We start from the raw sequence: 144179 nt of genomic DNA, 5'->3' as shown, positions 1-144179 counted from the left end.
AAATTTATTCACACACCACAAATGAACGCAAAAGTTTTGTTGTCCAAGTTTGGGAAATTCCACTAGTTCAACCCCAACAGCTTCAAATTTTATAGGAAAGAGATTGCCTCCACACATGCTTTAAAAATGGATATGCATGTTTTAACCATGTTAATGATACAAATCACCTACGGATCCAAAGCTTTTGAAGAGAATAACAAACGCTCATTAAATTCTCAAGTGAACGTGCGGTGGGATATTTACCCGAGTCAAATAAGCCATTATTTTGCCCATTTTTAAAAAAGCTGACCCAACGATCATGGATGACTGTAAAGTGATTTATCATGTGTAACGGGCTATATTACCCTATGAAATGACTTATGGATTGGGAGTCAAGACTCTGTTAAAAATCCCTGCCTCCCCCTTTTTCCCGACGATTGCAAAACCTGATATAAAAAAACTATGAAGATCTTACAATCCCTAAAAATTACAGAAACTATTTGGAATTATCTCTCTCTACATTTCTGCATTGTGCATTTCCATTGTACATGTACTCTTTTTTCTTAAAACAAAACTTTGAATTTTCACTCTCCCTTGATCTCGTAAACCAAAAAGGCAAATAGATCACAACAAAATGAAAATTTTGGAGTTCAAGTACGGAAAAAATTTAAAACAATAACAAATGTAAGTAAAGAAAATTTATTCACACACCACAAATGAACGCAAAAGTTTTGTTGTCCAAGTTTTGGAAATTCCACTAGTTAAACCCCAACAACTTGGAATTTTATAGGAAAGAGATTTCCTCCACACATGCTTTAAAAATGGATATGCATGTTTTAAACATGTTATTGATGCAAATCATCTACGGATCCAAAGCTTTTGAAGAGAATAACAAACGCTCATTAAATTCTCAAGTGAACGTGCGGTGGGATATTTACCCGAGTCAAACAAGCCATTATTTTGCCCATCTACCAAAAGCTGACCCAACGATCATGGATGATTGTAAAGTGATTTATCATGCGTAACGGGCTATATTACCCTAAGAAATGACTTATGGATTGGGAGTCAAGACTCAGTTAAAAATCTCTACCTCCCCCTTTTTCCCGACGATTGCAAAACCTGATATATAAAAACTTAGAAGAGCTTACAATCCCTAAAAATTTCAGAAACTATTTGGAATTATCTCTCTCTACATTTCTTCATTGTGCATTTCTATTCTACATGTACACTTTTTTCTTAAAAAAAAACTTTGAGTTTTCACTCTCCCTTCATCCCGTAAACCAAAAAGGCAAATAGATCACAGTAACATAAAAATTTTAGAGTTCATGTACGGAAAAAAAATTAAAACGATAACAAATGTAAGTAAAAAAAATTTATTCACATACCACAAATGAACACCAAAGTTTTGTTGTCGAGGTTAGGGAAATTCCAATAGTTCAACCCCAACAGCTTGGAATTTTATAAAGAAGAGATTTCCTCCACACATGCTTAAAAAATGGATTTGCATGTTTTAAAAATGCAAATCACCTATGGATCCATAGCTTTTGAAGAGAATAACAAACACTCATTAAATTCTCAAGTGAACGTGCAGTGGGATATTTACCCGAGCAAACAAGACATTATTTTGCCCATCTACAAAAAGCTGACCCAACCGTCATGGACGATTGTAAAGTGATTTATCATGCGTAACGGGCTATATTACCCTAAGAAATGACTTATGGATTGGGAGTCAAGACTCAGTTAAAAATCCCTTCCTCCCCCTTTTTCCCGACGATTGTAAAACCTGATATATAAAAACTAAGAAGAGCTTACAATCCCTAAAAATTATAGAAACTCGTTGGAATTATCTCTCTCTACATTTGTGCATTGTGCATTTCCATTCTACATGTACTCTTTTTTCTTAAAAAAAAACTTTGAGTTTTCACTCTCCCATCATCCCGTAAACCAAAAGGGCAAATAGATCACAACAACATGAAAATTTTAGAGTTCATGTACAGAAAAAAAATTTAAACAAAAAAAAAAGTAAGTAAAGAAAATTTATTCACACACTACAAATGAACACAAAAGTTTTGTTGTCGAAGTTAGGGAAATTCCAATAGTTCAACCCCAACAGCTTGGAATTTTATAAGAAAGAGATTTCCTCCACACATCCTTAAAAAATAGATATGCATGTTTTAAACATGTTAATGATGCAAATCACCTACGGATCCAAAGCTTCTGAAGAAAATATCAAACGCTCATTAAAATCTCAAGTGAACGTGCGGTGGGATATTTACCCGAGTCAAACAAGCCATTATTTTGCCCATCTACAAAAAGCTGACCCAACGATCATGGATGATTGTAAAGTGATTTATCATGCGTAACAGGCTATATTACCCTATGAAATGACTAATGGATTGGGAGTCAAGACTCAGTAAAAAATCCCTGCCTCCCCCTTTTTCCCGACGATTGCAAAACCTTATATATAAAAAATAAGAAGAGCTTACAATCCCTAAAAATTATAGAAACTCTTTGGTTTTATCTCGCTCCACATTTGTACACTGTGCATTTTCATTTTAGATGTACACTTTTTTCATAAATCAAAACTTTGAGTTTTCGCTCTCCCTTCATCCCGTAAGCCAAAAAGGCAAATAGATCACTACAAAATGAAAATTTAAGAGTTCATGTACGGAAAAAAAATTAAAAGAATAAAAAATGTAATTAAAGAAAATTTATTCATACACCACAAATGAATACAAAAGTTTTTTTGTCCAAGTTTGGGAAATTCCACTAGTTCAACCCCAACAGCTTGGAATTTTATAAGAAAGAGATTTCCTCCACACATGCATAAAAAATGGATTTGCATGTTTTAAACATGTTAAAGATGCAAATCACCTATGGATCCAAAGATTTTGAAGAGAATAACAAACGCTCATTAAATTCTCAAGTGAACGTGTGGTGGGATATTTACCCGAGTCAAACAAGCCATTATTTTGCCCATCTACAAAAAGCTGACCCAACGATCATGGATGATTGTAAAGTGATTTATCATGCGTAACGGGCTATATTACCCTAAGAAATGACTTATGGATTGGGAGTGAAGACTCAGTTAAAAATCCCTGCGTCCCCCTTTTTCCCGATGATTGCGAAACCTGATATATAAAAACTAAGAAGACCTTACAATCCCTAAAAATTACAGAAACTCTTTGGAATTATCTCTCTCTACATTTGTGCATTGTTCATTTCCATTCTATATGTACTCTTTTTTCTTAAAACAAAACTTTGAGTTTTCGCTCTCCCTTCATCCCGTAAACCAAAAAGGCAAATAGATCACTACAGAATGAAAATTTTATAGTTCATGTACGAAAAAAAATTTAAAACAATAACAAATGTAAGTAAAGAAAATTTATTCACACACCAAAAAAGAACACAAAAGTTTTTTTGTCCAAGTTTGGGAAATTCCACTAGTTCAATCCCAACAGTTTGGAATTTTTTCGGAAAGAGATTACCTCGACACATGCTTTAAAAATGGATATGCATGTTTTAAACATGTTAATGATGCAAATCACCTACAGATCCAAAGCTTTTGAAGAGAATAACAAACGCTCATTAAATTCTCAAGTGAACGTGCGGTTGGATATTTACCCGAGTCAAACAAGCCATTATTTTGCCCATTCTACAAAAAGCTGACCCAACGATCATGGATGATTGCAAAGTGATTTATCATGCGTAACGGGCTATATTACCCTAAGAAATTACTTATGGATTGGTAGTCAAGACTCAGTTAAAAATCCCTGCCTCCCCCTTTTTCCCGACGATGCAAAATCTTATATATAAAAACTAACAAGAGGTTAAAATCCCAAAAAATCACAGAAACTCTTTGGAATTATCTCGCACTACATTTGTGCAATGTGAATTTCCATTCTACATGTACTCTTTTTTCTTAAAACAAAACTTTGAGTTGTTGCTCTCCCTTCATCCCGTAAACCAAAAAGTCAAATAGATCACTACAGAATGAAAATTTTATAGTTGATGTACGAAAAAAAATTTAAAACAATAACAAATGTAAGTAAAGAAAATTTATTCACACACCACAAAAGAACACAAAAGTTTTTTTGTCCAAGTTTGGGAAATTCCACTAGTTCAACCCCAACAGCTTGGAATTTTATAAGAAAGAGATTTCCTCCACATATGCTTAAAAAATGGATTTGCACTTTTTTAACATGTTAAAAATGCAAATCACCAATGGATCCAAAGCTTTTGAAGAGAATAACAAACGCTCTTTAAATCCTCAAGTGAACATGTTGTAGGATATTTACCCGAGTCAAACAAGCCATTATTTTGCCCATCTACAAAAAGTTGACCCAACGATCATGGATTATTGTAAGGTGATTTATCATGCGTAACGGGCTATATTACCCTAAGAAATGACTTATGGATTGGGAGTCAAGATTCAGTTAAAAATCCTTGCCTCCCCCTTTTTCACGACGATTGCAAAACCTGATATATAAAAACTAAGAAGAGCTTACAATCCCTAAAAATTACTGAAACTCTTTGGAATTATCTCTCTCTACATTTGTGCACTGTGCATTTTCATTTTAGATGTACACTTTTTTCATAAATCAAAACTTTGAGTTTTCGCTCTCCCTTCATCCCGTAAACCAAAAAGGCAAATAGATCACAACAAAATGAAAATTTTAGAGTTCAAGTACGGAAAGAATTTAAAACAATAACAAATGTAAGTAAAGAAAATTTATTCACTCACCACAAATGAACGCAAAAGTTTTGTTGTCCAAGTTTGGGAAATTCCACTAGTTCAACACCAACAGCTTTGAATTTTATAGGAAAGAGATTTCCTCCACACATGCTTTAAAAATGGATATGCATGTTTTAAACATGTTAATGATGCAAATCACCTACGGATCCAAGGATTTTGAAGAGAATAACAAACGCTCATTAAATTCTCAAGTGAACGTGCGGTGGGATATTTACCCATCTCAAACAAGCCATTATTTTCCGATCTACTAAAAGCTGACCCAACGATCATGGATGATTGTAAAGTGATTTATCATGCGTAACGGGCTAGATTGCGCTAAGAAATTGACTTATGGATTGGGAGTCAAGACTCAGTTAAAAATCCCTGCCCCCCCCTTTTTCCCGAAGATTGCAAAACCTGATATATAAAAACTAAGAAGAGCTTACAATCCCTAAAAATTACAAAAACTCACTGGAATTATCTCTCTCAACATTTGTGCATTGTGAATTTCCATTCTACAAGTACTCTTTTTTCTTAAAACAAAACTTTGAGTTTTCGCTCTCCCTCCATCCCGTAAACCAAAAAGGCAAATAGATCACTATAAAGTGAAGATTTTAGAGTTAATGTACGGAAAAAAAATTTAAAACAATAACAAATGTAACTAAAGAAAATTTATTCACACACCACAAATGAACACAAAATTTTTTTTGTCCAAGTTTGGGAAATTCCACTAGTTGAACCGCAACAGCATGGAATTTTATAAGAAAGAGATTTCCTCCACACATGCTTAAAAAATGGATTTGCATGTTTTAAACATGTTAAAGATGCAAATCACTGATGGATCCAAAGCTTTTGAAGCGAAAAATAAACACTCATTAAATTCTCAAGTGAACATGCGATGGGATATTTACCCGAGTCAAACAAGCCATTATTTTGTCCATCTACAAAAAGCTGACCCAACGATCATGGATGATTGTAAAGTGATTTATCATGCGTAACGGGCTATATTACTCTAAGAAATGTCCTATGGATTGGGATTCAAGACTCAGTTAAAAATCCATGCCTCCCAGTTTTTCCCGACATTTGCAAAACCTGATATATAAAAACTAAGAAGAGCTTACAATCACAAAAAATTACAGAAACTCTTGGAATTATCTCGCTCTACTTTTGTGGATTGTGCATTTCCATTACATGTACTCTTTTTTCTTAAAAAAAAACTTTGAGTTTTCGCTCTCCCTTCATCCCGTAAACCAAAACGGCAAATAGATCACAACAAAATGAAAATTTTGGAGTTCAAGTACGGGAAAAATTTGAAACAATAACAAATGTAAGTAAAGAAAATTAATTCACACACCACAAATGAACACAAAAATTTTGTTGTCCAAGTTTGGAAAATTCCACTAGTTCAACTCCAACAGCTTAGAATTTTACAGGAAAGAGATTTCCTCCACACATGCTTTAAAAATGGATATGCATGTTTTAAACATGTTAAAAATGCAAATTACCGATGGATCCAATGCTTTTGAAGAGAATAACAAACGCTCATTAAATTCTCAACTGAACGTACGGTGGATAGTTACCCGAGTCAAACAAGCCATTTTTTTGCACATCTACAAAAAGCAGACCCAACGATCATGGATGATTGTAAAGTGATTTATCATGCGTAACGGGCTATATTACCCTAAGAAATGACTTATGGATTGGGAGTCAAGACTCAGTTAAAAATCCCTTCCTCCCCCTTTTACCCGACGATTGCAAAACCTGATATTTAAAAACAAAGAAGAGCTTACAATCCCTAAAAATTACAGAAATTGTTTGGAATTATCTCTCCCTGTATTTGTGCACTGTGCATTTTCATTTTAGATGTACACTTTTTTCATAAATCAAAACTTTGAGTTTTCGCTCTCCCTTCATCCCGTAAACCGAAAAGGCAAATAGATCACTACAAAATGAAAATTTTATAGTTCACGTACGGAAAAAAATTTAAAACAATAACAAATGTAAGTAAAGAAAATTTATTCACACACCACAAAAGAACACAAAAGTTTTTTTGTCCAAGTTTGGGAAGTTCCACTAGTTCAACCCCAACAGCTTGGAATTTTATAAGAAAGAGATTTCCTCCACACATGCTTTAAAAATGGATTTGCATGTTTTAAACATGTTAAAGATGGAAATCACCGATGGATCCAAAGCTTTTGAAGAGAATAACAAACGCTCATTAAATTCTCAAGTGAACATGCGGTGGGATATTTTCTGGAATCAAACAAGCCATTATTTTGCCGATCTACAAAAAGCTTACCCAACGACCATGGATGATTGTAAATTGATTTATCATGCGTAACGGGCTATATCACCCTAAGATATGACTTATGGATTGGGAGTCAAGACTCAGTTAAAAATCCCTGCCTCCCCCTTTTTCCTGACGATTGCAAAACCTGATATATAAAAACTAAGAAGAGCTTACAATCCCTACAAATTACAGAAACTCTTTGTAATTATCTCTCTCTACATTTGTGCATTGGGTATTTCCATTATACATGTACTCTTTTTTCTTAAACCAATACTTTGAGTTTTCGCTCTCCCTTCATCCCGTATACCAAAAAGGCAAATAGATCACAATAAAATGAAAATTTTGAAGTTCAAGTACGGAAAAAATTTAAAACAATAGCAAATGTAAGTAAAAAAAATTTATTCACACACCACAAATGAACACAAAAGTTTTACTTGCCAAGTTTGGGAGATTCCACTAGTTCAACCCCAACAGCTAGGAATTTTACAAGAAAGAGATTTCCTCCACACATGCTTTAAAAATGGATATGCATGTTTTACACATGATAAAAATGCAAATCACCTATGGATCCAAAGCATTTGAAGAGAATAACAAACGCTCATTAAATTCTCAATTGAACGTGCGGTGGATATTTACCCGAGTCAAACAAGCCATTATTTTGCCCATCTACAAAAAGCTGACCCTACGATCTTGGATGATTGTAAAGTGATTTATCATGTATAACGGGCTATATCACCCTAAGAAATGACTTATGGATTGGGAGTCAAGACTCAGTTAAAAATACCTGCCTCCCCCTTTTTCCCGACGATTGCAAAACCTGATATATAAAAACTAAGAAGAGCTTACAATCCCTAAACATTACAGAAACTATTTGGAATTACCTCGCTCTACATTTGTGCACTGTGCATTTTCATTTTAGATTTACACTTGTTTCATAAATCAAAACTTTGAGTTTTCGCTCTCCATTCATCCCGGAAACCAAAAACGCAAATAGATCACTACAAAATGAAAATTTTAGAGTTTATGTATGGAAAAAAATTTAAAACAATAACAAATGTAAGTAATGAAAATTTAATCACACACCACAAATGAACACAAAAGTTTTGTTGGCCGAGTTTGGGAAATTCCACTAAGTCAACCCCAACAGCTTGGAATTTTACAGGAAAGAGATTTCCTCCACACATGTTTTAAAAAGGGATATGCATGTTTTAAACATGTTAAAAATGCAAATCACCTATGGATCCAAAGCTTTTGAAGAGAATAACAAACGTTCATTAAATTCTCAACTGAACGTGCGGTGGATATTTACCTGAGTCAAACAAGCCATTATTTTGCCCATCTACAAAAAGCTGACCCAACGATCATGGATAATTGTAAATTGATTTATCATGCGTAATGGGCTATATTACCCAAAGAAATGACTCATGGATTGGGAGTCAAGACTCAGTTAAAAATCCCTGCCTCCCCCTTTTTCCTGATGATTGCAAAACCTGATATATAAAAACTAAGAAGAGCTTACAATCCCTAAAAATTATAGAAACTCTTCTGAATCATCTCGCTCTACATTTGAGCACTGTGCATTTTCATTTTAGATGTACACTTTTTTCATAAATCAAAACTTTGAGTTTTTGCTCTCCCTTCATCTCGCAAACCAAAAAGGCAAATAGATCACTACAAAATGACAATTTTAGACTTCATGTACAGAAAAAAATTTAAAACAAAAAAAAATGTATGAAAAGAAAATTTATTCACACACCACAAATAAACACAAAAGTTTTTTTGTCCAAGTTTGGGAAATTCCACTAGCTCAACCGCAACATCTTCGAATTTTATAAGAAAAAGATTTCCTCCACACTTGCATAAAAAATGGATTTGCATGTTTTAAACATGTTAAAGATGCAAATCACCTATGGAGCCAAAGCTTTTGAAGAGAATAACAAATGCTCATTAAATTTTCAAGTGAACGTGCGGTGGGATATTTACTCGAGTCAAACAAGCCATTATTTTGCCCATCTACAAAAAGCTGACCCAATGATCATGGATGATTGTAAAGTGATTTATCTTGCGTAACGGGCTATATTACCCTAAGAAATGACTTATGGATTGGTAGTCAAGACTCAGTTAAAAATGCCTGCCTCCCCCTTTTTCCCGACGATTGCAAAACCTGATATATAAAAACTAAGAAGAGCTTACAATCCCTAAAAATTATAGAAACTCTTTGGAATTATCTCTCTGTACATTTGTGCAATGTGCATTTCCATTCTAAAAGTACTCTTTTTTCTTAAAACAAAACTTTGAGTTTTCGCTCTCCCTTCATCCCGTAAACCAAAAAGGCAAATACATCACTACAAAATGAAAATTTTAGAGTTCATGTACGGAAAAAAATTTAAAACAAAAACAAATGTAAGTAAAGAAAATTTATTCACGCACCACAAATGAACACAAAAGTTTTTTTGTCCAAGTTTGGGAAATTCCACTAGTTCAACCCCAATAGCTTGGAATTTTATAAGAAAGAGATTTCCTCCACACATGCTTAAAAAATGGATTTGCATGTTTTAAACATGTTAAAGATGCAAATCACCGATGGATCAAAAGCTTTTGAAGAGAATAACAAACGCTAATTAAATTCTCAAGTCAACATGCGGTGGGATATTTACCCGAGTCAAACAAGCGATTATTTAGCCCATCTACAAAAAGCTGACCCAACGATCATGGATGATTGTAAAGTGATTTATCATGCGTAACGGGCTATATTACCCAAAGAAATGACTTATGGATTGGGAGTCAAGACTCAGTTAAAAATCCCTGCCTCCCACTTTTTCCCGATGATTGCAAAACCTGATATATAAAAACTAAGAAGAGCTTACAATCCCTAAAAATTACAAAAACTCATGGAATTATCTCGCTCTACATTTGTGTATTGTGCATTTCCATTACATGTACTCTTTTTTCTTAAAACAAAACTTTCAGTTTTCGCTCTCCCTTCATCCCGTAAACCAAAAAGGCAAATAGGTCACAACAAAATGAAATTTTGGAGTTCAACTACGGAAAAAATTTAAAAAAATAATAAATGTAAGGAAAGAAAATTTATTCACACACCACAAATGAACACAAAAGTTTTGTTGTCCAAGTTTGGGAAATTCCACTAGTTCAACCCCAGCAGCTTGGAATTTTATAGGAAAGAGATTTCCTCCACACATGCTTTAAAAATGGATATGCATGTTTTAAACATGTTAAAAATGGAAATCACCGATGGACCCAAAGCTTTTGAAGAGAATAACAAACGCTCATTAAATTTTCAACTGAACGTGCGGTGGATATTTACCCGAGTCAAACAAGCCATTATTTTGCCCATCTACAAAATGCTGACCCAACGATCATGATGATTGTAAAGTGATTTATCATGCGTAACGGGCTATATTACCCTAAGAAATGACTTATGGATTGCGAGTCAAGACTCAGTTAAAAATCCCTGCCTCCCCCTTTTTCCCGACGATTGCAAAACCTGATATATAAAAACTAAGAAGAGCTTACAATCCCTAAAAATTACAGAAACTCTTTGGAATTATCACTCTCTAAATTTGTGCACTGTGCATTTTCATGCTAGATGTACGCTTTTATCATAAATCAAAACTTTGAGTTTTCGCCGTCCCTTCATCCCGTAACCCGAAAAGCCAAATAGATCACGACAAAATGAAAATTTTAGAATTCATGTACGGAAAAAAATTTACAAAAATAACAAATATAAGTAAAGAAAATTTATTCACACACCACAACTGAACACAAAAGTTGTTTTGTCCAAGTTTGGGAAATTCCACTAGTTCAACCCCAATAGCTTGGAATTTTATAAGAAAGAGATTTCCTCCACACATGTTTAAAAAATGGATTTGCATGTTTTAAACATGTTAAAGATGCAAATCACTTATGGATCCAAAGCTTTTGAAGAGAATAACAAACGCTCATTAAATTCTCAACTGCACGTGCGGTGGGATATTTTCCTGAGTCAAACAAACCATTATTTTGCCCATCTACAAAAAGCTTACCCAACGATCATGGATGATTGTAAATTGATTTATCATGCGTAACGGGCTATATTACCCTAAGAAATGACTTATGGATTGGGAGTCAAGACTCAGTTAAAAATCCCTGCCCCCTTTTTCCCGACGATTGCAAAACCTGATATATAAAAACTAAGAAGAGCTTACAATCCCTAAAAATTACAGAAACTCTTTGGAATTATCTCTCTGTACATTTGTGCATTGTGCATTTCCATTCTACATGTACTCTTTTTTCTTAAAACAAAACTTTGAGTTTTCGCTCTCCATTCATCCCATAAACCAAAAAGGCAAATAGATAACACTAAAATGAAAATTTTGGAGTTCAAGTACGGAAAAAATTTTAAAACAATAACAAATGTAAGTAAAGAAAATTTATTCACACACCACAAATGAACACAAAAGTTTTTTTGTCCAAGATTGGGAAATTCCACTAGTTCAACCCAACAGCTTGGAATTTTATAAGAAAGAGATTTCCTCCACACATGCTTAAAAAAAGGATTTGCATGTTTTAAACTTGGTAAAGATGCAAATCACTTATGGATCCAAAGCTTTTGAAGAGAATAACAAACGCTGATTAAATTCTCAACTGCACGTGTGGTGGGATATTTTCCCGAGTCAAACAAACCATTATTTTGCCCATCTAAAAAAAGTTTACCCAACGATCATGGATGATTGTAAATAGATTTATCATGCATAACGGGCTATATTACCCTAAGAAATGACTTATGGATTGGGAGTCAAGACTCAGTTAAAAATCCTTACCTAGTTTTTCCCGACGATTGCAAAACCTGATATATAAAAACTAAGAAGAGCTTACAATCCCTAAAAATTACAGAAACTCATTGGAATTATCTCTCTCTACATTTGTGCATTGTGCATTTCCATTCTACAAGTACTCTTTTTTCTTAAAACAAAATTTTTGAGTTTTCGCTCTCCCTTCATCCCATAAACCAAAAAGGCAAATAGATCACAATAAAATGAAAATTTTGGAGTTCAAGTACGGAAAAATTTTTAAAACAATAACAAATGTAAGTAAAGAAAATTTATTCACACACCACAAATGAACACAAAAGTTTTGTTGGCCGAGTTTGGGAAATTCCACTAGTTCAACCCCAACAGCTTGGAATTTTACAGGAAAGAGATTTCCTCCACACATGTTTTAAAAAGGGATATGCATGTTTTAAACATGTTAAAAATGCAAATCACCTATGGATCCAAAGCTTTTGAAGAGAATAACAAACGTTCATTAAATTCTCAACTGAACGTGCGGTGGATATTTACCCGAGTCAAACAAGCCATTATTTTGCCCATCTACAAAAAGCTGACCCAACGATCATGGATAATTGTAAAGTGATTTATCATGCGTAATGGGCTATATTACCCAAAGAAATGACTCATGGATTGGGAGTCAAGACTCAGTTAAAAATCCCTGCCTCCCCCTTTTTCCTGACGATTGCAAAACCTGATATATAAAAACTAAGAAGCGCTTACAATCCCTAAAAATTATAGAAACTCTTCTGAATCATCACGCTCTACATTTGTGCACTGTGCATTTTCATTTTAGATGTACACTTTTTTCATAAATCAAAACTTTGAGTTTTTGCTCTCCCTTCATCCCGCAAACCAAAAAGGCAAATAGATCACTACAAAATGACAATTTTAGAATTCATGTACAGAAAAAATTTTAAAACAATAAAAAATGTAAGAAAAGAAAATTTATTCACACACCACAAATAAACACAAAAGTTTTTTTGTCCAAGTTTGGGAAATTCCACTAGCTCAACCCCAATAGCTTGGAATTTTATAAGAAAGAAATTTCCTCCACACATGCTTAAAAAATGGATTTGCATGTTTTAAACATGTTAAAGATGCAAATCACCGATGGATCAAAAGCTTTTGAAGAGAATAACAAACGCTAATTAAATTCTCAAGTCAACATGCGGTGGGATATTTACCCGAGTCAAACAAGCGATTATTTAGCCCATCTACAAAAAGCTGACCCAACGATCATGGATGATTGTAAAGTGATTTATCATGCGTAACGGGCTATATTACCCAAAGAAATGACTTATGGATTGGGAGTCAAGACTCAGTTAAAAATCCCTGCCCCCTTTTTCCCGACGATTGCAAAACCTGATATATAAAAACTAAGAAGAGCTTACAATCCCTAAAAAATACAGAAACTCTTTGGAATTATCTCACTCTACATTTGTGCATTGTGCATTTCCATTCTACATGTACTCTTTTTTCTTAAAACAAAACTTTGAGTTTTCGCTCTCCCTTCATCCCGTAAACCAAAAAGGCAAATAGATCACACTAAAATGAAAATTTTGGAGTTCAAGTACGGAAAAAATTTTAAAACAATAACAAATTTAAGTAAAGAAAATTTATTCACACACCACAAATGAACACAAAAGTTTTTTAGTCCAAGATTGGGAAATTCCACTAGTTCAACCCCAACAGCTTGGAATTTTATAAGAAAGAGATTTCCTCCACACATGCTTAAAAAATAGATTTGCATGTTTTAAACTTGTTAAAGATGCAAATCACTTGTGGATCCAAAGCTTTTGAAGAGAATAAGAAACGCTCATTAAATTCTCAACTGCACGTGCGGTGGGATATTTTCGCGAGTCAAACAAACCATTATTTTGCCCATCTAAAAAAAGCTTACCCAACGATCATGGATGATTGTAAATTGATTTATCATGCGTAACGGGATATATTACCCTAAGAAATGACTTATGGTTTGGAAGTCAAGACTCAGTTAAAAATCCCTGCCCAGTTTTTCCCGACGATTGCAAAACCTGATATATAAAAACTAAGAAGAGCTTACAATCCCTAAAAATTACAGAAACTCATTGGAATTATCTCTCTCTACATTTGTGCATTGTGCATTTCCATTCTACAAGTACTCTTTTTTCTTAAAACAAAACTTTGATTTTTCGCTCTCCCTTCATCCCATAAACCAAAAAGGCAAATAGATCACAATAAAATGAAAATTTTGGAATTCAAGTACGGAAAAAATTTTTAAAAAATAACAAATGTAAGTAAAGAAAATTTATTCACACACCATAAATGAACACAAAAGTTTTTTTGTCCAAGATTGGGAAATTCCACTAGTTCAACCCCAACAGCTTGGAATTTTATAAGAAAGAGATTTCCTCCACACATGCTTTAAAAATGGATTTGCATGTTTTAAACATGTTAAAGATGCAAATCACCGATGGATCCAAAGCTTTTGAAGAGAATAATAAACGCTCATTAAATTCTCAAGTGAACGTGCGGTGGGATATTTACCCGAGTCAAACAAGCCATTATTTTGCCCATCTACAAAAACCCGACCCAACGATCATGGATGATTGTAAAGTGATTTATCATGCGTAACGAGCTATATTACCCTAAGAAATGACTTATGTATTGGAAGTCAAGACTCAGTTAAAAATCCCTGCCTCCCACTTTTTCCCTATGATTGCAAAACCTGATATATAAAAACTAAGAAGAGCTTACAATCCCTAAAAATTACAAAAACTCTTTGGAATTATCTCGCTCTACATTTGTGCATTGTGCATTTCCATTCTACATGTACTCTTTTTTCTTAAAACAAAACTTTGATTTTTCGCTCTCCCTTCATCCAGTAAACCGAAATAGGAAAATAGATCACAACAAAATAAAAATTTTGGAGTTCAAGTACGGAAAAAATTTAAAACAATAACAAATGTCAGTAAAGAAAATTTATTCACACACCACAAATGAACACAAAAGTTTTTTTGTCCAAGATTGGGAAATTCCACTAGTTCAACCCCAACAGCTTGGAATTTTATAAGAAAGAGATTTCCTCCACACATGCTTAAAAAATGGATTTGCATGTTTTAAACTTGTTAAAGATGCAAATCACTTATGGATCCAAAGCTTTTCAAGAAAATAACAAACGCTCATTAAATTCTCAACTGCACGTGCGGTGGGATATGTTCCCGAGTCAAACAAACCATTATTTTGCCCATCTAAAAAAAGCTTACCCAACGATCATGGATGATTGTAAATTTATTTATCATGCGTAACGGGCTATATTACCCTAAGAAATGACTTATGGATTGGGAGTGAAGACTCGTTAAAAATCCCTGCCCCCTTTTTCCCGACGATTGCAAAACCTGATATATAAAAACTAAGAAGAGCTTACAATCCCTAAAAATTACAGAAACTCATTGGAATTATCTATCTCTACATTTGTGCATTGTGCATTTCCATTCTACAAGTACTCTTTTTTCTTAAAACAAAACTTTGATTTTTCGCTCTCCCTTCATCCCGTAAACCGAAATAGGAAAATAGATCACAACAAAAATGAAAATTTTGGAGTTCAAGTACGGAAAAAATTTAAAACAATAACAAATGTCAGTAAAGAAAATTTATTCACACACCACAAATGAACACAAAAGTTTTTTTGTCCAAGTTTTGGAAATTCCACTACTTCAACCCCAACAACTTGGAATTTTGTAAGAAAGAGATTTCCTCCACACATGCTTAAAAAATGGATTTGCATGTTTTAAACATGTTAAAGATGCAAATCACCGATGGATCCAAAGCTTTTGAAGCGAAAAATAAACGCTCATTAAATTCTCAAGTGAACATGCGATGGGATATTTACCCGAGTCAAACAAGCCATTATTTTGCCCATCTACAAAAGGCTGACCCAACGATCATGGATGATTTTAAAGTGATTTATAATGCATAACGGGCTATATTACCCTAAGAAATGACCTTTGGATTTGCAGTCAAGACTCAGTTAAAAATCCCTTCCTCCCACTTTTTCCCGACGATTGCAAAACCGGATATATAAAAACTAAGAAGAGCTTACAATCCCTAAAAATTACAGAAACTCTTTGGAATTATCTTTCTCTACATTTGTGCATTGAGAATTTCCATTCTACATGTACTCTTTTTTCTTTAAACAAAACTTTGAATTTTCGCTCTCCCTTCATCCCGTAAACCGAAAGGCAAATAGATCACAAGAAAATGAAAATTTTGGAGTTCAAGTACGCAAAAAATTTAAAACAATAACAAATGTAAGTAAATAAAATTTATTCACACACCACAAATGAACACAAAAGTTTTTTTGTCCAAGTTTGGGAAATTCTACTAGTTCAACCCCAACAGCTTGGAATTTTATAAGAAAGAGATTTCCTCCACACATGAATAAAAAATGGATTTGCATGTTTTAAACATGTTAAAGATGCAAATCACCTACGGAGCCAAATCTTTTGAGGAGAATAAAAAACGCTCATTCAATTCTCAAGTGAACGTGCGGTGGGATATTTACCCGAGTCAAACAAGCCATTATTTTGCCCATCTACAAAAACCTGACCCAACGAACATGGATGATTGTAAAGTGATTTATCATGCGTAACGGGATATATTACCCTAAGAAATGACTTATGGATTGGGAGTCAAGACTCAGTTAAAAATCCCTACCTCCCCCTTTTTCCCGATGATTGCAAAACCTGATATATAAAAACTAAGAAGAGCTTACAATCCCTAAAAATTACAGAAACTCTTTGGAATTATCTCGCTCTATATTTGTGCATTGTGCATTTCCATTCTACATGTACTCTTTTTTCTTAAAACAAAACTTTGAGTTTTCGCTCTCCCTTCATCCCGTAAACCGAAATAGGAAAATAGATCACAACAAAATGAAAATTTTGGAGTTCAAGTACGGAAAAAATTTAAATCAATAACAAATGTAAGTAAAGAAAATTTATTCACACACCACAAATGAACACAAAAGTTTTGTTGTCCAAGTTTGGGAAATTCCACTAGTTCAACCCCAATAGCTTGGAATTTTACAGGAAAGAGATTTCCTCCACACATGCCTTAAAAATGGATATGCATGTTTTAAACATGTTAAAAATGCAAATCACCTATGGATCGAGAGCTTTTTAAGAGAATAAAAAATGCTCATTAAATTCTCAACTGAACGTGCGGTGGATATTTACCCGAGTCAAACAAACCATTATTTTGCCCATCTACAAAAAGCTGACCCAACGATCATGGATGATTGAAAAGTGATTTATCATGCATAACGGGCTATATTACCGTAAGAAATGACTTGTGGATCTGGAGTCAAGACTCTGTTGAAAATCCCTGCCTCCCCCTTTTTCCCGACGATTGCAAAACCTGATAATAAAAACTAAGAAGAGCTTACAATCCCTATAAATTACAGAAACTGTTTTGAATTATCTCGCTCTACATTTTTGCACTGTGCATTTTCATTTTAGATGTACACTTTTTTCATAAATCAAAACTTTTAGTTTTCGCTCTCCCTTCATCACGTTAACCAAAAAGGCAAATAGATCAGTATAAAATGAAAATTTTAGAGTTCATGTACGGAAAAAAATTAAAAACAATAACAAATGTAAGTAAAGAAAATTTATTCACACACCACAAATGAACACAAAAGTTTTTTTGTCCAAGTTTGGGAAATTCCACTTGTTGAACCCCAACAACTTGGAATTTTATAAGAAAGAGATTTCCTCCACACATGCATAAAAAATGGATTTGCATGTTTTAAACATGTTAAAGATGCAAATCACCTATGCAGCCAATGCTTTTAATGAGAATAACAAACGCTTATTAAATTCTCAACTGAACGTGCGGTGGGATATTTACCCGAGTCAAACAAGCCATTATTTTGCCCATCTACAAAAACCTGACCCAACGATCATGGATGATTGCAAAGTGATTTATCATGCCTAACGGGCTATATTACCATGAGAAATGACTTATGGATTGGGAGTCAAGACTCAGTTAAAAATCCCTACCTCCCCCTTTTTCCCGACGATTGCAAAACCTGATACATAAAAACTATGAAGAGCTTACAATCCCTAAAAATTACAGAAACTCTTTGGAATTATCTTTCTCTACATTTGTGCTTTGTGCATTTCCATTCTACATGTACTCTTTTTTCTTAAAACAAAACTTTGAGTTTTCGGTCTCCCATCATCCCGTAAACCAAAAAGGCAAATAGATCACAACAAAATGAAAATTTTGGAGTTCAAGTACGGAAAAAATTTAAAACAATAACAAATGTAAGTAAAGAAAATTTATTCACACACCACAAATGAACACAAGTTTTGTTGTCCAAGTATAGGCAATTCCACTTGGTCAACCCAAATAGCTTGGAATTTTAAAGGAAAGACATTTCCTCCACACATGCTTTAAAAATGGATATGCATGTTTTAAACATGTTAAGAATGCGAATCACCTGTGGATCCAAAGCTTTTTAAGAGAATAACAAACGCTCATTAAATTCTCAACTGAACGGGCGGTGGATATTTACCCGAGTCAAACAAACCTTTATTTTGCCCATCTGCAAAAAGCTGACCCAACGATCATGGATGAATGTAAATTGATTTATCATGCGTAACGGGCTATATTACCCTGCGAAATGTCTCTTGGATTGGGAGTCAAGACTCAGTTGAATATCCTTGCCTAACCCTTTTTCCCGACGATTGCAAATCCTGATATATAAAAACTAAGAAGAGCTTACAATCCCTATAAATTACAGAAACTTTTTGGAATTATCTCACTCTACATTTCTGCACGGTGCATTTTCATTTTAGATGTACACTTTTTTCATAAATCAAAACTTTGAGTTTTCGCTCCCCCTCCATCCCGTAAAACGAAATAGGAAAATAGATCACAACAAAATGAAACTTTTGGAGTTCAAGTATGGAAAAAATTTAAAACAATAACAAATGTAAGTAAAGAAAATTTATTCACACACCACAAATGAACACAAGTTTTGTTGTCCAAGTATAGGAAATTCCACTAGTTCAACCCCAATAGCTTGGAATTTTAAAGGAAAGACATTTCCTCCACACATGCTTTAAAAATGGATATGCATGTTTTAAACATGTTAAGAATGCGAATCACCTGTGGATCCAAAGATTTTTAAGAGAATAACAAACACATTAAATTCTCAACTGAACGTGCGGTGGATATTTACCCGAGTCAAACAAACCTTTATTTTGCCCATCTACAAAAAGCTGACCCAACGATCATGGATGAAAGTAAATTGATTAATCATGCGTAACGGGCTATATTACCCTACGAAATGTCTCTTGGATTGGGAGTCAAGACTCAGTTGAATATCCTTGCCTAACCCTTTTTCCCGACGATTGCAAATCCTGATATATAAAAACTAAGAAGAGCTTACAATCCCTATAAATTACAGAAACTTTTTGGAATTATCTCGCTCTACATTTCTGCACTGTGCATTTTCATTTTAGATGTACACTTTTTTCATAAATCAAAACTTTGAGTTTTCTCTCTCCCTTCATCACGTAAACCAAAAAGGCAAATAGATCATTACAAAATGAAAATTTTTGAGTTCATGTACGAAAAAAAATTCAAAACAATAACAAATGTAAGTAAATAAAATTTATTCACACACCACAAATGAACACAAAAGTTTTTTTGTCAAAGTTTGGGAAATTCCACTAGTTCAACCCCAACAGCTTGGAATTTTATAAGAAAGAGACTTCTTCCACACATGCTTAAAAAATGGATTTGCATTTTTTAAACATGTTAAAGTTGCAAATCACCAATGGATCCAAAGTTTTGTAGAGAATAAGAAACGCCCATTAAATTTTCAAGTGAACGTGCGGTGGGATATTTACCCGAGTCAAACAAGCCATTATTTTTCCCTTCTACAAAAAGCAGACGCAACGATCATCGATGATTGTAAAGTGATTTATCATGCGTAACGGGCTATGTTACCCTAACAAAAGACTTATGGATTTGGAGTCAAGACTCAGTTAAAAATCCTTGCCTCCCACTTTTTCCCGACGATTGCAAAACCTGATATATAAAAACTAAGAAGAGCTTACAATCCCTAAAAATTACAGAAACTCTTGGAATTATCTCTCTCTACATTTGTGCATTGTGCATTTCCATTCTACATGTACTCTTTTTTCTTAAAACAAAACTTTGAGTTTTCGCTCTCCACTCATGCCGTAAACCAAAAAGGCAAATAGATCACTACAAAATGAAAATTTTGGAGTTCAAGTACGGAAAAAATTTAAAACAATAACAAATGTAAGTAAAGAAAATATATTCACCCACCACAAATGAACACAAAAGTTTTTTTGCCCAAGTTTGGGAAATTCCACCAGTTCAACCCCTACAGCTTGGAATTTTATATGAAAGAGATTTTTCCACACATGCTTAAAAAATGGATTTGCATGTTTTAAACATGTTAAAGATGTAAATCACCGATGGATCCAAAGTTTTGAAGAGAATAAGAAACTCTCCTTTAATTCTCAAGTGAACGTACGGTGGGATATTTACCCGAGTCAAACAAACCATTATTTTGCCCGTCTACAAAAAGCAGACGCAACGACCATCGATGATTGTAAAGTGATTTATCATGCGTAACGGGCTATATTACCCTAAGAAAAGACTTATGGATTTAGAGTCAAGACTCAGTTAAAAATCCCTGCCTCCCACTTTTTCCCGACGATTGCAAAACCTGATATATAAAAACTAAGAAGAGCTTACAATCCCTAAAAATTACAGAAACTCTTGGAATTATCTCTCTCTACATTTGTGCATTGTGCATTTCCATTCTACATGTACACTTTTTTATTAAAACAAAACTTTGAGTTTTCGCTCTCCCTTCATCCCGTAAACCAAAAAGGCAAATAGATCACACCAAAATGAAAATTTTGGAGTTCAAGTACGGAAAAAATTTAAAACAATAACAAATGTAAGTAAAGAAAATTTATTCACACACGACAAATAAACACAAAAGTTTTGTTGTCCAAGTTTGGGAAATTCCACTAGTTCAACCCCAACAGCTTGGAATTTTTAAAGGAAAGAGATTTCCTCCACACATGCTTTAAAAATGGATATGCATGTTTTAAACATGTAAAAATGCAAATCACCGATGGATCCAAAGCTTTTGAAGAGAATAACAAATGCTCATTAAATTCTCAACTGAACGTGTGGTGGATATTTACCTGAGTCAAACAAGCCATTATTTTTCACATCTACAGAAAGCTAACCAACGATCATGGATGATTGTAAAGTGAATGCGTAACGGGCTATATTACCCAAAGAAATGACTTATGGATTGGGAGTCAAGACTCAGTTAAAAACTAAGAAGAGCTTACAATCCCTAAAAATTACAGAAACTCTTTGGAATTATCTCTCTCTAAATTTTTGCACTGTGCATTTTCATTTTAGATGTACACTTTTTTCATAAATCAAAAATTTGAGTTTTCGCTCTCCCTTCATCCCGTAAACCGAAAAGGCAAATAGATCACTACAAAATGAAAATTTTCGAGTTCATGTGCGGAAAATAATTTAAAACAATAACAAATGTAAGTAAAGAAAATTTATTCACACACCACGAATGAACACAAAAGTTTTTTTGTCCAAGTTTGGGAAATTCCACTAGTTCAACCCCAACAGCTTGGAATTTTCTAAGAAAGAGATTTCCTCCACACATGATTAAAAAATTACCTATGGATCCAAAGCTTTTGAAGAGAATAACAAACGCTCATTAAATTCTCAACTGAACGTGCGGTGGGATATTTTCCCGAGTCAAACAAGCCATTATTTTGCCCATCTACAAAAACTTGACCCAACGATCATGGATGATTGTAAAGTGATTTATCATGCGTAACAGGCTATATTACCCTAAGAAATGACTTATAGATAGGGAGTCCCGACGATTGCAGAACCTGATATATAAAAGCTAAGAAGAGCTTACAATCCCTAAAAATTACAAACACTCTTTGGAAATATCTCTGTCTAAATTTGAGCACTGTGCATTGTCATTCAAGATGTACACTTTTTTCATGAATCAAAACTTTGAGTTTTCGCTCTCCTTTCATCCCGTAAACCGAAAAGGCAAATCGATCACTACTAAATGAAAATTTTAGAGTTCATGTACGGAAAAAAATTTAAAAAAAGAAAAAATATAAGTAAAGAAAATTTATTCACACACCACAAATGAACACAAAAGTTTTTTTGTCCAAGTTTGGGAAATTCCACTAGTTCAACCCCAATAGCTTGGAATTTTATAAGAAAGAGATTTCCTCCACACATGCTTAAAAAATGGATTTGCATGTTTTAAACATGTTAAAGATGCAAATTACCTTTGGATCCAAAGCTTTTGAAGAGAATAACAAACGCTCATTAAATTCTCAACTCCACTAGCGGTGGGATATTTTCCCGAGTCACACAAGCCATTATTTTGCCCATCTACAAGAAGCTGACCCAACGATCATGGATGATTGTAAAGTGATTTATCATGCGTAACGGGCAATATTACCCTAAGAAATGACTTATGGATTGGGAGTCAAGACTCAGTTAAAAATCCCTGCATCCCCCTTTTTCCCGACGATTGCAAAACCTGATATATAAAAACTAAGAATAGCTCACAATCCCTAAAAATTACAGAAATTCTTTGGAATTATCTCTCTCTACATTTGTGCATTGTGCATTTCCATTCTACATGTACTCTTTTTTCTTAAAACAAAACTTTGAGTTTTCGCTCTCCCTTCATCCCGTAAACCAAAAAGGGAAATAGATCACAATAAAATGAAAATTTTGGAGTTCAAGTACGGAAAAAATTTAAGACAATAACAATTGTAAGTAAAGAAAATTTATTCACGCACCACAAATGAACACAAAAGTTTTGTTGGCCAGGTTTGGGAAATTCCACTAGTTCAACCCCAACAACATGGAATTTTACAGGAAAAAGATTTCCTCCACACATGCTTAAAAAATGGATTCGCATGTTTTAAACATGTTAAAGATGCAAATCACCTACGGAACCAAATATTTTGAAGAGAATAACAAACGCTCATTAAATTCTAAAGTGAACGTGCGGTGGGATATTTAACCGAGTCAAACAAGCCATTATTTTGCCCATCTACAAAAAGCTGACCCAACGATCATGGATGATTGTAAAGTGATTTATCATGCGTAATGGGCTACATTACCCTAAGAAATGACTTATGGATTGGGAGTCAAGATTCAGTTAAAAATCCCTGCCTCCCCCATTTTCCAGACAATTGCAAAGCCAGATATATAAACACTAAGAAGAGCTTACAATCCCTAAAAATTACAGAAATTATTTGGAATTATCTCTCTGTTCATTTGTGCATTGTGCATTTCCATTCTACAAGTACTCTTTTTTCTTAAAACAAAACTTTGAGTTTTTGCTCTCCCTTCATCCCGTAAACCAAAAAGGCAAATACATCACTACAAAATGAAAATTTTAGAGTTCAGGTACGGAAAAAAATTTAAAACAATAAAAAATGTTGGCAAAGAAAATTTATTCACACACTACAAATGAACAAAAAAGTTTTTTTGTCCAAGTTTGGGAAATTCCACTAGTTCAACCCCAACAGCTAGGAATTTTATAAGAATGAGATTTCCTCCACACATGCTTAAAAAATGGATTTGCATGTTTTAAACATGTTAATGATGCAAATCACCGATGGATCCAAAGCTTTTGAAGAGAATAATAAACGCTCATTAAATTCTCAAGTGAACGTGCGGTGGGATATTTACCCGAGTCAAACAAGCCATTATTTTGCCCATCTACAAAAAGCTGACCCAACGATCATGGATGATTGTAAAGTGATTTATCATGCGTAACGGGCTATATTACCCAAACAAATGACTTATGGATTGGGAGTCAAGACTCAGTTAAAAATCCCTACCTCCCCCTTTCTCCCGATGAATGCAAAACCTGATATATAAAAACTAAGAAGAGCTTACAATCCCTAAAAAATTCAGAAACTCTTTTGAATTATCTCGCTCTACATTTGTGCACTGTGCATTTTCATTTTAGATGTACACTTTTTTCATAAATCAAAACTTTGAGTTTTCGCTCTCCATTCATCCGTAAACCAAAAACGCAAATAGATCACTACAAAATGAAAATTTTAGAGTTCATGTACGGAAAAAAATTTAAAACAATAACAAATGTAAGTAAGGAAAATTTATTCACACGCCACAAATGAACACAAATGATTTTTGGTCCAACTTTGCGAAATTCCACTAGTTCAACCCCAACAACTTGGAATTTTGTAAGAAAGAGATCTCCTCCACACATGCTTAAAAAATGGATTTGCATAGTTTAAACATGTTAAAGATGTAAATCACCGATGGATCCAAAGCTTTTGAAGAGAATAATAAACGCTCATTAAATTCTCAACTGAACGTGCGGTGGGATATTTACCCGAGTCAAACAAGCCATTATTTTGCCCATCTACAAAAACCTAGCCCAACGATCATGGATGATTGTAATGTGATTTATCATGCGTAATAGGCTATATTACCCTGAGAAATGACTTATGGATTGGGAGTCAAGACTCAGTTAAAAATCCCTGCCTCCCCCTTTTTCCCGACGATTGCAAAACCTGATATATAAAAACTAAGAAGAGCTTACAATCCCTAAAAATTACAGAAACTCTTTGGGATTATCTCGCTCTACATTTTTGCATTGTGCATTTCCATTCTATATGTACTCTTTTTTCTTAAAACAAAACTTTGAGTTTTCGCTCTCCCTTCATCCCGTAAACCAAAATAGGAAAATAAATCACAACAAAATGAAAATTTTGGAGTTCGAGTACGGAAAAAATTTAAAACAATAACAAATGTAGGTAAAGAAAATTAATTCACAAACCAGAAATGAACACAAAAGTTTTGTTGTCCAAGTTTGGGAAATTCCACTAGTTCAACCCCAATAGCTTGGAATTTTACAGGAAAGAGATTTCCTCCACACATGCTTTAAAAATGGATATGCATGTTTCAAACATGTTAAAAATGCAAATCACCTATGGATCCAAAGCTTTTTAAGAGAATAACAAACGCTCATTAAATTCTCAACTGAACGTGCGGTGGATATTTACCCGAGTCAAACAAACCATTATTTTGCCCATCTACAAAAATCTGACCCAACGATAATGGATGATTGTAAAGTCATTTATCATGCGTAACGGGCTTTATTACCCTAAGAAATGACTTGTGGATTGGGAGTCAAGACTCAGTTCAAAATCCCTGCCTCCCCCTTTTTCCCGATGATTGCAAAACCTTATATATAAAAACTGAGAAGAGCTTACGATCCCTATAAATTACAGAAACTCTTTTTAATTATCTCGCTCTACATTTCTGCACTGTGCATTTTCATTTTAGATGTACACTTTTTTTATAAATCAAAACTTTGAGTTTTCGCTCTCCCTTCATCACGTAAACCAAAAAAGCAAATAGATCAGTACAAAATTAAAATTTTAGAGTTCATGTACGGAAAAAATAACAAATGTTAGTAAAGAAAATTTATTCACACACCACAAATGAACACAAAAGTTTTTTTGTCCAAGTTTGGGAAAATCCACTAGTTCAACCCCAACTGCTTGGAATTTTATAAGAAAGAGATTTCCTCCACCCATGCATAAAAAAAGGATTTGCATGTTTTAAACATGTTAAAGTTGCAAATCACCTATGGAGCCAAAGCTTTTGAAGAGAATAACAAACGCTCATTAACTTCTCAAGTGAACGTGCGGTGGGATATTTACCCGAGTCAAACAAGCCATTATTTTGCCCATCTACAAAAAGCTGACCCAACGATCATGGATGATTGTAAAGTGATTTATCATGCGTAACGAGCTATATTACCCTAAGAAATGACTTATGGATTTGGACTCAAGACTTAGTTAAAAATCCCTGCCTCCCCCTTTTTTCTAACGATTGCAAAACCTGATATATAAAAACTAAGAAGAGCTTACAATCCCTAAAAATTACAAAAACTCTTGGATATATCTCGCACTACATTTGTGCATTGTGCATTTCCATTCTACATGTACTCTTTTTTCTTAAAACAAAACTTTGAGTTTTCGCTCTCCCTTCATGCCGTAAACGAAAAAGGCAAATAGATCACAACAAAATGAAAATTTTGGAGTTCAAGTACGGAAAAAATATAAAACAATAACAAATGTAAGTAAAGAAAATTTATTCACACACGGCAAATGAACACAAAAGTTTTGTTGTCCAAGTTTGGGAAATTCCACTAGTTCAGCCCCAACAGCTTGGAATCTTATAAGAAAGAGATTTCCTCCACACATGCTTAAAAAATGGATTTGCATGTTTTAAACATGTTAAAGATGCAAATCACCTATGGATCCAAAGCTTTTTAAGAGAATAACAAACGCTCATTAAATTCTCAACTGAACGTGCGGTGGGATATTTTCCCGAGTCAAACAAGCCATTATTTTGCCCATCTACAAAAAGCTTACCCAATGATGATGGATGATTGTAAAAAAATTTATCATGTGTAATGGGCTATATTTACCCTAAGAAATGACTTATGGATTGGGAGTCAAGACTCAGTTAAAAATCCCTGCCTCCCCCTTTTTCCCGACGATTGCAAAACCTGATATATAAAAACTAAGAAGAGCTTACAATCCCTAAAAATTACAGAAACTCTTTGGAATTATCTCGCTCTACATTTGTGCACTGTGCATTTTCATTTTAGATGTACACTTTTTTCATAAATGAAAACTTTGAGTTTTCGCTCTCCCTTCATCACGTAAACCAAAAAGGCAAATAGATCAGTACAAAATGAAAGTCTTAGAGTTCATATACGGAAAAAAATTTAAAAAAATAACAAATATAAGTAGAGAAAATTTATTCACACACCAAAAATGAACACGAAATTTTTTTTGTCAAAGTTTGGGAAATTCCACTAGTTCAACCCCAACAGCTTGGAATTTGATAAGAAAGAGATTTCCTCCACCCATGCATAAAAAATGGTTTTGCATGTATTAAACACGTTAAAGTTTCAAATCACCTATGGAACCAAATCTTTTGAAGAGAATAACAAACGCTCATTAAATTCTCAAGTGAATGTGCGGTGGGATATTTACTCGAGTCAAACAAGCCATTATTTTGCCCATCTACAAAAAGCTTACCCAACGGTCATGGATGATTGAAAAGTGATTTATCATGCGTAACGGGCTATATTACCCTAAGAAATGACTTATGGATTTGGAGTCAAGACTCAGTTAAAAATCCCTGCCTCCCCCTTTTTCCCGACAATTGCAAAACCTAATATATAAAAACAAAGAAGAGCTTACAATCCCCAAAAATTACAGAAACTCTTTGGAATTATCTCTCTCTACATTTGTGCATTGTGCATTTCCATTCTACAAGTACCCTTTTTTCTTAAAACAAAACTTTTAGTTCTCGTTCTCCCTTCATCCCGTAAACCAAAAAGGCAAATAGATCACTACAAAATGAAAATTTTAGAGTTCATGTACGGAAAAAAATTTTAAAAAATAACAAATGTATCATAAGAAAATTTATTCACACAACACAAATGAACCCAAAAGTTTTTTTGTCCATGTTTGGGAAATTCCACTAGTTCAACCCCAACAGCTTGGAATTCTATAAGAAAGAGATTTCTTCCACACATGCTTAAAAAAAGGATTTGCATGTTTTAAACATGTTAAAGATGCAAATCACCGATGGATCCAAAGTTTTGAAGATAAAAAGAAACGCTCATTAAATTCTCAACTGAACGTGCGATGGGATATTTACCCGAGTCAAACAAGCCATTATTTTGCCAATCTACAAAAAGCTGACCAAACGATCATGGATGATTGTAAAGTGATTTATCATGTGTAACGGGCTATATTACCCTAAGAAAAGACTTATGGATTGGGAGTCAAGACTAAGTTAAAAATCCCTGCCTCCCACTTTTTCTGGACGATTGCAAAACCTGATATATAAAAACTAAGAAGAGCTTACAATCCCTAAAAATTACAGAAACTCTTGGAATTATCTCGCTCTACATTTGTGCATTGTGCATTTCCATTCTACATGTACTCTTTTTTCTTAAAACAAAACTTTGAGTTTCGCTCTCCCTTCATCTCGTAAACGAAAAAGGCAAATAGATCACAACAAAATGAAAATTTTGGAGTTCAAGTACGGAAAAAATTTAAAACAATAACAAATGTAAGTAAAGAAAATTTATTCACACACCACAAATGAACACAAAAGTTTCGTTGTCCAAGTTTGGGAAATTCCACTAGTTCAACCCCAACAGCTTGGAATTTTACAGGAAAGAGATTTCCTCCACACATGCTTTCAAAATGGATATGCATGTTTTAAACATGTAAAAATGCAAATCACCGATGGATCCAAAGCTTTTGAAGAGAATAACAAACGCTCATTAAATTCTCAACTGAACATGTGGTGGATATTTACCCGAGTCAAACAAGCCATTATTTTGTCCATGTACAAAAAGCTGACCCAACGTTCATGGATGATGGTAAAGTGAATGCGTAACGGGCTTTGGGAGTTCAAGACTCAGTTAAAAATCCCTGCCTCCCCCTTTTTCCCGACGATTGCAAAACCTGATATATAAAAACTAAAAAGAGCTTACAATCCTTAAAAATTTCAGAAACTATTTGGAATTATCTCTCTCTACATTTCTTCATTGTGCATTTCCATTCTACATGTACACTTTTTTCTTAAAACAAAACTTTGAGTTTTCGCTCTCCCTTGATCCCGTAAACCAAAAAGGCAAATAGATCACAACAAAATGAAAATTTTGGAGCTCAAGTACGGAAAAAAATTAAAACAATAACAAATGTAAGTAAAGAAATTTTATTCACACACCACAAATGAACGCAAAAGTTTTGTTGTCCAAGTTTTGGAAATTCCACTAATTAAACCCCAACAACTTGGAATTTTATAGGAAAGAGATTTCCTCCACACATGCTTTAAAAATGGATATGCATGTTTTAAACATGTTAATGATGCAAATCACCTACGGATCCAAAGCTTTTGAAGAGAATAACAAACACTCATTAAATTCTCAAGTGAACGTGCGGTGGGATATTTACCCGAGTCAAACAAGCCATTATTTTGCCCATCTACAAAAAGCTGACCCAATGATAATGGATGATTGTAAAGTGATTTATCATGCGTAACGGGCTATATTACCCTAAGAATTGACTTATGGATTGGGAGTCAAGACTCAGTTAAAAATCTCTGCGTCCCCCTTTTTCCCAACGATTGCAAAACCTGATATATAAAAACTAAGAAGAGCTTACAATCGCTAAAAATTTCAGAAACTATTTGGAATTATCTCTCTCTACATTTCTTCATTGTGCATTTCCATTCTACATGTACACTTTTTTCTTAAAACAAAACTTTGAGTTTTCGCTCTCCCTTCATCCCATAATCCAAAAAGGCAAATAGATCACAACAACATAAAAATTTTAGAGTTCATGTACGGAAAAAAAATTAAAACAATAACAAATGTAAGTAAAGAAAATTTATTCACATACCACAAATGAACACAAAAGTTTTGTTGTCGAAGTTAGGGAAATTCCAATAGTTCAACCCCAACAGCTTGGAATTTTATAAGGAAGAGATTTCCTCCACACATGCTTAAAAAATGGATTTGCATGTTTTAAAAATGAAAATCACCTATGGATCCATAGCTTTTGAAGAGAATAACAAACACTCATTAAATTCTCAAGTGAACGTGCGGTGGGATATTTACCCGAGCAAACAAGCCATTATTTTGCCCATCTACAAAAAGTTGACCCAACCGTCATGGACGATTGTAAAGTGATTTATCATGCGTAACGGGCTATATTACCCTAAGAAATGACTAATGGATTGGGAGTCAAGACTCAGTTAAAAATCCCTGCCTCTCCCTTTTTCCCGACAATTGTAAAACCTGATATATAAAAACTAAGTAGAGCTTACAATCCCTAAAAATTATAGAAACTCTTTGGAATTATCTCTCTCTACATTTGTGCATTGTGCATTTCCATTCTACATGTACTCTTTTTTCTTAAATCAAAACTTTGAGTTTTCGCTCTCCCTTCATCCCGTAAACCAAAAAGGCAAATAGATCACAACAAAATTAAAATTGTGGAGTTCAAGTACGGAAAGAATTTAAAACAATAACAAATGTAAGTAAAGAAAATTTATTCACTCACCACAAATGAACGCAAAAGTTTTGTTGTCCAAGTTTGGGAAATTCCACTAGTTCAACCCCAACAGCTTGGAATTTTATAGGAAAGAGATTTCCTCCACACATGCTTTAAAAATGGATATGCATGTTTTAAACATGTTAATGATGCAAATCACCTACGGATCCAAGGATTTTGAAGAGAATAACAAACGCTCATTAAATTCTCAAGTGAACGTGCGGTGGGATATTTACCCAACTCAAACAAGCCATTATTTTCCGATCTACAAAAAGCTGACCCAACGATCATGGATGATTGTAAAGTAATTTATCATGCGTAACGGGCTATATTGCCCTAAGAAATTGACTTATGGATTGGGAGTCAAGACTCAGTTAAAAATCCCTGCCCCCCCCTTTTTCCCGAAGATTGCAAAACCCGATATATAAAAACTAAGAAGAGCTTACAATCCCTAAAAATTACAGAAACTCACTGGAATTATCTCTCTCAACATTTGTGCATTGTGAATTTCCATTCTACAAGTACTCTTTTTTCTTAAAACAAAACTTTGAGTTTTCGCTCTCCATTCATCCCGTAAACCAAAAAGGCAAATAGATCACTATAAAGTGAAGATTTTAGAGTTAATGTACGGAAAAAAATTTAAAACAATAACAAATGTAACTAAAGAAAATTTATTCACACACCACAACTGAACACAAAAGTTTTTTTGTCCAAGTTTGGGAAATTCCACTAGTTGAACCCCAACAGCTTGGAATTTTATAAGAAAGAGATTTCCTCCACACATGCTTAAAAAATGGATTTGCATGTTTTAAACATGTTAAAGATGCAAATAACCTATGGATCCATAGCTTTTAAAGAGAATAACAAACGCTCATTAAATTCTCAAGTGAACTTGCGGGGGGATATTTACCCGAGTCAAACAAGCCACTATTTTGCCCATCTACAAAAGGCTTACCCAACGATCATGGATGATTGTAAAGTGATTTATCATGCGCAACGGGCTATAATACCCTAAGAAATGTCCTATGGATTGGGAGTCAAGACTCAGTTAAAAATCCATGCCTCCCACTTTTTCCCGACATTAGCAAAACCTGATATATAAAAACTAAGAAGAGCTTACAATCACAAAAAATTACAGAAACTCTTGGAATTATCTCGCTCTACATTTGTGCATTGTGCATTTCCATTCTACAAGTACTCTTTTTTCTTAAAACAAAACTTTGAGTTTTCGCTCTCCCTTGATCCCATAAACCAAAAAGGCAAATAGATCACAATAAAATGAAAATTTTGGAGTTCAAGTACGGAAAATTTTTTAAAACAATAACAAATGTAAGTAAAGAAAATTTATTCACACACCACAAATGAACACAAAAGTTTTTTTGTCCAAGATTAGGAAATTCCACTAGTTCAACCCCAATAGCTTGGAATTTTATAAGAAAGAGATTTCCTCCACACATGCTTTAAAAATGGATTTGCATGTTTTAAACATGGTAAAGATGCAAATCACCGATGAATCCAAAGCTTTTGAAGAGAATAATAAATGCTCATTAAATTCTCAAGTGAACGTGCGGTGGGATATTTACCCGAGTCAAACAAGCCATTATTTTGCCCATCTACAAAAACCCGACCCAACGATCATGGATGATTGTAAAGTTATTTATCATGCGTAACGAGCTATATTACCCTAAGAAATGACTTATGGATTGGAAGTCAAGACTCAGTTAAAAATCCCTGCCTCCCACTTTTTCCCCATGATTGCAAAACCTTATATATAAAAACTAAGAAGAGCTTACAATCCCTAAAAATTACAAAAACTCTTTGGAATTATCTCGCTCTACATTTGTGCATTATGCACTTCCATTCTACATGTACTCTTTTTTCTTAAAACAAAACTTTGATTTTTCGCTTTCCCTTCATCCCGTAAACCGAAATAGGAAAATAGATCACAACAAACTGAAAATTTTGGAGTTCAAGTACGGAAAAAATTTAAAACAATAACAAATGTCAGTAAAGAAAATTTATTCACACACCACAAATGAACACAAAAGTTTTTCTGTCCAAGATTGGGAAATTCCACTAGTTCAACCCAAACAGCTTGGAATTTTATAAGAAAGAGATTTCCTCCACACAGGCTTAAAAAATGGATTTGTATGTTTTAAACTTGTTAAAGATGCAAATCACTTATGGATCCAAAGCTTTTGAAGAGAATAACAAATGCTCATTAAATTCTCAAGTGAACTTGCGGGGGGATATTTACCCGAGTCAAACAAGCCATTATTTTGCCCATCTACAAAAGGCTTACCCAACGATCATGGATGATTGTAAAGTGATTTATCATGCGTAACGGGTTATATTTCCCTAAGAAATGACTTATGGATTGGGAGTCAAGACTCATTTAAAAATGACTGCCTCCCCCTTTTTCCCGACGATTGCAAAACCTGATATGTAAAAACTAAGAAGAGCTTACAATCCCTAAAAATTATAGAAACTCTTTGGAATTATCTTTCTCTACATTTGTGCATTGAGCATTTCCATTCTACATGTACTCTTTTTTCTTAAAACAAAACTTTGAATTTTCGCTCTCCCTTCATCCCGTAAACCAAAAGGCAAATACATCACAAGAAAATGAAAATTTTGGAGTTCAAGTACGCAAAAAATTTAAAACAATAAAAAATTTAAGTAAAGAAAATTTTTTCACACACCACAAATGAACGCAAAAATTTTGTTGTCCAAGTTTGGAAAATTCCACTAGTTCAACCCAACCAGCTTGGAATTTTATTGGAAAGAGATTTCCTCCACACATGCTTTAAAAACGGATATGCACGTTTTAAACATGTTAATGATGCAAATCACCTATGGATCCAAAGCTTTTTAAGAGAATAACAAACGCTCATTAAATTCTCAAGTGAACTTGCGGGGGGATATTTACCCGAGTCAAACAAGCCACTATTTTGCCCATCTACAAAAGGCTTACCCAACGATCATGGATGATTGTAAAGTGATTTATCATGCGCAACGGGCTATATTTCCCTAAGAAATGACTTATGGATTGGGAGTCAAGACTCAGTTAAAAATCACTGCCTCCCCCTTTTTCCCGACGATTGCAAAACCTGATATGTAAAAACTAAGAAGAGCTTACGATCCCTAAAAATTACAGAAACTCTTTGGAATTATCTCGCTCTACATTTGTGCATTGTAAATTTCCATTCTACATGTACTCTTTTTTCTTAAAACAAAACTTTGAGTTTTCGCTCTCCCATCATCCCGTAAACCAAAAAGGCAAATAGATCACAACAAAATGAAAATTTTGGAGTTCAAGTACGAAAAAAATTTAAAACAATAACAAATGTAAGTAAATAAAATTTATTCACACACCACAAATGAGCACAAAAGTTTTGTTGTCCAAGTTTGGGAAATTCCACTAGTTCAACCCCAACAGCTTGGAATTTTATAAGAAAGAGATTTCCTCCACACATGCATAAACAATGGATTTGCATGTTTTAAAAATGTTAAAGATGCAAATCACCTATGGAGCCAAAGCTTTTAATGAGAATAACAAACGCTCATTAAATTCTCAACTGAACGTGCGGTGGGATATTTACCCGAGTCAAACAAGCCATTATTTTGCCCATCTACAAAAACCTGACCCAACGATCATGGATGATTGCAAAGTGATTTATCATGCCTAACGGGCTATATTACCCTGAGAAATGACTTATGGATTGGGAGTCAAGACTCAGTTAAAAATCCCTACCTCCCCCTTTTTCCCGACGATTGCAAAACCCGATATATAAAAACTAAGAAGAGCTTACAATCCCTAAAAATTACAGAAACTCTTTGGAATTATCTCGCTCTATATTTGTGCATTATGCATTTCCATTCTACATGTACTCTTTTTTCTTAAAACAAAACTTTGAGTTTTCGCTCTCCCTTCATCCCGTAAACCGAAATAGGAAAATAGATCACAACAAAATGAAAATTTTGGAGTTCAAGTACGGAAAAAATTTAAATCAATAACAAATGTAAGTAAAGAAAATTTATTCACACACCACAAATGAACACAAAAGTTTTGTTGTCCAAGTTTGGGAAATTCCACTAGTTCAACCCCAATAGCTTGGAATTTTACAGGAAAGAGATTTCCTCCACACATGCCTTAAAAATGGATATGCATGTTTTAAACTTGTTAAAAATGCAAATCACCTATGGATCCAAAGGTTTTTAAGAGAATAAAAAATGCTCATTAAATTCTCAACTGAACGTGTGGTGGATATTTACCCGAGTCAAGCAAACCATTATTTTGCCCATCTACAAAAAGCTGACCCAACGATCATGGATGATTGAAAAGTGATTTATCATGCGTAACGGGCTATATTACCCTAAGAAATGACTTGTGGATTGGGAGTCAAGACTCAGTTGAAAATCCCTGCCTCTCCCTTTTTCCCGACGATTGCAAAACCTGATAATAAAAACTAAGAAGAGCTTACAATCCCTATAAATTACAGAAACTGTTTTGAATTATCTCGCTCTACATTTTTGCACTATGCATTTTCATTTTAGATGTACACTTTTTTCATAAATCAAAACTTTGAGTTTTCGCTCTCCCTTCATCACGTAAACCAAAAAGGCAAATAGATCAGTATAAAATGAAAATTTTAGAGTTCATGTACGGAAAAAAATTAAAAACAATAACAAATGTAAGTAAAGAATATTTATTCACACACCACAAATGAACACAAAAGTTTTTTTGTCCAAGTTTGGGAAATTCCACTTGTTCAACCCCAACAGCTTGGAATTTTATAAGAAAGAGATTTCCTCCACACATGCATAAAAAATGGATTTGCATGTTTTAAACATGTTAAAGATGCAAATCACCTATGGATCCAAAGCTTTTGAAGAGAATAACAAATGCTAATTAAATTCTCAACTGAACGTGCGGTGGGATATTTTCCCGAGTTAAACAAGCCATTATTTTGCCCATCTACAAAAAGATGACCCAACGATCATGGATGATTGTAAAGTGATTAATCAAGTGTAACGGGCTATATAACACTGAGAAATGACTTATGGATTGGGATTCAAGACTCAGTTAAAAATCCCTGCCTCCCCCTTTTTCCCGACGATTGCAAAACCAGATATATAAAAACTAAGAAGAGCTTACAATCCCTATAAATTACAGAAACTTTTTGGAATTATCTCGCTCTACATTTATGCACAGTGCATTTTCATTTTAGATGTACACTTTTTTCCTAAATCAAAACTTTGAGTTTTCGCTCTCCCTTCATCACGTAAACCAATAAGGCAAATAGATCAGTACAAAATGAGAATTTTAGAGTTCATGTACAGAAAAAAATTTAAAACAATAACAAATGTAAGTAAAGAAAATATATTCACACACCACAAATGAACACAAAAGTTTTTTTGTCCAAGTTTGCGAAATTCCACTAGTTCAACCCCAACAGCTTGGAATTTTATAGGAAAGCGATTTCCTCCACACATGCATAAAAAATGGATTTGCATGTTTTAAACATGTTAAAGATGCAAATCACCTATGGATCCAAAGCTTTCGAAGAGAATAACAAACGCTCATTAAATTCTCAACTGAACGTGCGGTGGGATATTTTCCCGAGTCAAACAAGCCATTATTTTGCCCATCTACAAAAAGCTGACCCAACGATCATGGATGATAGTAAAGTGATTTATCATGCATAACGGGCTATATTACCCTGAGAAATGACTTATGGGTTGGGAGTCAAGACTCAGTTAAAAATCCTTGCCTCCCCCTTTTTCCCGACGATTGCAAACCTGATATATAAAAACTATGAAGAGCTTACAATCCCTAAAAATTACAGAAACTCCTTGGAATTATCTCGCTCTACATTTGCGGATTGTGCATTTCCATTCTACATGTACTCTTTTTCTTAATACAAAACGTTGAGTTTTCGCTCCCCCTCCATCCCGTAAAACGAAATAGGAAAATAGATCACAACAAAATGAAAATTTTGGAGTTCAAGTACGGAAAAAATTTAAAACAATAACAAATGTAAGTAAAGAAAATTTATTCACACACCACAAATGAACACAAGTTTTGTTGTCCAAGTATAGGAAATTCCACTAGTTCAACCCCAATAGCTTGGAATTTTAAAGGAAAGACATTTCCTCCACACATGCTTTAAAAATGGATATGCATGTTTTAAACATGTTAAGAATGTGAATCACCTGTGGATCCAAAGCATTTTATGAGAATAACAAACGCTCATTAAATTCTCAATTGAACGTGCGGTGGATATTTACCCGAGTCAAACAAACCTTTATTTTGCCCACTTACAAAAAGCTGACCCAACGATCATGGATGAATGTAAATTGATTTATCATGCGTAACGGGCTATATTACCCTAAGAAATGTCTCTTGGATTGGGAGTCAAGACTCAGTTGAAAATGCCTGCCTAACCCTTTTTCCCGACGATTGCAAATCCTGATATATATAAACTAAGAAGAGCTTACAATCCCTATAAATTACAGAAACTTTTTGGAATTATCTCGCTCTACATTTCTGCACTGTGCATTTTCATTTTAGATGTACACTTTTTTCATAAATCAAAACTTTGAGTTTTCTCTCTCCCTTCATCACGTAAACCAAAAAGCCAAATAGATCATTACAAAATGAAAATTTTTGAGTTCATGTACGAAAAAATATTTAAAACAATAACAAATGTAAGTAAAGAAAATTTATTCACACACCACAAATGAACACAAAAGTTTTTTTATCCAAGTTTGGGAAATTCCACTAGTTCAACCCCAACAGCTTGGAATTTTATAAGAAAGAGATTTCCTCCACCCATGCATAAAAATGGATTTCATATTTTAAACATGTTAGTTGCAAATCACCTATGGAGCCAAAGCTTTTGAAGAGAATAACAAACGCTCATTAAATTTTCAAGTGAACGTGCGGTGGGATATTTACCCCAGTCAAACAAGGCATTATTTTGCCCATCTACAAAAAGCTGACCCAACGATCATGGATGATTGTAAAGTGATTTATCATGCGTAACGGGCTATATTACCCGAAGAAATGACTTATGGCTTGGCAGTCAAGACTCAGTTAAAAATCCCTGCCTCCCACTTTTTCCCGAAGATTGCAAAACCTGATTTATAAAAACTAAGAAGAGCTTACAATCCCTAAAAATTACAGAAACTCTTTGGAATTATCTCGCTCTACATTTTTGCATGGTGCATCTCCATTCTACATGTACTCTTTTTTCGTAAAACAAAACTTTGAGTTCTCACTCTCCCTTCATCCCGTAAACCAAAAAGGCAAATAGATTACTACAAAATGAATATTTTAGAGTTCATGTACGGAAAAAAATTTAAAACAATAATAAATGTATGTAAATAAAATTTATTCACACACCACAAATGAACACAAAAGTTTTTTTGTCCAAGTTTGGGAAATTCCACTAGTTCAACCCCAACAGCTTGGAATTTTATAAGAAAGAGATTTCTTCCACACATGCTTAAAAATGGATTTGCATTTTTTAAACATGTTAAAGATGCAAATCACCGATGGATCCAAAGTTTTGAAGAGAATAAGAAACGCCCATTAAATTCTAAAGTGAACGTGCGGTGGGATATTTACCCGAGTCAAACAAGCCATTATTTTGCCCGTCTACAAAACCTAGACGCAACGATCATCGATGATTGTAAAGTGATTTATCATGCGTAATGGGCTATATTACCCTAAGAATAGACTTATGGATTTGGAGTCAAGACTCAGTTAAAAATCCCTGCCTCCCACTTTTTCCCGACGATTGCAAAACCTGATATATAAAAACTAAGAAGAGCTTACAATCCCTAAAAATTACAGAAACTCTTGGAATTATCTCACTCTACATTTGTGCATTGTGCATTTCCATTCTACATGTACTCTTTTTTCTTAAAACAAAACTTTGAGTTTTCGCTCTCCCCTCATGCCGTAAACGAAAAAGGCAAACAGATCACAACAAAATGAAAATTTTAGAGTTCAAGTACGGAAAAAATTTAAAACAATAACAAATGTAAGTAAAGAAAATATATTCACCCACCACAAATGAACACAAAAGTTTTGTTGTCCAAGTTTGGGAAATTCCACTAGTTCAACCCCAACAGCTTGGAATTTTACGGGAAAAAGATTTCCTCCACACATGCTTTAAAAATGGATATGCATGTTTTAAACATGTTAAAAATGCAAATCACCGATGGATCCAAAGCTTTTGAAGAGAATAACAAACGCTCATTAAATTCTCAACTGAACGTGCAGTGGATATTTACCCGAGTCAAACAAGCCATTATTTTTCCCATCTAGAAAAAGCTGACCCAACGATCATGGATGATTGTAAAGTGTTTTATCATGTGTAACGGGCTATATTACCCTAAGAAATGACTTATGGATTAGGAGTCAAGACTCAATTAAAAATCCCTGCCTCCCCCTTTTTCCCAACGATTGCAAAACCTGATAAATTAAAACTAAGAAGAGCTTACAATCCCTAAAAATTACAGAAACTCTTTGGAATTATCTCTCTCTAAATTTTTGCACTGTGCATTTTCATTTTAGATGTACACTTTTTTCATAAATCAAAACTTTGAGCTTTCGCTCTCCCTTCATCCCGTAAACCAAAAAGGCAAATAGATCACTACAAAATGAAAATTTTAGAGTTCATGTACGGAAAAAAATTTAAAACAATAACAAATGTAAGTAAATAAAATTTATTCACACACCACAAATGAACACAAAAGATTTTATGTCCTAGTTTGGGAAATTCCACTAGTTCAACCCCAACAGCTTGGAATTTTATAAGAAAGAGATTTCCTCCACACATGCTTAAAAAATGGATTTGCATGTTTTAAACATATTAAAGATGTAAATCACCTATGGATCCAAAGCTTTTGAATAGAATAACAAACGCTCATTCTATTCTCAAGTGAACGTGCGGTGGGATATTTACCCGAGTCAAACAAGCCATTATTTTGCCCATCTACAAAAAGCTTACCCAACGATCATGGATGATTGTAAATTGATTTATCATGTGTAACGGGCTATATTACCCTAAGAAATGACTTGTAAATTGGGATTCAAGACTCAGTTAAAAATCCCTGCCTCCCCCTTTTTCCCGACGATTGCAAAACCTGAAATATAAAAACTAAGAAGAGCTTACAATCCCTAAAAATTACAGAAACTCTTTGGAATTATCTTGCTCTACATTTGTGCACTGTGCATTTTCATTTTAGATGTACACGTTTTTCATAAATCAAAACTTTGAGTTTTCGCTCTCCCTTCATCATGTGAGCCATAGAGGCAAATAGATCAGTACAAAATGAAAATTTTAGAGTTCATGTACGGAAAAAAATTTCAAAAAATAACAAATGTAAGTAAAGAAAATTTATTTACACACCACAAATGAACACAAAAGGTTTTTTTGTCAAAGTTTGGGAAATTCCACTAGTTCAACCCCAACAGCTTGGAATTTTATAAGAAAGAGATTTCCTCCACCCATGCATAAAAAATGGATTTGCATGTTTTAAACATGTTAAAGTTTCAAATCACCTATGGAGCCAAAACTTTTGAAGAGAATAACAAACGCTCATTAAATTCTCAAGTGAACGTTCGGTGGGATATTTACCCGAGTCAAACAAGCCATTATTTTGCCCATCTACAAAAACCTGACCCAACAATCATGGATGATTGCAAAGTGATTTATCATGCCTAACGGGCTATATTACCCTGAGAAATGACTTATGGATTGGGAGTCAAGACTCAATTAAAAATCCCTACCTCCCCCTTTTTCCCGACGATTGCAAAACCCGATATATAAAAACTAAGAAGAGCTTACAATCCCTAAAAATTACAGAAACTCTTTGGAATTATCTCGCTCTATATTTGTGCATTGTGCATTTCCATTCTACATGTACTCTTTTTTCTTAAAACAAAACTTTGAGTTTTCGCTCTCCTTTCATCCCGTAAACCGAAATAGGAAAATAGATCACAACAAAATGAAAATTTTGGAGTTCAAGTACGGAAAAAATTTAAATCAATAACAAATGTAAGTAAAGAAAATTTATTCACACACTACAAATGAACACAAAAGTTTTGTTATCCAAGTTTGGAAAATTCCACTAGTTCAACCCCAACAGCTTGGAATTTTAAAGGAAATAGATTTCTTCCACACATGCTTTAAAAATGGATATGCATGTTTTAAACATGTAAAAATGCAAATCACCGATGGATCCAAAGCTTTTGAAGAGAATAACAAACGCTCATTAAATTCTCAACTGAACGTGTGGTGGATATTTACCCGAGTCAAACAAGCCATTATTTTGCCCATCTACAGAAAGCTAACCCAACGATCATGGATGATTGTAAAGTGAATACGTAACGGGCTATATTACACAAAGAAATGACTTATGGATTGGGAGTCAAGACTCAGTTAAAAACTAAGAAGAGCTTACAATCCCTAAAAATTACAGAAACTCTTTGGAATTATCTCTCTCTAAATTTTTGCACTATGCATTTTCATTTTAGATGTACACTTTTTTCATAAATCAAAACTTTGAGTTTTCGCTCTCCCTTCATCCCGTAAACCGAAAAGGCAAATAGATCACTACAAAATGAAAATTTTCCAGTTCATGTACGGAAAATAATTTAAAACAATAACAAATGTAAGTAAAGAAAATTTATTCACACACCACAAATGAACACAAAAGCTTTTTTGTCCAAGTTTGGGAAATTCCACTAGTTCAACCCCAACAGCTTGGAATTTTCTAAGAAAGAGATTTCCTCCACACATGATTAAAAAATGGATTTGCATGTTTTAAACATGTTAAAGATGCAAATTACCTATGGATCCAAAGCTTTTGAAGAGAATAACAAACGCTCATTAAATTCTCAACTTAACGTGCGGTGGGATATTTTCCCGAGTCAAACAAGCCATTATTTTGCCTATCTACAAAAACTTGACCCAACGATCATGGATGATTGTAAAGTGATTTATCATGCGCAACAGGCTATATTACCCTAAGAAACGACTTATAGATAGGGAGTCCCGATGATTGCAGAACCTGATATATAAAAGCTAAGAAGAGCTTACAATCCCTAAAAATTATAGACACTCTTTGGAAATATCTCTGTCTAAATTTGAGCACTGTGCATTGTCATTGAAGATGTACACTTTTTTCATAAATCAAAACTTTGAGTTATTGCTCTCCTTTCATCCCGTAAACCGAAAAGGCAAATAGACACTACAAAATGAAAATTTTAGAGTTCATGTACGGAAAAAAATTTAAAACAAGAACAAATATAAGTAAAGAAATTTTTTTCACACACCACAAATGAACACAAAAGTTTTTTTGTCCAAGTTTGGGAAATTCCACTAGTTCAATCCCAATAGCTTGGAATTTTATAAGAAAGAGATTTCCTCCACACATGCTTAAAAAATGGATTTGCATGTTTTAAACATGTTAAAGATGCAAATTACCTTTGCATCCAAAGCTTTTGAAGAGAATAACAAACGCTCGTTAAATTCTCAACTGCACTAGCGGTGGGATATTTTCCCGAGTCACACAAGCCATTATTTTGCCCATCTACAAGAAGCTGACCCAACGATCATGGATGATTGTAAAGTGATTTATCATGCGTAACGGGCAAAATTACCCTCAGAAATGACTTATGGATTGGGAGTCAAGACTCAGTTAAAAATCCCTGCGTCCCCCTTTTTCCCGACGATTCCAAAACCTGATATATAAAAACTATGAATAGCTTACAATCCCTAAAAATTACAGAAATTCTTTGGAATTATCTCTCTCTACATTTGTGCATTGCGCATTTCCATTCTACATGTACTCTTTTTTCTTAAAACAAAACTTTGAGTTTTCGCTCTCCCTTCATCCCGTAAACCAAAAAGGGAAATAGATCACAATAAAATGAAAATTTTGGAGTTCAAGTACGGAAAAAATTTAAGACAATAACAATTTTAAGTAAAGAAAATTTATTCACACACCACAAATGAACACAAAAGTTTTGTTGGCCAGCTTTGGGAAATTCCTCTAGTTCAACCCCAACAACATGGAATTTTACAGGAAAAAGATTTCCTCCACACATGCTTAAAAAATGGATTTGCATGTTTTAAACATGTTAAAGATGCAAATCACCTACGGAGCCAAATCTTTCGAAGAGAATAACAAACGCTCATTAAATTCTCAAGTGAACGTGCGGTGGGATATTTACCTGAGTCAAACAAGCCATTATTTTGCCCATCTTCAAAAAGCTGACCCAACGATCATGGATGATTGTAAAGTGATTTATCATGCGTAACGGGCTACATTACCCTAAGAAATGACTTATGGATTGGGAGTCAAGATTCAGTTAAAAATCCCTGCCTCCCCCTTTTTCTAGACAATTGCAAAGCCAGATATATAAAAACTAAGAAGAGCTTACAATCCCTAAAAATGACAGAAATTCTTTGCAATTATCTCTCTGTTCATTTGTGCATTGTGCATTTCCATTCTACAAGTACTCTTTTTTCTTAAAACAAAACTTTGAGTTTTCGCTCTCCCTTCATCCCGGAAACCAAAAAGGCAAATAGATCACTACAAAATGAAAATTTTAGAGTTCAGGTACGGAAAAAAATTTAAAACAATAAAAAATGTAAGTAAAGAAAATTTATTCACACACTACAAATGAACAAATAAGTTTTTTTGTCCAAGTTTGGGAAATTCCACTAGTTCAACCCCAACAGCTAGGAATTTTATAAGAATGAGATTTCCTCCACACATGCTTAAAAAATGGATTTGCATGTTTTAAACATGTTAAAGATGCAAATCACCGATGGATCGAAAGCTTTTGAAGAGAATAATAAACGCTCATTAAATTCTCAAGAGAACATGCGGTGGCATATTTACAGCGAGTCAAACAAGCCATTATTTTGCCCATATACAAAAAGCTGACCCAACGATCATGGATGATTGTAAAGTGATTTATCATGCGTAACGGGCTATATTACCCAAAGAAATGACTTATGGATTGGGAGTCAAGACTCAGTTAAAAATCCCTGCCTCCCCCTTTCTCCCGACGATTGCAAAACCTGATATATAAAAACTAAGAAGATCTTACAATCCCTAAAAATTACAGAAACTATTTTGAATTATCTCGCTCTACATTTGTGCATAGTGCATTTTCATTTTAGATGTACACTTTTTTCATAAATCAAAACTTTGAGTTTTCGCTCTCCATTCATCCGTAAACCAAAAACGCAAATAGATTACTACAAAATGAAAATTTTAGAGTTCATGTACAGAAGAAAATTTAAAACAATAACAAATGTAAGTAAGGAAAATTTATTCACACGCCACAAATGAACACAAAAGTTTTTTTGTCCAACTTTGCGAAATTCCACAATTCAACCCCAACAACATGGAATTTTGTAAGAAAGAGATTTCCTCCACAGATGCTTAAAAAATGGATTTGCATGGTTTAAACATGTTAAAGATGTAAATCACCGATGGATCCAAAGCTTTTAAAGAGAATAATAAACGCTCATTAAATTCTCAACTGAACATGCGGTGGGATATTTACCCGAGTCAAACAAGCCATTATTTTGCCCATCTACAAAAACCTGACCCAACGATCATGGGTGATTGTAAAGTAATTTATCATGCGTAACGGGCTATATTACCCTGAGAAATGACTTATGGATTGGGAGTCAAGACTCAGTTAAAAATTCCTGCCTCCCCCTTTTTCCCGACGATTGCAAAACCTGATATATAAAAACTAAGAAGAGCTTACAATCCCTAAAAATTACAGAAACTCTTTGGGATTATCTCGCTCTACATTTTTGCATTGTGCATTTCCATTCTATATGTACTCTTTTTTCTTAAAACAAAACTTTGAGTTTTCGCTCTCCCTTCATCCCGTAAACCAAAATAGGAAAATAGATCACAACAAAATGAAAATTTTGGAGTTCGAGTACGGAAAAAATTTCAAACAATAACAAATGTAAGTAAAGAAAATTTATTCACACACCAGAAATGAACACAAAAGTTTTGTTGTCCAAGTTTGGGAAATTCCACTAGTTCAACCCCAATAGCTTGGAATTTTACAGGAAAGAGATTTCCTCCACACATGCTTTAAAAATGGATATGCATGTTTTAAACATGTTAAAAATGCAAATCACCTATGGATCCAAAGCTTTTTAAGAGAATAACAAACGCTCATTAAATTCTCAACTGAACGTGCGGTGGATATTTACCCAAGTCAAACAAACCATTATTTTGCCCATCTACAAAAATCTGACCCAACGATCATGGATGATTGTAAAGTGATTTATCATACGTAACGGGCTATATTACCCTAAGAAATGACTTGTGGATTGGGAGTCAAGACTCAGTTCGAAATCCCTGCCTCCCCCTTTTTCCCGACTATTGCAAAACCTTTTATATAAAAACTGAGAAGAGCTTACGATCCCTATAAATTACAGAAACTCTTTGGAATTATCTCGCTCTACATTTGTGCACTGTGCATTTTCATTTTAGATGTACACTTTTTTCATAAATGAAAACTTTGAGTTTTCGCTCTCCCTTCATCACGTAAACCAAAAAGGCAAATAGATCAGTACAAAATGAAAATTTTAGAGTTCATGTACAGAAAAAAATTTAAAACAATAACAAAAGTTAGTAAAGAAAATTTATTTTCACACCACAAATGAACACAAAAGTTTTTTTGTCCAAGTTTGGGAAATTCCACTAGTTCAACCCCAACAGCTTGGAATTTGATAAGAAAGAGATTTCCTTCACCCATGCATAAAAAATGGATTTGCATGTTTTAAACTCGTTAAAGTTTCAAATCACCTCTGGAGCCAAATCTTTGGAAGAGAATAACAAACGCTCATTAAATTCTCAAGTGAATGTGCGGTGGGATATTTACCCGAGTCAAACAAGCCATTATTTTGCCCATCTACAAAAAGCTGACCCAACGATCATGGATGATTGTAAAGTGATTTATCATGCGTAACGGGCTATATTACCCTAAGAAATGACTTATGGATTTGGAGTCAAGACTCAGTTAAAAATCCCTGCCTCCCCCTTTTTCCCGACAATTGCAAAACCTAAAATATAAAAACAACGAAGAGCTCACAATCCCTAAAAATTACAGAAACTCTTTGGAATTATCTCTCTCTACATTTGTGCATTGTGCATTTCCATTCTACAAGTACCCTTTTTTCTTAAAACAAAACTTTGAGTTCTCATTCTCCCTTCATCCCGTAAACCAAAAAGGCAAATAGATCACTACAAAATGAAAATTTTAGAGTTCATGTACGGAAAAAAATTTAAAAAAATAACAAATTTATCATAAGAAAATTTATTCACACAACACAAATGAACCCAAAAGTTTTTTTGTCCATGTTTGGGAAATTCCACTAGTTCAACCCCCACAACTTGGAATTTTATAAGAAAGAGATTTCTTCCACACATGCTTAAAAAAAGGATTTGCATGTTTTAAACATGTTAAAGATGCAAATCACCGATGGATCCAAAGTTTTGAAGATAAAAATAAACGCTCATTAAATTCTCAAGTGAACGTGCGGTGGGATATTTACCCGAGTCAAACAAGGCATTATTTTACCCATCTACAAAAAGCTGACCAAACGATCATGGATGATGGTAAAGTGATTTATCATGCGTAACGGGCTATATTACCCTAAGAAAAGACTTATGGATTGGGAGTCAAGACTCAGTTAAAAATCCCTGCCTCCCACTTTTTCCGGACGATTGCAAAACCTGATATATAAAAACTAAGAAGAGCTTACAATCCCTAAAAATTACAGAAACTCTTGGAATTATCTCGCTCTACATTTGTGCATTGTGCATTTCCATTCTACATGTACTCTTTTTTCTTAAAACAAAACTTTGAATTTCGCTCTCCCTTCATCCCGTAAACGAAAAAGGCAAAAAGATCACAACAAAATGAAAATTTTGGACTTCAAGTATGGAAAAAATTTAAAACAATAACAAATGTAAGTAAATAAAATTTATTCACACACCACAAATGAACACAAAACTTTCGTTGTCCAAGTTTGGGAAATTCCACTAGTTCAACCCCAACAGCTTGGAATTTTACAGGAAAGAGATTTCCTCCACACATACTTTCAAAATGGATATGCATGTTTTAAATATGTAAAAATGCAAATCACCGATGGATCCAAAGCTTTTGAAGAGAATAACAAACGCTCATTAAATTCTCAATTGAACGTGCGGTGGATATTTACCCGAGTCAAACAAGCCATTATTTTGCCCGTCTACAAAAAGCTGACCCAACGATCATGGATGATTGTAAAGTGAATCTGTAACGGGCTTTATTACCATAAGAAATGACTTATGGATTGGGAGTCAAGACTCAGCTAAAAATCCCTGCCTCCCCCTTTTTCCCGACGATTGTAAAACCTGATATATAAAAACTAAAAAGAGCTTACAATCCCTAAAAATTACAGAAACTCTTTGGATTTATCTCTCTCTAAATTTTTGCACTGTGTATTTTCATTTTAGATGTACACTTTTTTCATAAATTAAAACTTTGAGTTTTCGCTCTACCTTCATCCCGTAAACCGAAAAGGCAAATAGATCAGTACAAAATGAAAATTTAAGAGTTCATGTACGGAAAAAAATTTAAAACAATAACAAATGTAAGTAAAGAAAATTTATTCACACACCACAAATGAACACAAAAGTTTTTTTTTCCAAGTTAGGGAAATTCCAATAGTTCAACCCCAACAGCTTGGAATTTTATAAGGAAGAGATTTCCTCCACACATGCTTAAAAAATGGATTTGCATGTTTTAAACATGTTAAAGATGCAAATCACCTATGGATCCAAAGCTTTTGAAGAGAATAACAAACACTCATTAAATTCTCAACTGAACGTGCGGTGGGATATTTTCCCGAGTCAAACAAGCCATTATTTTGCCCATCTACAAAAAGCTGACCCAACGATCATGAATGATTGTAAATTGATTTATCATGCATAACAGGCTATATTACCCTAAGAAACGACTTATGGATTGGGAGTCAAGACTCAGTTAAAAATCCCTGCCTCCCCCTTTTTCCCGACGATTGCAAAACCTGATATATAAAAGGTAAGAAGAGCTTACAATCCCTAAAAATTACAGACACTCTTTGAAATTTTCTCTCTCTAAATTTGTGCACTGTGAATTTTCATTCTAGATGTACACCTTTTTCATAAATCAAAACTTTGAGTTTTCGCTCTCCCTTCATCCCGTAAACCAAAAAGGCAAATAGATCACTACAAAATGAAAATTTTAGAGTTCATGTACGGAAAAAAAAATAAAAAAATAACAAATATAAGTAAAGAAAATTTATTCACACACCACAAATGAACACAAAAGTTTTTTTGTCCAAGTTTGGGAAATTCCACTAGTTCAACCCCAACAGCTTGGAATTTTATAAGAAAGAGATTTCCTCCACACATGCTTAAAAAATGAATTTGCATGTTTTAAACATGTTAAAGATGCAAATCACCTATGGATCCAAAACTTTTGAAGAGAATAAGAAACGCTCATTAAATTCTCAACTGCACGTGCAGTGGGATATTTTCCCGAGTCAAACAAGCCATTATTTTGCCCATCTAAAAAAACCTTCCCCAACGATCATGGATGATTGTAAATTGATTTATCATGCGTAACGGGCTATATTACTCTAAGAAATGACTTATGGAATGGGAGTCAAGACTCAGTTAAAAATCCATGCCTCCCCCTTTTTCCCGACGATTGCAAAACATAATATATAAAAACTAAGAAGAGCTTACAATCTTTAAAAATTACAGAAATTCTTTGGAATTATCTCTCTCTACATTTCTGCATTGAGCATTTCCATTCTACATGTACTCTTTTTTCTTAAAACAAAACTTTGAGTTTTCGCTCTCCCTTCATCCCGTAAACCAAAAAGGGAAATAGATCACAATAAAATGAAAATTTTGGAGTTCAAGTACGGAAAAAATTTAAAACAATAACAATTGTAAGTAAAGAAAATTTATTCACACACCACAAATGAACACAAAAGTTTTGTTGGCCAGGTTTGGGAAATATCACTAGTTCAACCCCAACAGCTTGGAATTTTACAGGAAAGAAATTTCCTCCACACATGCTTTAAAAAGGATATGCATGTTTTAAACATGTTTAAAATGCAAATAACCTGTGGATCCAAAGGTTTTGAAGAGAATAACAAACGCTCATTATATTCTCAACTGACCGTGCGGTGGATATTTACCCGAGTCAAACAAGCCATTATTTTGCCCATCTACAAAAAGCTGACCCAACGATCATGGATGATTGTAAAGTGATTTATCATGTGTAACGGGCTATATTACCCAAGGAAATGACATATGGATTGGGAGTCAAGACTCAGTTAAAAATCCCTGCCTCCCTCTTTTTCTTGACGATTGCAAAACCTGGTATATAAAAACTAAGAAGAGCTTACAATCCCTAAAAATTCCAGAAACTCTTTGGAATTATCTCTCTCTACATTTGTGCATTGAGCATTTGCATTCTACTTGTACTCTTTTTTCTTAAAACAAAACTTTGAGTTTTCGCTCTCCCTTCATCCCGTAAACCAAAAAGGCAAATAGATCACAACAAAATGAAAATTTTGGAGTTCAAGTACGCAAAAAAATTAAAACAATAACAAATGAAAGTAAAAAAAATTTATTCACACACCACAAATGATCACAAAAGTTTTGTTGTCCAAGTTTGGGAAATTCCACTAGTTCAACCCAACCAGCTTGGAATTTTATTGGAAAGAGATTTCCTCCACACATGCTTTCGAAATGGATATGCATGTTTTAAACATGTTAATGATGGAAATCACCGATGGATCCAAAGCTTTTGAACAGAATAACAAACGCTCATTAAATTCTCAACTGAACGTGCACTGGATATTTACCCGAGTCAAACAAGCCATTATTTTGCCCATCTACAAAAAGCTGACCCAACGATCATGGATGAATGTAAAGTGATTTATCATGCGTAACGCGCTACATTACCCTAAGAAATGAATTGTGGATTGGGAGTCAAGACTCAGTTAAAAATCCCTGCCTCCCCCTTTTTCCCAACGATTGCAAAACCTGATATATAAAAACTAAGAAGAGCTTACAATCCTAAAAATTACAGAAACTATTTGGAATAATCGCGCTCTACATTTGTGCACTGTGCATTTTCATTTTAGATGTACACTTTTTTCATAAATCAAAACTTTGAGTTTTTGCTCTCCCTTCATCACGTAAACCAAAAAGGCAAATAGATCAGTACAAAATGAAAATTTTAGAGTTCATGTACGGAAAAAAATTTAAAACAATAACAAATGTAAGTAAAGAAAATTTATTCACACACCACAAATGAACACAAAAGTTTTTTTGTCCAAGTTTGGGAAATTCCACTAGATCAACCCCAACAGCTTGGAATTTTACAGGAAAGAGATTTCTTCCACACATGCTTTAAAAATGGATATGCATGTTTTAAACATGTTAAAAATGCAAATCACCTATGGATCCAAATCTTTTGAAGAGAATAGCAAACGCTCACTAAATTCTCAACTGAACGTGCGGTGGATATTTACCCGAGTCAAACAAACCATTATTTTGCCCATCTACAAAAAGCTGACCCAACGATCATGGATGATTGTAAAGTGATTTATCATGCGTAACGGGCTATATTACCCCAAGAAATGACTTATGGATTTGGAGTCAAGACTCATTTAAAAATCCATGCCTCCCCCTTTTTCCCGACGATTCGAAAACCTGATATATAAAACTAAGAAGAGCTTACAATCCCTAAAAATTACAGAAACTCTTTGGAATTATCTCGCTCTACATTTTTGCACTGTGCTTTTTCATTTTAGATGTACACTTTTTTCATAAATAAAAACTTTGAGTTTTCACTCTTCCTTCATCCCACAAACCAAAAAGGCAAATAGATCACTACAAAATGAAAATTTTAGAGTTCATGTACAGAAAAAAATTTAAAACAATAACAAATGTAAGTAAAGAAAATTTTTTCACACACCACAAATGAACACAAAAGTTTTTTTGTCCAAGTTTGGGAAATTCCACTAGTTCAACCCCAACAGCTTGGAATTTTATAAGAAAGAGATTTCCTCCACACATGCATAAAAAATGGATTTGCATGTTTCAAACATATTCAAGATGCAAATGACCTATGGAGCCAAAGTTTTTGAAGAGAATAACAAACGCTCATTAAATTCTCAAATGAACGTGCAGTGGGATATTTACCCGAGTCAAACAAGCCATTATTTTTCCTTCTACAAAAAGCTGACCCAACGATCAAGGATAATTGTAAAGTGATTTATCATTCGTAACGGGCTATATTACCCTATGAAATGACTTATGGATTTGGGGGTCAAGACTCAGTTAAAAATCCCTACCTCCCCCTTTTTCCCAATGATTGCAAAAGCTTATATATAAAAACTAAGAAGAGCTTACAATCCCAAAAAACTACAGAAACTCTTTGGAATTATCTCTCTGTAAATTTGTGCACTGTGCATTTTCATTTTAGATGTACACTTTTTTCATAAATCAAAACTTTGAGTTTTCTCTCTCCCTTCATCCCGTAAACCGAAAAGGCAAATAGATCACTACAAAATGAAAATTTAAGAGTTCATGTACGGAAAAAAAATTAAAAAAATAACAAATGTAAGTAAAGAAAATTTATTTACACAGCACAAATGAACACAAAAGTTTTTTTGTCCAAGTTTGCGAAATTCCACTAGTTCAACCCCAACTGCTTGGAATTTTATAAGAAAGAGATTTCCTCCACACATGCATAAAAAATGGATTTGCATGTTTCAAACATGTTAAAGATGCAAATCACTGATGGAGCCAAAGCTTTTGAAGAGAATAACAAACGCTCATTAAATTCTCAACTGAACGTGCGGTGGGATATTTACCTGTGTCAAACAAGCCATTATTTTGCCCATCTACAAAATGCTGACCCAACGATCATGGATGATTGTAAAGTGATTTATCATGCGTAACGGGCTATATTACCCTAAGAAATGACTTGTGGATTGTGAGTCAGATTGTGAGTCAAGACTCAGTTAAAAATCCCTGCCTCTCCCTTTTTCCCGACGATTGCAAAACCTGATATATAAAAACAAAGAAGATCTTACAATCCCTAAAAATTACCGAAACTCTTTGGAATTATCACTCTCTACATTTGTGCATTGTGCATTTCCATTCTACAAGTACACTTTTTTCTTAAAACAAAACTTTGAGTTCTCGCTCTCCCTTCATCCCGTAAACCGAAAAGGCAAATAGATCACTACAAAAAGAAAATTTTAGAGTTCATGTACGGAAAAAAATTTTAAAAAATAACAAATGTAAGTAAAGAAAATTTATTCACACACCACTAATGAACACAAAAGTTTTTTTTTCCAAGTTTGTGAAATTCCACTAGTTCAACCCCAATAGCTTGGAATTTAATAAGAAAGAGATTTCCACCACACATGCCTAAAAAATGGATTTACATGTTTTAAACATGTTAAAGATGCAAATCACCTATGGACCCAAACCTTTTGAAGAGAATAACAAACGCTCATTAAATTCTCAACTGAACGTGCGGTGGGATATTTTCTCGAGTCAAACAAGCCATTATTTTGCCCATCTACAACAAGCTTACCCAACGATCATGGATGATTGTAAATTGATTTATCATGCGTAACGGGCTATATTACCCTAAGAAATGACTTATGGATTGGGAGTCAAGACTTAGTTAAAAATCCCTGCCTCCCACTTTTTCCCGACGATTGGAAAACTTGATATATCAAAACTAAGAAGAGCTTACAATCCCTAAAAATTACGGAAACTCTTTTGAATTTTCTCGCTCTACATTTGTGCACTGTGCAATATCATTTTAGATGTACACTTTTTTCATAAATCAACACTGTGAGTTTTCGCTCTCCCTTCATCCTGTACACCGAAAAGGCCAATAGATCACTACAAAATGAAAATTTTTGAGTTCATGTATGAAAAAAATTTAAAACAATAACAAATGTAAGTAAAGAAAATTTATTCACACACCACAAATGAACACAAAAGTTTTTTTGTCCAAGTTTGGGAAATTCCACTAGTTCAACCCCAACAGCTTGGAATTTTATAAGAAAGAGATTTCTTCCACACATGCTTAAAAAATGGATTTGCATGTTTTAAACATGTTAAAGATGCAAATCACCGATGGATCCAAACTTTTGAAGAGAATAAGAAACGCTCATTAAATTCTCAAGTGAACGTGCGGTGGGATATTTACCCGAGTCAAACAAGCCATTATTTTGCCCATCTACAAAATGCTGACCCAACGATCATGGATGATTGTAAAGTGATTTATCATGCGTAACGGGCTATATTACCCTCAAAAAAGACTTATGGATTGGGAGTAAAGACTCAGTTAAAAATCCCTGCCTCCCACTTTTTCCGGACGATTGCAAAACCTGATATATAAAAACTAAGAAAAGCTTACAATCCCTAAAAATTACTGAAACTCTTGGAATTATCTCGCTCTACATTTGTGCATTTCCATTCTACCTGTACTCTTTTTTCTTAAAACAAAACTTTGAGTTTTCGCTCTCCCTTCATCACGTAAGCCAAAAAGGCAAATAGATCACCACAAACTGAAAATTTTGGAGTTCAAGTACAAAAAAAATTTTAAACAATAACAAATGTAAGTAAAGAAATTTTATTCACACACCACAAATGAACACAAAAGTTTTGTTGTCCAAATTTGGGAAATTCCACTAGTTCAACCCAAACAGCTTGGAATTTTATAAGAAAGAGATTTCCTCCACACATGCTTTAAAAATGGATATGCATGTTTTAAACATTTTACAGATGCAAATCACCTATGGATCCAAAGCTTTTGAAGAGAATAACAAACGCTCATTAAATTCTCAAGTGAATAGTGGGATATTTACCCAAGTCAAACAAGCCATTATTTTGCCCATCTACAAAAAGCTGACCCAACGATCATGGATGATTATAAAGTGATGTATCATGCATAACGGGCTATATTACCCTAAGAAATGACTTATGGATTGGGAGTCAAGACTCAGTTAAAAATCCATGCCTCCCCCTTTTTCCCGACGATTGCAAAACCATATATATAAAAACTAAGAAGAGCTTACAATCCCTAAAAATTACAGAAACTCTTTGGAATTATCTCTCTCTACATTTGTGCATTGTGAATTTCCATTCTACAAGTACTCTTTTTTCTTAAAGCAAAACTTTGAGTTTTCGCTCTCCCTTCTTCCCGTAAACCAAAAAGGCAAATAGATCACATCAAAATGAAAATTTTGGAGTTCAAGTACATAAAAAATTTAAAACAATAACAAATGTAAGTAAAGAAAATTTATTCACACACCACAAATGAACAAAAAAGTTTTGCTGTCCAAGTTTGGGAAATTCCACTAGTTCAACCCAAACAGCTTGGTATTTTATAAGAAAGAGATTTCCTGCACACATGCTTTAAAATGGATATGCATGTTTTAAACATGTTAAAGATGCAAATCACCTATGGAACCAAAGCTTTTGAAGAGAATAGCAAACGCTCATTAAATTCTCAAGTGAACGTGCGGTGGGATACTTACCCGAGTCAAGCAAGCCATTATTTTGCCTATCCACAAAAAGCTGACCCAACGATCATGGATGATTGTAAAGTATTTTATCATGCGTAACGGGCTATATTACCCTAAGAAATGACTTATGGATTGGGAGTCAAGACTCAGTTAAAAATCCCTGCCTCCCCCTTTTTCCCGACGATTGCAAAACCTGATATATAAAAACTAAGAAGAACATACAATCCCTAAAAATTACAGAAACTCTTTGGAATAATCTCCCTCTATATTTGTGCATTGTGCATTTCCATTCTACATGTACTCTTTTTTCTTATAAAAAAAATTTTGAGTTTTCGCTCTCCATACATCCCGTAAACCAAAAAGGCAACTAGATCACAACAAAATGAAAATTTTGGAGTTCAAGCACAGAAAAAATTTAAAACAATAACAAATGTAAGTGAAGAAAATTTATTCACACACCACAAATAAACACAAAAGTTTTGTTGTCCAAGTTTGGGAAATTCCACTAGTTCAACCCCAACAGCTTGGAATTTTATAGGAAAGAGATTTCCTCCACACATGCTTTAAAAATGGATATGCATGTTTTAAACACGTTAAAAATGCAAATCACCTAAGGATCCAAGGCTTTTGAAGAGAATAACAAACGCTAATTAAATTCTCAACTGAACTTGTGGTGGATATTTACCCGAGTCAAACAAGCCATTCTTTTACCCATCTACAAAAAGCTGACCCAACGATCATGGATGCTTGTAAAGTGATTTATCATGCGTAACCGGCCATATTACCCTAAGAAATGACTTATGGATTGGGAGTCAAGACTCAGTTAAAAATCCCTGCCTCCCCCTTTTTCCCAACGATTGCAAAACCTGAGATATAAAAACTAAGAAGAGCTTACAATCCCTAAAAATTACAGAAACACTTTGGAATTATCTCGCTCTACATTTGTGCATTGTACATTTGTGCATTTGTGCATTGTGCATTTTTATTTTAGATGTACTCTTTTTTCATAAATCGAAACTTTGAGTTCTCGCTCTCCCTTCATCCCGTAAACCAAAAAGGCAAAAAGATCTCTACAAAATGAAAATTTTAGAGTTCATGTACGGAAAAAAATTAAAAACAATAACAAATGTAAGTAAAGAAAATTTATTCACACACCACAAATGAACACAAATTTTTTTGTGTCCAAGTTTGGGAAATTCCACTTGTTCCACCCCAACAGCTAGGAATTTTATAAGAAAGAGATTTCCGCCACACATGCTTAAAAGATGGATATGCATGTTTTAAACATGTTAAAGATTCAAATCACCTATGGATCCAAATCTTTTGAAGATAATAACAAACGCTCATTAAATTCTCATGTGAACGTGCGGTGGGATATTTACCCAAGTCAAACAAGCCATTATTTTGCCCATCTACAAAAAGCTGACCCAACGATCATGGATGATTGTAAAGTGATTTATCATGCGTAACGGGCTATATTGCCCTAAGAAATGACTTATGGATTGGGAGTCAAGACTCAGTTAAAAATCCTTTCCTCCCCCTTTTTCCCGACGATTGCAAAACCTGATATATAGAAACTGAGAAGAGCTTACAATCCCTAAAAATTACAGAAACTCTTTGGAATAATCTCGCTCTACATTTGTGCATTGTGCATTTCCATTCTACATGTACTCTTTTATCTTAAAAAAAAACTTTGAGTTTTCGCTCTCCCTTCATCTTGTAAACCAAAAAGGCAACTAGATAAAAACAAAATGAAAATTTTGGAGTTCAAGTGCGGAAAAAATTTAAAACAATCACAAATGTAAGTAAAGAAAATTTATTCACACACCACAAATGAACACGAAAGTTTTGTTGTCCAAGTTTGGGAAATTCCACTAGTTCAACCCCAACAGCTTGGAATTTTATAGGGAAGAGATTTCCTCCACACATCCGTAAAAAATGGATTTGCATGTTTTAAACATGTTAAAGATGCAAATCACCTATGGATCTAAAGCTTTTGAAGTGAATAACAAACGCTCATTAAATTCTCAACTGAACGTGCGGTGGATATTTACTCCAGTCAAACAAGCCATTATTTTGTCCATCTACAAAAAGCTGACCCTACGATCATGGATGATTGTAAAGTGATTTATCATGCGTAACGGCCTATATTACCCTAAGAAATGACCTAAGGATTGGGAGTCAAGAGTCAGTTAAAAATCACTGCCTCCCCCTTTTTCCCGACGATTGCAAAACCTGATATATAAAAACTAAGAAGAGCTTACAATCCCTAAAAATTACAGAAACTCTATCGAATTATCTCTCTCTATATTTGTGCATTGTGCATTTTCATTCTACATGTACTCTTTTTTCTTAAAAAAAAACTTTGAGTTTTCGCTCTCCCTTCATCCCGTAAACCAAAAAGGCAAATAGATCACAACAAAATGAAAATTTTGGAGTTCAAGTACGGAAGAAATTTAAAACAATAACAAATGTAAGTCAAGAAAATTTATTCACACACCACAAATGAACACAAAAGTTTTGTTGTCCAAGTTTGGGAAATTTCACTAGTTCAACCCCAATAGCTTGGAATCTTATAGGAAAGAGATTTCCTCCACACATGCTTAAAAAATGGATATGCATGTTTTAAACATGTTAAAAATTCAAATCACCTCTGGATCCAAAGCTTTTGAAGAAAATAACAAACGCTCATTAAATTCTCAACTGAACGTGCGGTGGATATTTGCCCGAGTCAAACAAGCCATTATTTTGCCTATCTACAAAAAGCTGACCCAACGATCATGGATGCTTGTAAAGTGATTCATCATGTGTAACGGGCTATATTACCCTAAGAAATGACTTATGGATTGGGACTCAAGACTCAGTTAAAAATCCCTGCCTCCCCCTTTTTCCCGATGATTGAAAACCTGATATATAAAAACTAAGAAGAACTTACAATCCCTAAGAATTACAGAAACTCTTTGGAATTATCTCGCTCAACATTTGTGCACTGTGCATTTTTATTTTAGATGTACGCTTTTTTCATAAATCAAAACTTTGAGTTTTCGCTCTCCCTTCATCCCGTAAACCAAAAAGGCAAATAGATCACTACAAAATGAAAATTATAGAGTTCATGTATGGAAAAAAATTGAAAAAAATAACAAATGTAAGTAAAGAAAATTTATTCACACACCACAAATGAAGACAGAAGTTTTGTTGTCCAAGTTTGGGAAATTCCGCTAGTTCAACCCAAATAGCTTGGAATTTTTTAGGAAAGAGATTTCCTCCACACATGGTCCAAAAATGGATATGCATGTTTTAAACATGTTAAAGATGCAAATCACCTTTGGATCCAAAGGTTTTGAAGAGAATAACAAACGCTCATTAAATTCTCAAGTGAACGTGCGGTGGTATATTTACCCGAGTCAAGCAAGCCATTATTTTGCCCATCTACAAAAAGCTGACCCAACAATCATGGATGATTATAAAGTGATTTATCATGTGTAACGGGCAATATTACCCTTAGAAATGACTTATGGATTGGGAGTCAAGAGTTAGTTAAAAATCCCAGCCTCGCCCTTTTTCACGATGATTGCAAAACCTGATAATATAAAAACTAAGAAGAGCTTACAATCCCTAAAAATTACAGAAACTCTTTGGAATTATCTCTCTCTACAATTGTGGATTATGCATTTCCATTCTACATGCACTCTTTTTTCTTAAAACAAAACTTTGAGTTTTCGCTCTCCCTTCATCCCGTAAACCAAAAAGGCAAATAGATCACTACAAAATGAAAATTTTGGAGTTCAAGTACGGAAAAAATTTAAAACAATAACAATTGTTAGTAAAGAAAATTTATTCACACACCACAAATGAACACAAAAGTTTTGTTGTCCAAGTTTGGGAAATTCCACTACTTCAACCGCAACAACTTGGAATTTTATAGGAAAGAAATTTCCTCCACACATGCTTTAAAAATGGATATGCATGTTTTAAACATGTTAAAGATGCAAATCACCTATGGATCCAAAGCTTTTCAAGAGAATAATTAAACGCTCATTAAATTCTCAACTGAACGTGCGGTGGATATTTACCAAAAGCCTTTATTTTGCCCATCTACAAAAAGCAGACCCAACGATCATGGATGATTGGAAAGTGATTTATCATGCGTCATGGCCTATATTAAACTAATAAATGACTTATGGATTGGGAGTCAAGACTGAGTTAAAAATCCCTGCCTCCCCCTTTTTCCCTACGATTGCAAAACCTGATATATAGAAACTAAGAAGAGCTTACAATCCATAAAAATTATAGAAACTCTTTGGAATTATCTCGCTCAACATTTGTGCACTGTGCATTTTCATTTTAGAAGTACACTTTTTTCATAAATCAAAACTTTGAGTTTTCGCTCTCCCTTCATCCCGTAAACCAAAAAGGCAAATAGATCACTACAAAATGAAAATTATAGAGTTCATGTACGGAAAAAAATAGAAAAAAATAACAAATGTAAGTAAAGAAAATTTATTCACACACCACAAAAGAAGACAAAAGTTTTGTTGTCCAAGTTTGGGAAATTCCGCTAGTTCAACCCAAACAGGTTGGAATTTTTTAGGAAAGAGATTTCCTCCACACATGCTCTAAAAATGGATATGCATGTTTTAAACATGTTAAAGATGCAAATCACCATTGGATCCAAAGGTTCTGAAGAGAATAACAAGCGCTCATTAAATTCTCAAGTGAACGTGCGGTGGGATATTTACCCGAGTCAAGCAAGCCATTATTTTGCCCATCTACAAAAAGCTGACCCAACGATCATGGATGATTATAAAGTGATTTATCATGCGTAACGGGCAATATTACCCTTAGAAATGACTTATGGATTGGGAGTCAAGATTAAGTTAAAAGTCCCAGCCTCGCCCTTTTTCCCGACGATTGCAAAACCTGATATATAAAAACTAAGAAGAGCTTACAATCCCTAAAAATTACATAAACTCTTTGGAATTATCTCGGTCTACATTTGTGCATTTTGCATTTCCAATCTACATGCACTCTTTTTTCTTAAAACAAAACTTTCAGTTTTCGCTCTCCCTTCATCCCGTAAATGAAAAAGGCAAACAGATCACAACAAAATGAAAATTTTGGAGTTCAAGTACGGAAAAAATTTAAAACAATAACAAATGTAAGTAAAGAAAATTTATTCACACACCACATATGAATACAAAAGTTTTGTTGTCCAAGTTTAGGAAATTCCACTAGTTCAACCCCAACAGCTTGGAATTTTATAGGAAAGGGATTTCCTCCACACATGCTTTAAAAATGGATATGCTTGTTTTAAACATGTTAAAAATGCAAATCACCTATGGATCCAAAGCTTTTGAAGAGAATAACAATCGCTCATTAAATTCTCAACTAAACGTGCGGTGGATATTTACCCGAGTCAAACAAGCCATTATTTTTCCCATCTACAAAAAGCTGACCCAACGATCATGGATGCTTGTAAAGTGATTTTTCATGTGTAACGGGCTATATTTCCCTAAGAAATGACTTATGGATTGGGAGTCAAGACTCAGATAAAAATCCCTGCCTCCCCCTTTTTCCCAACGATTGCAAAACCTGTATATAAAAACTAAGAAGAGCTTACAATCCCTATAAATTACAGAAACTCTTTGGAATTATCTCGCTCTACATTTGTGCACTGTGCATTTTCATTTTAGATGTATACTTTTTTCATAAATCAAAACTTTGAGTTTTCGCTCTCCCTTCATCCCGTAAACATAAAAGGCAAATAGATCACTACAAAATGAAAATTTTAGAGTTCATGTACGGAAAAAAATTGAAAACAATAAAAAATGTAAGTAAAGAAAATTTATTCACACACCACAAATAAAGACAAAAGTTTTGTTGTCCAACTTTGGGAAATTCCACTAGTTCAACCCAAACAGCTTGGAATTTTTTACGAAAGAGATTTCCTCCAAACATGCTCTAAAAATGGATATGCATGTTTTAAACATGTTAAAGGTGCATATATCCATTGCATCCAAAGGTTTTGAAGAGAATAACAAACGCTCATTAAATTCACAAGTGAACGTGCGGTGCGATATTTACCCGAGTCAAACAAGCCATTATTTTGCCCATCTACAAAAAGCTGACCCAACGATGATGGATGATTGTAAAGTGATTTATCATGCGTAATGGGCTATATTACCCTAAGAAATGACTTATGGAATGGGAGTCAAGACTTAGTTAAAAATCCCTGCCTCCCACTTTTTCCAGACGATTGCAAAACCTGATATATAGAAACTAAGATGAGCTTACAATCACTAAAAATTACAGAAACTCTTTGGAATTATCTCTCTCTACATTTGTGCATTGTGCATTTCCATTCTACATGTAATCTTTTGTCTTAAAACAAAACTTCGAGTTTTCGCTCTCCCTTCATCCCGTAAACCAAAAAGGCAAATAGATCTAAACAAAATGAAAATTTTGCAGTTCAAGTACGGAAAAAATTTAAAACAATAACAAATGTAAGTAATGAAAATATATTCGCACACCACAAATGAACTCAAAAGTTTTGTTGTCCAAGTTTGGGAAATTCCACTACTTCAACCTCAACAACTTGGAATTTTATAAGAAAGAGATTTCCTCCACACATGCTTAAAAAATGCATTTGCATGTTTTAAACATGTCAAAAATGCAAATCACCTATGGATCCAAAGCTTTTGAAGAGAATAACAAACGCTCATTACATTCTCAAGTGAACGTGCGGTGGGATATTTACCCCAGTCAAACAAGCCATTATTTTACCCCATCTACAAAAAGCTGACCCAACGATCATGGATGATTGTAAGTGATTTATCATGCGTAACGGGCTATATTACCCTAAGAAATGACTTATGGATTGGGAGTCAATACTCAGTTAAAAATCCCTGCCTCCCCCTTTTTCCCGACGATTGCAAAACCTGATATATAAAAACTAAGAAGAGTTTATAATCCCTAAAAACTACATAAACTATTTGGAATTATCTCGCTCTACATTTGTGCATTGTTGTTTTCCATTCTATATGTACTCTTTTTTCTTAAAACAAAACTTTGCATTTTCGCTCTCCCTGTATCCCGTAAACCAAAAAGGAAAATAGATCACAACAAAATGAAAATTTTGGAGTTCAAGTATGGAAAAAATTTAAAATAATAACAAATGTAAGTAAATAAAATTTATTCACACAGCACAAATGAACACAAAAGTTTAGTTGTCCAAGTTTGGGAAATTCCACTAGTTCAACCCCAACATCTTGGAATTTTATAGGAAAGAGATTTCCTCCACACATGCTTGAAAAATGGATATACATGTTTTAAGCATTTTAAAGATGCAAATCACCTATGTATCCAAAGCTTTTGAAGAGAATAACAAACGCTCATTAAATTCTCAAGTGATGTGCGATGGGATATTTACCCGAGTCAAACAAGCCATTATTTTGCCCATCTACATAAAGCAGACCCAACGATCAGGGATGATTGTAAGTGATTTATCATGCGTACCGAGCTATATTACCCTAAGAAATGACTTATGGATTGGGAGTCAAGACTCAGTTAAAAATCGCTGCCTCCCCCTTTTTCCCGACGATTTCAAAACCTGATATATAAAAACTAAGATGAGGTTACAATCCCTAAAAATTACAGAAACTCTTTGGTATTATCTCTCTCTACATTTGTGCATTGTGCATTTCCATTCTACATGTACTCTTTTTTCTTAAAACAAAACTTTGAGTTTTCACTCTCCCTTCATCCCATAAACCAAAAAGGCAAATAGATCACAATAAAATGAAAATTTTGGAGTTCATGTACGGAAAAAATTTAAAACAATAACAAAAGTAAGTAAAGAAAATTTATTCACACAGCACAAATGAACACAAAATTTTTGTTGTCCAAGTTTGGGAAATTCCACTAGTTCAACCCCAACAGCTTGGAATTTTATAGGAAAGAGATTTCCTCCACACAAGCTTTAAAATTGGATATGCATGTTTTAAACATGTTAAAGATGCAAATCACCTATGGATCCAAAGCTTTTGAAGAGAATAACAAACGCTCATTAAATTCTCAAGTGAACGTGCGATGGGATATTTACCCGAGTCAAACAAGCCATTATTTTGCCAATCTACAAAAAGCTGACCCAACGATCATGGATGATTGTAAAGTGATTTATCATGCGTAATGGGCCATATTACCCTAAGAAATGACTTATGGATTAGGAGTCAAGTCTCAATTAAAAATCCCTGCCTCCCCCTTTTTTCCGACGATTGCAAAACCTGATATATAAAAACTAAGAAGAGCTTACAATCCCTAAAAATTACAGAAACTCTTAGGAATTATCTCGCTCTACATTTGTGCATTGTGCATTTCCATTCTACATGTACTCTTTTTTATGAAAACAAAACTATGAGTCTACGCTCTCCCTTCATCCCGTAAACCTAAAAGGCAAATAGATCAAAACAAAATGAAAATTTTGCAATTCAAGTACGGAAAAAAAATTAAGACAATAACAAATGTAAGTAATGAAAATATATTCACACACCACAAATGAACACAAATGTTTTGTTGTCCAAGTTTGGGAAATTCCACTAGTTCAACCCCAACAACTTGGAATTTTATAAGAAAGAGATTCCCTCCACACATGCTTAAAAAATGCATTTGCATGTTTTAACCATGTTAAAAATGCAAATCACCTATGGATCCAAAGCTTTTGAAGAGAATAACAAACGCTCATTAAATTCTCAAGTGAACATGCGCTGGGATATTTACCCGAGTCAAACAAGTCATTATTTTGCCCATCTACATAAAGCTGACCCAACGATCAGGGATGATTGTAAGTGATTTATCATGCGTAACGAGCTATATTACCCAAAGAAATGACTTATGGATTGGGAGTCAAGACTGAGTTAAAAATCGCTGCCTCCCCCTTTTTCCCGACGATTGCAAAACTTGATATATAAAAACTAAGATGAGGTTACAATCCCTAAAAATTACAGAAACTCTTTGGAATAATCTCGCTCTACATTTGTGCATTGTGCATTTCCATTCTACATGTACTCTTTTTTCTTAAAACAAAACTTTGAGTTTTCGCTCTCCCTTTGTCTCGTAAACCAAAAAGGCAAATAGATCACAACAAAACTAAAATTTTGGAGTTCAAGTACGGAAAAAATATAAAACAATAACAAATGTAAGAAAAGAAAATTTATTCACACACCACAAATGAGCACAAAATTTTTGTTGTCCATGTTTGGGAAATTCCATTAGTTCAACCCCAACAACTTGGAATTTTATTGGAAAGAGATTTCCTCCACACATGCTTTAAAAATGGATATGCAAGTTTTAAACATGTTAAACATGCAAATCACCTATGGATCCAAAGGTTTTGAAGAGAATAACAAACGCTCATTAAATTCTCAAGTGAACGTGCGGTGGATATTTACCCGAGTCAAACAAGCCATTATTTTGGCCATCTACAAAAAGCTGACCCAATGATCAACGATTATTGTTAAGTGATTTATCATGCGTAACGGGCTATATTACCCTAAGAAATGACTTATGGATTGGGAGTCAAGACTAAGTTAAAAATCCCTGCATCCCACTTTTTCCCGACGATTGCAAAACCTGATATATAAAAACTAAGAAGAGCTTACAATCCCTAAAAATTACAAAAACTCTTTGGAATTATCTCACTCTACATTTGAGCACTGTGCATTTTCATTTTAGATGTACTCTTCTTTCATAAATCAAAACTTTGATTTTTCGCTCTCCCTTCATCCCGTAAACCAAAAAGGCAAAAAGATCACAACAAAATGAAAACTTTAGAGTTCATGTACAGAATAAAATTTAAAACAATAACAAATGTAAGTAAAGAAAATTTATTCACACACCACAAATGAATACAAAAGTTTTGTTGTCCAAGTTTGGGAAATTCCACAAGTTCAACACCAACAGCTTGGAATTTTATAAGAAAGAGATTTCCTCCACACATGCTTAAAAAATGGATTTGCATCTTTTAAACATGTTAAAGATGCAAATCACGTATGGATCCAAAGCTTTTGAAGTGAATAACAAACACTAATTAAATTCTCAAGTGAACGTGCGGTGGGATATTTACCCGAGTCAAACAAGCCATTATTTTGCCCATCTACAAAATGCTGACCCAACGATAATGGATGATTGTAAAGTGATTTATCATGCATAACGGGCTATATTTCCCTAAGAAATGACTTATGAATTGGGAGTCAAGATTCAGTTAAAAATCCCTGCCTCCCCCTTTTTTCAGACGATTGCAAAACCTGATATATAAAAACTAAAAAGAGCTTACAATCCCTAAAAATTACATAAACTCACTGGAATAATCTCGCTCTACATTTGTGCATTGTGCATTTCCATTCTAAATGTACTCTTTTTTATTAAAACAAAACTTTGAGTTTTCGCTCTCCCTTCATCCCGTAAACCAAAAAAGCAAATAGATCACAACAAAACTAAAATTTTGGAGTTCAAGTACGGAAAAAATTTAAAACAATAACAAATGTAAGAAAAGAAAATTTATTCACACACCACAAATGAACACAAAATTTTTGTTGTCCATGTTTGGGAAATTCCACTTGTTCAACCCCAACAGCTTGGAATTTTATAGGAAAGAGATTTCCTCCACACATGCTTTAAATGTGGATATGCATGTTTTAAACATGTTAAACATGCAAATCACCTATGGATCCAAAGCTTTTGAGGAGAATAACAAACGCTAATTAAATTCTCAACTGAACATGCGGTGGATATTTACCCGAGTCAAAACAAGCAATTATTTTGCCCATCTACAAAATGCTGACCCAACGATCATGGATAATTGTAAAGTGATTTATCATGCGTAACGGGCTATATTACCCTAAGAAATGAATTATGGATTGGGAGTCAAGACTCAATTAAAAATCCCTGCATCCCACTTTTTCCCGACGATTGCAAAACCATATATATAAAAACTAAGAAGAGCTTACAATCCCTAAAAATTACAGAGACTCTTTGGAATTATCTCGCTCTACATTTGTGCACTGTGCATTTTCATTTTAGATATACTGTTTTTTCATAAATAAAAACTTTTAGTTTTCGCTCTCCCTTCATCCTGTAAACCAAAAAGGCAAAGTGATCACTACAAAATGAAAATTATAGAGTTCATGTACGCAAAAAAATTTAAAATATCAACAAATGTAAGTAAAGAAAATTTATTCACACACCACAAATGAACACAAAAGTTTTTTTGTCCAAGTTTGGGAAATTCCACTAGTTCAACCCCAACAGCTTGGAATTTTATAACAAAGAGATTTCCTCCACACATGCTTCAAAAATGGATTTGCATGTTTTAAACATCTTAAAGATGCAAATCACCTATGGATCCAAAGCTTTTGAAGAGAATAACAAACGCACATTAAATTCTCAAGTAAACGTGCGGTGGGATATGTACACGAGTCAAACAAGCCATTATTTTACCCATATACAAAAAGCTGACCCAACGATCATGGATGATTGTAAAGTGATTTTTCATGCGTAATGGGATATATTACAGTAAGAATGGACTTATGGATTGGGTGTGAAGACTCAATTAAAAATCCCTACCTCCCCCTTTTTCCCGACGATTGCAAAACCTGATATATAAAAATTAAGAATAGCTTACAATCCCTTAAAATTACAGAAACTCTTTCGAATTATCTCGCTCTACATTTGTGCACTGTGCATTTTCATTTTAGATGTACACTCTTTTCAAAAATCAAAACTTTGTGTTTTCGCTCTCCCTTCATCCCGTAAACCAAAAAGGCAAATAGATCACTACAAAATTAAAATTTTAGAGTTCATGTACGGAAAAAAATTTAAAACAATAACAAATGTAAGTAAAGAAAATTTATTCACACATCACAAATGAACACAAAAGGGTTTTGTCCAAGTTTGGGAAATTCCACTAGTTCAACCCCAACAGCTTGGAATTTTATAAGAAAGAGATTTCCTCCACAAATGCTTAAAAAATGGATTTGCATGTTTTAAACATGTTAAGGGTGCAAATCACCTATGGATCAAAAGCTTTTGAAGAGCATAAAAACACTTATTAAATTCTCAAGTGAACGTGCGGTGGGATATTTACCCGAGTCAAACAAGCCATTATTTTGCCCATCTACAAAAAGCTGACCCAACGATCATGGATGATTGTAAAGTGATTTTTCTTGCGTAACGGGCTATATTACCCTAAGAAATGACTTATGGATTGGGAGTCAAGACTCAGTTAAAAATCCATGCCTCCCCCTTTTTTCCGATGATTGCAAAACCTGATATATAAAAACAAAGCAGAGCTTACAATGCCTAAAAATTACAGAAACTCTTTGGAATTATCTCTCTCTACGTTTATGCATTGTGCATTTCCATTCTAAATGTACTCTTTTTTCTTAAAACAAAACTTTGAGTTTTCGCTCTCCCTTCATCCCGTAAACCAAAAAGGCAAATAGATCACAACAAAATGAAAATTTTGGAGTTCAAGTACGGAAAAAATTTAAAAAAATAACAAATGTAAGTAAAGAAAATTTATTCACACACCAAAAATGAACACAAAAGGGTTTTTGTCCAAGTTTGAGAAATTCCACTAGTTCAACCCTAACAGCTTGGAATTTTATAAGAAAGAGATTTCCTCCACACATGCTTAAAAAATGGATTTGCTTGTTTTAAACAAGTTAAAGATGCAAATCACCTATGGATCCAAAGCTTTTGAAGAGAATAACAAACGCTAATTAAATTCTAAAGTGAACGTGCGGTGAGATATTTACCCAAGTCAAACAAGCCATTATTTTTCCCATCTACAAAATGCTGACCCAACGATAATGGGTGATTGTAAAGAGATTTGTCATGCGTAACGGGCTATATTTCCCTAAGAAATGACTTATGAATTCAGAGTCAAGATTTAGTTAAAAATCCTTGCCTCCCTCTTTTTCCCGACGATTACAAAACCTGATATATAAAAACTAAGAAGAGCTTACAATCCCTAAAAATTACATAAAATCTATGGAATAATCTCGCTCAACATTTGTGCATTGTGCATTTCCATTCTAAATGTACTCTTTTTTCTTAAAACAAAACTTTGAGTTTTCGCTCTCCCTTCATCCCGTAAACCAAAAAAGCAAATAGATCACAACAAAATTAAAATTTTGGAGTTCAAGTACGGAAAAAATTTAAAACAATAACAAATGTAAGAAAAGAAAATTTATTCACACACCACAAATGAACACAAAATTTTTGTTGTCCATGTTTGGGAAATTCCACTTGTTCAACCCCAACAGCTTGGAATTTTATAGGAAAGAGATTTCCTCCACACATGCTTTAAATATGGATATGCATGTTTTAAACATGTTAAACATGCAAATCACCTATGGATCCAAAGGTTTTGAAGAGAATAACAAACGCTCATTAAATTCTCAACTGAACGTGCAGTGGATATTTACCCGAGTCAAACAAGCCATTATTTTGCCCATCTACAAAATACTGACCCAACGATCATGGATGATTGTAAAGTGATTTATCATGCGTAACGGGCTACATTACCCTAAGAAATGAATTATGGATTCGGAGTCAAGACTCAATTAAAAATCCCTGCATCCCATTTTTTCCCGACGATTGCAAAACCATATATATAAAAACTAAGAAGAGCTTACAATCCCTAAAAATTACAGAGGCTCTTTGGAATTATCTCGCTCTACATTTGTGCACTGTGCATTTTCATTTTAGATGTACAGTTTTTTCATAAATAAAAACTTTGAGTTTTCGCTCTCCCTTCATCCTGTAAACCAAAAAGGCAAAGTGATCACTACAAAATGAAAATTATAGAGTTCATGTATGCAAAAAGATTTAAAACATCAACAAATGTAAGTAAAGAAAATTTATTCACACACCACAAATGAACACAAAAGTTATTTTGTCCAAGTTTGGGAAATTCCACTAGTTCAACCCCAACAACTTGGAATTTTATAGGAAAGAGATTTTCTCCACACATGCTTTAAAAATGGATATGCATGTTTTAAACATGTTAAACATGCAAATCACCTATGGATCCAAAGGTTTTGAAGAGAATAACAAACGCTCATTAAATTCTCAACTGAACGTGCAGTGGATATTTACCCGAGTCAAACAAGCCATTATTTTGCCCTACTACAAAAAGCTGACCCAACGATAACGGATGATTGTAAAGTGATTTATCATGCGTAAAGGGCTATATAACCCTAAGAAATGACTTATGGATTGGGAGTCAAGACTCAGTTAAAAATCCATGCCTCCCCCTTTTTCTCGACGATTGCCAAACCAGATATATAAAAACTAAGAAGAGCTTACAATCCCTAAAAATTACAGAAAAGCTTTAGAATAATCTCGTTCTACATTTGTGCATTGTGCATTTCCATTCTACATGTACTCTTTTGTCTTAAAACAAAACTTTGAGTTTTCGTTCTCCCTTCATCCCGTAAACCAAAAAGGCTAATACATCACATCAAAACTAAAATTTTGGAGTTCAAGTACGGAAAAAATTTAAAACAATAACAAATGTAAGAATAGAAAATTTATTCACACACCACAAATGAACACAAAATTTTTGTTGTCCAAGATTGGGAAGTTCCACTAGTTCAACACGAACAACTTGGAATTTTATAGGAAAGAGATTTCCTCCACACATGCTTTAAAAATGGATATGCATGTTTAAAACATGTTAAAGATGCAAATCACCTATGGATCCAAAGCTTTTGAAGAGAATAACAAATGCTCATTAAATTCCCAACTGAACGTGCGGTGGATATTTTACCCGAGTCAAAAAAGCCATTATTTTGCCCATCTACAAAAAGCTGACCCAACGATCATGGATGGTTGTAAATTGATTTATCATGCATAACGGGATATATTACCCTAATAAATGACTTATGGATTGGGAGTCATGACTCAGTTAAGAATCCATGCCTCCCCCTTTTTCCCAACGATTGCAAAACCTTATATATAAAAACTAAGAAGAGCTTACAATCCCTAAAAATTAAACAAACTCATCGGAATTATCTCGCTCTACATTTGTTCACTGTGCATTTTCATTTTAGATGTACACTTTTTTCAGAAATCAAAACTTTGAGTTTTCACTCTCCCTTCATCATGTAAACCGAAAAGGCAAATAGATCACTACAAAATGAAAATTTTAGACTTCATGTACGGAAAAATATTTAAAAAAATAACAAATGTAAGTAAAGAAAATTTATTCACACACCACAAATGAAGACAAAAGTTTTGTTTTCCAAGTTTGGGAAATTCCACCAGTTCAACCCCAATAGCTTGGAATTTTATAGGAAAGAGATTTCCTCCACACATGCTTTACAAATGGATATGCATGTTTTAAACATGTTAAAGATTCAAATCACCTTTGGATCCAAAGCTTTTGAAGAGAATAACAAACGCTCATTAAATTTTCATGTGAACGTGCGGTGGGATATTTACCCGAGTCAAACAAGCCATTATTTTGCCCATCTACAAAAAGCTGACCCAACAATCATGAATGATTGTAAAGTGATTTATCATGCGTAACGGTTTTTATTACCCTAAGAAATGACTTATGGATTGGGAGTCAAGACTAAGTTAAAAATCCCTACGTCCCCCTTTTTCCCGACGATTGCAAAACCTGATATATAAAAACTAAGAAGAGCTTACAATCCCTAAAAATTACAGAAACTCTTTGGAATTATCTCGCTCTACATTTGTGCACTGTGCATTTTCATTTTAGATGTACTCTTCTTTCATAAATCAAAACTTTGATTTTTCGCTCTCCCTTCATCCCGTAAACCAAAAAGGCAAAAAGATCACAACAAAATGAAAACTTTAGAGTTCATGTACGGAAAAAAATTTTAAACAATAACAAATGTAAGTAAGGAAAATTTATTCACACACCACAAATGAATACAAAAGTTTTGTTGTCCAAGTTTGGGAAATTCCACAAGTTCAACCCCAACAACTTGGAATTTTATAAGAAAGAGATTTCCTCCACACATGCTTAAAAAATGGATTTGCATCTTTTAAACATGTTAAAGATGCAAATCACGTATGGATCCAAAGCTTTTGAAGAGAATAACAAACACTAATTAAATTCTCAAGTGAACGTGCGGTAAGATATTTACCCGAGTCAAACAAGCCATTATTTTGCCCATCTACAAAATGCTGACCCAACGATCATGGATGATTGTAAAGAGATTTATCATGCGTAACGGGCTATATTTCCCTAAGAAATGACTTATGAATTGGGAGTCAAGATTTAGTTAAAAATCCTTGCCTCCCCCTTTTTCCCGACGATTACAAAACCTGATATATAAAAACTAAGAAGAGCTTACAATCCCTAAAAATTACATAAACTCTATGGAATAATCTCGCTCTACATTTGTGCATTGTGCATATCCATTCTAAATGTACTCTTTTTTCTTAAAACAAAACTTTGAGTTTTCGCTCTCCCTTCATCCCGTAAACCAAAAAAGCAAATAGATCACAACAAAATTAAAATTTTGGAGTTCAAGTACGGAAAAAATTTAAAACAATAACAAATGTAAGAAAAGAAAATTTATTCACACACCACAAATGAACACAAAATTTTTGTTGTCCATGCTTGGGAAATTCCACTTGTTCAACCCCAATAGCTTGGAATTTTATAGGAAAGAGATTTCCTCCACACATGCTTTAAATATGGATATGCATGTTTTAAACATGTTAAACATGCAAATTACCTTTGGATCCAAAGGTTTTGAAGAGAATAACAAACGCTGATTAAATTCTCAACTGAACGTGCAGTGGATATTTACCCGAGTCAAACAAGCCATTATTTTGCCCATCTACAAAATTCTGACCCAACGATCATTGATGATTGTAAAGTGATTTATCATGCGTAACGGGCAATATTACCCTAAGAAATGAATTATGGATTGGGAGTCAAGACTCAATTAAAAATCCCTGCATCCCATTTTTTCCCGACGATTGCAAAACCATATATATAAAAACTAAGAAGAGCTTACAATCCCTAAAAATTACAGAGGCTCTTTGGAATTATCTCGCTCTACATTTGTGCACTGTGCATTTTCATTTTAGATGTACTGTTTTTTCATAAATAAAAACTTTGAGTTTTCGCTCTCCCTTCATCCTGTAAACCAAAAAGGCAAAGTGATCACAACAAAATGAAAATTATAGAGTTCATGTATGCAAAAAAATTTAAAACATCAACAAATGTAAGTAAAGAAAATTTATTCACACACCACAAATGAACACAAAAGTTTTTTTGTCCAAGTTTGGGAAATTCCACTACTTCAACCCCAACAGGTTGGAATTTTATAAGAAAGAGATTTCCTCCACACATGCTTCAAAAATGGATTTTCATGTTTTAAACATGTTAAAGATGCAAATCACAAACGCTCATTAAATTCTCAAGTAAACGTGCGGTGGGATACTTACACGAGTCAAACAAGCCGTTATTTTACCCATATACAAAAAGCAGACCCAACCATCATGGATGATTGTAAAGTGATTTTTCATGCGTAACGGGATATATTACTGTAAGAAAGGACTTATGGATTGGGAGTCAAGACTCAGTTAAAAATCCCTGCCACCGCCTTTTTCCCGACGATTGCAAAACCTGATATATAAAAACTAAGAATAGCTTACAATCCCTAAAAATTACAGAAACTCTTTGGAATTATCTCGCTCTACATTTGTGCACTGTGCCTTTTAATTTTAGATGTGCACTCTTTTCATAAATCAAAACTTTGTGTTTTCGCTCTCCCTTCATCCCGTAAACCAAAAACGCAAATAGATCACTACAAAATTAAAATTTTAGAGTTCATGTACGGAAAAAAATTTAAAACAATAAAAAATGTAAGTAAAGAAACTTTATTCACACATCACAAATGAACACAAAATTTTTTTTGTCCAAGTTTGGGAAATTCCACTAGTTCAACCCCAACAGCTTGGAATTTTATAAGAAAGAGATTTCCTCCACACATGCTTAAAAAATGGATTTGCATGTTTTAAACATGTTAAGGATGCAAATCACCTATGGATCAAAAACTTTTGAAGAGCATAAAAAACACTCATTAAAGTCTCAAGTGAACGTGCAGTGGGATATTTACCCGAGTCAAACAAGCCATTATTTTGCCCATCTACAAAAAGCTGACCCAACGATCATGGATGATTCTAAAGTGATTTTTCATGCGTAACGGGCTATATTACCCTAAGAAATGACTTATGGATTGGGAGTCAAGACTCAGTTAAAAATCCATCCCTGCCCCTTTTTCCCGACGATTGCAAAACCTGATATATAAAAACAAAGAAGAGCTTACAATCCCTAAAAATTACAGAAACTCTTTGGAATTATCTCTCTCTACGTTTGTGCATTGTGCATTTCCATTCTACATGTACTCTTTTTTCTTAAAACAAAACTTTGAGTTTTCGCTCTCCCTTCATCCTGTAAACCAAAAAGGTAAATAGATCACAACAAAACTAAAATTTTGGAGTTCAAGTACGGAAAAAATTTAAAACAATAACAAATGTAAGAAAAGAAAATTTATTCACACACTACAAATGAACACAAAATTTTTGTTGTCCAAGTTTGGGAAATTCCACTAGCTCAACCCCCAAGAGCTTGAAATTTTATTTGAAAGAGATTTCCTCCACACAAGCTTTAAAAATGGATCTGCATGTTTTAAACATGATAAAGATGCAAATCACCTATGAATCCAAAACTTTTGAAGAGAATAACAAACGCTCATTAAATTCTCAAGTGAACGTGCGATGGGATATTTACCCGAGTCAAACAAGCCATTATTTTGCCCATCTACAAAAAGCTGACCCAACGATCATGGATGATTGTAAACTGATTTATCATGTGTAACGGGCTATATTACCCTAAGAAATGACTTATGGATTGGGAGTCAAGAAATAGTTAAAAATCCCTGCCTCCCCTTTTTCCCCGACGATTGCAAAACCTGATATATAGAAACTAAGATGAGCTTACAATCCCTAAAAATTACAGAAACTCTTTGGAATTATCTCTCTCTACATTTGTGCATTGTGCATTTCCATTCTACATGTACTCTTTTGTCTTAAAACAAAACTTCGTGTTTTCGCTCTCCCTCCATCCCGTAAACCAAAAAGGCAAATAGATCAAAACAAAATGAAAATTTTGTAGTTCAAGTACGGAAAAATTTAAAACAATAACAAATGTAAGTAAAGCAAATTTATTCACACACCACAAATGAACACTAAAGTTTTGTTGTCCAAGTTTTGGAATAACCACTAGTTCAACCCCAACAACTTGGAATTTTATAGGAAAGAGATTTCCTCCACACATGCTTTAAAAATGGAAATGCATGCTTTAAACATATTAAAAATGCAAATCTCCTATGGATCCAAAGCTTTGGAAAAGAATAACAAACGCTGATTAAATTCTCAACTGAACGTGCACTGGATATTTACCCAAGTCAAACAAGCCATTATTTTGCCCATCTACAAAAAGCTGACCCAACGATCATGGATGATTGTAAAGTGATTTATCATGCGTAACGGGCTATATTACCCTAAGGAATGACATATGGGTTGGGAGTCAAGACTCTGTTAAAAATCCCTGCCTTCCCCTTTTTCCTGACCATTGCAAAACCTGATATATAAAAACTAAGAAGAGCTTACAATCCCTATAAATTACAGAAACTCTTTGGAATTATCTCGCTCTACATTTGTGCACTGTGCATTTTCATTTTAGATGTAAACTTTATTCATAAATCAAAACTTTGAGTTTTCGCTCTCCCTTCATCCCGTAAACCAAAAAGGCAAATAGATCACTACAAAATGAAAATTTTAGAGTTCATGTACGGAAAAAAATTTAAAACAATAACAAATGTAAGTGATGAAAATATATTCACACACCACAAATGAACACAAAAGTTTTTTTGTCCAAGTTTGGGAAATTCCACTAGTTCAACCCCAACAGCTTGGAATTTTATAAGAAAGAGATTTCCTCCACACATGCTTAAAAAATGCCTTTGCATGTTTTAAACATGTCAAAAATGTAAATCACCTATGGATCCAATGCTTTTGCAGAGAATAACAAACGATCATTAAATTCTCAAGTGAACGTGCGGTGGGATATTTACCCGAGTCAAACAAGCCATTATTTTACCCATCTACATAAAGCTGACCCAACGATCATGGATGATTGTAAGTGATTTATCATGCGTAACGGGCTATATTTCCCTAAGAAATTACTTATGGATTGGGAGTCAAGACTCAGTTAAAAATCCCTACCTCCCCATTTTTCCGGACGATTGGAAAAGCTTATATATAAAAACTAAGAAAAGCTTATAATCCCTTAAAATTACAGAAACTCTTTGGAATTATCTCTCTCTACATTTGTGCATTGTGCATTTCCATTCTACATGTACTCTTTTTTCTTCAAACAAAACTTTGAGTTTTCCCTCTCCCCTCATCCCGTAAACCAAAAAGGCAAATAGATCACAACAAAATGAAAATTTTGGAGTTCAAGTACGGAAAAAATTTAAAACCATAACAAATGTCAGTAAAGAAAATTTATTCACACACCACAAATGAACACAAAAGTTTTGTTGTCCAAGTTTGGGAAATTCCACAAGTTCAACCCAAATAGCATGGAATTTTATAGGAATGAGATTTCCTCCACACATGCTTTAAAAATGGATATGCATGTTTTAAACATGTTAAAAATGAAAAACACCTATGGATCCAAAGCTTTGGAAAAGAATAACAAACGCTCATTAAATTCTCAATTGAACGTGCGCTGGATATGTACCCAAGTCAAACAAGCCATTATTTTGCCCATCTACAAAATGCTGACCCAACGATCATGGATAATTGTAAAGTGATTTATCATGCGTAACGGGCTATATTACCCTAAGGAATGACTTATGGATTGGGAGTCAAGGCTAAGTTAAAAATCCCTGCGTCCCCCTTTTTCCCAACGATTGCAAAACCTGCTATATAAAAACTAAGAAGAGCTTACAAACCCTATAAATTACAGAAACACTTCGGAATAATCTCGCTCTACATTTGTGCATTGAGCATTTTCATTCTACATGTACTCTTTTTTCTTAAAACAAAACTTTGAGTTTTCGCTCTCCCTTCATCCTGTAAACCAAAAAGGCAAATAGATCACAACAAAACTAAAATTTTGGAGTTCAAGTACGTAAAAAATTTAAAACAATAACAAATGTAAGAAAAAAAAATTTATTCACACACTAAAAATGAACACAAAAGTTTTGTTGTCCAAGTTTGGGAAATTCCACTAGTTCAACACCAACAGCTTGGAATTTTATAGGAAAGAGATTTCCTCCACACAAGCTTTAAAAATGGATATGCATGTTTTAAACATGTTAAAGATGCAAATCACCTATGGATCCAAAGGTTTTGAAGAGAATAACAAACGCTCATTAAATTCTCAACTGAACGTGCGGTGGATATTTACCCGAGTCAAACAAGCGATTATTTTGCCCAACTACAAAATGCTGACCCAACGATCATGGATGATTGTAAAGTGATTTATCATGCGTAACGGGCTATATTACCCTAAGAAATGACTTATGGATCTGGAGTCAAGACTCAATTAAAATTCCCTGCCTCCCCCTTTTTCCCGACGATTGCAAAACCTGATATATAAAAACTAAGAAGAGCTTACAATCCCTAAAAATTACAGAAACTCTTTGTGCACTGTGCATTTTCGTTTTAGATGTACACTTTTTTCATAAATCAAAACTTTGAGTTTTCGCTCTCCCTTCATCCCGTAAAACAAAAAGGCAAATAGATCACTGACAAATGAAAATTTTAGAGTTCATGTACGGAAAAAAATATAAAAAAATAACAAATGCATGAAAAGAAAATTTATTCACACACCACAAATGAACACAAAAGTTTTTTTGTCCAAGTTTGGGAAATTCCACTAGTTCAACCCCAACAGCTTGGAATTTTATAAGAAAGAGATTTCCTCCACACATGCTTAAAAAAAGGATTTGCATGTTTTAAACATATTAAAGATGCAAATCACCAATGGATCCAAAGATTTTGAAGAGAATAACAAACGCTCATTAAATTCTCAACTGAACGTGCGGTGGGATATTTACCCGAGTCAAACAACCCATTATTTTGCCCATCTACAAAAAGCTGACCCAACGATCATGGATGATTGAAAAGATATTTATCATCTGTAACGGGCTATATTACCCTAAGAAATGACTTATGGATTGGGAGTCAAGACTCAGTTAAAAATCCCTTCCTCCCCCTTTTTCCCAACGAATGCAAAACCTGATATATAAAAACTAAGAAGAGCTTACAATCCCTAAAAATTACAGAAACTCTTTGGAATTATCTCTCTCCACATTTGTGCATTGTGAATTTCCATTCTACATGTACTCTTTTTTCTTAAAACAAAACTTTGAGTTTTCGCTCTCCCTTCATCCCGTAAACCAAAAAGGCAAATAGATCACAACAAAACTAAAATTTTGGTGTTCAAGTATGGAAAAAATTTAAAACAATAAAAAATGTAAGAAAAGAAATTTTATTCACACACCACAAATGAACACAAACTTTTTGTTGTCCATGTTTTTGAAATTCCACTAGTTCAACCCCAACAGCTTGGAATTTTATAGGAAAGATTTTTCCTCCACACATGCATTAAAAATGGACATGCATGTTTTAAACATGTTAAACATGAAAATCACCTATGGATCCAAAGCTTTTGAAGAGAATAAGAAACGCTCATTAAATTCTCAGGTGAACATGCGGAGGGATATTTACCCGAGTCAAACAAGCCATTATTTTGCCCAACTACAAAAAGCTGACCCAATGATCGTGGTCGATTCTAAAGTGATTTATCATACGTAACGGGCTATATTACCCTAAGAAATGACTGATGGATTGGGAGTCAAGACTAAGTTAAAAATCCCTGCCTCCACCTTTTTCCCGACGATTGCAAAACCTGATATGTAAAAACTAAGAAGAGCTTACAATCCCTAAAAATTAAAGAAACTCTTTGGAATTATCTCGCTCTACATTTCTGCATTGTGCATTTCCAATCTACATGCACTCTTTTTACTTAAAACAAAACTTTGAGATTTCGCTCTCCCTTCATCCCGTCAACCAAAAATGCAAATAGATCACAAAAAAATAAAAATTAGTGAGTTCAAGTGTGGAAAAAATTTAAAACAATAACAAATGTAAGTAAAGAAAATTTATTCACACACCACAAATGAACACAAAAGTTTTGTTGTCCAAGTTTGGGAAATTCCACTAGCTCAACCCCAACAGCTTGGAATTTTATAGGAAAGGGATTTCCTCCACACATGCTTTAAACATAGATATGCATGTTTTAAACATGTTAAAAATTCAAATCACGTATGGATCCAAAGCTTTTGAAGAGAATAACAATCGGTCATTATATTCTCAAGTGAACGGGCAGTGGATATTTACCCGAATCAAACAAGCCATTATTTTGCCCATCTACAAAAAGCTGACCCAACGATCAAGGATTATTGTAAAGTGATTTATCATGCGTAACAGGCTATATTACCCAAAGAAATGACTTATGGATTGGGAGTCAAGACTCAGTTAAAAATCCCTGCCTCCCCCTTTTTCTCGACGATTACAAAACCTGATATATCAAAACTAAGAAGAGCTTACAATCCCTAAAAATTACAGAAACTCTTTGGAATTATCTCTCTCTACATTTGTGCATTGTGCATTTCCATTCTACATGTACTCTTTTTTCTTAAAACAAAACTTTGAGTTTTCGCTCTCCCTTCATCCCGTAATCCAAAAAGGCAAATAGATCACTACAAAATGAAAATTTTAGAGTTCATGTACGGAAAAAAATTTAAAACAACAGCAAATGTAAGTAAAGAAAATTTATTCACACACCACAAATGAACACAAAAGGATTTTTGTCAAAGTTTGGGAAATTCCACTAGTTCAACCCCAACACCTAGGAATTTTACAAGAAAGAGATATCCACCACACATGCTTAAAATATGGATTTGCATGTTTTAAACATGTTAAAGATGCAAATCACCTATGGATCCAAAGCTTTTGAAGAAAATGACAAACGCTCATTAAACTCTCAAGTGAACGTGCGGTGGGATATTTACCTGAGTGAAACAAGCCATTATTTTGCCCATCTACAAAAAGCTGTCCCAACGATCTTGGATGATTGTAAAGTGATTTATCATGCGTAACGGGTTATATTACCCTAAGAAATGACTTATGGATTGGGAGTCAAGACTCAGTTAAAAATCCCTGCCTCCCCGTTTTTCCCTACGATTGCAAAACCTGATATATAAAAACTAAGAAGAGCTTAAAATCCCTAAAAATTACAGAAACTCTTTGGAAATATCTCTCTCTACGTTTGTGCATTGTGCATTTCCATTCTACATGTACTCTTTTTTCTTAAAACAAAACTTTGAGTTTTCTCTCTCCCTTCATCCGGTAAACCAAAAAGGCAAATAGGTCACTACAAAATGAAAATTTTAGAGTTCATGTACGGAAAAAAATTTAAAACAACAAAAAATGTAAGTAAAGAAAATTTATTGACACACCACAAATCAACACAAAAGGATTTTTGTCCAAGTTTGGGAAATTCCACTAGTGCAACCCCAACAGCTTGGAATTTTATAAGAAAGAGATTTCCTCCACACATGCTTGAAATATGCATTTGCATGTTTTAAACATGTTAAAGATGCAAATCACGTATGGATCCAAAGCTTTTGAAGAGAATAACAAACGCTCATTAAATTCTCAAGTGAACGTGCGGTGGGATATTTACCTGAGTCAAACAAGCCATTATTTTGCCCATCTACAAAAAGCTGACCCAACGATCTTGGATGATTGTAAAGTGATTTATAATGCGTAACGGGCTATATTACCTTAAGAAATGACTTATGGATTGGGAGTCAAGACTTAGTTAAAAATCCCTACCTCCCCTTTTTTCCCGATGATTGCAAAACATGATATATAAAAATTAAGAAGAGCTTACAATCCCTTAAAATCACTGAAACTCTTTGGAATTATCTCTCTCTACATTTGTGCATTGTGCATTTCCATTCTACATGTACTCTATTTTCTTAAAACAAAACTTTGAGTTTTCGCTCTCCCTTCATCCCGTAAACCAAAAAGCCAAATAGATCACAACAAAATGAAAATTTTGGAGCTCAAGTACGGAAAAAATTTAAAACAATAACAAATGTAAGTAAAGAAAATTTATTCACACACCACAAATGAACACAAAAGTTTTGTTTTCCAACTTTGGGAAATTCCACTTGTTCAACCCCAACAGCTTGGAATTTTATATGGAAGAGATTTCCTCAACACATGCTTTAAAAATGGATATGCATGTTTTAAAAATGTTAAAGATGCAAATCACCTATGGATCCAATGCTTTTGAAGAATAACAAACGCTCAGTAAATTCTCAACTGAACGTGCGGTGGGATATTTAGCCGAGTCAAACAAGCCATTATTTTGGCCATCTACAAAAAGCAAACCCAACGATCATGGATAATTGTAAAATGATTTATCATGCGTACGGGATATATTACCCTAAGAAATGACTTATGGATTGGGAGTCTAGAATCAGTTAAAAATCCCTGCCTCCCCCTTTTTCCCGACGATTGCAAAACCTGATATATGAAAACTAAGAAGACCTTACAATCCCTAAAAATTACAGAAACTCTTTGGAATTATCTCGCTCTACATTTGTGCACTGTGCAATTTCATTTTAGATGTACACTTTTTTCATAAATCAAAACTTTGAGTATTCATTCTGCCTTTTTCCCGTAAACCAAAAAGGCAAATAGATCACAACAAAATGAAAATTTTAGAGTTCATGTACGGAAAAAATTTAAAACAATAACAAATGTAAGTCAAGAAAATTTATTCACACACCACAAATGTACACAAAAGTTTTGTTGTCCAAGTTTGGGAAATTCCACTAGTTCAACCCTAACTGCTTTGTATTTTATAAGAAAGAGATTTCCTCCACACATGCTTAAAAAATGGATTTCTATGTTTTAAACATGTTAATGATGCAAATCACGTGTGGATCCAAAGCTTTTGAAGAGAATAACATACGCTCATGAAATTCTCAAGTGAATGTGCGATGGGATATTTACCCGAGTCAAACATGCCATTATTTTGCCCATTTACAAAAAGCTGACCCAACGATCATGGATGATTGTAAAGTGATTTATCATGCATAACGGGCTATATTACCCTAAGAAATGACTAATGGATTGGGAGTCAAGACTCTGTTAAAAATCCCCGCCTCCCCCTTTTTCCCGACGATTGCAAAACCTGATATATAAAAACTAAGAAGAGCAAACAATCCCAAAACATTACAGAAACTCTTTGGAATTATCTCTCTCTACATTTGTGCATTGTGCATTCCCATTCTACATGTACTCTTTTTTCTTAAAACAAAACTTTGAGTTTTCGCTCACCCTTCATCCCGTAAACCAAAAAGCCAAATAGATCACAACAAAATAAAAATTTTGGAGTTCAAGTACGGAAAAAATTTAAAACAATAACAAATGTAAGTATAGAAAATTTATTCACACACCACAAATGAACACAAAAGTTTTTTTGTCCAAGTTTGGGAAATTCAACTAGCTCAACCCTAGCAACTTGGAATTTTAAAGGAAAAGGATTTCCTCCACACATGTTTTAAAAATCGATATGCATGTTTTAAACATGTTAGAGATGCAAATCACCTATGGATCCAAAGCTTTTGAAGAGAATAACAAACGCTGGCGGTGAGATATTTACCCGAGTCAAACAAACCAATATTTTGCGCATCTACAAAAAGCTGACCCAACGATCATGGATGATTGTAAAGTGATTTATCATGCATAACGGGCTTTATTACCCTAATAAATGACTTATGGATTGGGAGTCAAGACTCAGTTAAAAATCCCCGCCTCCCCCTTTTTCCCGACGATTGCAAAACCTGATCTATAAAAACTAAGAAGAGCTTTCAATCCCTAAAAATTACAGAAACTCATTGGAATTATCTCTCTCTACATTTGTGCATTATGCATTTCCATTCTACATGTACTCTTTTTTCTTAAATCAAAACTTTGAGTTTTCGCACTCCCTTCATCCCATAAACCAAAAAGGCAAATAGATCACAACAAAATGAAAATTTTGGAGTTCAAGTACAGATAAAATTTATAACAATAACAAATGTAAGTAAAGAAAATTTATTCACACACCACAAATGAACACAATAGTTTTGTTGTACAAATTTGGGAAATTCCACTTGTTCAACCCCAACAGCTTGGAATTTTATAGGAAAGAGATTTCCTCCACACATGCTTTAAAAATGGATATGCATGTTTTAAACATGTTAAAGATGCAAATCACCTATGGATCCAAATCTTTTGAAGAGAATAACAAATGCTCATTAAATTCTCAAGTGAACGTGCGGTGGGATATTTACCCGAGTCAAACAAGCCATTATTTTGCCCTTCCACAAAAAGCTGACCCAACGATCATGGATGATTGTAAAGTGATTTATCATGCATAACGGGCTATATTACCCTAACAAATGACTTATGGATTGGGAGTCAAGACTCAGTTAAAAATCCATGCCTCCCCCTTTTTCCCGACGATTGCAAAACCTGATCTATAAAAACTAAGAAGAGCTCACAATCCCTAAAAATTAAAAAAACACTTTGGAATTATCTCTCTCTACATTTGTGGATTGTGCATTTCCATTATACATGTACTCTTTTTTCTTAAATCAAAACTTTGAGTTTTCGCTTTCCCTTCATCTTGTAAACCAAAAAGGTAAATAGATCACAACAAAATGAAAATTTTGGAGTTCAAGTACGGAAAAAATTTAAAACAATAATAAATGTAAGAAAGAAAATTTATTCCCACACCACAAATGAACACAAAAGTTTTGTTGTCCAAGTTTGGGAAATTCCACTAGTTCAACCCCAACAGCTTGGAATTTTATAGGAAGGAGATTTCCTCCACACATGCTTTAAAAATGGATATGCAGGTTTTAAACATGTTAAATATGCCAATAACCTATGGATCCAAAGCTTTTCAAGAGAATAACAAACACTCATTAAATTCTCAAGTGAACGTGCGGTGGGATATTTTACCGAGTCAAACAAGCCATTATTTCGCCCATCTACAAAAAGCTGACCCGACGATCATGGATGATTATAAAGTGATTTATCATGCGTAACGGGCTATACTACCCTAACAAATGACTTATGGATTGGCAGTCAAGACTCACTTAAAAATCCATGTCTCCCACTTTTTCCCGACGATTGCAAAACCTGATATATAAAAACTAAGAAGAGCTTACAATCCCTAAAAATTACAGAAACTCTTTGGAATTATCTCGCTCTACATTTGTGCACTGTGCATTTTCATTTTAGATGTACACTCTTTTCAAAAATCCAAACATTGACTTTTCGCTCTCCCTTCATCCCGTAAACCAAAAAGGCAAAAAGATCACAACAAAATGAAAACTTTAGAGTTCTTGTATGGAAAAAAATTTAAAAAAATAACAAATGTAAGTAAAGAAAATTTATTTACACACCACAAATGAACACAAATGTTTTGATGTCCAAGTTTTGGAAATTCCACTTGTTCAAGCCTAACAACTTGGAATTTTATTAAAAAGAGATTTCCTCGACACATGCTTAAAAAATGGATTTGCATGTTTTAAACATGTTAAAGATGCAAATCACCTATCGATCCAAAGCTTTTGAAGACAATAACGAACGCTCATTAAATTCTCAAGTGAACGTGCGGTGGGATATTTACCCGAGTCAAACAAGCCATTATTTTGCCCATTTACAAAAAGCTGACCCAACAATCATGGATGATTGAAAAGTGATTTATCATGCGTAACTGGCAATATTACCCTACTGAAATGACATGTGGATTGGGAGTCAAGACTCAGTTAAAAATCCCTGCCTCCCACTTTTTCCCGACGATTACAAAACCTGATATTTAAAAACTAAGACGAGCTTACAATCCCTAAAAATTACAGAAACTCTTTGGAAATATCTCGCTCTACATTTGTGCACTGTACATTTTCATTTTAGATGTATACTTTTTAAAAAAATCAAAACATTGAGTTTTCGCTCTCCCTTCAACCCGTAAACCAAAAAGGCAAAAAGATCACAACAAAAAGAAAACTTTAGAGTTCATGTACGGAAAAAATTTAAAACAATAACAAATGTAAGTAAATAAAATTTATTCACACACCACAAATGAACAAAAATTATTTGTTGTCCAAGTTTGGGAAATTCCACTAGTTCAACCCTAACAGCTTGGAATTTTATTAAAAAGAGATTTCCTCGACACACGCTTAACAAATGGATTTGCATGTTTTAAACATGTTAAAGATGCAAACCACCTATGAATCCAAAGGTTTTGAAGAGAATAACAAACGCTAATTAAATTCTCTAGAGAACATTCGGTGGGATATCTACCCAAGTCAAACAAGCCATTATTTTGCCCATCTACAAAAAGATGACCCAACGATCATGGATGATTATAAGGTGATTTATCATGCGTAACGGGCTATATTACCCTAACAAATGACTTATGGAATGGGAGTCAAGACTCAGTTAAAAATCCCTGCCTCGCCCTTTTTCCCGACGATTGCAAAACCTGATATATAAAAACTAAGAAGAGCTTACAATCCCTAAAAATTACAGAAACTCATTGGAATTATCTTGCTCTACATTTGTGCATAGTGTATTTTCATATTAGTTGTACACTTTTTTCATAAATCAAAACATTGAGTTTTCGCTCTCCCTTCATCCCGTAAACCAAAAAGGCAAATAGATCACTACAAAATGAAAATTTTAGAGTTCATGTACGGAAAAAAATTTAAAACAATAACATATATAAGTAAGTAAAAGTTATTCACACACCACAAATGAACACAAATGTTTTTTTGCCCAAGTTTGGGAAATTCCACTAGTTCAACCCTAACAGTTTGGAATTTTATAGGAAAGAGATTTCCTCCACACTTGCTTTAAAAATGGATATGCATGTTTTAAACATGTTAAAGATGCAAATCACTTATGGATACACAGCTTTTGAAGATAATAACAAACGCTCATTAAATTCTCAACTGAACGTGCGGTGGGATATTTACCCGAGTCAAACAAGCCATTATTTTGCCCATCAACAAAAAGCTGACCCAACGATCATGGATGATTGTAAAGTGATTTATCATGCGTAACGGGCTATATTACCCGAGCAAATGACTTATGGATTGGAAGTGAAGACTCAGTTAAAAATCCCTCTCTCCCCCTTTTTCCCGACGATTGCAAAACCTGATATATAAAAACTAAGAAGAGCTTACAATCCCTAAAAATTACAGAAACTCTTTGGAATTATCTCGCTCTACATTTGTGCACTGTGCATTTTCATTTTAGATGTACAGTTTTTTCAAAAATCAAAACATTGAGTTTTCGCTCTCCCTTCATCCCGTAAACCAAAAAGGCAAATAGATCACTACAAAATGAAAATTTTAGAATTCATGTATGGAAAAAAATTTTAAAAAATAACAAATATAATTAAAAAGAAAATTTATTCACACACCACAAATGAACACAAATGTTTTTTTGTCCAAGTTTAGGAAATTCCACTAGTTCAACCTTAACAGCTTGGAATTTTATAGGAAAGTGATTTACTCCACACAAGCTTTAAAAATGGATATGCATGTTTTAAACATGTTAAAGATGCAAATCACCTATGGATCCAAAGCTTTTGAAGAGAATAACAAACGCTCATTAAATTCTCAAGTGAACGTGCGGTGGGATTTTTAACCGAGTCAACCAAGCCATTATTTTGCCCATCTACAAAAAGCTGACCCAACGATCATGGATGATTGTAAAGTGATTTATCATGCGTAACGGGCTATGTTACCCTAACAAATGACTTATGGATTGGGAGTCAAGACTCAGTTAAAAATCCCTACCTCCCCCTTTTTCCTGACGATTGCAAAACCTGATCTATAAAAACAAAGAAGAGCTTAGAATCCCTAAAAATTACAGAATCTCTTTGGAATTATCTCTCTCTACATTTGTGCAATGTGAATTTCCATTCTACATGTACCCTTTTTTCTTAAATCAAAACCTTGAGTTTTCGCTCTCCCTTCATCCCGTAAACAAAAAAGGCAAATAGATCACAACAAAATGAAAATTTAGGAGTTCAAGTACGGAAAAAATTTCAAACAATAACAAGTGTAAGTAAAGAAAATTTATTCACACACCACAAATGAACACAAAATTTTTGTTGTCCAAGTTTGGGAAATTCCACTATATCAACCCCAACAGCTTGGAATTTTATAGGAAAGAGATTTCCTCCACACATGCTTTAAAAATGGATATGCATGTTTTAAACATGTTAAAGATGCAAATCACCTATGGATCCAAAGCTTTTGAAGGGAATAACAAAAGCTCATTAAATTCTCAAGTGACCGTGCGGTGGGATATTTACCCGAGTCAAACAACCCATTATTTTTCCCATCTACAAAAAGCTGACCCATGGATGATTGTAAAGTGATTTATCATGCGTAACGGGCTATATTCCCTATGAAATGACTTATGGATTGGGATTCAAGACTCAGTTAAAAATCCCTGCCTCCCCCTTTTTCCCGACGATTGCAAAACCTGATATATGAAAACTAAGAAGAGCTTACAATCCATAAAAATTACAGAAACTCTTTTGAATTATCTCACTCTACATTTGTGCACTGTGCATTTTCATTTTAGATGTACAGTTTTTTCATAAATCAAAACTTTGAGTTTTCGCTCTCCCTTCATCCCGTAAACAAAAAAGGCAAATAGATCACAACAAAATGAAAATTTTAGAGTTCATGTGCGGAAAAAAATTTAAAACAATAACAAATGTAACTAAAGAAAATTTATTCACACACCACAAATGAACACAAAAGTTTCGTTGTCCCAGTTTGGGAAATTCCACTAGTTCAACCCTAACAGCTTGGAATTTTATAAGAAAGAGATTTCCTCCACACATGCTTAAAAAATGGATTTGCATGTTTTAAACATGTTAAATATGCAAATCACCTATGGATCCAAAGCTTTTGAAGAGAATAACATACGCTCATTAAATTTTCAAGTGAATGTGCGGTGGGATATTTACCTGAGTCAAACAAGCCATTATTTTGCCCATTTACAAAAAGCTGACCCAACGATCATGGATGATTTTAAAGTGATTTATCATGCGTAACGGGCTATATTACCCTAATAAATGACTTATGGATTGGGAGTCAACACTCAGTTAAAAATCCCTGCCTCCCCTTTTTTCCCGACGATTGCAAAAACTGATATATAAAAACTAAGAAGAGCTTACAATCCCTAAAAATTACAGAAACTCTTTGGAATTATCTCTCTCTGCATTTGTGCATTGTGCATTTACATTCTACTTGTACTCTTTTTTCATAAAACAAAACTTTGATTTTTCGCTCTCCCTTCATCCCGTAAACTAAAAAGGCAAATAGATCACAACAAAATGAAAATTTTGGAGTTCAAGTACGGAAAAAATTTAAAACAATAACAAATGTAAGTAAAGAAAATTTATTAACACACCACAAATGAACACAAAAGTTTTGTTGTCCAAGTTTGGGAAATTCCACTAGTTCAACCCCAACAGCTTGGAATTTTATAGGAAAGAGATTTCCTCCACACATGCTTAAAAAATGGATATGCATGTTTTAAACATGTTAAAGATGCAAATCACCTATGGATCCAAAGCTTTTGAAGAGAATAACAAACGCTCATTACATTCTCAACTGCACGTGCGGTGGGATATTTACCCGAGTCAAACAACCCATTATTTTGCCGATCTACAAAAAGCTGAGACGATCCTGGATGATTGGAAAGTGATTTATCATGCGTAACAGGCTATATTACCATAAAAACTGACTTATGGATTGGGAGTCAAGACTCAGTTAAAAATCCCTGCCTCCCCCTTTTTCACGACGATCGCAAAACCGGATCTATAAAAACTAAGAAGAGCTTACAATCCCAAAAAATTAGAGAAAATCTTTGGAATTATCTCTCTCTACATTTGTGCATTGTGCATTGCCATTCTACATGTACTCTTTTTTCTTAAATGAAAACTTTGAGTTTTTCGCTCTCCCTTCATCCCATAAACCAAAAAGGCAAATAGATGCCAACAAAATGAAAATTTTGGAGTTCAAGTACTGAAAAAATTTAAAACAATAACAAATGTAAGTAAACAAAATTTATTCACACACCACAAATGAACACAAAAGTTTAGTTGTCCAAATTTGGGAAATTCCACTAGTTCAACCCCAACAGCTTGGAATTTTATAGGAAAGAGATTTCCTCCACACATGCTTTAAAAATGGATATGCATGTTTTAAACATGTTAAAGATGCAAATCACCTATTGATCCAAAGCTTTTAAAGCGAATAACAAATGCTCATCAAATTCTTAAGTGAACGTGCGGTGGGATATTTACCCGAGTCAAACAAGCCATTATTTTGCCCATCTACAAAAAGCTGACCCAACGATCATGGATGATTGTAAAGTGATTTATCATGAGTAACGGGCTATATTACCCTAACAAATGACTTATGGATTGGGAGTCAAGACACAGTTAAAAATCACTGCCTCCCCCTTTTTCCCGTCGATTGCAAAACCTGATATATAAAAACTAAGAAGACCTTACAATCCCTAAAAATTACACAAACTCTTTGGAATTATCTCGCTCTACATTTGTGCACTGTGCATTTTCATTTTAGATGTACAGTTTTTTCATAAATCAAAACTTTGAGTTTTCACTCTCCCTTCATCCCGTAAACCAAAAACCCAAATAGATCACAACAAAATGATAATTTTGGAGTTCTGGTACGGAAAAAATTTTAAACAATAACAAATGTAAGTAAAGAAATTTTTTTCACACACCACAAATGAACACAAAAGTTTTGTTGCCCAAGTTTGGGAAATTCCACTAGTTCATCCCTAACAGCTTGGAATTTTATAAGAAAGAGATTTCCTCCACACACGCTTAGAAAATGGATTTGCATGCTTTAAACATGTTAAAGATGCAAATCACCTATGGATCCAAAGCTTTTGAAGAGAATAACAAACGCTCATTAAATTCTCAAGTGAACGTGCAGTGGGATATTAACCCGAGTCAAACAAGCCATTATTTTTCCCATTTACAAAAAGCTGTCCCAACGATCATGGATGATTGTAAAGTGATTTATAATGCGTAACGGGCAATATTACCTCTATAAATGACTTATGGAATGGGTGTCAAGACTCAGTTAAAAATCCCTGCTTCCCCCTTTTTCGTGACGATTGCAAAACCTGATATATAAAAACTAAAAAGAGCTTAGAATCCCTAAAAATTACCGAAACTCTTTGGAATTATCTCTCTCTACATTTGTGCATTGTGCATTTCCATTCTACATGTACTCTTTTTTCTTAAAACAAAACTTTGAGTTTTCGCTCTCCCTTCATCCCGCAAGCCAAAAAGGCAAATAGATCACTACAAAATGAAAATTTTGGAGTTCAAGTATGGAAAAATTTTAAAACAATAAAAAATGTAAGTAAAGAAAATTTATTCACACACCACAAATGAACACAAAAGTTTTGTTGTCCAAATTTGGGAAATTCCACTAGTTCAAACCCAACAGCTTGGAATTTTATAGAAAGAGATTTCCTCCACACATGCTTTAAAAATGGATATGCAAGTTTTAAACTTGTTAAAGATGCAAATAACCTAAGGATCGAAAGCTTTTGAAGGGAATAACAAACGTTTATTAAATTCTCAAGTGAACGTACGGTGGGATATTTACCCGTGTCAAACAAGCCATTATTTTGCCCATCTACAGAAAGCTAACCCAACGATCATGGATGATTGTAAAGTGATTTACCATGCGTAACGGGCTATAATACCCTAACAAATGACTTATGGACTGGGAGTCAAGACTCAGTTAAAAATCCCTGCCACCCCCTTTTTCCCAACGAGTGCAAAACCTGATCTATAAAAACAATGAAGAGCTTAAAATTACTAAAAAATACAGAAACTCTTTGGAATTATCTCTCTCTACATTTTTGCAATATGCATTTCCATTCTACATGTACTCTTTTTTTCTTAAATCAAAACTTTGAGTTTTCGCTCTACCTTCATTCTGTAAACCAAAAAGGCAAATAGATTACAACAAAATGAAAATTTTTGAGTTCAAGTACGGAAAAAATTTAAAACAATAACAAATGTAAGTAAAGAAAATTTATTCACACACCACAAATGAACACAAAAGTTTTGTTGTCCAAGTTTGGGAAATTCCACTAGTTCAACCCCAACATCTTGGAATTTTATAGGAAAGAGATTTCATCCACACATGTTTTAAAAATGGATATGCATGTTTTAAACATGTTAAAGATGCAAATCACCTATGGATCCAAAGCTTTTGAAGAGAATAACAAACGCTCATTAAATTCTCAAGTGAATGTGCGGTGGGATATTTACCCGAGCCAAACAAGCCATTATTTTGCCCATTTACAAAAAGCTGACCCAACGATCATGGATGATTGTAAAGTGATTTATCATGCGTAACGGGCCATATTACCTTAATAAATGACTTATGGATTGGGAGTCAAGACTCAGTTAAAATCCCTGCCTCCCCCTTTTCCTCGACAATTGCAAAACCTGATATGTAAAAACCAAGAAGAGCTTAGAATCCCTGAAAATTTCAGAAACTCTTTGTAATTATCTCTCTCTACATTTGTGCATTGTGCATTTCCATTCTACATGTACTCTTTTTACTTAAATGAAAACTTTGAGTTTTCGCTGTCCCTTCATCACGTAAACCAAAAAGGCAAATAGATCACAACAAAATGAAAATTTTGGAGTTCAAGTACGGAAAAAATTTAAAAAAATAACAAATGTTTGTAAAGAAAATATTTTCGCACACGACAAAAGAACACAAAAGTTTTGTTGTCCAAGTTTGGGAAATTCCACTAGTTCAACCCCAACAGCTTGGAATTTTATAGGAAAGAGATTTCCTCCACACATGCTTTAAAAATGGATATGCTTGTTTTAAACATTGTTAACGATGCAAATCACCTATGGATCCAAAGCTTTTGAAGAGAATAACAAACGCTCATTAAATTCCCAACTGAACGTGCGGTGCGACATTTACCCGAGTATAACAAGCCATTATTTTGCCCAACTACAAAAAGCTGACCCAACGATCATGGATGATTGTAAAGTGATTGATCATGCGTAACGGGCTATATTACCCTATGGAATGAATTATGGATTTTGAGTCAAGACTCAGTTAAAAATCCCTGCCTCCACCTTTTTCCCGACGATTGCAAAACCTGATTTATAAAAACTAAGAAGAGCTTTCAATCCCTAAAAATTACAGAAACTCTTTAGAATTATCTCGCTCTACATTTGTGCACTGTGCATTATCATTTTAGATGTACACTTTTTTCATAAATCAAAACTTTGAGTTTTCGTTCTCCCTTCATCCCGTAAACCAAAAAGGCAAATAGATCACAACAAAATGAAAATTTTAGAGTTCATGTATGGAAAAAAATTTAAAACAATATCAAATATAAGTGAAGAAAATTTATTCACACACCACAAATGAACACAAATATTTTTTTGTCCAAGTTTGGGAAATTCCACTAGTTCAACCCTAACAGCTTGGAATTTTATTAGAAAGAGATTTCCGCCACACATGCTTTAAAAATGGATATGCATGTTTTAAACATGTTAAAGATGCAAATCACCTATGGATCCGAAGCTTTTGAAGAGAATAACAAACGCTCATTAAATTCTCAACTGAACGTGCGGTGGGATATTTACCCGAGTCAAACATGCCATTATTTTGCCCATCTACAAATAGTTGACCCAACGATCATGGATGATTGTAAAGTGATTTATCATGTGTAACGGGCTATATTACCCTAACAAATGATATATGGATTGGGAGACAAGACTCAATTAAAAATCCCTGCCTCCCCCTTTTTCCCGACGATTGCAAAACCTGATATATAAAAACTAAGAAGAGCTTACAAGCCCTAAAAATTACAGAAACTCATTGGAATTATCTTTCTCTACATTTGTGCACTGTGCATTTTCATTTTAGATGAACACTTTTTTCATCAATCAAAACATTGAGTTTTCGCTGTCCCTTCATCCCGTAAACCAAAAAGGCAAAAAGATCACTACAAAATGAAAATTTTAGAGTTCATGTACGGAAAAAAATTTATCACAATAACAAATATAAGTAAAGAAAATTTATTCACACACCACAAATGAACACAGATGTTTTTTTGTCCAAGTTTGGGAAATTCCAGTAGTTCAACCCTAACAGCTTGGAATTTTATTAGAAAGAGAGTTCCTCCACACATGCTTAAAAAAGGGATTTGCATGCTTTAAACATGTTAAAGATGCAAATCTCCTATGATTCCAAAGCTTTTGAAGAGAATAAAAAACGCTCATAAAATTCTCATGTGAACGTGCGGTGGGATATTTACCCGAGTCAAACAAGCTATTATTTTGCCCATCTACAAAAAGCTAACCCAAAGATCATGGATGATTGTAAAGTGATTTATCATGCGTAACGGGCTATATTACACTAAGAAATGATTTATGGATTTAGAGTGAAGACTCAGTTAAAAATCCCAGCCTCCCCCTTTTTCCCGACGATTGCAAAACCTGATATATAAAAACTAAGAAGAGCTTACAATCCCTAAAAATTACAGAAACTCTTTGGAATTATCTCGCTCTACATTTGTGCACTGTGCATTTTCATTTTAGATGTACTCCTTTTTCATAAATCAAAACTTTCAATTTTCGCTCTCCCTTCATCCCGTAAACCAAAAAGGCAAATAGATCACTACAAAAAGAAAATTTTAAGTTCATGTACGGAAAAAAATTTCAAACTATAACTAATGTAAGTAAAGAAAATTTATTCACTCACCACAAATGAACACAAAATTTTTGTTGTCCAAGTTTGGGAAATTCCACTAGTTCAACCCTAAAAGCTTGGAATTTTATAAGAAAGAGATTTCCTCCACACATGCTTAAAAAATGGATTTGCATGTTTTAAACAATTTAAAGATGCAAATCACCTATGGATCCAAAGCTTTTGAAGAGAATAACAAACGCTCATTAAATTCTCAAGTGAACGTGCGGTGGGATATTTACCCGAATCAAACAAGCCATTATTTTGCCCATCTACAAAAAGTTGAGCCAACGATCATGGATGATTGTAAAGTGATTTATCATGCGTAACGGGCTATATTACCCTAAGAAATGACTTATGGATTGGGAGTCAAGACACAGTTAAAAATCCTTGCCTCCCCCTTTTTCCCGACGATTGGAAAACCTGATATATAAAAACTAAGAAGAGCTTACAATCCCTAAAAATAACAGAAACTCTTTGGAATTATCTCTCTCTACATTTGTTCATTGTGCATTTCCATTCTACATGTACTCTTTTTTCTTAAAACAAAACTTTGCGTTTTCGCTCTCCCTGCATCCCGTAAAGAAAAAAGGCATTGATCACAACAAAATGAAAATTTTGGAGTTCAAGTACGAAAAAAATTTAAAACAATAACAAATGTAAGTAAAGAAAATTTATTCACACACCACAAATGAACACAAAAGTTTTGTTGTCCAAGTTTGGGAAATTCCACTAGTTCAACCCCAACAGCTTGGAATTTTATAGGAAAGAGGTTTCCTCCACACATGCTTTAAAAATGGATATGCATGTTTTAAACATGTTAAAGATGCAAATCACCTATGGATCCAAAGCTTTTGAAGAGAATAACAAACGCTCATTTAATTCTCAACTGAACGTGCGGTGGGATATTTACCCGAATCAAACAAGCCATTATTTTGCCCGTCTACAAAAAGCTGACCCAACGATCATGGATGATTGTAAAGTGATTTATCATGATTAACGGGCTATATTACCCTAAAAAATGACTTATGGAAGTGGAGTCAAGACTCAGTTAAAAATGCCTGCCTCCCCCTTTTTCCCGATGATTGCAAAACCTGATGTATAAAAACTAAGAATAGCTTACAATCACTAAAAATTACAGAAACTCTTTGGAAGTATCTCTCTCTACATTTGTGCATTGTGCATTTCCATTCTACATGTACTCTTTTTTCTTAAAACAAAACTTTGAGTTTTCGCTCTCCCTTCATCCTGTAAACCAAAAAGGCAAATAGATCACAACAAAATGAAAATTTTGGAGTTCAAGTGCGGAAAAAAATTAAAACAATAACAAATGTAAGTAAATAAAATTTATTCACACACCACAAATGAACACAAAAGTTTTGTTTTCCAAGTTTGGGAAATTCCACTACTTCAACCCCACTAGCTTGGAATTTCATAGGAAAGAGATTTCCTCCACACAAGCTTTAAAAATGGATATGCATGTTTTAAACATGTTAAAGATGCAAATCACCTATGGATCCAAAGCTTTTGAAGAGAATAACAAACGCTCATTAAATTCTCAATTGAACGTGCGGTGGATATTTACCCGAGTCAAACAAGCCATTATTTTGCCCATCTACAAAAAGCTGACCCAACGATCATGGATGATTGTAAAGTGATTTATCATGCGTAACGGGCTATATTACCCTAAGAAATGACTTATGGATTCGGAGTCAAGATTCAGTTAAAAATCCTTGCCTCCCCCTTTTTCCTGACGATTGCAAAACCTGATATATAACAACTAAGAAGAGCATTCAATCCCTAAAAATTAAAGAAACTGTTTGGAATTATCTCGCTCTACATTTGAGCACTGTGCATTTTCATTTTAGATCTACACTTTTTTCATAAATCAAAACTTTGAGTTTTCGCTCTCCCTTCATCCCGTAAACCAAAAAGGCAAATAGATCACTACAAAATGAAAATTTTAGAGTTCATGCATGAAAAAAATATTAAAACAATAACAAATGTAAGTAATGAAAATTTATTCACACACCAAAAATGAACACAAAAGTTTTTTTGTCCAAGTTTGGGAAATTGCACTAGTTCAACCCTAACAGCTTGGAATTTTATAAGAAAAAGATTTCCTCCACACATGTTTAAAAAATGGATTTGCATGTTTTAAACATGTTAAAGATGCAAATCACTTATGGATCCAAAGCTTTTGAAGAGAATAACAAACGCTCATTAAATTCTCAAGTGAACGTGCGGTGTGATATTTACCCGAGTCAAACAAGCAATTATTGTGCCCATCTCCAAAAAGCTGAGACAACGATCATGGATGGTTGTAAAGAGATTTATCATGTGTAACGGGCTATATTACCCTAAGAAATGACTTATGGATTGGGAGTCAAGACTCAGTTAAAAATCCCTGCCTCCCCCTTTTTCCCGTCGATTGGAAAACCTGATATATAAAAACTAAGAAGAGCTTACAATCTCTAAAAATTACAGAAACTCTTTGGAATAATCTCGCTCTACATTTGTGCATTGTGCACTTCCATTCTACATGTACTCTTTTTTCTTAAAACAAAACTTTGAGTTTTCGCTCTCCCTTGATCCTGTAAACCAAAAAGGCAAATAGATCACAACAAAATGAAAATTTAGGAGTTCAAGTGCGGAAAAAAATTAAAACAATAACAAATGTAAGTAAAGAAAATTTATTCACACACCACACATGAACACAAAAGTTTTTTTGTCCAAGTTTGGGAAATTCCACTACTTCAACCCCACTAGCTTGGAATTTCATAGGAAAGAGATTTCCTCCACACAAACTTTAAAATGGATATGCATGTTTTAAACATGTTAAAGATGCAAATCACCTATGGATCCAAAGCTTTTGAAGAGAATAACAAACGCTCATTAAATTCTTAACTGAATGTGCGATGGATATTTACCCGAGTCAAACAAGCCATTATTTTGCCCATCTACAAAAAGCTGACCCAACGATCATGGATGATTGTAAAGTGATTTATCATGCGTAACGGGCTGTATTACCCTAAGAAATGACTTATGGATTCGGAGTCAAGATTCAGTTAAAAATCATTGCCTCCCCCTTTTTCCTGACGATTGCAAAACCTGATATATAACAACTAAGAAGAGCATTCAATCCCTAAAAGTTACAGAAACTCTTTGGAATTATCTCCCTCTACATTTGAGCACTGTGCATTTTCATTTTAGATGTACACTTCTTTCATAAATAAAAACTTTGAGTTTTCACTCTCCCTTCATCCCGTAAACCAAAAAGGCAAATAGATCACTACAAAATGAAAATTTTAGAGTTCATGTAGGGAAAAAAAATTAAAACAATAACAAATGTAAGTAATGAAAATTTATTCACACACCACAAATGAACACAAAAGTTTTTTTGTCCAAGTTTGGGAAATTCCACTAGTTCAACCCTAACAGCTTGGAATTTTATAAGAAAAAGATTTCCTCCACACATGCTTAAAAAATGGATTTGCATGTTTTAAACATGTTAAAGATGCAAATCACTTATGGATCCAAAGCTTTTGAAGAGAACAACAAACGCTCATTAAATTCTCAAGTGAACGTGCGGTGTGATATTTACCCGATTCAAGCAAGCCATTATTTTGCCCCTCTCCAAAAAGCTGAGCCAACAATCATGGATAATTGTAAAGTGATTTATCATGCGTAACGGGCTATATTACCCTAAGAAATGACTTATGGAATGGGAGTCAAGACTCAGTTAAAAATCCCTGCCTCCCCCTTTTCCCGACGATTGGAAAACCTGATATATAAAAACTAAGAAGAGCTTACGATCTCTAAAAATTATAGAAACTCTTTGGAATAGTCTCGCTCTACATTTGTACATTGTGCACTTCCACTCTACATGTACTCTTTTTTCTTAAAACAAAACTTTGAGTTTTCGCTCTCCCTTCATCCTGTAAACCAAAAAGGCAAATAGATCACAACAAAATGAAAATTTAGGAGTTCAAGTGCGGAAAAAAATTAAAACAATAACAAATGTACGTAAATAAAATTTATTCACACACCACAAATGAAAACAAAAGTTTTGTTGTCCAAGTTTGGGAAATTCCACTACTTCAACCCCACTAGCTTGGAATTTCATAGGAAAGAGATTTCCTCCACACAAGCTTTAAAAATGGATATGCATGTTTTAAACATGTTAAAGATGCAAATCACCTATGGATCCAAAGCTTTTGAAGAGAATAACAAACGCTCATTAAATTCTCAACTGAACGTGCGGTGGATATTTACCCGAGTCAAACAAGCCATTATTTTGCCCATCTACAAAAAGCTGACCCAACGATCATGGATGATTGTAAAGTGATTTATCATGCGTAACGGGCTATATTACCCTAAGAAATGACTTATGGATTCGGAGTCAAGATTCAGTTAAAAATCCTTGCCTCCCCCTTTTTCCTGACGATTGCAAAACCTGATATATAACAACTAAGAAGAGCATTCAATCCCTAAAAATTACAGAAACTCTTTGGAATTATCTCGCTCTACATTTGAGCACTGTGCATTTTCATTTTAGATGTACACTTTTTTCATAAATCAAAACTTTGAATTTTCACTCTCCCTTCATCCCGTAAACCAAAAAGGCAAATAGATCACTACAAAATGAAAATTTTAGAGTTCATGTACGGAAAAAAAATTAAAACAATAACAAATGTAAGTAATGAAAAGTTATTCACACACCACAAATGAACACAAAAGTTTTTTTGTCCAAGTTTTGGAAATTCCACTAGTTCAATCCTAATAGCTTGGAATTTTATAAGAAAAAGATTTCCTCCACACATGCTTAAAAAATGGATTTGCATGTTTTAAACATGTTAAAGATGCTAATCACTTATGGATCCAAAGCTTTTGAAGAGAATAACAAACGCTCATTAAATTCTCAAGTGAACGTGCGGTGTGATATTTCCCCGAGTCAAACAAGCCATTATTTTGCCCACAAACAAGCCATTATTTTGCCCATCTCCAAAAAGCTGAGCCAACGATCATGGATGATTGTAAAGTGATTTATCGTGCGTAACGGGCTATATTACCCTAAGAAATGACTTATGGATTGGGAGTCAAGACTAAGTTAAAAATCCCTGCCTCCCCCTTTTTCCTGACGATTGGAAAACCTGATATATAAAAAATAAGAAGAGCTTACAATCCCTAAAAATTACAGAAACTCTTTGGAATTATCTTTCTCTACATTTGTGCATAGTGCATTTCCATTCTATATGTACTCTATTTTCTTAAAACAAAACTTTGAGTTTTCGCTCTCCCTTCATCCCGTAAACTAAAAAGGCATTGATCACAACAAAATGAAAATTTTGGAGTTCAAATACGGAAAAAATTTAAAACAATAATAAATGTAAGTAAAGAAAATTTATTCCCACACCACAAATGAACACAAAAGTTGTGTTGTCCAAGTTTGGGAAATTCCACTAGTTTAACCCCAACAGCTTGGAATTTTATAGGAAAGAGATTTCTTCCACCCATGCTTTAAAAATGGATATGCATGTGTTAAACATTGTTAAAGATGCAAATCACCTATGGATCCAAAGCTTTTGAAGAGAATAACAAACGCTCATTAAATTCTCAACTGAACGTGCGGTGGGATATTTACCCGAGTCAAACATGCCATTATTTTGCCCATCTACAAAAAGTTGACCCAACGATCATGGATGATTGTAAAGTGATTTATCATGTGTAACGGGCTATATTACCCTAACAAATGATATATGGATTGGGAGTCAAGACTCAGTTAAAAATCCCTGCCTCCCCCTTTTTCCCGACAATTGCAAAACCTGATATATAAAAACTAAGAAGAGCTTACAATCCCTAAAAATTACAGAAACTCATTGGAATTATCTTTCTCTACATTTGTGCACTGTGCATTTTCATTTTAGATGTACACTTTTTTCATCAATGAAAACATTGAGTTTTCGCTGTCCCTTCATCCCGTAAACCAAAAAGGCAAAAAGATCACTACAAAATGAAAATTTTAGAGTTCATGTACGGAAAAAAATTTATCACAATAACAAATATAAGTAAAGAAAATTTATTCACACACCACAAATGAACACAAATGTTTTTTTGTCCAAGTTTGGGAAATTCCACTAGTTCAACCCTAACAGCTAGGAATTTTATTAGAAAGAGATTTCCTCCACACATGCTTAAAAAATGGATTTGCATGTTGTAAACATGTTAAAGATGCAAATCTCCTATGGATCCAAAGCTTTTGAAGAGAATAAAAAACGCTCATAAAATTCTCATGTGAACGTGCGGTGGGATATTTACCCGAGTCAAACAAACTATTATTTTGCCCATCTACAAAAAGCTAACCCAAAGATCATGGATGATTGTAAAGTGATTTATCATGCGTAACGGGCTATATTACCCTTAGAAATGATTTATGGATTTGGAGTCAAGACTCAGTTAAAAATCCCAGCCTCCCCCTTTTTCCCGACGATTGCAAAACCTGATATATACAAACTAAGAAGAGCTTACAATCCCTAAAAATTACAGAAACTCTTTGGAATTATCTCGCTCTACATTTGTGCACTGTACATTTTCATTTTAGATGTACACTTTTTTCATAAATCAAAACTTTCAGTTTTCGCTCTCCCTTCATCCCGTAAACCAAAAAGGCAAATAGATCACTACAAAAAGAAAATTTTAAGTTCATGTACGGAAAAAAATTTACAACTATAACAGATGTAAGTAAAGAAAATTTATTCACTCACCACAAATGAACACAAAAGTTTTGTTGTCCAAGTTTGGGAAATTCCACTAGTTCAACCCCAACAGCATGGAATTTTGTAGGAATGAGATTTCCTCCATACATGCTTTAAAAATGGATATGTATGTTTTAAACATGTTAAAGATGCAAATCACCTATGGATCCAAAGCTTTTGAAGAGAATAACAAACGCTCATTAAATTCTCAAGTGAACGTGCGGTGGGATATTTACCCGAGTCAAGCAAGCCATTATTTTGCCCATCTACAAAAAGTTGACCCAACGATCATGGACGATTGTAAAGTGATTTATCATGGATAACGGGCTATATTACCCTATGTAATAACTTATGGATTGGGAGTCAAGGCTGAGTTAAAAATCCCTGCCTCCCCCTTTTTCCAAAAGATTGCAAAACCTAATATATAAAAACTAAGAAGAGCTTACAATCCCTAAAAATTACTGAAACTCTTTGGAATTATCACTCTCCACATTTGTGCATTGTGCATTTCCATTCTACATGTACTCTTTTTTCTTAAAACAAAACTTTGAGTTTTCGCTCTCCCTTCATCCCGTAAACCAAAAAGGCATTGATCACAACAAAATGAAAATTTTGGAGTTCAAGGATGGAAAAAAATTTAAAAAAATAACAAATGTAAGTAAAGAAAATTTATTGACACACCACAAATGAACACAAAAGTTTTGTTGTCCAAGTTTGGGAAATTCCACTAGTTCAACACCAACAGCTTGGAATTTTATAGGAAACATATTTCCTCCACACATGCTTTAAAAATGGATATGCATGTTTTAAACATGTTAAAGAAGCAAATCACCTATGGATCCAAAGCTTTTGAAGAGAATAACAAAAGCTCATTAAAGTCTCAAGTGAACGGGCGGTGGGATATATACCCGAGTCAAACAAGCCATTATTTTCCCCATCTACAAAAAGCTGACCCAACGATCATGGCTGATTGTAAAGTGATTTATCATGCGTAACGGGCTATATTACCCTAAGAAATGACTTATGGATTGGGAGTCAAAGACTCAGTTAAAAATCCCTACCTCCCCCTTCTTCCCGACAATTGCAAAACCTGATATATAAAAACTAAGAAGTGCTTACAATCCCTAAAAATTATAGAAACTCTTTGGAATTTTCTCGGTCTACATTTGGGCACTGTGCATTTTCATTTTAGATGTACACTTTTTTCATAAATAAAAACTTTGAGTTTGCGCACTCCCTTCATCCCATAAACCAAAAAGGCAAATAGATCACTACAAAATGAAAATTTTAGAGTTCTTGCACGGAAAAAAAATTAAAAGAATAAAAAATGTATGTAAAGAAAATTTATTCACACACCACAAATGAACACAAAAGTTTTTTTGTCCAAGTTTGGGAAATTCCACTAGTTCAACCCTAAAAGCTTGGAATTTTATAAGAAAGAGATTTCCTCTACACATGCTTAAAAAATGGATTTGCATGTTTTAAACAATTTAAAGATGCAAATCACCTATGGATCCAAAGCTTTTGAAGAGAATAACAAACGCTCATTAAATTCTTAAGTGAACGTGCGGTGGGATATTTACCCGAGTCAAACAAGCTATTATTTTGCCCATCTACAATAAGTTGAGCCAACGATCATGGATGATTGTAAAGTGATTTATCATGCGTAACGGGCTATATTACCCTAAGAAATGACTTATGGATTGGGAGTCAAGACTCAGTTAAAAATCCCTGCCTCCCCCTTTTTCCCGATGATTGCAAAACCTGATATATAAAAACTAAGAAGAGCTTACAATCCCTAAAAATTACAGAAACTCTTTGGAATTATCTCTCTCTACATTTGTTCATTGTGCATTTCCATTCTACATGTACTCTTTTTTCTTAAAACAAAACTTTGAGTTTTCGCTCTCCCTTCATCCCGTAAAGCAAAAAGGCATTGATCACAACAAAATGAAAATTTTGGAGTTCAAGTACGGAAAAAATTTAAAACAATAACAAATGTAAGTAAAGAAAATTTATTCACACACCACAAATGAACACAAAAGTTTTGTTGTCCAAGTTTGGGAAATTCCATTAGTTCAATCCCAACAGCTTGGAATTTTATAGGAAAGAGGTTTCCTCCTCACATGCTTTAAAAATGGATATGCATGTTTTAAACATGTTAAAGATGCAAATCAACTATGGATCCAAAGCTTTTGAAGAGAATAACAAACGCTCATTAAATTCTCAACTGAACGTGCGGTGGGATATTTACCCGAGTCAAACAAGCCATTATTTTGCCCATCTCCAAAAAGTTGAGCCAACGATCATGGACGATTGTAAAGTGATTTATCATGGATAACGGGCTATATTACCCTATGTAATAACTTATGGATTGGGAGTCAAGGCTGAGTTAAAAATCCCTGCCTCCCCCTTTTTCCAAAAGATTGCAAAACCTAATATATAAAAACTAAGAAGAGCTTACAATCCCTAAAAATTACTGAAACTCTTTGGAATTATCACTCTCCACATTTGTGCATTGTGCATTTCCATTCTACATGTACTCTTTTTTCTTAAAACAAAACTTTGAGTTTTCGCTCTCCCTTCATCCCGTAAACCAAAAAGGCATTGATCACAACAAAATGAAAATTTTGGAGTTCAAGGATGGAAAAAAATTTAAAAAAATAACAAATGTAAGTAAAGAAAATTTATTGACACACCACAAATGAACACAAAAGTTTTGTTGTCCAAGTTTGGGAAATTCCACTACTTCAACCCCACTAGCTTGGAATTTCATAGGAAAGAGATTTCCTCCATACAAGCTTTAAAAATTGATATGCATGTTTTAAACATGTTAAAGATGCAAATCACCTATGGATCCAAAGCTTTTGAAGAGAATAACAAATGCTTATTAAATTCTCAACTGAACGTGTGGTGGATATTTACCCGAGTCAAACAAGCCATTATTTTGCCCATCTACAAAAAGCTGACCCAACGATCATGGATGATTGTAAAGTGATTTATCATGCGTAACGGGCTATATTACCCTAAGAAATGACTTATGGATTTGGAGTCAAGATTCAGTTAAAAATCCTTGCCTCCCCCTTTTTCTTGACGATTGCAAAACCTGATATATAACAACTAAGAAGAGCATTCAATCCCTAAAAATTACAGAAACTCTTTGGAATTATCTCGCTCTACATTTGAGCACTGTGCATTTTCATTTTAGATGTACACTTTTTTCATAAATCAAAACTTTGAGTTTTCACTCTCCCTTCATCCCGTAAACCAAAAAGGCAACTAGATCACTACAAAATTGAATTTTAGAGTTCATGTACGGAAAAAAAATTAAAACAATAACAAATGTAAGTAATGAAAATTTATTCACACACCACAAATGAACACAAAAGTTTTTTTGTTCAAGTTTGGGAAATTCCACTAGTTCGACCCTAACAGCTTGGAATTTTATAAGAAAAAGATTTCCTCCACACATGCTTAAAAAATGGATTTGCATGTTTTAAACATGTTAAAGATGCAAATCACTTACGGATCCAAAGCTTTTGAAGAGAATAACAAATGCTCATTAAATTCTCAAGTGAACGTGCGGAGTGATATTTACCCGAGTCAAACAAGCCATTATTTTGCCCATCTCCAAAAAGCTGAGCCAACGATCATGGATGATTGTAAAGTGATTTATCATGCGTAACGGGCTATATTACCCTTTTGGATTGGGAGTCAAGACTCAGTTAAAAATCCCTGCCTCCCCCTTTTTCCCGACGATTGGAAAACCTGATATATAAAAACTAAGATGAGCTTACAATCCCTAAAAATTACAGAAACTCTTTGGAATTATCTTTCTCTACATTTGTGCATAGTGCATTTCCATTCTATATGTACTCTGTTTTCTTAAAACAAAACTTTGAGTTTTCGCTCTCCCTTCATCCCGTAAACCAAAAAGGCATTGATCACAACAAAATGAAAATTTTGGAGTACAAATACGGAAAAAATTTAAAACAATAACAAATGTAAGTAAAGAAAATTTATTCACACACCACAAATGAACACAAAAGTTTTGTTGTCCAAGTTTGGGAAATTCCACTAGTTCAACCCCAACAGCTTGGAATTTTATAGGAAAGAGATTTCCTCCACACACTCTTTAAAAATGGATATGCATGTTTTAAACATGTTAAAGACGCAAATCACCTATGGATCCAAAGCTTTTGAAGAGAATAACAAACGCTCATTAAATTCTCAAGTGAACGTGCGGTGGATATTTACCCGAGTCAAAACAAGCCATAATTTTGCCCACCTACAAAAAGCTGACCCAAGGATCATGGATGATTGTAAAGTGATTTTATCATGCGTAACGGGCTTTATTTCCCTAAGAAATAACTTATGGATTGGGAGTCAAGACTCAGTTAAAAATCCCTGCCTCCCCCTTTTTCCCGACGATTGCAAAACCTGATATATAAAAACTAAGAAGAGCTTACAATCCCTAAAAATTACTGAAACTCTTTGGAATTATCTCGCTCTACATTTGTGCACTATGCATTTTCATTTCAGATGTACAGTTTTTTCATAAATAAAATCTTTGAGTTTTTGCTCTCCCTTCATCCCGTAAACCAAAAAGGCCAATAGATCACTAAAAAATGAAAATTTTATAGTTCATGTACGGAAAAAACATTAAAACAATAACAAATGTAAGTAAAGAAAATTTATTCACACACACAAATGAACACAAAATTTTTTTTGTCCAAGTTTAGGAAATTCCAGTAGTTCAACCCTAACGGCATGGAATTTTATACGAAAGAGATTTCCTCCACACATGCTTAAAAAATGGATTTGCATGTTTTAAACATTTTAAAGATGAAAATCACCTATGGATCCAAAGCTTTTGAAGAGAATAACAAACGCTCATTAAATTCTCAAGTGAACGTGAGGTGGGATATTTACCCGAGTCAAACAAGCCATTATTTTGCCCAACTACAAAAAGCTGACCCAAGGATCATGGATGATTGTAAAGTGATTTATCATGCGTAACGGGCTATATTACCCTAAGAAATGACTTATGGATTGGGAGTCAAGACTCAGTTAAAAATCCTTGCCTCCCCCTTTTTCCCGACGATTGCAAAACCTGATCTATAAAAACTAAGAAGAGCTTACAATCCCTAAAAATTACTGAAACTCTTTGGAATTATTTCTCTCTACATTTGTGCATTGTGCATTTCCATTCTACTTGTACTCTTTTTTCTTAAATCAAAACTTTGAGTTTTCCCTCTCCCTTCATCGTGTAAACCAAAAAGGCAAATTGATCACAACAAAATGAAAATTTTGGAGTTCAAGTACAGAAAAAATTTAAAACAATAACAAATGATAGCAAATAAAATTTATTCACACACCACAAATGAACATAAAAGGTTTGTTGTCCAAGTTTGGGAAATTCCACTAGTTCAACCCCAAAAGCTTGGAAGTTTATAGGAAAGAGATTTCCTCCACACATGCTTTAAAAATGGATATGCATGTTTTAAACATGTTAAAGATGCAAATCACCTATGGATTCAAATCTTTTGAAGAGAATGAGAAAAGCTCATTAAATTCTCACGTGAACGTGCGGTGGGATATTTACCCGAGTCAAACAAACCATTATTTTGCCCATCTACAAAAAGCTGACCCAACGATCATGGATGATTGTAAAGTGATTTATCATGCGTAACGAGCTATATTACCCTATGAAATGACTTATGGATTGGGAGTCAAGACTCAGTTAAAAATCCTTGCCTCCCCCTTTTTCCCGACGATTGCAAAACCTGATATATAAAAACTAATAAGAGCTTACAATCCCTAAAAATTACAGAAACTCTTTGGAATTATCTCGCTCTACATTTGTGCACTGTGCATTTTCATTTTAGATGTACGGTTTTTTCATAAATCAAATCATTGAGTTTTCGCTCTCCCTTCATCCCGTAAACCAAAAGGGCAAATAGATCACTACAAAATGAAAATTTTAGAGTTCATGTACGGAAAAAAAATTTAAAACAATAAAAAATATAAGTAAAGAAAATTTATTCACACACCACAAATGAACACAAAAGATTTTTTGTCCAAGTTTGGGAAATTCCACTAGTTCAACCCTAACAGCTTGGAATTTTATTAGAACGAGCTTTCCTCCACACATGCTTAAAAAATGGATTTGCATGTTTTAAACATGTTAAAGATGCAAATCACCTATGGATCCAAAGCTTTTTAAGAGAATAATAAACACTCATTAAATTCTCAACTAAACGTGTGGTGGGATATTTACCCGAGTCAAACAAGCCATTATTTTGCCCATCTACAAAAAGTTGTCCCAACAATCATGGATGATTGTAAAGTGATTTATCATGCATAATGGGCTACATTACCCTAAGAAATGACTTATAGATTGGGAGTCAAGACAGTTAAAAATCCCTGCCACCCCAATTTTCCCGACGATTGCAAAACCTAATATATAAAAACTAAGAAGAGCCTACAATCCCTAAAAATTATAGAAACTCTTTGGAATTATCTCTCTCTACATTTGTGCATTGTGCATTTCCATTCTACATGTACTCTTCTTTCTTAAAACAAAACTTTGAGTTTACGCTCTCCCTTCATCCCGTAAACCAAAAAGGCAAATAGATCACAAAAAAATGAAAATTTTGGAGTTCAAGTGCGGAAAAAAATTAAAACAATAACAAATGTAAGTAAAGAAAATTTATTCACACACCACAAATGAACACAAAAGTTTTGTTGTCCAAGTTTGGAAAATTTCACTAGTTCAACCCCAACAGCTTGGAATTTTATAGGAAAGAAATTTCCTCCACACATGCTTTAAAAATGGATATGCATGTTTTAAACATGTTAAAGATGCAAATCACCTATGGATCCAAAGTTTTTGAAGAGAATAACAAACGCTCATTAAATTCTGAAGTGAACGTGCGGTGGATATTTACACGAGTCAAACAAGCCATTATTTTGCCCATCTACAAAAAGCTAACCCAACGATCATGGATGATTGTAAAGTGATTTATCTTGCGTAACGGGCTATATTACCGTAAGAAATGACTTATGGATTGGGAGTCAAGACTCAATTACAAATCCATGCCTCCCCCTTTTTCCCGACGATTGCAAAACCTGATATATAAAAACTAAGAAGAGATTACAATCCCTAAAAATTACAGAAACTCTTTCGAATTATCACGCTTCACATTTGTGCATTGGGCATTTCCATTCTACTTTTACTCTTTTTTCTTAAAACAAAACTTTGAGTTTTCGATCTCCCTTCAACCCGTAAACCAAAAAGGCATTGATCACAACAAAATGAAAATTTTGGAGTTCAAGTACAGAAAAAATTTAAAACAATAAAAAATGTAATTAAAGAAAATTTATTCACACACCACAAATGAACACAAAAGTTTTGTTTTCCAAGTTTGGGAAATTCCACTAGTTCAACCCAAATAGCTTGGAATTTTATAGGAAAGAGATTTCCTCCACACACGCTTTAAAAATGGATATGAATGTTTTAAATATGTTAAAGATGCAAATCACCTATGGATCCAAAGCTTTTGAAGAGAATAATAAACGCTCATTAAATTCTGAACTGAACGTGCGGTGGATATTTAGTCGAGTCAAACAAGCCTTTAGTTTGCCCATCTACAAAAAGTTGACCCAACGATCATGGATGATTGTAAAGTGATATATCATGCGTAATGGGTTATATTACCCTAAGAAATGACTTATGGATTGGGAGTCAAGACTCAGTTAAAAATCCCTGCCTCCCCCTTTTTCTCGACGATTGCAAAACCTGATATATAAAAACTAAGAAGAGCTTGCAATCCCTAAAATTTACTGAAACTCTTTGGAATTATCTCGCTCTACATTTGTGCACTGTGTATTTTCATTTTAGATGTACACTTTTTTCATAAATCAAAACTTTGAGTTTTCGCTCTCCCTTCATCCCGTAAACCAAAAAGGCAAATAGATCACTACAAAATGAAAATTTTAGAGTTCATGTACGGAAAAAAAATTGAAACAATAACAAATGTGAGTAATGAAAATTTATTCACACACCACAAATGAACTAGTGGAATTTCCCAAACTTGGATAACAAGACTTTTGTGTTCTTTTGTGGTGTGTGAATATGTTTTCTTTACTTACATTTGTCGTTGTTATAAATTTTTTCCATACATAAACTCTAAAATTTTCATTTTGTTGTGATCTGTTTGCCTTTTTTGTTTTTGGGGGAAAGGGAGAGAGTAAACTCAATGTTTTGATTGAAGAAAAAAGTATACATTTAAAAAGGAAATGTAAAATACAAAAATTTAGAGAGAGATAATTCCAAAGAGTGTCTGTAATTTTAAGGGATTGTAAACTCTTTTAGTTTTTATATATTAGGTTTTACAATTGTCGGGAAAAGGGGGAGGGGGGATTTTTAACTGAGTGTTGACGCCCAATCCATAAGTCATGTCTTACAATAATATGGCCCGGTAAGCATGATAAATAACTTTACAATCATCTATGATTATTAGGTCAGCTTTTTGTAAATGGGCAAAATAATGGCTTGTTTGGCTCGGGTAAATATCCCACTGCACGTTCACTTGAGAATTTAAGGAGCATTTGTTATTCTCTTTTAAGGGTTTGGATCCATAGGTCATTTGCATCTTTAACATGTTTCAAACATTCATATCCATTTTTAAAAACATGTGTTGAAGAAATGACTTTCTTATAAAATTCCAAGCGTAATGGGTTGAACTGGTAGAAGTTCCCTAACTTGAATAACAAAACTTTTGTGTTCATTTGTGGTGTGTGAATAAATTTTCTTTACTTACATTTGTTATTGTTTTAATTTTTTCCATACATAAACTCTAAGTTTTTCATTTTTTTGTGATATATTGGTCTTTTTACTTTACAAGATGAAAGGAGAGCGAAAACTCAAAGTTTAGATTTAAGAAAAAAGTATACATCTAAAAGTAAAATGCACAATGCACAAATGTAAAGAGAGATAATTCAAAAAAGTGTCTGTAATTTTTAGGGCTTGTAAACTCTTTTTAGTTTTTATATATTAGGTTTTTCAATCGTCAGGAAAAGGGGGAGGCGGGGGATTTTTAACTGAGTGTTGACTCTCAATCAATAAGTCAAGACTTACAAAAATATTGCCCGTTACGTATGATAAATAACTTTAAAATCATCAATGATTATTAGGTCAGCTTTTTGTAAATGGGCAAAATAATGGCTTGTTTGACTTGGGTAAAATATTCCACTGCACGTTCACTTGAGAATTTAAGGAGCGCTTTTTATTCTCTTTAAAAGATTTGGATCCATAGTTCGTTTGAATCTTTAAAATGTTTCAAGCATGCATATCGATTTTTAAAACATGTGTAGAAGAAATCTCTTTCTTATCAAATTCCAAGGGTAATGGGTTGAATTAGTGGAATTTCCCAAACTTGGATAACAATACTTTTGTGTTCATTTGTGGTGTGTGAATAAATTTTCTTTACTTACATTTGTTGTTGTTTTAAATTTTTTCCATACATAAACTCTAAAATTTGCCTTTTTTGTTCACGGGGGAAAGGGAGAGAGTAAACTCAATGTTTTGATTGAATAAAAAAGTATACATCTAAAATGGAAATACAAAATGCACAAATGTAGAGAGAGATAATTCCAAAGAGTGTCTATAATTTTAAGGGATTGTAAACTCTTTTTAGTTCTTATATATTAGGTTTTGCGTTCATTGCGAAAAGGGGGAGGCGGAGATTTTTAACTGAGTGTTGACTCCCGATCCATAAGTTATGTCTTACAAAAATATAGCCCGTTACGCATGGTAAATCACTTTGAAATCATCTATTATTTGTAGGTCAGCTTTTTGTAAATGGGCTAAATAGTGGCTTGCTTGACTCGAGTAAATATCCCACCGCATGTTCACTTCAGAATTTAATGAGCATTTGTTATTCTCTTTAAAAGGTTTGGATCCATAGGTCATTTGCATCTTTAACATGTTTCAAGCATGCATATCGATTTTTAAACAAGTGTAGAAGAACTCTCTTTCTTATACAATTCCTAACATAATGGGTTGAACTAGTGGAATGTCCCAAACATGGATAACAAAAATTTTGTTCATTTGTGGTGTGTGAATAAACTTTCTTTACTTACATTTGTTGTTGTTTAAATTTTTTTCCATACACAAACTCTAAAGTTTTCATTTTGTTGTGATCCATTTCTCTTTTTGGTTTATGGGTTGAAGGGAGAGCAAAAATTAAAAGTTTTTATTTAAGAAAAAATATACATCTAAAATGGAAATGCACAATGCACAAATGTTGAGAGAGATAATACCAAAGAGTGTTTGTAATTTTTAGGGATTCTAAACTCTTTTTAGTTTTTATATATTAGATTTTGCAATGGTCTGGAAAATGGGGAGGCGGGGCATTTTTAACTGAGTGTTGACACCCAATCCATAAGTCATGTCTTACAAAAATATAGCCTGTTAAACATTATAAATTACTTTACAAGCATCTATGAGTGGTAGGTCAGCATTTTGTCAATGGGAAAATAATGGCTAGTTTGACTCGGGAAAATATCTCCCCGCACGTTCACTTGAAAATTTCATGAGCATTTGTTATTCTATTTAAAAGGTTTGGATCCATACTTCATTTTCATCTTTAACATGTTTCGAGCATGCATATGTTTTTTTTAAAACAAGTGTAGAAGAAATCTCTTTCTTATAAAATTCCAAGCGTAATAGGATGAACTATTGGAATTTCCCAAACTTGGATAACAAAACTTTTGTATTCATTTGTGGTGTGCGAAAAAAATTTCTTTACTTACATTTGTTGTTGTTTTAATATTTTTCCATACAAAAACTCTAAAATTTTCATTTTTTTGTGAGGTATTTACCTTTTTTGTTTATGGGATGAAGCGAGAGCGAAAACTCAAAGTTTTGATTTAAGAAAAAAATAATACATCTAAAATGCAAATGACCAATGCACAAATGTAGAGAGAGATAATTCCAACGAATGTCTGTAATTTTTATATTTTTAGTTTTTATATATTATGTTTTACAATCGTCGGGATTTTTAACTGAGTGTGGACTCCCATTCCATAAGTCATGTCTGAAAAAAATATAGCCTGTTACACATGATAAATCACTTTACAATTATCTATGATTGGTAGTTTAGGTTTTTGTTATTCTCTTTAAAAGGTTTGGGTCCATAGGTCATTTGCATCTTTAACATGTTTCAAACATGCATATCCATTTTTAAAATAAGTGAAGAGGAAATCTCTTTCGTATAAAATTCCTAGCGTAATGGGTTGAAGTAGTGGAATTTCCCAAACTTGGATAACAAAACTTTTGTGTTCATTTGTGGTGTGAGAATAAATTTTCTTTACTTACATTTGTTGTGGTTTTAAATTTTGTCCATACATAAACTCTAAAAGTTTCATTTTGTTGTGATCTATTTGTTTTTTTTGTTTACGGGATGAGGGAGAACAAAAACTCAAAGTTTTGACTTAAGAAAAAGTATACATCTAAAATGGGAATGCAAAATGCACAAATTGTAGAGAGAGAAAATTCCAAAGGGTGTCTGTAGTTTTTAGCGATTGTAAACTCTTTTTAGTTTTTATATATTAGGTTTAGCAATCGTCTGTAAAATGGGGTGGTGGGGCGTTTTTAATTGAGTGTTGACTCCCAATCCATAAGTCGTGTCATACAAAAATATAGCCCATTACGCATGACAAAGAACTTTACAATCATCTATGATTGGTAGGTCAGCTTTTTGTAAATGGCCAAAATAATGGCTTGTTTGACTCGCGTAAATATCACTCTGCACGGTCACTCGAGAATTTAATGAGAGTTTGTTCTTCTCTTTAAAAGATTTGGATCCATAGGTCATTTACATCATTAACATGTTTCAAGCATGCATATCCATTTTTAAAACATGTGTAGAGGAAATCTCTTTCTTATAAAATTCCAAGCTATTAGGGTTGAACTAGTGGAATATCCGAAAATTGGATAATAAAACTTTTGTGTTCATTTGTGGTGTGCGAGTAAATTTTCTTTACTTAAATTTGTAGTTGTTTTAAAATTTTTATTTAAATAAAATCTAAAATTTTCAGTTTGTTGTGATCTATTTGACTTTTTTGTTGACGGGTTGAAGGGAGAGCGAAAACTCAAAGTTTTTATTTAAGAAAAAAGTATACATCTAAAATGGAAATTCACAATGGAAAAATGTAGAGAGAGATAATTCCAAAGAATGTCTGCAATTTTTAGGGATTGTAAACTCTTTTTAGTTTTTATATATTAGGTGTTGCAATTGTCAGCAAAAGAGGGAAACGGGGGATTTTTAACTGAGCGTTGAGTCCCAATCCATAAGTCATTTCTAAAATAAATATAGCCCGTTATACAAGATAAATCACTATAAAATCATCTATAATTTTTAGGTCAGCTTTTTATAACTGGGAAAAATAACGGCTTGTTTGACTTGGGTAAATATCCCACAGCACGTTCACTCGAGAATTTAATCAGCGTTTGTTATTCTCTTTAAAAGGTTTGGATGCATAGGTCATTTAAATCATTAGCATATTTCAAGCATGTATATCCACTTTTAAAACATGTGTAGAAGAAATCTCATTCTTATAAAATTTCAAGCTATTAGGGCTGAACTGGTGGAATTTCGTAAAGTTAGATAATAAAACTTTTGTGTTCATTTGTGGTGTGCGAATTAATTTTCTTTACTTACATTTGTTGTTGTTTTTAATTTTTTCCATGCATAAACTCTAAAAGTTTCATTTTGTTGTGAACTATTGTCCTTTTTTGTCTACGGGATGAAGGAGAGCGAAATCTCAAAGTTTATATTTAAGAAAAAAGTATACATCTAAAATGGTAATGCATAATGGAAAAATGTAGACAGAGATAATTTCGAAGAGTGTCTGTAATTTTTAGGGATTGTAAATTATTTTTAGTTTATATATATTAGGTTTTGCAATCGACAAGAAAAGGGGGAGGCGGGGGATTTTAACTGAGCGTTGACTCATGATCCATAAGTCATTTCTTACAAAAATATAGCTCGTTACACAAGATTAATCACTTTAAAATCATCCATGATTGTTAGGTCAGCTTTTTGTAAGTGGGCAAAATAATGGCTTGTTTGACTCGGGTAAATATCCCACCGTACGTTCACTAGAGAATTTAATGAACGTTTGTTATTCTCTTTAAAAGGTTTCGATCCATAGGTCATTTACATCATTAATATGTTTCAAGCATGCATATCCATTTTTAAAACATGTGTAGAAGAAATCTCATTCTTATAAAATTCCAAGCTATTAGGGTTGAGCTGGTATAATTTCCCAAACTTGGATAACAAAACTTTTGTGTTCATTTGTGGTGTGCGAATAAATTTTATTTACTTACATTTGCTGTTGTATTAAATTTTTTCCATACATAAACTCTAAAATTTTCATTTTGTTTTGATCTTTTTGCCTTTTTTATTTATGGGATGAAGGGAAAGCGAGAACTCAAAGTTTTGATTTAAGAAAAAAGTATACTTCTATAATGGAAATGCACAACTCACAAATGTAGAGAGAGATAATTCCAACATGTGTCTGTAATTTTTAAGGATTTTAAACTCTTTTTAGTTTTTATATTTTTGGTTTAGCAAACGTACGGAAAAGGGGGAGAGGGGGGGGGGGGGGGGGGGGGGGGGAGATTTTTAACTGAGTGTTGACTGCCAATCCATAAGTAATTTCTTAGGGTAATATGGCCCATTTTGCATGATAAATCACTTTACAATTATCTATGATTGTTAGGTCAGCTTTTTCTAAATGGGCAAGATAATGGCTAGTTTTCATTGGGTAAATATCCCACCGCACGATCACTTCAGAATTTAATGTGCGTTTGTTCTTCTCTTTAAATGGTTTGGATCCATAGGTCATTTACAACTTTAACATGTTTCAAACATGCATATCCATTTTTAAAATATGAGTAGAAGAAATCTCTTTCTTATAAAATTCCATGCTATTAGGGTTGAAATGGTGGAATTTCCCAAACTTGGATAACAAAACTTTTTTGGTCATTTGTGGTGTGCGAATAAATTTTCTTTACTTACATTTGTTGTTGTTTTAAATTTTTTCCATACATAAACTCTAAAATTTTCATTTTTTAGTGATCTATTGGCCTTTTTTGTTTACGGGATGAAGGGAGAGCGAAAACTCAATGTTTTGATTTAAGAAAAAAGTATACATCTAAAATGGAAATGCACAATGCCAAAATGTAGAGAGAGATATTTCCAAAGAGTGTCTGTAATTTTTAGGGATTGTAAACTCTTTTTAGCTTTTATATATTAGGTTTTGCAATCGTCGGGAAAAGGGGAGGCGGGGGTTTTTTAACTAAGCGTTGACTCCCAATCCATAAGTCATTTCTTACAAAAATGTAGCCCGTTACACAAGATAAATCACTTCAAATCATCTATGATTGTTAGGTCATGCATTTGTAACTGTGCAAAATAATGGCTTGTTTCACTCAGGTAAATATCCCACCACACGTTCACTCAAGAATTTTCGATCCATAGGTCATTAACATCATTAAGATGTTTCAAGCATGCATATCCATTTTTAAAACATGTGTAGAAGAACTCTCATTCTTATAAAATTCCGAGCAATTAGGGTTGAACTAGTGGAATTTCCCAAACTTGGATAAAAAACTTTTGTGTTCATTTGTGGTGTGCGAATAAATTTTCTTTACGTACATTTGTTGTTGTTTTAAATTTTTTCCATACTTAAACTCTATAATTTTCATTTTGTTGTGATCTATTTGCCTTTTTTGTTTACAAGATGAAGGGAGAGCACAAACACAAATTTTTTATTTTAGAAAAAAGTGTACATAAAAAATGGAAATCCACAATGCAAATATGTAGAGAGAGATAATTCAGAAGAGTGTCTATAATTTTTAGGGATTCTAAACTCTTTTTAGTTTTTATATATTAGGTTTTGCGATGGTCTGGAAAAGGGGGAGGTGGGGGATTTTTAACTGAGCGTTGACTCCCAATCCATAAGTCATTTCTTACAAAAATATAGCCCATTAGGCATGATAAATGACTTTAAAGTCATCTATGATTGTTAGGGCAGCTTTTTTTAAATGGGCAAAAAATGGCATGTTTGACTCGGGTAAATATCCCACCGCATGTTTACTTGAGAATTTAATGAGCGTTAGTTATTCTCTTTAAAATGTTTGGATCCATAGGTCATTTGCATCTTTAACATGTTTCAAGCATGCATATCCATTTTTAAAACATGTGTAGAAGAAATCTCTTTCATATAAAATTTCAAGCTATTAGGGTTGAACTAGTGGAATTTTCCAAACTTGGATAACAAAACTTTTCTGTTCATTTGTGGTGTGCGAGGAAATTTTCTTTCTTTACATTTGTTGTTGTTATAAAAATTTTCCATAAATAAACTCTAAAATTTTCATTTTGTTGTGATCTATTGGCCTTTTTTGTTGACGGGATGAAGGGAGAGAGAAAACTCAAAGTTTTGATTTATGAAAAAAGTATACTTCTAAAATGGAAATGCCCAATGCACAAATGTAGAGAGAGATAATTCCAATGAGTGTCTTTAATTTTTAGGGATTTTAAACTCTTTTTTGTTTTTATAAATTAGGTTTTGCAATAGTCTGAAAAAGGGGGAGGTGGGGGATTTTTAACTGAGTGTTGACTCCCAATCTTTAAGTTCTCTAAAAAAGAATATAGCCCATTATGCATAATAAATCACTTTGAAATCATCTATGATTTTAAGGTCAGCTATTTATAAATGGGTAAAATAATAGCTTGTTTGACTCAGGTAAATATCCCACCGCACGTTCACTTGAGAATTTAATGAGCGTTTGTTATTCTCTTTAAAAGGTTTGGATCCATAGGTCATTTACATCTTTACCATGTTTGAAACATGCATTTCCATTTTTAAAACATGTGTAGAAGAAATCTCTTTCTTATAAAATTCGAAGGTAATAGGGTTGAACTAGTGGAATTTCCCAAACTTGGATAACAAAACTATTGTTTTCTTTTAAGCTGTGTGAATAAATTTGATTCACTTATATTTGTAGTTTTTTCAAATTTTTCCAGACATCAACGCTAAAATTTTCATTTTTTTGTGATCTATTTGCCTTTTTATTTTACGGGATGAAGGGAGAGCGAAAACTCAAAAGTTTTGATTTAAGAAAAAAGTATACATCTAAATTGGAAATGCACAATGCACATATGTAGAGAGAGATAATTCCTAAGAGTGTCTATAATTTTTAGGTATGGTAAACTCTTTTTACTTTTTATATATTAGATTTTACAATCATCAGGAATAGGGGGAGGCAGGGGATTTTTAACGGAGCGTTGACTCCCAATCCATAAGTCATTTCTTACAAAAATATAGCCTGTTACGCATGATAAATCACTTTACAATCATATATGATTGTTTGGTCAGCTTTTCGTAAATCGTCAAAATAATGGCTTGTTTGACTCCAGTAAATTTCGCACTCCACGTTCATTTGAGAATTTAATGAGCGTTTTTTATTCTCTTTAAAATGTTTGGATACATAGGTCATTTGCATCTTTAACATGTTTCAAGCATGCAAATCCATTTTTAAAACATGTGTAGAAGAAATATGATTCTTATAGAATTTCAAGCTATTGGGGTTGAACTGGTGGAATTTCCAAAACTTGGATAACAAAACTTTTGTGTTCATTTGTGGTGTACGAATAAATTTCTTTTGCTTACATTTTTCTTAAAATTTTTTCCATACATAAACTCTAAAATTTTCATTTGGTTGTGATCTATTTGCCTTTTTTTTACGGGATGAAAGGAGTGCGAAAACTAAAAGTTATGATTTAAGAAAAAACTATACATTTAAAATAGAAATGCACAATGCAAGAATGTAGACAGAGATAATTCCAATGAGTGTCTGTAATTTTTAGGGATTGTAAACTCTTTTTAGTTTTTATATATTCGGTTTTTCAATCATCGGGAAAAGGGGGAGGTGGGGGAATTTTAACAGAGCGTTGACTCCCAATCTTTAGTCATTTCTTACAAAAATATAGTCTGTTACACATGATAAATCACTTTAAAATCTTCAATTATTGTTAGGTCAACTTTTGGTAAATGGGCAAAATAATGGCTTGTTTGACTCGGGTAAATATCCCACTGCACGTTCACTTGAGAATTTAATGAGAGTTTTTATTCTCTTTTAAAGCTTAGGATCCATAGGTCATTTGCATCTTTAACATGCTTCAAGCATGCATATCCATTTTTAAAACATGTGTAGAAGAATTCTCTTACTTATAAAATTCCAAGATATTATGGATGAACTAGTGGAATTTCCAAAACTTGGATAGCAAAACTTTTGTGTTCATTTGTGGTGTGGGAATACATTTTATTTTCTTACATTTGTTGTTATTTTAAACTTTGCCATATATAAACTCTAAAATTTTCATTTTGTTGTGATCTACTTGCCTTTTTTGTTTACGGGATGAAGGCAGAGTGAAAACTAGAAGTTTTGATTTAAGAAAAAATTATACATATAAAATGGAAATGCAAAATACACAAATGTAGATAGAGATAATTCCAAAGAGTGTCAGTATTTTTTAGGGATTGTAAATTATTTTTAGATTTTATATATTAGGTTTTGCAATGGTCGGGAAAAGGGGGAGGTGTGGGATTTTTAGCTGTGCGTTGACTCCTAATCCATAAGTCATTTCCTACCAAAAATATAGCCTGTTACGCATCGTAAATCACTTTACAATCATCAATGATTGTTACATCAGCTTTTTGTAAATGGGAAAAATAATGGCTTGTTTGACTCGGGTAAATATCCTATCGCACGTTCTCATGAGAATTTAATGAGCGTTTGTTATTCTGTTTAAAAGGTTAGGATCCATAGGTCATTTGCATCTTTAACATGTTTCAAGCATGCATATCCAATTTTAAAACATGTGTAGAAGAAATCTCTTTCTTATAAAATTTCAAGCTTATAGGGTCGAACTAGTGAAATTTCCCAAACTTGGATAACAAAAATTTTGCGTTTTTTTCTAGTTTACGAATAAATTTTCTTTACTTACTTTGTTTTTGTTTTAAATTTTTTTCATACATAAACTCTAAATTTTTCATATTGTTGTGATCTTTTGGCCTTTTTTGTTTACGGCATGAATAGTGAGCGAAAACTCAAAGTTTTGATTTAAGAAAAAATATATATCTAAAATAGAAAAGCACAATGCAAAAATGTAGAGAGAAATAATTCCAAAGGGTGTCAGTAATTTGTAGGGATTGTAAAGTATTTTTATTTTTTTATATATTTGGTTTTTAATTCATCGGGAAAAGGGGGGGGGAGATTTTTAACCAAGCATTGACTCCCAATCCTGAAGTCATTTCTTACAAAAAATATAGCCTGTTACGCATGATAAATAACTTTACAATCATCTACGATTATTAGGTCAGCTTTTTGTAAATGGGAAAAATAATGGCTTGTGTGACTCGGGTAAATATCCTACTGCACGTTCACTTGAGAATTTAATGAGCAGTTGTTATTCTCTTTAGAAGGTTTGGATCCATAGGTCATTTGTATCTTTAAAATGTTTCAAGCATGCTTATCCCTTTTTAAAACATGTGTAGAAGAAATCTCTTTCTTATAAAATTCCAAGCAATTATGGAAGAACTAGTGAAATTTCCTGAACTAGGATAACAAAACTTTTGTGTTCATTTGTGGTGTGTGAATAAATTTTCTTTACTTACATTTGTTGTTATTTTAAACATTTTCCATACATAAACTCTAAATTTTTTATTTTGTTGAGATCTATTTGCCTTTTTTGTTTACTAGATTGAGGGAGAGAGAAAACTCAAAGTTCTAATTTAAGAAAAAAGTATACATATAAAATGGAAATGCACAATGCACAAATTTAGAGAGAGATAATTCCAAATATTGTTAGTAATTTTTTGGTATTGTAAACTCTTTTTAGTTTTTATATATTAGGTTTTGCATTCGTAGGCAAAAGGCGGAGGCGGGGGATTTTTAACTGATCATTGACTCCAATTCCATAAGTCATTTCTTACAAAAATATAGCCCATTACGCTTGATAAATCACATTGCAATCATCTATGATTGTTAGGTCAGCTTTTTAAAAATGGGCAAAATAATGGCTTGTTTGTCACGGGTAAATATCCCACCGCACGTTTACTAGAGAATTTTGATGAGCGTTTTTTCTTCTCATTAAAAGGTTTGAATCCATAGGTCATTTGCATCTTAACATTTTTCAAGCATGAATATCCATTTTTAAAACATGTGTAGAAGAAATCTCTTTCTTATAAAATTCCAACCTATAAGGGTTGAACTAGTGGAATTTACCAAACTTGGATAATAAACCTTTTGTTTTTATTTGTGGTGTGCGAATAAAATTTATTTTCTTACTTTTTTTTAAAAATTTTTGCCATCCATAAACTCTAGAATTGTCATTTTGCTGTGATCTATTTGCCTTTTTTGTTTACGGGATGAAGGGAGAGAGAAAACTCAAAGTTTTGATTTGACAAAAAATATACATCTAAAATGGTAATGCACAATGCACAAATATAGAGAGAGATAATTCCTAAGAGTGTCTATAATTTTTAGGGATTGTAAACTCTTTTTAGCTCTTTTATATTTGGTTTTGCAATCGTCGGGAAAAGAGGGAGGCAGGAGATATTTAACTGATCGTTGACTCCCAATCCATAAGTCATTTCTTACAAAAATATACCCCGTTACATGTGATAAATCACTTTACAATCATCTATGATTGTTCAGTCAGCTTTTTGTAAATGGGCAAAATAATGGCTTGTTTGACTCGTGTAAATATCCCACCGCACGTTCAGTTGAGAATTTAATCAGCGTAACAGGCTATATTTTTGTAAGAAATGACTTATGGATTGGGAGTCAATGCTCAGTCAACGCTCAGTTAAACCCCCCCCCCCCTTTTCCCGACGGTTGTAAAATCTAATAAATAAAAGCTAAAAAGAGTTTACAATCCCTAAAAATAACATACACTCATTTGAATTCTCTCTCTCTCTTCATTTGTGCATTGTGCATTTCCAATTAAGACCTATACTTTTTTCCTAAATCAAAACTTTGAGTTTTCGCCCTCCCTCCATCCTGTAAACAAAAAAGGTAAATAGATCACAAGAAAATGAAAATTTTAGTGTTTATGTATGGAAAAAATTTAAAACAACAACAAATGTAAGTCATGAAAATTTATTCGCACACCACAAATGAACACAAAATATTTGTTATCCAACTTTTGGGAAATTCCACTAGTTTAACCGTAATAACATGGAATTTTATAAAAAAGAGATTTCTTCTGCACATGTTATAAAAATTGGTATGCATTCTTGAAACATGTTTAAGATGAAAATGACCTATGGATCCAAACCTTTTAAACAGAATAACAAACGCTGATTAAATTCTCAAGTGAACTTGTGGTGGGATATTTACCCGAGTCAAATAAGCCATTACTTTGCCCATTTACAAAAAGCTGACCTATCAATCATAGATGATTGTAATGTGATTTATCATGCGTAACGGGCTATATTTTTGTAAGAAATGACTTTTGGATTGGGAGTCAATGCTCAGTTAAATATCCCCCGCCTCCCCCTTTTCCTAACGATTGTAAAACCTAATATATAAAAACTAAAAAGAGTTTACAATCCCTAAAACTGATAAGAATGCTTTTAAATTATCTCTCTCTACATTTGAGCATTGTGCTTTTCGTTTTTAGATGTATACATTTTTCGTAAATCAAAACTTTGAGTTTTCGCCCTCCCTTCATCCCGTAAAATAAAGGCAATTAGACCACAACAAAATAAAGATTTTAGAGTTTATGTATGGAAAAAATTAAAACAACAATAAATGTAAGTAAAGAAAATTTATTTGCATACCGTAAATGAACACAAAAGTTTTGTCATCCAATTTATCATGCGTAACAGGCTATATTTTTGTAACACAAAACTTTTATGTTCATTTGCGGTATCAGAATAATTTTTTTCCTTACATTTGTTGTTGTTTTAAATTTTTTGCATTCATAAACTCTAAAATTTTCATTTTGCTATGATCTATTTGCCTTTTTTGTTTACGGGATGAAGGGAGAGCGAAAACTGAAAGTTTTGATTTGAGAAAAAATTATACATCTATAATGGGAATGCACAATGCACTAATATAGAGAGAGATAATTTCTAAGAGTGTCTATAATTTTTATGGATTTTAAACTCATGTTTAGCTTTTATAAATTTGGTTTTGGAATCGTCAGGAAAAGGGGGAGGAAGGGGATATTTAACTGAGCGTTGACCCCAAATCCATTAATCATTTCTCACAAAAATATATCCCGTTATGCGTGATAAATCACCATACAATCATCTATGATTGTTAGGTTAGCTTTTTGTAAATGGGCAAAATAATGGCTTGTTTGACTCGGGTAAATATCCCACCACACGTTCACTTGACAATTTAATCACCCTTGGTTATTCTCTTTAAAAGGTTTGGATCCACTGGTCATTTACATCTTAAACATGTTTCAAGCATTCATATCCATTTTTACTACATGTGTAGAAGAAATCTCTTTTTTATAAAATTCCAAGCTATTAGGGTTGAAATAGTGGAATTTCCAAAACTTGGATAAAAAATCTTTTTTGTTCATTTGTGGTGAGCGAATAAATATTCATTACTTACATTCATTGTTTTTTAAATTTTTTCCATACATAAACACTAAAATTTTCATTTTCTTGTGATTGTTTACAGGATGGAGGGATAGCAAAAACTAAAAGTTTTGATTTAAGAAAAACGTAAGTATCCAAAATGGAAATGCACAATGCACAATGAACAAATGTAGAGAGAGATAATTCCAAAGAGTTTCTGTAATATTTATGGAATAAACTCTTTTTAGTTTATATATATTAGGTTTAAGAATTTTCGGGAAAAGGGGGAGGCGGGGGATTTTTAACTAAGCGATGACTCCCAATACATAAGCCATTTCTTACAAAAATATAGCCCGTTATTCTTGATAAATCACTTTTCAATCATCTATGATTGTTAGGTCAGCCTTTTGTAAATGGGAAAAAAATGGCATGTTTAATGCGGGTAAATATCCCACCGCACGTTCACTTGAAAATTTAATGACCGTTTGTTATTCTTTTTAAAAGGTTTGGATCCATAGGTCATTTGCTTCTTTAACATGTTCCTAGCATGCGTATCCATTTTAAAAACATGTGTAGAAGAAATCTCTTCCTTATAAAATTCCAAGCTATTAGGGTTGAACTAGTGGAATCTCCCAAACTTGGATAACAAAACTTTTGTGTTCATTTGTGGTGTACGAATAAATTTTCTTTACTTACATTCATTATTTTTTTAATTTTTTCCTTACATAAACTCTAAAATATTCTTTTTTTGTGATTTTTTTACCTTTTTTGTTTACGGGTTGAAGGGAGAGTGAAAACTCGAAGTTTTCATTTAAGAAAAAAGTATACATCTAAAATGGAAATGCACGATGCACAAATGTAGAGAGAGATAATTCCAAAGAGTATTAGCAATTTTTAGGGATTTTAAACTCTTTTTAGTTTTTATATATTAGGTTTTGCAATCGTCTAGAAAAGGGGGAGGTGGTAGATTTTTAACTGAGCGTTGACTCCCAATCCATAAGTAGTTTCTTACTAAAATATAGCCCGTTACGCATGATAAATCACTTTACAATCATCTACGATTTTTAGGCCAGCTTTTTGTAAATGGGAAAAATAATAGCTTCTCTGACTCGCGTAAATATCCCACCGCACATTCACTTGAGAATTTAAAGATCGTTTGTTGTTCTCATTAAAAGGTATGGATCCATAGGTCTTTTGCATCTTTAACATTTTTCAACCATGCATATCCATTTTTAGAACATGAGTAGAGGAAGTCTCTTCCTTATAAAATTCATAGCTATTAGGGTTGAACTAGTGAAATTGCCAAAAATTGAATGACAAAACTTTTGTGTTCATTTGCAGTATGCGAATAAATTTTCTTTACTTACATTTGATGTTGTTTTAATTTTTTTCCATACATTAACTCTAAAATTTTCATTTTGTTGTGATCTATTTGCCTTTTTTTTTACGGGATAAAGGGAGAGCAAAAACTCAAAGTTTTGATTTAAGAAAAATGTATACATCTAAAAACGAAATGCACAATGCACAAATGTAGAGAGACAATTTAAAAGAGTTCCTGTTATTTTTAGGGATTGTAAACTCCTTTTAATTTTTATATATTAGGTTTTGCAATCGTCGGGAAAAGAGGGAGGCGGTGGATTTTTAACTGAGCGTTGACTCCCAATCCATAAGTCATTTCTTACAAAAATATAGCTCGTTATGATGATAAATCACTGTATAATGATCTACGATTGTTACGTCAGCTTTTTGTAAATGGGCAAACTAATGGCTTGTTTGACTCCGGTAAATATCCCACCGTATGTTCACTTGAGAATTTAAAGAGCATTTTTTATTCTCTTTAAAAGGTTTGGATCCATAGGTCATTTGTATCTTTAACATGTTTCGAGCATGTATATCCCGTTTTAAGACGTGTAGAAGAAATCTCTTTCTTATAAAATTCCTAGCTATTAGGGTTGAACTAGTGGATTTTTCCCAAACTTGGATAAACAAAATTTTGTGTTCATTTGTGGTGTACTAATTAATTTTCTTTTCTTACATTTGTTGTTGTTTTAAAAAATTTCCATACATAAACTCTAAAATTTTCATTTTGTTGTGCTCTATTTTCTTTTTTTGTTTACGGGATAAAGGGAGAGCGACAACTCAAAGTATTCATTTTGGAAAAAAGTATATGTCTAAAATGGCTATGAACAATGCACAAATGCAGAGCGAGAGAATTCCAACGAGTGTCAATAATATTTAGAGATTGTAAACTCTTTTTAGTTTTTATATATCAGGTTATAGAATTGTCGAAAAAGGGGGACACTGGGGGTTTTTCACTGAGCGTTGACTGCCAATCCATAAGTAATTTCTAACAAAAATATAGCCAGTTACACATGATAAATCACTTTACAATCATCTACGATTGTTTGGTCAACTTTTTGTAAATTGGCAAAATAATGGCTTGTTTGAGTCAGGTAAATATTCCACCGCACGTTCACTTAAGAATTTAATGAGCGTTAGTTATTCTATTGAAAAGGTTTGGATCCATAGGTCATGTTCATCTTTAACATGTTTTAAGCATGCATATCAGTTTTTAAAACATGTGTAAAAGAAATCTCTTTCTTATAAAATTCCAAGCTATTAGGGTTGAACTAGTGGAATTTCCAAAAGTTGGATGACAAAACTTTTGTGTTCGTTTGCGGTATGCGAATAAATTTTCTTTACTTACATTTGTAGTTGTTTTAAATTTTTTTCCATACATAAACTCTAAAATTTTTATTTTGTTGTGTTTTATTTGCCTTTTTTGTTTACAGGATGAAGGCGGAGAAAAAACTCAAAGTTTTGATTTAAGAAAATAATATACATCTAAAATGGAAAAGCACAATTCACAAATGTAGAGAGAGATAATTCGAAAGAGTGTCTATAATTTTTTTGGATTGTAAACTCTTTTTAGTTTTTATATATTAGGTTTTACAATCGTCGGGAAAAGTGGGAGGAGGTGGATTTTTAATTGAGCATTGACTCCCAATCCATAAGTAATTTCTAAAAAAAATATAGCCAGTTCTACGATTGTTACGTTAGCTTGTTGTAAATGGGAAAAATAATGGCTTGTTTGACTCGGGTAAATATCCCACCGCACGTTCTCTTGATAATTTAATGAGCGTTTGTTATTCTCTTTGAAAGGTTTGAATCCATGGGTCATTTTTATCTTTAACACGTTTCAAGAATGCATATCCATTTTTAAAACATGTGTAGAAGAAAACTTTTTCTTATAAAATTCCAAGCTATTAGGGTTGAACTAGTGGAATTTCCCAAACTTGGATAACAAAACTTTTGTGTTCATTTGTGGTGTGAGAATAAATTTTCTTTACTTACATTCGTTGTTTTTTAATTTTTTTTCCACACATAAACACTAAAATTTTCATTTTGTTGTAATCTGTTTGCTTTTTTTCTATACGGGAAGAAGGCATAGCGAAAACTCAAAAATTTTATTTAAGAAAAAAGTATACATCTAAAATTAAAATGCACAATGAAAATATGTAGAGAGAGATAATTCCAACGAGTGTCAGTAATTTTTAGGGATTATAATCTATTTTTAGTTTTTACATATTCGATTTTGAAATCTTTGAGAAAAGGGGGAGGCGAGGGATATTTAACTAGGCGTTGTCTCCCTATCCATAAGTTATTTCTTACAAAAACTATAGCCTGTTACGCATGATAAATCACTGTACAATCATCTGTGATTGTTCGGTCAACTTCTTGTAAATGGGAAAAATAAGAGCTTGTTTGACTCAGGTAAATATCCCACCGCACGTTCGCTTGAAAATTGAATTTGCATTTTTTATTCACTTTAAAAGGTTTGGATCCATAGGTCATTCGCATCTTTAACATGTTTCAAGCATTCATATCCATTTTTAAAACATGTGTACAAGAAATCTCTTTCTTATAAAATTCCAAGCTATTAGGGCAGAACTATTGAAATTTCCCAAACTTGGATAACAAAACTTTTGTGTTCATTTGTGGTGTGCGAATAAATATTCTTTACTTACCTTTGTTGTTTTTTTAAATTCTTTCCACGGATAAACTCTAAAATTTACATTTTGTTGATTTCTTTTTGCTTTTTTTGTTTACGGGATGAAGGGAGAGAGAAAACTCAAAGTTTTGATTTAAGAAAAAAGTATACATCTAAAATGGAAATGCACAATGAACAAATGTAGAGAGAGATAATTCCAATGAGTGTCTGTAATTTTTAGGGATTGTAAACTCTTTTTACTTTTTATATATTAGATTTTGCAGTCGTCGGGAAAAGGGGGATGCATGGGATTTTTAACTGAGCGTTGAATCCCAATCCATAAGTTATTTCTTACAAAAATATAGCCCTTTATGCATGATAAATCACTTCACAATTATCTATGATTGTTAGGTCAGATTTTTGTAAATGGTCGAAATAATGGCTTGTTTGACTCCAGTAAATATCCCATCGAACGTTTACTTGAGAATTTAATGTGCGTTTGTTATTCTCTTTAAAATGTTTGGATACATAGGTCATTTGCATCTTTAACATGTTTCAAGCCATTAGGGTTGAACTGGTGGAATTTCCCCAACTTGGATAACAAAACTTTTGTTTTCATTTGTGGTGGGCGAATAAATTTGGTTTACTTACATTTTATTTTGTTTTAAATCTTTTCCATACATGAACTCTAAATTTTTCATTTTGTAGTAATCTATTTGCCTTTTTTGTTTACGGGATGATGGGAGAGTGAAAACAAAAAGTTTTGATTTAAGAAAAAAGTATACATCTAAAATAGAAATGCACAATGCAAGAATGTAGACAGAGATAATTCCAATGAGTGTTTGTAATTTTTAGGGATTGTAAACTCTTCTTAGTTTTTATATATTAGGTTTTGCAATCATTAGGAAAAGGGGGAGGTGGGGGAATTTTAATTGAGCGTTGACTCCCAATCTTTACTCATTTCTTAAAAAAATATAGCCTGTTACGCAAGATAAATCACTTTAAAATATTCTATGATTGTTAGGCCAGCTTTTTGTAAATGGGAAAAATAATGGCTAGTTTGACTCGGGTAAATATCCCACCGCACGGTCACTTGAGAATTTAATGAGCGTTTGTTATTCTTTTTAAAAGGTTTAGATCCATAGGTTATTTGCATCTTAAACATGTTTCAAGCATGCATATCCATTTTTAAAACATGAGTAGAGGAAGTCTCTTCCTTATAAAATTCATAGGTATTAGGGTTGAACTATTGGAATTGCCCAAAATTGGATAACAAAACTTTTGTGTTCAATTGCGGTATGCGAATAAATTTTCTTTACTTACATTTGTTGTTGTTTTAATTTTTTTTCCATACATAAACTCTAAAATTTTCATTTTGTTGTGATCTATTTGCCCTTTTTTTACGGGATGAAGGGAGAGCGAAAACTCAAAGTTTTGATTTAAGAAAAATGTATACATCTAAAAACGAAATGCACAACGCACAAATGTAGAGAGAGATAATTTAAAAGTGTTCCTGTAATTTTTAGAGATTGTAAACTCTTTTTAGTTTTTATATATTAGGTTTTGCAATCGTTGGGAAAAAGGGGGAGGTGGGGGATATTTAACTGAGGGTTGACTCCCAATCCAAAAGTCATTTCTTACAAAAATATAGCCCGTTATACGTGATAAATCACTTTATAATCATCTATGATTGTTAGGTCAGCTTTTTGTAAATGGGCAAAGTAATGGCTTGTTTGACTCGGGTAAATATCCCACTGCACGTTCACTTGAGAATTTAATAAGTGTTTGTTATTCTCATTAAAAGGTATGGATCCATAGGTCATTTTCATCTTTAACATGTTTCATGCATGCATATCCATTTTTAAAACTTGAGTAGAGGAAGTCTCTTTCTTATAAAATTCCAAGCTATTAGGGTTGAAATAGTGGAATTGCCCAAAATTGGATGACAAAACTTTTGTGTTCATTTGTTGTATGCGAATAAATTTTCTTTACCTACATTTGTGGTTGTTTTAAATTTTTTCCATACATAAACTCTAAAATTTTCATTTTGTTGTGATCCATTTTGTATTTTTTTTTACGGGATGAAGGGAGCGTGAAAACTCAAAGTTTTGATTTAAGAAAAATGTATACATCTAAAATGGAAATGCACAATGCACAAATGTAGAGAGAGATATTTCCAAAGAGTGTCTGTAATTTTTAGGGATTGAAAACCTTGTTTAGTTTTTATTTATTTGGTTTTACAATTGACAGGAAAAGGGGGAGGCGGGGGATATTTCACTGAGCGTTGACTCCGAATCCATAACTCATTTCTTACAAAAATATACCCCGTTACGCTTGATAAATAACTTTACTTTCATCAATTATTGTTACATCAGCTTTTTGTAAATGGGCAAAATAATGGCTTGTTTGACTCAGGTAAATATCCTACCGCACAATCACATGAGAATTTAATGAGCGTTTGTTATTCTCTTTAAAAGGTTAGGATCCATAGGTGATATGCATCTTTAACATGCTTCAAGCATGCATATCCAGTTTTAAAACAAGTGTAGAAGAAATCTCTTTCTTATAAAATTCCAAGCTTATAGGGTCGAACTAGTGGAATTTCCCAAACTTAGATAACAAAACTTTTGTTTTCTTTTGTGGTATGCGAATAAATTTTCTTTACTTACATATGTTGTTGTTTTAAATTTTTTTCATACATAAACTCTAAAATTTTCATTTTGTTGTGATCGTTTTGCCTTTTCGTTTACGGCATGAATGGAGAGAGAAAACTCAAAGTTTTAATTTTAGAAAAAAGAAGAGATCTAAAATGGAAATGCACAATGCACAAATGTAGAGAGAGATAATTCCAAAGAGTGTCAGTAATTTTTAGGGATTGTAAGCTATTTTTAGTTTTTATATATTTGGTTTTGCAATCGTCGGGAAAAGGGGGAGGCGGGGGATTTTTAACTGAGCATTGACTCTCAATCTATAAGTCATTTCTTAGAAACATATAGCCTGTTACGCATGATAAATAACTTTAAAATCTTCTGCGACAATTAGGTCAGCTTTTTTTAAATGGGCAAAATAATGGCTTGTGTTACTCGGGTAAATATCCCACTGCACGTTAACTTGAGAATTTAATGAGCGTTTGTTTTTCTCTTTAGAAGGTTTGGATCCATAGGTCATTTGGATCTTTAACATGTATCAAGCATTTATATCCCTTTTTAAAACAAGTGTAGAAGAAATCTCTTTCTGATAAAATTCCAACCTATTATGGATGAACATGTGAAATTTCCCAAACTTGGATAACAAAACTTTTGTGTTCATTTGTGGTGTGCGAATAAATTTTCTTTACTTACATTTGTTGTTATTTTAAACTTTTTCCATACATAAACTCTAAAATTTTTATTTTGTTGTGATCTATTTGCCTTTTTTCTTTACGGGATGGAGGGAGAGAGAAAACTCAATGTTTTGATTTGAGAAAAAAGTATACATCTAAAATGGAAATGCACAATGCACAAATGTAGAGAGAGATAATTCCAAAGAGTGTCAGTAATTTTTAGGGATTGTAAAGTCTTTTTAGTTTTTATATATTAGGTTTTGCAATTGACGGGAAAAGGGGGAGGCGGGGAATTTTTAACTGAGCGTTGACCCCCTACCCATAAGTCATATATTACAAAAATATTGCCCGTTACGCATGATAAATCACTTTATAATCATCTATGATTGTTAGGTCAGCGTTTTGTAAATGGGCAAAATAATGGCTTGTTGACTCGGATAAATATCCTACCGCATGTTCACATGAGAATTTAATGAGCGTTTATTATTCTATTTAAAAGGTTAGGATCCATAGGTGATTTGCATCTTTAACATGTTTCAAGCATGCATATCCATTTTTAAAACATATCTTGAAGAAATCTCTGTCTTATTAAATTCCAAGCTTATAGGGTCGAACTAGTGGAATTTCCCAAACTTGGATAACAAAACTTTCATGTTATTTTGTAGTAAGCGAATAAATTTTCTTTTCTTACATTTTTTGTTGTTTTTAATTTTTTTCATACATAAACTCTAAAATTTTCATTTTGTTATGATCTTTTTGCCTTTTTTCTTTACGGCATGAAGAGAGAGCGAAAACTCAAAGTTTTGATTTTTAAAAAAAGAATAGATCTAAAATGGAAATGCACAACGCACAAATGTAGAGAGAGATAATTCCAAAGCGTGTCTGTAAATTTTTGGGATTGTAAACTATTTTTAGTTTTTATATATTTGGTTTTGCAATCATCGGGAAAAGGGGGAGGCGGGGGATTTTTAATTGAGCATTGAATCTCAATCCATAAGTCATTTCATACAAAAATATAGCCTGTTACGTATGATAAATAAAGTTACAATTATCTAGGATTATTAGGTTAGGTTTTTTTAAATGAGCAAAATAATGGCTTGTGTGACTCTGGTAAATATCCCACTGCACGTTCACTTGAGAATTTAATGAGCGCTTGTTTTTCTCTTTAGAAGGGTTGGATCCATAGGTCATTTGCATCTTTAACATGTTTCAAGAATGCATATCCTTTTTTAAAACATGTTTAGAAGAAATCTCTTTCTTATAAAATTCCAAGCTATTATTGATGAACTAGTAAAATTTCACAAAATTGGATAACAAAACTTTTGTGTTCATTTGTGGTGTGTGAATAAATTTTTTGTACTTACATTTGTTGTTATTTTAAAATTTTCCATACATAAACTCTAAAATTTTTATTTTGTTGTGATCTATTTGCCTTTTTTCTTTACGAGATGGAGGGAGAGAGAAAACTCAAAGTTTTTATTTGAGAAAAAAGTATACATCTAAAATGAAAATGCACAATGCACAAATGTAGAGAGAGATAATTCCAAAGAGTGTCAGTAATTTTTAGGGATTGTAAACTCTTTTTAGTTTTATATATTAGGTTGTACAATTGACGGGAAAAGGGGGAGGTGGGGGATTTTAACTGGGCGTTGACTCCCTATCCATAAGTCATTTCTTACAAAAATATAGCCCGTTACGCATGATAAATCACTTTACAATCATCAATGATTGTTAGGTCAGCTTTTTGTAAATGGGAAAAATAATGGCTTGTTTGACTCGGGTAAATATCCTACTGCACGTTCACATGAGAATTTAATGAGCATTTGTTATTCTATTTAAAAGGTTAGGATCCATAGGTGATTTGCATCTTTAACATGTTTCAAGCATGCATATCCATTTTTAAAACATGTGTAGAAGAAATCTCTTTCTTATAAAATTCCAAGCATATAGGGTCGAACTAGTGGAATTTCCCAAACTTGGCTAACAAAAATTTTGTATTCTTTTTTTATTTTTAAATAAATTTTCTTTAATTTCATTTCTTTTTTTTAATTTTTTTCATACATAAACTCTAACATTTCCATTTTGTTGTGCTCTTTTTGCCTTTTTTGTTTACGGCATGAAGAGAGAGCGAAAACTAAAAGTTTTGATTTGAGAATAAAGTAAACATCTAAAATGGAAATGCACAATGCACAAATGTAGAGAGAGATAATTCCAAAAAGTGTCAGTAATTTTTAGGGATTGTAAACTATTTTTAGTTTTTATATATTTGGTTTTGCAATCGTAGGGAAAAGGGGGAGGTGGGGAATTTTAAACTGAGCATTGACACCCAATCCATAAGTCATTTCTTAAAAAAATATAGCCTGTTATGCATGATAAATAACTATACAATCATCTACGATTATTAGGTCACCTATTTTTAAATGGGCAAAATAATGGCTTCTGTGACTCGGGTAAATATTCCACTGCACGTTCACTTGAGAATTTAATGAGTGTTTGTTCTTCTCTTTAGAAGGTTTGGATCCATAGGTCATTTGGATCTTTAACATGTATCAAGCATTTATATCCCTTTTTAAAACAAGTGTAGAAGAAATCTCGTTCTGATAAAATTCCAACCTATTATGGATGAACATGTGAAATTTCCCAAACTTGGATAACAAAACTTTTGTGTTCATTTGTGGTGTGTGAATAAATTTTCTTTACTTACATTTGTTGTTATTTTAAACTTTTTCAATACATAAACTCTAAAATTTTTATTATGTTGTGATCTATTTGCTTTTTTTTGTTTACGCGATGGAGGGAGAGAGAAAACTCAAAGTTTTTATTTATGAAAAAAGAATACATCTAAAATGGAAATGCACAATGCAAAAATGTAGAGAGAGATAATTCCAAAGAGTGTCAGTAATTTTTATGGATTGTAAACTCTTTTTAGTTTTTATATATTAGGTTTTGCAATCGTCGAGAAAAGACGGAGGGATGGATTTTTAACTGAGCGTTGACTCCCAATTCATAAGTCATTTCTTACGAAAATATAGCCCGTTACGCATCATAAATCACTTTACAATCATCTTTGATTGTTAACTCAGCTTTTTAAAAATGGGCAAAATAATGGCTAGTTTGACGCGAGTAAATATCCCACAGCACGTTCACTAGATCCATAGGTCATTTGTATCTTAATATATTTCAAGCATGCATATCCATTTTTAAAACATGTGTAGAAGAAATCTCTTTCTTATAAAATTCCAACCTATATGGGTTGAAGTAGTGGAATTTCTCAAACTTGGATAATAAACCATTTGTGTTCCTTGGTGGTGTGCGAATAGATTTTCTTTTCTTACATTTGTTGTTGTTTTAAATTTTTTCCATCCATAAACTCTAAAATTTTAATTTTGTTGTGATCTATTTGTCTTTTTTGTTTACGGGATGAAAGGAGAGTGAAAACTCAAAGTTATGATTTAGGAAAAAAGTATTTGTCAAAATTGGAAATGCACAATGCACAAATGAATAGAGAGATAAAATTCCTACGAGTGACAGTTATTTTTAGGGATTGTAAACTCTTTTTAGTTTTTATATATTAGGTTTTGCAATCATTGGGAAAAGGGGGAAGTGGGGGGTTTTTAACTGAGCGATGATTCCCAATCCATAAGTCATTTCTTACAAAAATATAGCCCGTTACGTATGATAAATCACTTTACAATCATCTACAATTGTTAGGTCAGCTTTATGTAAAAGGTCAAAATAATGGCTTGTTTCACTCGGGTAAATATCCCACCGCATGTTCACTTGAGAATTTAATGAGCGTTTGTTATTCTCTTTAAAAGGTTTGGATCCATAGGTCACTTGCATCTTTAACATGTTTCAAGCATGCATATCCATTTTTAAAACATGTGTAAAAGAAATCTCTTTCTTAAAAAATTCCAAGCTATTAGGGTTGAACTAGTGGAATCTCCCAAACTTGGATGATAAAACTTTTGTGTTCATTTAAGAAAGAAGTATACATCTAAAATGGAAATGCACAATGCACAAATGTGGAGAGAGATAATTCCAAAGAGTGTCAGTAATTTTTATGGATTGTAAACTCTTTTTAGTTTATAATTATTAGGTTTTACAATCGTCGGGAAAAGGGGGTGGCGGGGGATTTTTTAATTGAGCGATGACTCCGAATACATAAATCATTTCTTACAAAAATATAGCCTGTTATTCTTGATAAATCCCTTTTCAATCATGTATGATTGTTAGGTCATCTCTTTGTAAATGGGCAAAAAACTGGAATGTTTGACACGGGTAAATATCCCACCGCACATTCACTTGAGAATTTAATGAGCGTTTGTTATTCTCTTTTAAAAGTTTGATCCATAGGTCATTTGCATATTTAACATGTTTCATGAATGCGTGTCCATTTTTAAAACATGTGTAGAAGAAATCTCTTTCTTATTAAATTCCAAACTATTAGGCTTGAACTAGTGGAATCTCCCAAACTTGGATAACAAAACTTTTGTGTTCATTTCTGGTGTGCGAACAAATTTTCTTTACTTACATTCGTTGTTTTTAAAATTTTTTCCATACATAAACTCTAAAACTTTCATTTTGTTGTGATCTTTTTGCCTTTTCTTTTTTACGGGATGAAGGGAGAGCAAAAATTCATAGTTTTGATTTAAGTAAAAATTATACATCTAAAATGGAAATGCACAAAGAACAAATGTAGAGAGAGATAATTCCAACAAGTTTCTTTAATTTTTAAGTATTTTAAACTCTTTTTAGTTTTTATATATTAGGTTTTACAACAGTCATGAAAAGGGGGAGGCAGGGGATTTTTAATTGAACTCTGACTCCCAATCCATAAGTCATTTCTTACAAAAATATTGCCTATTACGCAAGATAAATCACTTTACAATCATCTATGATTGTTAGGTCAGTATTTTGTAAATGGGCAAAATAATGGCATGTTTGACATAGGTGAATATCCTACTACACGTTCACTTGAGAATTTAATGAGCGTTTGTTTTTCTCTTTGAAAGGTTTGGATCCATAGGTCATTTGAAACTTTAACATGTTTCAAGGATGCATATCCATTTTTAAAACATGTGTAGAAGAAATATCTTTCTTATAAAATTCCAAGCTTTTTTGGGTTGAACTAGTGGAATTTCCAAAACTTGGATAACAAAACTTTTGTGTTCATTTACGGTATGCGAATAAATTTTCTTTGCATTCATTTGTTGTTGTTTTAAATTTTTTCCATACATAAACTCTAAATTTTCGTTTTGTTATAATCCGTTTTGCCTTTTTTTTTTTTACAGGATGAAGGGAGAGCGAAAACTCAAAGTTTGGATTTAAGAAAAATGTATACATCTAAAATGGGAATGCACAATGCACAAATGTAGAGAGAGATATTTCCAAGGAGTGTTAAAAATTTTTAGGGATAGTAAACTCTTTTTAGTTTTTATATATTAGGTGTTACAATCGTCGGGAAAAGGTGGAGGCGGGGGATATTTCACTGAGCGTTGACTCCGAATCCATAAGTCATTTCTTTTTAAAATATACCCTATCACTCTTGATAAATCACTTTACAATCATCAATGATTGTTACATCAGCTTTTTGTAAATGGGCAAAATAATGGCTTGTTTGACTCGGGTAAATATCCTACCACACGTTCACATGAGAATTTAAGGAGCGTTTGTTATTCTCTTTAAAAGGTTAGGATCCATAGGTGATTTTCATCTTTAACATGATTCAAGCATATATATCCATTTTTAAAACATGTGTAGCAGAAATCTCTTTCTTATAAAATTCCATGTTATAGGGTCGAACTAGTGGAATTTCCAAAACTTGGATAACAAAACTTTTGTGTTCTTTTGTGATTTGAGAATAAAATTTTATTTACTTAGATTTTTTTTTTGTTTTAAATTTTTTTCATATATAAACTCTTAAAATTTTCATTTTGTTGTGACCTTTTTGCCATTTTTGTTTACGGCATGAATGGGAGCGAAAACTCAAAGTTTTGATTTAAGGAAAAAGTATACAGCTAAAATGGAAATGAACAATGCACAAATGTAAAAAGAGATAATTCCAAACAGTGTCAACAATTTTTAGTGATTGTAAACAATTTTTAGTTTCTATATATTTGGTTTTGCAATCGTCGAGAAAAGGGGGAGGCAGGGGAGTTTTAACTGAGCATTGAAACCCAATCCATAAGTCATTTCTTACAAAAATATAGCATGTTACGCATTATAAATAACTTTACAATCTTCTTTGATTATTAGGTCAGCTTTTTGTAAATGGGCAAAATAATGGCTTGTGTGACTCGGGTAAATATCCCACTGCACGTTCACTTGAGAATTTAATGAGCATTTGTTATTCTCTTTAGAAGGTTAGGATCCATAGGTATTTTGCCTCTTTAACATGTTTCAAGCATGCATATCCTTTTTTAAAACATGTATAGAAGAAATCGCTTACATATAAAATTCCAAGCTATTATGGACGAACTAGTGAAATTTCCCAAAATTGGATAAAAAAACTTTCGTGTTCTTTTGTGGTGTGCGAATAAATTTTCTTTACTTGCATTTGTTTTTATTTTAAACTTTTTCCATACATAAACTCTAAAATTTTTATTTTGTTGTGATTTATTTGCCTTTTTTTCTTTACGGGATGGAGGGTGAGTGAAAACTCAAAGTATTGATTTAAGAAAAGTATACATCTAAAATGGAAATGCACATTGCACAAATGTAGAGAGAGATAATTACAAAGAGTGTCAGTAATTTTTATGGATTGTAAACTCTTTTTAGTTTATATATATTAGGTTTTGCAATTGTCGGGAAAAGGGGGAGGCGTGGGATATTTAAGTGAGCGATGACTCACAATCCATAAGTCATTTCTTACAAAAATATAGCTTGTTATTCTTGATAAATCACTTTTCAATTATCTATGATTGTTAGGTCAGCTTTTTTTAAATAGGCAATACAATGGCAGGTTTGACGCATGTTCACTTGAGAATTTAATGAGCATTTTTTATTCTCTTTAAAAGGTTTGGATCCATAGGTCATTTGCATCTTTAACATGTTTCAAGCATGCGTATCCATTTTTAAAACATGAGTAGAGGAAGTCTCTTCCTTATAAAATTCCAAGCTATTAGGGTTGAACTAGTGGAATTGCCCAAAATTGGATGACAAAAATTTTGCATTAATTTGCGGTATGCGAATAAATTTTCTTTACTTACATTTGTTGTTGTTTTAATTTTTTTCCATACATAAACTCTAAAATTTTCTATTTGTTGTGATCTATTTGCCTTTTTTTTATACGGGATGAAGGGAGAGTGAAAACTCAAAGTTTTTTTTTAATAAAAATGTATACATCTTAAAACGAATTGCACAATGAACAAATGTGGAGAGAGATTATTTAAATGAGTTCCTATAATTTTTAGGGATTGTAAACTCTTTTTAGTTTTTATTTATTAGGTTTTACAATCGTCGGGAAAAGGGGGAGGCGGGGGATATTTCACTTAGTGTTGACTCCCAATCCATAAGTCATTTCTTAAAAAACTAAATCCCGTTACGCATGATAAATCACTTTACAATCATCAATGATTGTTACATCTGCTTTTCGTAAATGGGCAAAATAATGGCTTGTTTGACTCATGTAAATATCCCACCGCACGTTCACTTGAGAATTTAAAGAGTGTTAGTTATTCTCTTTAAAGGGTTTGGATCCATAGGCCATTTGCATCTTTTATATGTTTCAAGCATGCATATCTATTTGTAAGACATGTGTAAAAGAAATCTTTTTCTTATAAAATTCCAAGCTATTAGGGTTGAACTAGTGGAATTTCCCAAACTTGGATAACAAATCTTTTGTGTTCATTTGTGGTGTGAAAATAAATTTTATTTACGTACATTCGTTGTTTTTTAAATTTTTTCCATACATAAACACTAAAATTTTCGTTTTGTTGTGATCTATTTGCATTTTTTGTTTATAGGATTGAGGGAGAGCGAAAACAAAAAGTTTTGATTTAAGAAAAAAGTATACATCTAAAATGGAAATGCACAATGCACAAATGTGGAGAGAGATAATTCCAAAGAGTGTCAGTAATTTTTATGGATTGTAAACTCTTTTTAGTTTATAATTATTAGGTTTTACAGTCGTCGGGAAAAGGGGGTGGCGGGGGATTTTTTAATTGAGCGATGACTCCCAATACATAAGTCATTTCTTACAAAAATATAGCTTGTTATTCTTGATAAATCCTTTTTCAATCATGTATGATTGTTAGGTCAGCTCTTTGTAAATGGGCAAAAAACTGGAACGTTTGACACGGGTAAATATCCCACCGCACATTCACTTGAGAATTTAATGAGCGTTTGTTATTCTCTTTTAAATGTTTGATCCATAGGTCATTTGCATATTTAACATGTTTCATGAATGCGTGTCCATTTTTAAAACATGTGTAGAAGAAACCTCTTTCTTATAAAATTCCAAGCTATTAGGCTTGAACTAGTGGAATCTCCCAAACTTGGATAACAAAACTTTTGTGTTCATTTCTAGTGTGCGAATAAATTTTCTTTACTTACTTTTTTTGTTTTTAAAAATTTTTCCATACATAAACTCTAAAATATTCATTTTGTTGTGATTTTTTTGCCATTTTTTTTACGGGATGAAGGGAGAGCAAAAACTCATAGTTTTGATTTAAGAAAAAATTATACATCTAAAATGGAAATGCACAAAGAACAAATGTAGAGAGAGATAATTCCAACGAGTGTCTATAATTTTTAGGTATTTTAAACTCTTTTTAGCTTTTATATTAGGTTTTGCAATAGTCAGGAAAAGGGGAAGGCGGGGGATTTTTAATTGAGCGCTGACCCCCAATCCATAAGTCATTTCTTACAAAAAATATTGCCTATTATGCAAGATAAATCACTTTACAGTCATCTATGATTGTTAGGTCAGCATTTTGTAAATGGGTAAAATAATGGCATGTTTGACTTAGGTAAATATCCCACTACACGTTCACTTGAGAATTTAATGAGTGTTTGTTATTCTCTTTCAAAGGTTTGGATCTTTAGGTCATTTGCATCTTTAACATGTTTCAAGCATGCATATCCATTTTTAAAACATGTGTAGAAGAAATCTCTTTCTTATAAAATTCCAAGCTATTAGGGTTGAACTAGTGGAATTTTCAAAACTTGGATAACAAACGTTTGTGTTCATTTCCAATATGCGAATAAATTTTCTTTACACACATTTGTTGTTGTTTTAAATTTTTTACATACATAAACTCTAAATTTTCATTTTGTTGTGATCCATTTGCCTTTTTTTTTCTAAATTTTCACTTTTCAATTATCTATGATTGTTAGGTCAGCTTTTTGTAAATACGCAAAAAAATGGCAGGTTTGACGCACGTTCACTTGAGAATTTAATGAGTGTTTTTTATTCTCTTTAAAAGGTTTGGATCCATAGGTCATTTGCATCTTTAACATGTTTCAAGGATGCGTATCAATTTTTAAAACATGAGTAGAGGAAGTCTCTTCCTTATAAAATTCCAAGCAATTAGGGTTGAACTAGTGGGATTGCCCAAAATTGGATGACAAAAATTTTGTATTAATTTGCGGTATGCGCATAAATTTTCTTTACTTACATTTGTTGTTGTTTTAATTTTTTTCCATACATAAACTGTAAAATTTTCTATTTGTTGTGATCTATTTGCCTTTTTTTTACGGGATGAGGGGAGAGTGAAAAGTCAAAGTTTTGATTTAAGAAAAATGTATACATCTAAAAACGAAATGCACAATGCACAAATGTGGACAGAGATAGTTTAAAAGAGTTTTTGTAATTTTTAGAGATTTTAAACTCTTTTTAGTTTTTATTTATTAGGTTTTACAATCGTAGGGAAAAAGGGGAGGCGGGGGATATTTCACTGAGTGTTAACTCCCAATCTATAAGTCATTACTTAAAAAAATAAAGCCCATTACGTATGATTAATCACTTTACAATCATCAATGATTGTTACATCAGCTTTTTGTAAATGGGCAAAATAATGGCTTGTTTGACTCAGGTAAATATCCCACCGCACGTTCACTTGAGAATTTAAAGAGTGTTAGTTATTCTCTTTAAAGGGTTTGGATCCATATGCCATTTGCATCTTTTACTTGTTTTAAGCATGCATATCCATTTGTAAGACGTGTAGAAGAAATCTCTTTCTTATAAATTCCAAGCTATTAGGGTTGAACTAGTGGAATTTCCCAAAATTGGAAAACAAAACTTTTGTGTTCATTTGTGGTGTGCTAATAAATTTTATTTTCTTACTTTTTTTGTTGTTTGAAATTTTTTCCACGCATAAACTCTAAAATTTTCATTTTGTTGTGATCTATTTGCCTTTTTTGGTAACGGGATGAAGGGAAAGCGAAAACTCAAAGTTTTGATTTAGGAAAAAAATATACATGTAAAATGGTAATGAACAATGCACAAATGTAGAGAGAGAGAATTCCAACGAGTGTCTATACTTTTTAGAGATTGTAAACTCTTTTTAGTTTTTATATATTAATTTTTTCAATCGTCGGGAAAAGGGGGGGGGGGGAGCGTTGACTCCCAATCCATAAGGCATTCTTACAAAAATATAGCCCGTTACGAATGATAAATCAGTTTACAATCATCTACGATTGTTAGGTCAGCTTTATGTAAATGGGCAAAATAATGGCTTGTTTGACTCGAGTAAATATCCCATCGCACGTTCACTTGAGAATTTAATGAGTGTTTGTTATTCTCTTTAAAAGGTTTGGATCCATAGGTCATTTGCATCTTTAACATTCAAGCATGCATATCCATTTTTAAAACATGTGTAGAAGAAATCTCTTTCCTATAAAATTCCAAACTATTAGGGTTGAACTAGTGGAATTTCCCAAACTTGGATAACAAAACTTTTGTGTTCATTTGTGGTGTGCAAATAAATTTCCTTTACTTATATTTTTTATTGTTTTAAATTTTTTTAACACATAAACTCAAAAAATTTCATTTTTTTGTGATCTTTTTGCCTTTTTTGTTTACCGGATGGAGGGAGAGTGAAAACTCAAAGTTTTTATTTAAGAAAAAAGTGTATATCTAAAATAGAATGCAAATTTCAAAAATGTGGAGAGAGATTATTCCAAAGAGTGACAATAATTTTTGGGGTTGTAAACTCTTTTTATAATTTATGTATCAGGTTTTGCAATCGTCGGGAAAAGTGGAAGGAGGTGGATTTTTAACTGAACGTTGACACCCAATCCATAAGTCATTTCTTACAAAAATATAGCCTGTTAAGTATGATAATTCTCTTTACAATCATCTACGATTGTTAGGTCAGCTTTTTGTATACGGGCAAAATAATTTTTTTTTGACTCGGGTAAATATTCCAGCGCACGTTTACTTGAGAATTTTATCAGCGTTTGTTATTCTCTTTAAAAGGTTTGGATCCATAGGTCATTTGCATCTTTAAGATGTTTCAAGCATGAATATTCATTTTTAAAACAAGTTTAGAAGAAATCTCTTTCTTATAAAATTTCAAGCAATTAGGATTGAACAAGTGGAATTTCCCAAACTTGGAGTACAAAACTTTGGTGTTCATTTGTGGTGTGTGAATAAATTTTATTTACTAACATTTATTGTTGTTTTAAATTTTTTTTATACATAAACTCTAAAATTTTCATTTTTTGTGATCTATTTGCCTTTTTAGTTTCCTAGATGAAGAGGGAGCGAAAACTCAAAGTTTTTATTTAAAAAAAAAAGTATACGTCTAAAATAGAAGTGGACAAGGTACAAATGTAGAGAGAGATATTTCCAAAGAGTGTTAGTAATTTTTAGGGATTGTAAACTCTTTTTAGTTTTTATATATTAGGTTTTGCAATTTTATGGAAAAGGGGGAGGAGGGGGATTTTTAACTGAGCGTTGACCCCCAATCCTTAAGTCATTTCATGCAAAAATATAGCCAGTTACGCATGATAAATCACTTTACAATCATCTATGATAGTTAGGTCAGCTTTTTGAAAATGGGCAAAATAATGACTTGTTTGACTCGGGTAAATATACGACCGCACGTTCACTTGAGAATTTTGATAAGCATTTGTACTTCTCTTTAAAAGGTTTGGATCCATAGGTCATTTGCATCTTCCACTAGCTTCAAGCATGCATATCCCTTTTTAAAACATGTGTAGAAGAAATTGTTTTCTTACAAAATTCCAAGCTAATATGGGCGAACTAGTGAAATTTCCCATACTTAGATAACAAAACTTTTGTGTGCATTTGTGGTGTGCGAAAAAATTTTCTTTAGTTACATTTTTTTTTTATTTTAATTTTTTCCCATACATAAACTCTAAAATTTTTATTTTGTTGTGATCTATTTGCCTTTTTTCTTTATGGGATGGAGGGAGAGAGAAAACTCAAAGTTTTGATTTAAGAAAAAAGTATATCTCTAAAATGGAAATGCACAATGCACAAATGTAGAGAGAGATAATTCCAAAGAGTGTCATTAATTTTTAGGGATTGTAAACTCTTTTTAGTTTTTATATATTAGGTTTTGCAATCATCGTGAAAAGGCAGAGGCGGGGATTTTTAACTGAGCTTTGACTCCCATTCCAAAAAATATAGCCCGTTATGTATGATAAATCACTTTTACAATCATCTATGATAGTTAGGTCAACTTTTGGAAAATGGGGAAAATAATGGCAAGTTTTACACGGGTAAATATCCCACCGTACGTTCACTAGAGAATTTTGATGAGCGTTTTTTCTTCTCTTTAAAAGGTTTGGACCCATAGGTCATTTGCATCTTAACATGTTTCAAGCATGCTTATCCATTTTTAAAACATGTGTAGAAGAAATCTCTTTCTTATAAAATTCCAAGCTATAAGGGTTGAACTAGTCGAATTTCCCAAACTTGGATAATAAATCTTTTGTGTTCATTTGTGGTGTGTGAATAAATTTTATTTTCTTACATTTGTTGTTGTTTTAAATTTTTGCCATCCATAAACTCTAGAATTTTCATTTTGTTGTGATCTATTTGCCTTTTTTTTTTTTATGGGATGAAGGAAGAGTGAAAAATCAAAGTTTTGATTTAGGAAAAACGTATAAGTCTAAATTGGAAATGTACAATGCACAAATGAAGAGGGAGAGAATTCCAACGAGTGTGTGTTATTTTTAGGGATTGTAAACTCCTTTTAGTATTTTTATATTAGGTTTTGCAATCGTCAGGAAAAGGGGGAAGCCGGGGTTTTTTAAATGAGCGTTGACTCCTAATCCATAAGTCATTTCTTACCAAAATATTTCCCTTTACGCATGATAAATCACTTTACAATCATCTACGATTGTTAGGTCAGCCTTATGTGAAAGGCTAAAATAATGGCTTGTTTGACTCGGGTAAATATCCCACCGCACCTTCATTTGAGAATTTAATGAGCATTTGTTATTCTCTTTTAAAAGGTGTGGATCCATAGGTCATTTGCGTCTTTAACATGTTTCAAGCATGCATATCCACTTTTAAAATATGTGTAAAAGATATCTCTTTCTTATAAAATTCCAAGCTATTAGGGTTGAACTAGTGCAATTTCCCAAACTTGGATGACAAACCTTTTGTGTTCATTTGACGTATGAGAATAATTTTTTTTTACTTTCAATTGTTATTGTTTTAAATTTTTTGCACACATAAACTCTAAAATTTTCTTTTTCCAGTGTTCTATATGCCTTTTTTGTTTACGAGATGAAGGGGGAGCGAAAACTCAAAGTTTTTTTATGAGAAAAAAGTATACATCTAAAATGGTAATGGACAATGCAAAAATGTAAAGAGATACAATTTCTAAGAGTGTCAGTAATTTTTAGGGATTGTAAAATTTTTTAAGCTTTTATATATTTGGTTTTGCAATTGTCAGGAAAAGGGGGAGGCGGGGGATATTTAACTGAGCATTGACTCCAAATCCATAAGTCATTTCTTACAAAAATATAGCCCGTTACGCGTGATAAATCAATTTACAATCATCTACGATTGTTAGGTCAGCTTTTTTTTAAATGAGCAAAATAATGGCTTGTTTGACTCGGGTAAATATCCCACTCAACGTTCACTTGAGAATTTAATCAGCGTTTGTTATTCTCTTTAAAAGGTTAGGATCCATAGGTCCTTTGCATCTTAAACATGTTTCATGCATGCATATCGATTTTTGTAACATGAGTAGAAGAAATGTCTTTTTTATAATATTCCAAGCTATTAAGGTTGAACTAGGGCAATTTCCCAAACTTGGATAACAAATCATTTGTGTTTATTTGTGGTGTGCGAATAAATTTTCTTTACTTACATTCGTTGTTTTTAAAAATTTTTCCATACAAAAACACTAAAATTTTTATTTTGTTGTGATCTATTTGTCTTTTTTGTTTACATGATGGAGGGAGAGCGAAAACTAAATTTTTTGATTTAATAAAAAAGTATACATCTAAAATGAAAATGCACAATGCACAAATGTAGAGAGAGATAATTCCAAAGAGTGTCAGTAATTTTTATGGATTGTAAACTCTTTTTAATTTCTATATATTAGGTTTTGCAATAGTCGGGAAAAGGGGGAGGCGTGGGATATTTAACTGAGCGATGACTCCCAATCCATAAGTCATTTCTTAAATAAATATAGCCTGTTACACATTATAAATCAATTTACAATCATCTATTATTGTTAGGTCAGCATTTTGTAAATGGGCAAAATAATGGCTTGTTTGACTCCGGTAAATATCCCACCACACGTTCACTTGAGAATTTAATGAGCGTTTTTTATTCTCTTTAAAAGGTTTGGATCCATAGGTCGTTTGCATCTTTATCATGTTTCAAGCCTGCATATCCATTTTTAAAACATGTGTAGAAAATATCTCTTTCTTATAAAATTTCAAGCTATAAGGGTTCAACTAGTGGAATTTCCAAAACTTGGATAACAAAACTTTTGTGTTCATTTGTGGTGTGCGAATAATTTTTTTTTACTTACATTTGTTGTTGTTATAAATTTTTTCCATAAATAAAATCTAAAATTTTCATTTTGTTGTGATCTATTTGCCTTATTTGTTTACGGGATGAAGGGAGAGCGAAAACTCGAAGTTTTGATTTAAGAAAAAAGTATACATCTAAAATGGAAATGCACAGTGCACAAATGTAGAGATAGATAATTCCAAAGAGTGTCAGTAATTTTTTGGGATTGAAAACTCTTTTTAGATTTTAGATATTAGGTTTTGTAATCATCGGGAAAAGGGGCAGGTAGTGGATTTTTAACTGAGCGTTGACTCCCATTCCATAAGTAGTTTGTTACTAAAATATAGCCCGTTCCGCATGATAAATCACTTTACAATCATCTACGAATTTTAGGCCAGCTTTTTGTAAATGGGCAAAATAATGGCTTCTTTGACAAGTGTAAATATCCCACCGCACGTTCACTTGAGAATTTAAAGGGCGTTTGTTGTTCTCATTAAAAGGTATGGATCCATATGTCATTTGCATCTTTAACATGTTTCATGCATGCTATCCATTTTGAAAACATGAGTAGAGGAAGTCTCTCCCTTATAAAATTCCAAGCTATTAGGGTTGAACAAATGGAATTGCCCAAAATTGGATGACAAAAATTTTGTATTAGTTTGCGGTATGCGAATAATGTTTCTTTACTTGCATTTGTTGTAGTTTTAATTTTTTTTCCATACATAAACTCTAAAATTTTCAATTTGTTGTGACCTATTTGCCTTTTTTTTAACGGGATGAAGGTAGAGAGAAAACTCAATGTTTTGATTTAAGAAAAATGTATACATCTAAAAACGAAATGCACAATGCACAAATGTAGAGAGAGATAATTTAAAAGAGTTTCTGTAATTTTTACGGATTGTAAACTCTTTTTAGTTCTTATTTATTAGGTTTTACAATCGTCGGGCAAAGGGGAGGCGGGTGATATTTCACTGACCATTGACTCCCAATCCATAAGTCATTTTTTAAAAAAATATAGCTTGTTACCCATGATAAATCACTTTACAATGATCTACGATTGTTACATCAGCTTTTTGTAAATGGGCAAAATAATGGCTTGTTTGACTTAGGTAAATATCCGACCACACGTTCACTTGAGAATTTAAAGAGTGTTAGTTATTCTCTTTAAAGGGTTTGGATCCATAGGTCATTTGCATCTTTTACATGTTTCAAGCATGCATATCCATTTTTAAGACCTGTGTAGAACAAATCTCTTTCTTATAAAATTTCAAGCTATTACTGTTGAACTAGTGGAATTTCCCAAACTTGGAAAACAAAACTTTTGTGTTCATTTGTGGTGTGCTAATAAATTTTATTTTCTTACATTTGTTGTTGTTTTAAATTTTTTCCATACATAAACTGTCAAATTTTCATTTTGTTGCGATCTATTTGCCTTTTTTGTTTATGGGATGAAAGGAGAGCGAAAACTCAAAGTTTTGATTTAGGAAAAAATTATACGTCTAAAATGGTAGAGAGAGAGAATTCCAACGAATGTCTATAATTTTTTGAGATTGTAAACTCTTTTTTGTTTTTACATATTAGGTTTTGCAATCGTTGGGTAAAGGGGGAGGCAGGGCGGTTTAACTGAGCGTTGGCTCGCAATCCATAAGTCATTTCTTATAAAA

Source organism: Aristolochia californica, unplaced genomic scaffold (assembly GCF_029961685.1).
Source record: "Aristolochia californica isolate CCGP_79_NKW_82.1479 unplaced genomic scaffold, dmAriCali1.0.hap1 SCAF_1, whole genome shotgun sequence".
Classification (NCBI taxonomy): Eukaryota; Viridiplantae; Streptophyta; class Magnoliopsida; order Piperales; family Aristolochiaceae; genus Aristolochia; species Aristolochia californica.
Note: the sequence above shows the minus strand (reverse complement) of the source record.